Here is a 144,179-nt window from a genome sequence, read left to right on the forward strand (position 1 = left end):
GTCCCCAGCTCCCTCGGCCGCCTAGTAGCGTTTCGCGTGGAAAAGGCACTTTCTCCGTCCGCCGAGATGGGCCCGAATGGGGGCTGCAGCGGACCCGTCCGCGGGCGGCAGCAGCAGCAGCAACAGCCGCAGCGCCGCGGTCTCTGCGATTGAGCTGGTATTTGGGCGGCTGGTGGCGGCGGGGCGGTTGGGGGGTGGGAGGAGGCGGAGGAGGAGGCGAAGGAGGAGGAGGAGGAGGAGGAGGGAGAACCCCGTGCAACGTTGGGACTTGGCAGCTCGCCTCCCCCTGCCCAAGGATATTTAATTTGCCTCGGGAATCGCTACTTCCAGAGGGGAACTCAGGAGGGAAGGCGCGCGCGCCTGGAGGGGCAACGCGGGGACCCCTGGCCGCCGCCGCCGCCCGCCTGCGCCAGACTCCAGCCCGGGCGGCGAGAGATGCATCTTCGCTCCTTCCCGGCCGCGGCGGCTGCGAGGAGACTTGGCTCTCGGAGGATCCGGGCTGCACTAGCGCCGGACGCACTGCCTCCCCCCCAGGGCATGAAACGCCCGTAAACTCCGGCCGGGGCCACCTCCTTGGCGCAGCCGCTGCGTCCCCCTTCGGCTGCCCCTCCCCGGCGCGGGCGGCGGCGTGGTGTTTGGAGTCGGGGGTTCTGCCGCCTCCAGCCCTGTTTGCATGTGCGGGGCCGCGGCGAGGAGCCTCCGCCCCCCACCCGGTTGTTTTTCGGCGCCTCCCTCTCCTCGGCGGCGGCGGCGGCGGCGGCGGTGGCGGCGGCAGCATGGCGAGCCCTCCGGAGACCGAAGGCTTCTCGGACGTGCGCAAGGTGGGCTACCTGCGCAAACCCAAGAGCATGCACAAGCGCTTCTTCGTGCTGCGGGCGGCCAGCGAGGCGGGGGGCCCGGCGCGCCTCGAGTACTACGAGAACGAGAAGAAGTGGCGGCACAAGTCGAGCGCCCCCAAACGCTCGATCCCCCTGGAGAGCTGCTTCAACATCAACAAGCGGGCGGACTCCAAGAACAAGCACCTGGTGGCCCTCTACACCCGGGACGAGCACTTTGCCATCGCGGCGGACAGCGAGGCGGAGCAGGACAGCTGGTACCAGGCCCTCCTGCAGCTGCACAACCGGGCCAAGAGCCACCACGACGGGGCCGCGGCCCCCGGGGCAGGAGGCGGCGGGGGCAGCTGCAGTGGCAGCTCGGGCCTCGGCGAGGCTGGGGAGGACTTGAGCTACGGGGATGTGCCCCCAGGACCTGCGTTCAAGGAGGTCTGGCAGGTGATCCTGAAACCCAAGGGCCTGGGTCAGACAAAGAACCTGATTGGCATCTACCGTCTCTGCCTGACCAGCAAGACCATCAGCTTCGTGAAGCTGAACTCGGAGGCGGCGGCCGTGGTGCTGCAGCTGATGAACATCAGACGCTGCGGCCACTCCGAGAACTTCTTCTTCATCGAAGTGGGCCGTTCCGCGGTGACGGGACCTGGGGAGTTCTGGATGCAGGTGGATGACTCTGTGGTGGCCCAGAACATGCACGAGACAATCCTGGAGGCCATGCGGGCCATGAGCGACGAGTTCCGTCCTCGAAGTAAGAGCCAGTCCTCCTCCAACTGCTCCAACCCCATCAGCGTCCCCCTGCGCAGGCACCACCTCAACAACCCGCCACCCAGCCAGGTGGGGCTGACCCGCCGCTCTCGCACCGAGAGCATCACCGCCACCTCTCCGGCCAGCATGGTGGGCGGGAAGCAGGGCTCCTTCCGCGTGCGCGCGTCCAGCGACGGCGAGGGCACCATGTCCCGCCCGGCCTCGGTGGACGGCAGCCCCGTGAGTCCTAGCACCAACAGGACGCACGCGCACCGGCATCGCGGCAGCTCCCGGCTGCACCCGCCTCTCAACCACAGCCGCTCCATCCCCATGCCTTCGTCCCGCTGCTCGCCTTCTGCCACCAGCCCGGTCAGTCTGTCGTCCAGCAGCACCAGTGGCCACGGCTCCACCTCGGACTGCCTCTTCCCCCGGCGCTCTAGTGCTTCTGTGTCCGGTTCCCCCAGCGATGGCGGTTTCATCTCCTCGGATGAGTACGGCTCCAGTCCTTGCGATTTCCGAAGTTCCTTCCGCAGTGTCACCCCGGATTCCCTGGGCCACACCCCACCGGCCCGCGGGGAGGAGGAGCTGAGCAACTACATCTGCATGGGAGGCAAAGGATCCTCCACCCTCACCGCCCCCAATGGTCACTACATTTTGCCTCGGGGTGGCAATGGTCACCGCTACGTCGCCGGGGCCGGCCTGGGCACCAGCCCAGCCCTGGCCGGGGATGAAGGAGCTAGTGCAGCCGATCTGGATAATCGGTTCCGAAAGCGGACTCACTCGGCCGGCACGTCCCCTACCATTTCCCACCAGAAGACCCCATCGCAGTCCTCGGTGGCTTCCATTGAGGAGTACACGGAGATGATGCCTGCCTACCCGCCAGGAGGTGGCAGCGGAGGCCGCCTGCCCGGCTACCGGCACTCCGCCTTCGTGCCCACCCACTCCTACCCCGAGGAGGGTCTGGAGGTGCACCGGGGCCACCACCGCCCAGACACCTCCTCTCTCCACACTGATGATGGCTACATGCCCATGTCCCCAGGAGTGGCCCCAGTGCCCAGCAGCCGCAAGGGCAGCGGGGACTACATGCCCATGAGCCCCAAGAGCGTGTCTGCGCCACAGCAGATCATCAACCCCATCAGGCGCCATCCCCAGAGGGTGGACCCCAATGGCTACATGATGATGTCCCCTAGCGGCAGCTGCTCTCCTGACATCGGAGGTGGGCCCAGCGGCAGCGGCAGCGGCGCCGCCCCCTCTGGGAGCAGCTACGGGAAGCTGTGGACCAACGGGGTCGGGGGCCACCACCCTCACGCTCTGCCACATCCCAAACTCCCCGTAGAGAGTGGTGGCGGCAAGCTCTTGTCTTGTACTGGTGACTACATAAACATGTCGCCGGTGGGGGACTCCAATACCAGCAGCCCCTCCGACTGCTACTACGGCCCGGAGGACCCCCAGCACAAGCCAGTCCTCTCCTACTACTCGTTGCCAAGGTCCTTTAAGCACACCCAGCGCCCCGGGGAGCTGGAGGAGAGTGCCCGGCACCAGCACCTCCGCCTTTCCTCCAGCTCTGGTCGCCTTCTCTATGCCGCCACCGCGGAAGATTCCTCCTCCTCTACCAGCAGCGACAGCCTGGGCGGCGGGTACTGTGGGGTCAGGCCCGATTCTGGCCTCCCGCACATCCACCATCAGGTCCTGCAGCCCCATCTGCCTCGAAAGGTGGACACAGCTGCCCAGACCAACAGCCGCCTGGCTCGGCCCACGAGGCTGTCCCTGGGGGATCCCAAGGCCAGCACCTTACCTCGGGTCCGAGAGCAGCAGCCACAGCCCCCGCTGCTGCACCCTCCGGAGCCCAAGAGCCCAGGGGAATATGTGAATATTGAGTTTGGGGGGGATCAGCCGGGCTACTTATCTGGTCCCGTGGCTTCCCGCGGCTCGCCTTCTGTCAGGTGCCCATCCCAGCTCCAGCCAGCCCCCAGAGAGGAAGAGACTGGCACTGAAGAGTACATGAACATGGACCTGGGGCCAGGCAGGAGGGCCACCTGGCAGGAGGGTGCCGGGGGCCAGCCAGGCAGAGTGGGCCCCACACCTCCTGGGGCGGCCAGCGTGTGCAGGCCCACCCGGGCCGTGCCCAGCAGCCGCGGTCACTACATGACCATGCAGATGGGCTGTCCCGGTCAGAGCTATGTGGACACCTCACCAGTTGCCCCCATCAGCTATGCTGACATGCGGACAGGCCTCGTTGTGGAGGAGGCGAGCCTTCCGGGGGCCACGGCCGCGGCTCCCTCCTCATCCTCGGCGGCCTCGGCTTCCCCCACTGCGCCTCAAAAAGCAGGGGAGCTGGTGGCCCGCTCTTCCCTGCTGGGGGGCCCGCAGGGACCCGGAGGCACGAGCGCCTTCACCAGGGTGAACCTCAGCCCCAACCGGAACCAGAGTGCCAAAGTGATCCGTGCGGACCCGCAAGGGTGCCGGAGGCGGCACAGCTCTGAGACCTTCTCCTCGACACCCAGTGCCACCCGGGCGGGCAACACGGTGCCCTTCGGAGGGGGCGCTGCAGGAGGGGGCAGCGGTGGTGGCAACGGCAGCGCCGAGGAGGTGAAACGCCACAGTTCTGCTTCCTTCGAGAACGTGTGGCTGAGGCCTGGGGAGCTCGGGGGAGCCCCCAAGGAGCCGGCCCAAGTGTGCGGGGCCGCCGGGGGTTTGGAGAACGGGCTTAACTACATAGACCTGGATTTGGTCAAGGACTTCAAACAGCGCCCTCAGGAGCGCCCCCCTCAACCACAGCCGCCCCCGCCCCCGCCCCCTCATCAGCCTCTGGGCAGCAGCGAGGGCAGCTCCACCCGCCGCTCCAGCGAGGATTTAAGCGCCTATGCCAGCATCAGTTTCCAGAAGCAGCCAGAGGACCTCCAGTAGCTCGACTGGACATCACAGCAGGTGCGTTTCATGGTGACAAAGTCAGAAGACAAAACCGCTTTGAACCCTGTGCTGGAATTCTCTTCCTCTTTGCCTAGGCCCCCTTTCCTCTCCTTCCCACTGCTTCCTTAGGGGGTGCATTCCCAGGATGGGAGAGGTTAGGGCACACAAGGTGTACTCTCCCCCCCTCCCCCGCCCCCCCCCCCCATAACACTTGGCTGGTGGTCAAATAAACCTGTTGGAACAGCGGCCCAGGAGGCCTTTTTCATTTGAGGTTCCCAAGTGAAATACTTAACCGTATGATTTTCAAAAATATATACCCTACACCAGTGCTGAGGCTTGTGAAGTCCCTATATAAGAACCTTGTTCTCTTTATTGAAGTTTTCTTTTGACTGTATATTTAGGTCAGTCCCTAGAAGGAACAGACGACAAAAATACTGGTTAATACAGGGTCTAAACCAAACCCTCCACTTGAGATAGTTTCTTGGAGCTCTTCAGGGTGATCTTATCAAGTTGCTCCGTGTCCTTTAGTTCTGTGATTTCACAATACCAAGGCAACATAAATAGCAATGGAAACATCAATTTTTATTCCTGCTGCCCTAAAACGATTCAGGAGGAAGAGCTTATTCAGGCTTACATATTTAGAGAGACATACTTGCCTGTTTGTGACTCTCTGTAGAAAGTCATTATGGGTGACATTCTCTTTTTGTTCCCGAACCAGGATTTGTGAAATATTATTCACACACCGACCCACCACCTCACAGGCGTGGCTGTTTTCATACAGGGTATGCAGTGAAGTCTGCTGGTGTCTGAGACCCATTATTAGTTAAGAGTTATGGAAATTCACCCCAGCGTGTCTGCCTTACCGTTGTCTGTTCTTGCAAAGGCCTCAGGGAGACATCACCCAGATCGTTTGAGGACTACCGCACATCTTCTGTAAAATTACTTAACATTTTTTTGTGTGTGGAAGAGAAAGAGTATTGAGCTAGGGGAGCGCAGGGGTCTGGTTTGATTTTGCATTGAATGTTAAAGCCCCTTCGTTTGGGGGGCATTTCTGGTTGGTCTTTAAAGGCAAGAGTAGACACCTCAGTAAATGTGGAAACTTAGCCTGTTACGTCTTCTGTGGCTAAGGCTCTACTGAAAATGAAAAACATTTGTAATAGGAAATCAGCCTGTCCTTCATTCCGTTGAGCCTGTTTTCTGGTGGTCATAATTGTGGGAAGAAGAGAGGAGTGCAGTTTGCAAATAATGTGATGAGTTGGCAATGTAGAAGTTTCCAGCATTTGGAAACACTTTATTCTGACGAACTGATTATCTTGTGATAGTCTTTTTGATATATGCTTCACAGAATGAGCTTTTAAAAGCATTAGTCTTCGTAATGTGTGTCCATTCATAAGAAATTGTGCATTGGGTTTCTATTCATAGGTATTTGCTTATCATGTGGCCTCAGTCTCCTTGATTCTAACAGCCTCTAATATTTGACCCCTATCCTTCTCTGTTTTCTAGAACAAGACATAGATATAAAAACAGTCCGACTAAGATTTTAGAGGATATATTACACAAAGCATTATTTGATCAGTATTTAACCTTTATTTTCATGAGTCACTAGACGAGAGAGATTTAATTGTATATATCAACATCAGTTAAAAACTTTGGTTATTTTTAAATGATAAAAAAAAATGCTTAGGGGAAAACCCCTCTAATCCTTTAACCATTTGTGCTGCAAAGTGTTTCATTTATAAAGTAATGAGAGTTTGAAGGAAAAAAGAAAAAAACCCAGCAGAACCAACATTGTGGCCAGAGGGGAGATGAAAGAGGACAGGAAAGAAGAAATTCTCCTCACCTGCTTTCTTCGGTCGAACCGGTCTCTTTTTATGTAGAGTAGAAGAAATAATATTTGCTCTAAAAGAAACTGATGACCAAATAGAGTTTTCATCTTTTCAAGGGGCTTTAAAATGCAATCCCCTTTACGTGGAGGGTACCTTAAAAACCAACCAACCAAAGCCAAACGATCTTCTGAGCTTTCTTAGGGAGAGTATAATATTTTGGAACATGCATATAGTCATATCCCTAATAATCTGGGAGTAGCAGCACACCATGCTTTCACAGCACCATGGCAGAAAAATTCGACAGTGCGTATTGTACGATGTAAATGGCGAGATGAGAGGTGTGTGCGGGTGTGTTTTCTGTGAGGCACCGAATGCTGCTTGGCCCGCTTCCCATCGTGAATTCTGCTCACCTGCCTCTGCCCTGTTGAGTTTAAAGACAGTCCATTCTCCTCTGAAACACAAAAGCGGACCCGCCCCTGGCAAACAACTTTTCCCAGGAATGAGTATGCTGCTTTGTGAAAACATCCTTTTCCTAACTCCCTCGGCAATTTCTGTCTTTGCCTGCCTTGCTGTTGCTCAGGTAAAACCCGAAACTGGGAAGGAATGAGGCGCGCTTCCTCCTCACCCCCCCCTCCCCGTTTTATTAAACATTGCGGCTTCTCCAGTATTTTTCTCTATTAAAGGAGAACATTTGTGAGGCAGCTCAGGAGCTCAGAACTGGTGGTTTTCCTTCTGATTGACCTCATGGCAGCTACCGGGTTTTGTCAACCTGTGTCTCCTCGGAGTTCTGTTTTTAGTTGTTTTCCGGCATCCCCTTCTCCCCTGTTCTTTGTTTCCCATCTCTTGTTTCCTATTTCTGGTGTTGTCTTGTTGTGTGTGTGTGTGTGTGTGCCTCATTTCAGAATCTCGCAGTCCTTGTGGCCTACTCTGCAGAGAGTGGGTTGAGAGCCCAAGAAAGAAGGCAGAAAGGACACAGCAGCCCAGTTTTTCAATTTGTTTTTTAGTTTTGAAACTGCAGCTCGGGCACATAGATCAGGCTTTGGCAAAGGCACAGACCCAAGCCACCCCTTTTAGGTCCCCCCCCCCCTTTTTTTTCTTTTTTGGTCATTTTGTTATGATCCCTTCAAAAAAAAAAAGGGAGGGGGGAGCATTTCTTTTCTTTCACTGCATTTCCTTGGGATTTCAAGGATTCCTACCTCCACGACTACCTCCCTCCTCCTCCCTCCTTCCCTTCCCCTCCCTGTGTGGCCTTTTTGTCTGGCGCATACCGTCTCAGCTCTGGCACTTTCCCGTTTCCCGGGTCACCTCCGCTTCCTGCATTCCTCCCTATTTATTTGGCACTTGGCTCCCCTCCCTCCTCCGAGCCCCTTGAGCCGGGGGTTGGGGAATCTGCAGCGGGGCTGAGGCCGCCCTCACAAACCTCCCACCCCGCCCACCTCCGGTCGCCTGGGGGCGCCGGGCTGCCTGGCCCCGTCCCCGCCCCGCCGGCCGCGTGGTGGTCGGGAGAGCCTGCTGAGCCCCGGCCCCTCGGTGCAGGACTGGCTCTGGGTGGGCGGGGCGGACGGGCGCGGATTGGCTCCCGCCAGAGCCAATCAGCGCGAGCATTGGCAGTACTGCGGAGGGCGCGGGGTGGGGCCTCGAGCGGGGGTCGGGCGGGGGCGGTGGGCTCGGGCCTCGGTCCGGGGTCTCCGCGGTAGCCGGCGGGCTGGGGCATCGGGGGCGCCAGTCGTCTACCTCTGTCCCTCCACCTCTTCCCTCTGGAGCCCGCGGAGCTGAGCCAAGTGCGCGTCTCTCCCCCCCGCCACCCCCCCCCCCCACGCCCGGAGGATGTTATGCTCTCAGCCTTATTCGTGCCTCCAGCCCAGAATCCCAAGAATGAGAAAGTCCAACCAGCCCACTGACAGAGGCCGGAAACACACACTTCCTCTTTTTTTTAATTGAGAAAAATCCAGGCCATGACCATGTGACATGCCCCATTTTGTTTCCCTCCTCTCTTTACTACGGTTTACTACGACGCCACGTTCCTTCATCTTCCTGTCTGGAAATCCAGGAGCACGTGGTTGTAGGATTGATTGGGTTGGCTCAAGATTCTTACATTTACGTCCCTTACTAATGGGAGGGGGGAGGGGGGAAAAAACGGAGGAGGAAGTACAAGTGCTGTGGCTGGCACTGTTTGGGGAATCGTTCAGGAAAAACTCATTTGGCTGGAAATTGCATTAGGGTCAACACTATATATCGAGCGGCTGCAGTTCGAAAAGCATGGAGCCAGATAAGATCAACAAAAACTGACCCTTCTAGGCCCAGGGGAGCTCCCAGTGAAATGAAAACGCCGGATATAGCTTGCAAATCATGAGAATCTAGAGATTCATTGCAAGGGCCTGGGTAGGGTTTGGTACTGAGGTTGGGGGAAACGCTGCTTAAGCTCTCAAAACCAGATTTGTTTTTTTGACCAGTGACAGCTCCAGGGAAAGATCATCAGGGGACACTGGCTACCTTTCCTACAGCTTGCTGGGTTTGTGTTGTGGCCCTCACATAACCAACAGCATATGAGATGTATTACTTGAGGGGATGGAAAATGTGTTCAGATCTGTCCTTTCTAAAATAAAGGAAAATGAAAGAAACCCTCCCCTTCCCCTCTCACCAGCCAGCATCCCTCATGCATCACTGCAGCATAAGCCCCAAAGGCAGCCGTTTTTTCCGTAGGTGTAAATGTAAGGAAGAAGCACCGCCCTGATGTAAATGCCATGCCTCATGCTGTTCTGAGCTGTGGGAGAGTTTCTCTGTTCCAGAAAACTTTGAACATCTAACAATCTTATTAATCTCTGCTCTCCTTGAAGTAGCATTTTAGGTTAAAAAAAATAAATCCATAAAAAATTCTATATATTGTAGTCGCTTCTCTGATTGCCCCCCCCCCCCAATGAAGACTATCTCCAATATTGCCTACAATAAAGGACTTGCAATTCAAAAGTTCATGTCTCCCCTGATCCTTGCTTCCTCCCTCCCACCCCCGGAGTGGTGGGGAGGTTATCAAAATTTCTGGAAAATAGCTTTATGCTATCTTCAATGATGGAATGGAAAAACCAGTTCCTGGAAGCCAGAGATCTTGGGTTGTAACACAGCTTGTGCCCTTCACTAGCTAAGCGACCTTGGGCAAGTCACTTAATTTCTCGGAACCTATTTCCTCATCGGTAACTCGAGAGTTTTGTTCTAAATTATTCTGACCTCCTTTGCAGCACTAAACATAGGAGTATTTTGGAGACAATAACTGATATTCTTTAATGGGTCAGTTGTAATGAGGATTCTTTCTGAAGAAGCTGTTGATGGGGTCATAATGAAGTGCATGAGAATATTCTGTTTCGTCCTGTTCTGGCTTTTGGATCACTCTTAATAGTTTTGATTCAGGACCTATTTTAACCTTTCTGGTTTGGAGGGGAGCAGATTTTAACAGACCTTAAGACAAGACCTCCAGACTGCACCAGTCTCAATTTTTCGAAACTTTCCTAGACTGAACTGGGCTCCTCCTCCTCTCTCCTTGTTGAAAACTCAAATGTGTGTGGGAATGCAAGTCGACTGCTAGTTTCTTGCCTCCTAAGGTCAACTGTTGGAAGCATCCCACCCCACAGTACAGGTCAAGCTTTAACCAATTGATGCCTATGACATTATTCTGTTTCTTCTCTTGGAAATCACCCCTTCTTATGTGGGTGGTCTGCTTATGGATAGTGTTTCTCATTTGTACCGTCAGAATCCTTCAGTGAGGTATCAGAGAGGAAACCTGAGAGGGCAAGGGAGGACTATAGGAAATCTTTTACAATTTTTTGTTTCAGCCTTGTTAGGTGTGTGAAAAGGCCCCGTATTTCTCTTGCTGGCAGGCTGAGTGTCATCTAGCTTTTTTGTGTGTTCTCTTTTCCAATCCTTCTGCTACCTATCATGTATATTTCTTAGCTGTATAGTATATTAATGGGTTTTTTTTTTATTTTGGTGGGTTGGTAACTTTAGGATAATGGGACACCTCACAATTACAAGGTTTTGTTTTAAAGAAAGCTATTCTCTCAATTATTTCCTCATGTTACAAAGTTACTGGAAATTGTATTCAAGGAAAATAGTGTCTTGTGAATTCAGTTTGAAGTCAGTTTCACACTAAAGATTCTGCAACCCTCTTTGCCACATCTACAATTATATACTTGATTTATTATTTCCTTATGAGTCCGTAGCTACGCGTCAGACTCTAAAAGCTCTTCTTAAAATGTTCTTGAAACATGTTTAGAAGTTGTAATCACGTTCAATTTTAATTTAACAGAATTACATTCTAGTATTGGTATGGGATATAATATTAGTATGCTAATTGCCAACTAATGAAATAGTTGCCCCCCAAAAAGTTATCATAAAGCTTTTTTGAATGATAGCTAGGAAATATCATCTACTTACTTCCATTCTTGTCTTGCAAGGTGGAGATGGGAGTATCTTGCCCGTTCTTGATTCACAGAAAAAAGGAAAAGATAGATTAGATGGGTATAAGGTACTGTCATCTATGGGGAAAGGAACATTTCCCATTTTAATAATATTCTTGCTTCAGGCTCTGCTATAATCTGTTTGTTAAAATAGAGTTGGTTGGATAAATGGTATTTGTGCTTCCTCAATGAGCCAGTGATCTTTGAATAATAGAGCTTTTAAAAATGATGTGTTGATGTTGAAAAGGCTGCTTTTCTTTTTCAACCCTCTTTCTGTATTTTCATTAATGATGGCAGTGGAATTGAATATGTGGGTCAGGCTATAATTTTAATTGGATCATTGCATCTGTCTTCAAGCGGAGAGGAAATTTTGTGGTTTTATTACCCCCACCCTGAATGTTTCATTGAGTAATGTTTTACTGAGTGAGCATTCATTGTTTTCCTTTTGCCATTCCTTGTTTGCTCGTTTGTTTGTTCCCCACTCTGTGTCTTACCTTCTGCCATTTACTCCTGGTCCTGTTTGAGCCAAACCCACATACATTGGATGCTAATTGGTTGGGCTATAAAGAAGATGCCAGTAAACCCAAGTTCATAAACTTTTCCCCCTTGTTTTCTATTGACCAAAAAATACTTGGATGCGAGTTCTCTGATCTGCCCTGACATATTTAGGTCATGCTGCTGAATGAACAGTATCACTTAATCTTGAGAAATTGATAGTTGTGTTATGTTTGTTGAAATGATTAAAGAGACATCCCCCCCCCCTTTTTTTCCTGTGAACGTGGATAGTGTGGCAAACAAATTATGTTTTGCACAAAAAGTCATGATGCTTCTTTTTAGGAAAGTTACAATCCATGCGAGGTGGGCAAAAATTTGAGAAAAGACATTTATAAAAATATGACAGTTAAAGGTCTGCAAAATATTCATTAGTTACTCTGTCTTCAACTATTATTTGTCTTTTATTCTCTCATGATCATTTCCCTGTTCCCTTTTCAAATTATTTGAAGGGCTCCTTAGGATACCAGAAAATAATCATACTTACCCTTGAATTTTAGGGATTGTGGAGATAATCAGAAGAACTTTAGCTTCTCTGGTACAAGACCAGAGGCCGCCTACCTCCCAAACTCAACATACATGATCTGCCCTCAGCCTCACAGGCCCCAGACCATGTTTTCTTGCTGGCCCCTCTCCCTCTTTTCCTCAACATACACCACTGAGCACCGACGGTGTTCCAATAGCACATATTTTCTTGTAAGCCGATGGGGGTGGACCCATGAAAGGGGAGGAGGGGGAAAGGTGGTGGAGGCAGTTCAAGTAATTACCAAACTTCTTATGGCACAGCTTATCTGGGGGAAAAGAAACAAACCAAAAAACAAGATTCAGGACATGAAATCCATGAAAGTCAGCATTTTTCATAGCCTTATGGGGTGAATGTGCCCATCTACCTCAAAGGATGACGCTTTTCTCAGCCCTTCTAACCCTGCCTTCCTGGCTGGCAATAACACCAGCATAATTAAATAGCTTATAAGGCTGTTGAAACTATTTGGAAGAGTGGCCCATTTTTGGATATTCAGCCGGCAAACGTAACATTAGCAAGAAGCAAGAGAAAGATCTCTTTGGCTCTTTTGTGCAGGCGAAGCGGCCAGGAGAGGGGGTCCAGGTGTTACAGGGACCAGAGTTCATGAGGACTTGCTGGAGGTTGGGCTGCATTACGAAGCCTGGGGTGAAGGTGGAGGCTGCAAAAGAAATTGTAAAAGTCTTTTCTTTCCGTCTTCGAAGTTCTATCATTCAAGGACTTTTTTTTCCCCCCCTTCGGGTGGGTGGTTTTTATTTTTAGTAGTGACAGGCTTTAACCCTCTGACCTCTCGTTCCTGTGCCTGCTTCTGGCTGGAAGTATAATCTCCTTTGAGGTTTTGTCATTGCTGTTTCTTCCGTGTGTTCCCTTGCACTCTCTCTGCTTTGATGATGGGCAGTCGTATTTGTTTTTAAGGTTAGAGTCGTTTCTTACGGGAACAAAAAAGCATTTCTTTTTTAAGACCACCAAGTCTTAGGATAGCTTGCTGGATCTAGTCACGTTATTTAAAAAAAAAAAAAAAAAAAGTGTCGGTGTGGGTAATTCGTGCGCGTGCTCTAAGTTTCAAGCAGTCGAAAACATTTTTTTTTTGTTGTTTTTTTTAAGGTATGAAGTGAAAACTAAGCTTCCCTCCCGCTCTTGCTCCCCAGGTCGCCTTCCCCTAGGCCACCATCAATGCTGGATTTTGTTTATGTTTCCAGAGATGAACTGCTCATAAATTTTGAAGCTTAGTAATAGGGGGTTGGTTAAATGCCCAACTGCTCCAAGTCTTCCATGGAAGAACATGCTCAGATCCCCTGTTTTTGCACCGAAGGAACACAGCAGAGAGCATGCCTCTTACAAGAGACTCACTGCCTTTTTTGTTAAGAGGAAAAAAGAAAAGTACTCTTTACTTTCCTTGCCTCTTGTGACTCTTCGGGACGCAATATAAAAAGCATAATCTAGTGTAACCCAGCGATGGAGGGAAAGCATTAGTTAGGAAATGATCTGCTTTTCTAATTTTGAAGCGTTTGTGCAAATTGATTATGAAGGGAAAAGGGTCTCAGTCTTCAAAGTGCAAGTCTTTATTATTCTGTTTTCTCCTCGGGGCACTTCCATGGTAGCTGGCCAGCATTTCCCCACCCCCTCCAATGGAATGAACAACTAGTTCTTAATATAGTGTGGTAGGATTAACTATAAAGGTTAACGATCCTTTTGAAGGCTTTCTGGTCACCCAGGTCTCCTATTGGTGAGAGTTCAAAAGAATTAATACTTTCTATTGGAATGGTCTGAAAGATTGGGGAAACCATTTCAAATTCTGGGAGCAGGTTACTTTAGACATCATAATCGCATGTAAATAATACAATAAATTGCTTTCGTGTTTTCCTCTCCTAGTAACTTTGGAGAAAGTGAGTGGAATCTGTTCCGTCTCCTGAGGAAATGTGTATCACTGTGTGTATGACAGAGATAATCTCTACTTTGTACCAGAGAGGCAGCCTAATGGTTAGACACATTTATGGCTGATGTCCTTCCTGACTGTGGTCCAGGTACAGGATGAATAGGAAGGGGCAGTTCTCGTTACAAAATAGAAACTTTCGAGAACACGAGAACAGATAACATTTAAGTCGTAATTACCAATATTTTTTATCATTTTTGGTGACTTGTTAATAAGAATATGCCAAAGGCAATAATACCGGGTTTTCTTCCAGATCCTCTGCAGTGAGGGATGAAATACAACATGCGGGAACTTTTAAAACAGCTGTTAAAGAATTTAATATAGGAAGCAAGCTAATTTCTTAGGTGTATGCATCATTTGCCTTCATTAGGTGTACGCATCATTTGGGCTGTAAGAAACCACCCCAAGGCCTGTTGCCTTAAGATATCTGTCATTTGTTAGATCCCAGTCCTGAGGGCTGGGGAGCTGGGCTGCGTTCAGCCGGGCAGTCCCTGTCTCACCTGGGTAAACTCCTGTGGTTGCAGTTGGTGGACGGTTGGCTGAGGGCTGGTTGGTTTACAGTGGTTTCCCTTACTTGTCTGGTCAATGATGCTGACCGTTGGTGCCTGCTGTTGGTTGAACCAGAGCAAGCTAACCCAAAGTTCGCGCAGTCCTTGGGTGAGCAACCAGCCGCAGCCAGAGGGGGCAGGAGTGCACAAGTACTTTTCAGTGCTCTGCTTACACCACTTTTGCTACTCTCCCATTGGCCGGAGCAAGTCACAAAGCCCTGCCCAGTTTCAAGGGATAGGAGAATAGACACTACTTCTTGATGGGAGAAGCCATTGTTTCTGACTTCTCCAATGTGTGAGCGTATGTATACATGCAGTTGTTCATACCATCATTGACCATTTATCAGTTGCATGTTGAACATTTAGAATAAGGTTATTCTTAAATGTGTATAATGAACATGCCTAGCTTTGGGTGAAACATCCCTGATTCCCTTTGTATGAAGTGTTATCGCTTTTTTCCTTCTAATTTTTCTTTGAAAAACACAAAAGCTTAGAAGGTCTCCACAAACTTTTATTGAGTTCATACTGTGAGCCGGGCACTGGGGACGGAAATAGGTGTGCCCCTGCCTTCCTGGTACTTGTAGGAGGCAGAGAACAAAGACGTAAACAAGGAATTTCATTGCTGCAGAATGTGGTACGATGAGGAAGAAGGACACGGTGTTACGAAGTAGAATAATGGGAAACCACTTTAAATGTGGGGACAGGAAATGATTTGAGAAAATAGTACATAATATGGTTCTATCATTCAGGTTTGTGAAAGGAGAGCAAATATTTTTATATCACGTGTTCATGGGGCCAGGTGCAGATTCAGATCTTTTTTTTTAAGAGTTTGATTTCCCCCTTGAGATAGGCCTCTTATGGAATGAGTGAAAGCTGGAAGTTCACCTCTAAGAAAAACATGAAAAATGACTCCTGAGGTTTCTAGTATCCGAGGCTGTTGTGGACTACACTTTCTAACAGTCCTCAGGCAGTTCACACAGTCTTGGCGATGAAATGGGGCAGTAGAAAGGGGCCAAAGCCACAGGGCATCAGGCATCTTCCCTCTGCCCCTTCACCAACACCACTCTCTCCCCACGCATGTGGCAAGCTGGACCAGAGCAGAGCTTGTGCAGAGAACTAGACTTTTAGTGGGGAGTGGTGGAGAGTAATGGGTGAAATGGAGTCCCGGACTTTTCGACGGTTTGAAAGAGATTTTCCCACCTGAGCACAAACGTAGACTTTGGTAACGCAGAGTTGCTGGTTCTTGGGGAGCAAATGCTTGATGGTTGGCAGTATCTGAAGGCCAACCCTGTCCCAGATCTCTTACCAGGCAGTATTTCCATTTTTCTTACACCAGAGCCTCGAATGCCTTAAACGTTCCTGAGGTCAGAGAACAAAACAAAACTGGGACACTGGGTAACATATGTCACATCGGGAGGAGGGAAGGGAGATCCCTAAAGTGTTTTGAGGGGCTAGTTGAGTGGCGTATTTATATCCTGATCTTGACAGCTTGCACCCACCCCCCAGCTCCTCCTTGGCTTGCCCTCTGCCCCCTTCCCAATTCCAGCACACTCTTTGAACCGCAGTTAACAATACCTTCCTTTCAAAGCTGATCTCCTTCCCTCTGGTTAGATTAAGGTATATAAATATTACATTTTTTTCCCTAAAGAATGGGTAATGACTTTACTTCTGAAAATATTTTACTTTCGCTGGGAGTGTACCCTGGAAGTCATTGGGATTATAATGAAAACTTTCTCTTTTGCTAAGCTTTTCGTGTGTGTGTGTGTGTGTGTGTGTGTGTGTGTGTGTGTGTGTGTGTGTGTTTGGAGGCGAGGAGGGCTGGGGAGTGGAAACTACATTCCAATAAAAAGGGTTACATTCCTAAAACTAGGTCTTTAAAAATATTTTGCAGCCTGAGCCTTTGGTCCCTCACAAGTTCCTACAAGGGACAACCTTCAGACAGTGTATGGGCTTGTTGATTCTCGGGCCTTTGAACTGTGTGAGGAATGTGTCTCAAGACGGAAAAAGGAATGACTCCTGCTTTTAGGCTCTAGCCTGAAAGCTGGAAGAATGTTATTGTGTCTTCAAAGCCTGCTTCCCACCACGCTGTATTAGATGGGTTCTTGGAAAGCGTCTTTGCATGATCAAGTGTACAACAAAAGCCCGTGCCACCCAATTTGATCTAATTCAATGGCTACTTTTCGGTGGGTTTTAAATTAATGTGTCTCTTCTGTAAGAATACAGCCCCATTCCTCTGCTCCCTCTTTACCCCAGTTGAGATGATTTATAGTGACTCACTAGATTAGGAAACTTGAGGCCTTCCTTTTTGGGGGGGGTGGGGGAGTGGGGATTGGGGAGTGGGGAATGTTACTTTAAAAAAAAATAGTGGCAGTGGTATTTCGGAAGGTAAAGAGTTCTTAGCTCTGTAGAATTGAGAATAGATTTTCACTGTAGGTAAGTCAGATTGAATTTGCATTGTAAGATCAGTACATTTAAATGATCACAGAAAGCATTTAGAGTATTTTATTTGCCTGGTTCAAGTGTACCTGGCACCCTCCCTCTCTCCTTTCTTTCAGAAATTTTCCCTCTTCCTGTGATGGTGGGAAAACCCTGGTGTCCAGGGCACTCGGGCACTCTTACCTACTAACAATTGTGAGCTCTTTGAGCGTAGACTCCAGTATCTGAAGAGGGAAGGAAGGGCCCACAAGACACTTGGCCAGATTAAAAACTTGTTCATCAACAGTTCAGGGAGCAGTTATTGAATCAAGGCAGGGGATAACTTTAGAAAAAGTCTCAAACAAAAACAATGCTGTGGGTATATTTTGAGTGCCTCCAACCATTTCATTCCCCAGATATCTTAAAAATCAAATTCAGATTTACCATTGTGTTAAAAATAATCAAACCAAATTACAGGAGCTCTTGCAAGCTGATATGACCGGATATGAAAAGCTTGGGTGCAATTAATTGCAGCCTCATCATTCATATGTCTGAAATGCTGGGGTGCTTCCTCTGTTTCCCCCAAACCCTTTTTTTAAAGATTGATGGAAACTTTGCTTTGTTTTGACAAGATTTATTTCTCCGCTTCCAACAGGAGTTTAACCAACTTTTAGTCTGCTGAGAGAGTTCTTCTGATGTTAATTGTAGTTTACTAATCTAGGTCAGAGCTTACTTAGCATTCTCACTGATGAGGTTTAAAAGTATCAAAAGCAACGAGAAAATTATTTGAAAAATAATTATTGTATCACCATTACCTCTGCCTTTACAAAGAGGCTAGTTTGTTCTCTGTGCTTATTCCTTTTCTTCTTCCTGAGTATATCTTTGCTAATTAGCCCTTCTACTAAAATACTGGGACGATCTGGGGAAAGGAATTAAATTTAAATGAATCCGTTCTGCCAGTGTGGCACGTGTTAGCTACTCTGCTACAATGTTATCCTGGGTCTGGGAAGTTGAACCTAATTGCCAAGGTAGGAGACTGCTCCCCCCGCCCCCCGGGTTCTGTTTCCACACTCCATTGAGGCTGGGCTGGTTTGATGGCCGCAGTTCTAGAACGTGTATTGTAAACTAGTGTATCAGCTATTAGAGCAATTCTTCTTCAACATTGCTTTTGCTATTTCAAGTATGAAGCTAAAACTTAGAATCTAAGCAATTTTACACCTAGCAAAACCAGTTGTCACCCTTTGTTCTGAAACCCCAAATCTGTAATATAAATGCCTTCTGTTTTATTTTGAAGAGTATTTCCATTTTCTTGGCCAGTCATTTGACATTTATGCTACTTTCTAAATAAAACCTTGCAGTGTTTCCCAGCAGGTATATGCATCTGGTATTGGGCTAGGCTATTTCTGGCTCGACCAGCGTGGTTGACTGGGTTCGAATGCTTCATGCAGTGAGTTTGGCATTTGGTAGATACTGTTTGTTGTCGATACCGAATAAATGAATGTGGGGCCATATGTTTTTAAACCACAGTATGGGAAGTATGCCAGCACTTTATTTATCTGTAGACCAGAATCATATTCTGTTCAGGAGGACAGAGAGTGTTTCTCAACTCCATTGCCACGGCCTCACACTTACTTGGCGGGTACTTGTCTTAAATGTTTCCATTCGTTCCATAATCAAGCTGTTGTAATTAGCAAACCTGGATATTTGAAGAAAGCATAACTGGTCATGAAGACAGTGGTGAGGAATTGCCAAAGGCTCAAATGTTTGTAGACCAGACGTGAGAGAATGTTCTAGTTAATACAACAAGGAGTTAGTGGGTTTCTGCTGAGTGCCAGGCATAGTCCTAAGTTCTGGACTCACAGCTGTGAAGAACAGACAGCAATTCGGGCCCTTGTAGAGCTTCTTTTCTCAAGGACAGGTTGAGGGAGTAAGCTGTCAAGGATCAGCTTTCCCAGAGGACAAAGGAGACCCACTGAGAGACGTGACAAGGGCTTCTGGCCCCCCCTTTATGGACTTGAGAGGTTGACAACATTGATTTGTACACACACTTTTACCTTAAAACTCATCTCAGTCCTTTTGCCTGGATGTAAATACGTCATTTGGACTCTTTGTGGCTTATCAGTCATGACTAAGTTTACCTTGTGACTCACAAATGCAGCAAAGTCCGATTTTTCTGCTGTAATAGGGCTGTGTATGAGAGAGAAGGAAGTAAGAGTTGAAGTTGATGTGTCTCCGCTTGGAAGAGATGGTCTTACACGTAAAGTCAAGATCTGGAGCAGATGACAATGAGGGAAAAAGGGTGACGGGTACTGATATCTCTGGGGGGTCATGGCAAAGATGGGAACTGGCCATAGGTATGGCCACCATTGTGTGTTGGGCCACAGATGTGTGTTGGTGTCATGAACGAACCATAGCTCATGTTGCAATGTTGACGTCAGTAATTTTCCCTGGGTGTCAAAACTTTTCTTTTGAACACCAGTGTGCAACACTGGTGATGTGTAATACCAATCCTTTTCTGAAAGTTTGTCTGGAAATTCTGTTGGAAAAGTATTTAGTATACTTTCTCTATGCTTATTACTTGTACAGAATGTTTGGGAGGAAAGACCAAAATCTTGAAACTACTCCTATATAGAAAGATTTTATTTTTATATTATTGTGTGTTTTGCTAGTAAGGATCTTCAAGCATATTCCTGTTAGAACCACAGATCACGAGAGGAAATCCCACAGTTGCAGGGAACATTTTCTAGTGGTTTAAAGCTTTTATGGTGAGATTTCTTTATAGCTGACTTAAGTCCCTTATTCTCAAGGGAGAGCATTTCCCTCATTCTGATTTTAGTAGTGGTGAGAAGTGATAACCCCTGTCTTTTTTTTTTAATTGGGTATGTAAATTTTATTTTTATCAGAGGGTTTAAATATATATATATATATATATATATATATAATCTACTGTAAAGGACAGTGAGGTTGTAAAAACAAATTAAAAAATAAAACATAATGACTACGTTTATTTATTTTAATGTTTATTTATTTTTGAGAGAGAGCATGCATGCAGGGGAGGGGAAGAGATAGCGAGCAGAGCTCAGATGTGGGGCTGGAACTCATGAACCTCCAGATCGTGACCTGAGCCAAAGTCAGTCACTTAAACCCCTGAGCTACTCAGGTGCCCCTTTAATGGCTAAGTTTAAATGTGCAGAAAATGATACAGGAAATCACAATAACCTTGGTGCTGGTACTAGTCAGTTTGCTAAAAGAGGAAATAAGGCTGGAAATGATTTTAAACCAACTCTTCAAAGAAACTAGCCGTAAGCATAAAATGTTTCATAAGTGATTAGACAATGCTCATTAAACTGGATATGACTTTCTGGGTTTCAAATATGATATATATTCATTAGCTGAAATTTATTTATAGAGTCACATTCTTCTGAAAGAAACTTTTTATATTTTGTTTTTTATTATATTTTATGTTATGTATTTTCTAAGAAATATTTTATATTTTATAATTTACTTTTCTACCAGTAACAACAGCGCACCCAGTACAATTACAATTTGGGGCTCTTTAAAGAGTTTACTTTTAAGTAATCTCTACACCCAACGTGAGGCCTGAACTCACAACCCCGAGATCAAGAGTCGTGCCCTCCACCCACTACGCCAGCCAGGCACCCCCAATTTAGGGTTCTTTTATGTGGCCAGGAGATTTAAAGGTGTTTGAAGGGGCGCCTGGGTGGCGCAGTCGGTTAAGCGTCCGACTTCAGCCAGGTCACGATCTCGCGGTCCGTGAGCTCGAGCCCCGCGTCAGGCTCTGGGCTGATGGCTCGGAGCCTGGAGCCTGTTTCCGATTCTGTGTCTCCCTCTCTCTCTGCCCCTCCCCCGTTCATGCTCTGTCTCTCTCTGTCCCAAAAATAAATAAAAACGTTGAAAAAAAAAAATTAAAGGTGTTTGAAAACCAGTTGGGAGAGCTGCTGAATATTTATACAATTTGGTTTTTCAAGTAAACTTGTTTCATCGTTCATTTTTAACTCAGTATTTTTTTTTTAAGTGTTCCCTTACTTTGTGACACTACAAGATGCCCCAGGATCATCTGATTTATTTTCTGCCCTAACCCTAGAATCTTCCATTTCTCCAAGAAGCCCTGGATCCTTTCCTTGGTGAATTGTATTAGGGACCAACATATTGGCGCTAGCTGTGTTTGTTGCTACGGGTGTCATTTATTTTCTGCCCTCCCAGTTGCCACAGCGAGGAAACACGTGTGTGTATATTACACCCTATAGATACAGACGTACCTACAAATATGTCTATATGTAACCATCTGGATCTATACCAAACTACACATGAGTTCATACTGATGTCTCTTAACTCTAATGGATGTCCATATGGATTCTTCTAGCTTTCCCCCTTGTTTATCTGTCACCTCCCACCCCCAACTGTGGGAAACTTTGCTCTCACCATCCTCCTTCCATTCACTTCCTTGTTGGAATCTACATCGTGCATATGCATGCCAGTTTCAGAATTGTTAACTTGTGCCCTATAGGAAACAACTTGATCAACCAGAGCGTGGTGCGTATGTATAGTTTCTTTTGCCTTAAGTCTTACAGATTCCCCTCCTTTCCAAAGTTACTTTAGTCAGTATTTTCTTCCTTGGCCTTCTTCAGTGAGGTAGTTTCATGTGTTTGTAATACATTTTGACTCTTCTGTCCCATTCTGTGTTCTACCTGTGATCACTGACTTTTTTTTTTTTTGTAGGATCCCTTAGAATTTTTTTTTAAATGTTTTTTTAATGTTTATTTATTTTTGAGAGAGAGAAGAGAGAGAAGAGAGCATGAGCAGGAGGGGGAGAGAGAGAGAGGGAGACACAGAATCCGAAGCAGGCTCCAGACTCTGAGCTGTCAGCACAGAGCCCAACGTGGGACCCGGGGCTCGAACTCACGAAGCGTGAGATCCTGACCTGAGCTGAAGTCGGACGCTCAACGACTGAGCCACCCAGGCGCCTCTGTGATCACTGACTTCTTAATGATTTTTAAAAATTTGCAGACATTAAGGTTTATTCTTTTTTTTATGTTTATTTATTTATTTATTTATTTTTTGAGAGAAAGAGTGCAAGTCAGACACACACACACACACACACAGAGAGAGAGAGAGAGAGAGAGAGAGAGAGAGAGAATCCAAAGCAGGCTCCAGGTTCTGAACTGTCAGCACAGAGCCCCACGCGGGGCTTGAACCCATGACCTGTGAGATCATGACCCTGAGCTGAAGTCTGCGCTTAACCAACTGAGCCACCCAGGGGCCCCCACGTTCTTCCCATTTTAATCTGCTCTATGTCAGTATTTATTTGTGCAGCCACAGAGCATTATAGATTTTTGTACCACCTTGGAGCTACTGTGATTGTCACAGCCTGTTTCAGCTTTCTTCCTTGAAGGGTCTAGATATTTGGGCGTTTGAAACTGTGTTGTTTGAATCCTCCTGCTGGTCATCTTTTAAAAACCCTGTTTTGTAATCTTGCCTCACTGTAGATATTTATAAAATCTTCACTTTTACTTTGCCGTAGTTGATTGACAGGCTCAAGGAAACGAGTTAATACAGTTAATTTGAGCCTGGTCATCATCAGTTCCTAGACACCCGGTGGGAATCTGGAACTGGCCACACACTGCTGCCTGGGCTGGGCACAACAGCATGGGTCACAGGAGGCAGCCACAGGGCTCAGCCCCATCTGAATTTGTCCTCTGGGGACAGGGCTTTCTTTGCTGGACTGCAGGAAACTGTTTCTGGGCTTAAAAAGGCCACTTTGTGGTAAATTGGTGCTTATCACCTTTGCAGGAAAAAAGCAGCTACTTAGCAACTGGCCGAAAGGGGCTCGCAGATCGTATTTACAGAGTCTTTTAACACTCAACCAGGTTTTTTTTTGTTTGGGGGTTTGTATGTTTGTTTGTTCTGTTTTGTTTTTTGATCATTTACTACAAGCAAAGTGTAATCAGCTTTAAGGCTACTCTCTCCTGGGGTGGCTACCCTTGACCCAGACAACTGTGCTTCCTACCCACCAGGAGAGCAGGTGTGCTGTGGGGCAGGTACTCAGAGGGGGGAGTGACAGGGGAGCCACAAAGGCACAGATGTTTGGGTCAAATGCTAGGACACAAAAGACAAATAAAATCCAGGTCATTTATGTTTCATAGTCTTATTCCCTACAGTCTTTTTTTTTTTTTCTTTAAAAACACAGACATTGATTTTTTTCTCACCCTCTGAAATTGTCTCAACTTGTGTTTCTGGCAATAGAATTCCTGACATACTAGATCATAAAGATTACTGCTAGGCGTATTTTATATCTGTGTGTGTGTGTGTGTGTGTGTGTGTGTGTGTGTGTGTGTGTTTTCTTCATATATTTAACCTTGGGTTACATGTGTAATTTTTCAAACATTCCCTTATAATCAGTTTTGTTGCCTGTACTTGTTGACTGTGAAAGCCTCTGGAAAAGTTGTTTGAAGTACAGGAGACTCACGGGTTTCTTTATGCGTGTCCTTTTCACCAAAATGAACCTGGATGAAAGTTGTTTTTAAAACCGTTTAAAAACCCACTGACCTAAAATACATCTTATGCCCTTTTTTAACCTTATATTGAAAACAGGCATGTATACCTGCTAATGCCCGTGATTTCAAAATGCCCAGAAATATCCAAATAGCGTCCCACAGGTCATTGACTAGAGACATTCATGGCATCCTCCATAGAGTTTCTGGCGCTGCTCGATTTTGCACATTCCAGATTGTCACCAGAGTCTAAAAAGAATTAGTATGCCTGGACTATATTTGCATTTAGAGTGTTAGCAACCCTCCAGAGTACACACACTGGGCTATTTATGAAGCAACTTCAGCTGACAGCTGAAGATCAGAAGATTCTATTTTGGGAAGTGTCCTAAATGTGAGGTTCTGTGGTGAAAAAATTTAGTGCCCTACAGATAAGAATACTTAAAACAGGAAGCAGTGGTAATTTATTGCTTCCTGTGTAAGTATCCTTATCACTATGATAAGCTTTAGGTTTCAGTTCTGCTTTTCTGATCCCAAGATTTCTTTTCTTGTAATCAGCTCCTGTAAGAGGATTACAGATAATAATAATAATAATAATGATAATAATAAATATAGGGAAATGTACAAATGTGGTGGTTGCAGGTGGGGCGGGGTACGGGGAGAGAATTTACCAGCATGATTTTTCCTGTCTTGAGAAGAGTCTTTCATTTCCAGCCACTCAGTAGTGTTTGGTAGGCTAAGACAAAAACTATACCACCATTGGCTCATTCCCTTGGCTCTGTCTGTTGCATGCGTGTGCATATGACATCGATTCCAGGTTAGTGTAATGCAAGGCTGGGTTGACTGTGGCTCATGAAAGGTTGGATAATGGGATAGACCAGCATGGATAAGAAAAGAGGAGATGGGAATTTTATTCCTGATCCTGCCACTTCCTGGGATCTACCATTTTTGACCTAATTTTCTGGTTCATAAAATTAGAGGTAGTAATAATCGTTCCCCAATCAATCTGATAGCGTTGTTCCAAGGAGCAAGTGAAGAAATATATGGAAACTCATTTATAAGCTGAATTGCCTTGGGAGCCTGTGGTTTATAGTGGTTTCCCTTAAATCCACCGCTCCCCTTTAGCTCGTAGGACACGAGGGTACTTTTGACTCATGTTCCTTCCTTAGTAATAGTATGTTTCAAATTCAGTCAGCTTCCTAGATTTCTTGGCTGGACGACTATATTGTGATTGTACCTGAGAAGATGCATCAATGTTGACTCTCTAGTGGAGATATTTGTTTCATGAAGTAGGAGTCTGTTGTGCTGTTAAATTCTAGGGAGCTGCGTTGCATTTATTAGCTTGGCATAGAAAAATCAAAGTTCTACATATGGGCTAAATTATTTTATAAGCTGTAAGTATAAATCAGGATTAAAGAGTGAAACGTATTTATTACATTTTAAAAGGAAGTAAGTACATGCATTTTATAGTTCCTATGGATTTAATTATATACTAAATATGGAAAATAAAAGTATTACTGGGTAGCACTGAATGTTTACTTCCACAGCACTCGAGTTGATAAATGTCTTTGCTCTTGAACCTGTGCCTTCTTTGCCAGAGAGATCTGGTGCGATGCGCTGTGCCAAGCAGGAGGGACAGCCATCCTAAAGAGATGGGTGAAGGAAAGCCAATAGCACTCAACATACTTACGTAAAGGTTGGTCATAGGTTCTCGATGGCATAACTTACTCTTCCTAAAGAAAGGGAGCTTTGGAGAGCAAAAACCAGCTAAATCATCTCCTATTCACTCCTGCTCTTGCAAAGTGACTTTTTGTAGTGTTGGCTGTGTTGTGATTTTAAAGGGTGCCATGTTTTTATGGAGGAGAGTGAATATTCAGTTGTGAGCTCATTCTTGGTCCTGACTTGCCTTTGTCAAGGTCACAGGTTTGTGGGAAGGATGACGATGATAGGGTACACATGGCTATAGAGGAGTCTACGTTGGGTCCCCTTTCCTGTCCTCAAGTGTATGACATTGGCCAGCTCTCCAGAGTAATCATGTCAGTGGCTCACTGGGCTCATATGTGTTCCAAAATTATTTCAGAGCATTGGCTCCATTGGTCAAGGACAAACAGAGATAAAATGAGAAGAACAAAGGGTAGGTTGGAGGAGGAGTAAAATTCATGTGGCGGTTTTGTAGACAGCCACTGACCAGAGTTAATTACTAATTTATAATTACCCAGGGGTCAGGAGTTTGAATTTTAGTTATTTTGCTGTTTTGTTTTCCACGTAGAGTGGGTTATGTGAACTATTATATGAATCTTTGAATTTAGTAAGAAAAATACTAGGCCTGAAAGTGTCCTTAAAGATGATAACACTTCAAACATTCATTCTATGGTTAAATAAATTCAGGTCCAGAGAAGTGAAGTCAGTTGCTTAAGATGATATGGCTGTTTCATGGTAGAATCAGCAGAGAACCCTAATATATTATCTCCAGCTTGATGCTTTCTCGGCACCCCCCCCCACCCCCTGCCATGCTATACTGCATAAAGACATTCATGCATATATGCCTTGTTGATTTTATGTATATATAATGTTACACATGTTGCATTACATATATGTGTGCCCAGAGGGTATACGCTGTAGATTTAATTGTTCATTTATTTGTTCCTCAAATAGTTAATAACGCTAGGCACTGTTTTGGGTGCTAGGGATATAGCTGGGAATAAGAAGTTTATATTCTAGTGGGACAGACAATAAACAGATACAGTTATTTCAGATACATTTATTTCTGATAGTGGTAAGTACTCGTCGGGAAAAATCCAGCAGGGTGGAGATAATGGGCAAAATGCACCATCATCAGTTTATCAAAGCAGCTAAGTGGACCACACTCAAATTTAGTTTTAATTTATTGTTATTGAAGTCGTTCTGAAAAATTCGATTGGGCAAGAAGCATTTGGGTTTTCAAAGACATGTTTGGGGAAAAATTATAATTTATGAGAATAATTAAAGGATTTAAAAGATTGCTTGTTAAATGAAGTTTCCTCTTTTATATGCAGAGTATTTGATTATTAACCCTCCATGAAAATAATTCATGAGCATTGGTAATTAACTGCCTGTATCCATGACTTAGCCAGCCCTATCCATAAAGTTTTAAAAATGCATTTATGACTGGCAGGACTTTATTAGTGCTCTTTTTTCAGCATCCTCTTTCCTTTCTGGGGCAGGAGAGGACTAGATTTCCCAGTGTTTGCACTGCTCTGCTCATCTAGGAGAGCCCTGAAAATGGTGATGCTGTATTTTATATAACTTGGAAGGACTTATTTTAAATAATAGTAAGGCAATCAATGGATGATATGTCTAAACTAAGATAAATGTATGCTGGTTATCAATGAATAGCCCTGGTTCCTTGGTAAAAGTTGGAAGACTCTTATTTCATTGGCTTATGACTTATTTTTATAGGTACCTGTTCTCCCCACAGTTGTAGATAAAGAGTTTTCTGGAGATAATGACTAGAGTAGTCCTTGCCTGTTTTCCCCACTACACAGATCCCTTTGTCAAGTGACTTTGATGTTATGGTAATGGTTGATAAGTTGTTGCTTCTGAAATGGAGGTTAAGTCTCCAGCCTCCTGTGAAACTCTTAGGGAGCCTAAAATGACATGTCCTGCAGGTCTAGGTCTTGTATTCATAAACTGGTTGGCTGGAAGGACAGGCCCAGAAATGGCTCTCTGGTCCCATGGGGCGCTGGGGACCTGCATTGTTTTGGTCTAACATTTGGACTTTCTGAAAACCCTCTGTGTAGCCTGACTTGAGCTCCTTTTTCCTTTTGGTCGCTGATCATTGAACCTGGATTCTCCTGATTTTAGTGTCCATATCCTTCATGGCCCATGTCCTTTCTTGGCTGGTCAAGGGCCTGTGTCCTAATTGTCTTCAGTTCATTGTTCATGACTCTTTTCTGAGCGTGCTCCATTGACTGCAATCTTTGGCATATCTTCTGTGCTTTAAGAGCATACTTGTGGCCACAGAGCAATTTGATGATGGTGATAGTGTTGAATTAGGAGAACTCTAATATCAGTTTCTAGGTTCTGATGGTTTTTCCAGTGGCATAAACAATTTTGAAGTATACTGAATATAGTCACATAAAATATATAGAATGTGAGTAGTCCCATTATGGCCAAACAACACGTCAGTCAGCTCTGATGACTTTAAAGAAGAATCAAGATCTTTGTAAATTTCTGAGGGCCTCCAGATTGGTTTGGAAACAGCGAGAGCTTAGTTCCAAGTAGATTTGAAGGTCAGCAAATATCGAGGAATACTGAAGGCAATTTTATCAATCACCTCTAGACATTCTCTGTAGTACACAAACACCTAAGTCTTTGATTAGCCCTTTGGCTTTGGTTTGGTTTATTTTCATCTTATCAATGGTTATTTGCTTATTATATTCATTACTGTCTCATTATTTCATAAAATATATTTGTATGAAGGCAACTAATATATGTCCAGTTATTCATTGCATAGGTATTTACTTGTTGACTAACCTACCATGTACCCAGCTACTTTGGAAGATGGAGACTCCAGTAAATTAGGCAGAATTAGGTTTTTATCATCATGACATATATATTACCGTAGCGGAAGAGACAAATGATAAAGAAGTAAACAAAAGCATATAATTTCACGGAGTAAGACCTACCAGGAAAATTAAGTCGTGTACAGTGATGGAGAAGAAGGGGTAGGGCGGGCTATTTTTGATAAGAGTAGTCAGAAAGGAAGCATTTGAGCAAACACCTGAGTGAAGTGAAAGAGAAGCTCCTGTACCTATGTGCTCGTGAAGAGTGTTCTGAGGAGCAGCAGATGGGAGTCCTACAAAGGGAACAATCCCAGTACGTTCCAGTGCATCTGGAACAGCCGAGAGAGGGGTAGCAGACGCAACAGGAGTAGTAGGTTAGAGCCAGATCTTGGAGGGCTTGATAGGTCGTGGTGAGTGGTTTGGATTTCATTCTTGTGAGATGGAAAGCCCAGTCGGAAGGTTAACATACGTGCCAGGAGCACCCTACATGCCTACCGAGGATTCTACTGGAGAGACATGGAGTTCGTCTGTATAATCTCTTACTCGTCGCCTCTTTACTTTCAATTGAGCCAGTCAGCTGGGGCCTCTTCCATGAACTAAAGCCACCTTCGACCTAGGTTTTCATGGATCCGTTCCTAGAATTGCTTGGGCGCATTTTAGGGGTACCCCCAGGAGATTTCATCTTCGGTCTTGCCACAGCAGCGTGTCGCCCAAGCCGCTGAGATGCCCGTGGGCCGAACCAGCCCCTTTGGATATTGTCACTACAGTTTAGTCGTCATTCCAAGACTTTCTGGATGCTCGGCCACCCACCTAATGATCCTTGACACATTCCTGGCAAGGCACGCCTACTCTGGTTTCTTTACAGCCAGGTCACAATTCTTTGGAGAATGGCAAAGCCCCTTTCATCTAGGGTAGGGTCCTTGATTGAAGCCTCCGTCAAGCATTCTAGCTGCAAATAATTTAAGCCAGTTTTTATCTACCTTGATTTGGTCATTTTTGTTTTGGAATCCATGTCACCCGACATGACCCGTTCACATATTGGCCTTATTAGTGCTTACATTTATTTCAGCCCTCTTTTTATCTTAAGTGGTTTTTAGGTTATGGGATCCAAATTTAGACTTGCCGATAACAGTTGGATGCTAGTGGACTGGCATTGAGTGGAAGTCTGTGTGTTTTAGGAAGTACAGTATTAGTTCGTTTTAATCCTTTGATCTTCCTGTATGCTGGATACTCGTCTGCTCTAACACCTACATTCAGAGCACTTTTTTTCCCTGTGACATTTAAAAGCTGTAATGGAAACATATGGCACCAATCAGGTAGAGTGAGTTAGCTTTGACTTTTATTGCTTTTTTTTTTTTTCGAAACTGGATTTTACCTACTTCCTGGAAAATGTTGGCCGAGTTCACTTTTAATGATGGTTTGGATATGCCATTTGCTTTGAGGTGTTAACTCTGTGATCTTTCTTGTTTTGAGCTGCTCTGGACAGCTGGCTGTAGTGGCTTCATGGAGACATGCTCACGGGTTGATGAGACCCTAAATATGCGCATGGCAGGGGGAGGTGGCAGGGGGAGAGTGACCTTCATTATCTGAGGTCCCGCCATTATTAAGGATTTAGTAGGGAAGTAGAAGCTATAAAAATATTCACTAATAAGCTAACCACTTCTATAGTCTCTCCATGCTTATTATCTCTCTATACTTACTACCAGGGATGGCTCCTCTATCTGCTTTATTCAACATTGAAAGTGTGCATTTTGCAAAAGATGCAGAATTTCATGAAGTCAATGGAAAAGACGTTGAAAGGGTGCCTGGGTGGCTCAGTCGGTTAAGCGTCTGACTTGATTTTGGCTCGGGTCATGATCTCACGGCTCGTAAGCTCGAGCCCCATGTTGGGCTCTGCACTGACACCATTGGAGCCTGCTTGGGATTCTTTCTCTCTCTCTCTCTCTCCCCCCCCCCCCCCCGCTCACACTCTCAAAATAAATAAACTTTAATAAATAAAATAAAATGAAATTCTCAAAAAAAAGAAGAAAATGAACTACTGAGATTCCGAAGTAGTCAGTGACAAGTCTAGATCTAGCAGAATTAGATGAGAGAGCTACTGAAGAAACAAATCAAAGATAATGACTCCTTTAGGGAATGGTAAAAATATAGGATTAAGAGAGGCCCATGGGGAAATTGATAAAGCCTCTGAATATTTCTATAGAATAATTTTTTTTATGATTGTTCTATAAAAACCGAAGAACTCAAAGAGATGAAATATGCAGGAAAAGTATTTTAAAAAATGAACACTTTGATCACACTCTGTTCATTCTAAGACTTTGCCAGGAGAGGCAGCTGACTTACATTTTGTTAAGTACAGGCAAAATAGCTTTTTCCATCTATTTTAGTTTCAATATTTACAGTACTCTAATTTTCCAATATAAAATTCCATTGAAACTGCTTTTTACTAGAAAAATGGGCTCCATCTTTTAAGTAGATTTCACTTTCTTTATAACCTTTTTTTGTTTGTTCTGAGAGAGAGGACAAGTTGGGAGAGGGGTGGAGGGAGAGAGAGAGAGAGAGAGAGAGAGAGAGAGAGAGAATCCCAAGCAGACTCCACGCTCAGCAAAGAGTCCAACGTGAGGCTCCAACTTATGAACCATGAGATCATGACCTGAGCCAAAATCAAGAGTCTGATGCTCAGCTGACTGAGCCACCCAGGCACCCAGATTTTACTTTTTTAAATGGCTTTTTGCTAGTACCAGTTACGTTCAGCTGATAATGACGTTCTGTGTATTTCTTTTATGCACGTGGCATATGATAGTCGTGGGGAGGAGCCCTTCCCTTTTCCTGCCCAAATTTTACAGAGTAGAATGGAGTTTCTCATTGTGTCAGTCCAGTTGTTGAGTAGGCAGGTAGCAAAACTCCAGGGATAATTCACTCTGGTGAGCCCAAGAAAGACCATTAGTGCTCACGGATGGTTTTGAAAACTCATTGGAACGGAGCGATGCTCGCCAGCGTTGTAGCAAACACAAATAAGTTGTCAATTCCACGGAGTCCCAATAAAAAATTCTTCCCGGCCCTTCCAGCTAGATATGGATCAGTCCTCAAGAAGGCTACGCAGAGAGGAGCCTCTTAAGAAGTTTGTCTGACAACAGATAGCCATTCATGAAAAGCTTGCTGATGCTAGTCAATAAAATTTAAAATTTTAAGGGTTTCTTCTCATGTCTAATTCCCATTTCAGCTCAACTGCATATTTCCTGAAGGAGGCGGAGTTAGAGCGAATTTTTTTTTCTAAGAAAGGAATATGAATCAATGAAGCCATCCGTAGTGGGAGGTTGGGCTAGGTAGCGATAAAATCCAAGAGGAGGGAAATGGAAATATGCACAGATTTTTCTTGGCTGGGAAGAGAATTATCAAGAAACGAAGTTTGTTTGATACAGTTCTAAGCACGATATTGATGCTGTTCCTATAACCACCACCTCAGTGTGATTATGCACTGCTAGGTCTTCCAGGGAGCACTTAATTAGTGTCTTGTAGAAAAAAATCAAATCTTGTAGGAAAAAAGTCAGTTGGGCAGCTGTCCAGTTTCTGATCTGCTCACGTGTAAATGAAGATGAAGACCTTAAGAACTACAACCCAGAGCATAAATTGTAGTATCATTTGTGAACAGAGATGATGACGCGGGATGACCACCACGATCTACTTGAACTCCTTTTTCTGGATTCATAACATCATCCTCGTTAGTCATTCTCTTTTTCCTGGTCTTTGTGTTTCAGGCTCATAGAGTGCTTTCCATAGCCGTTTAAAAGTCCATACTTCAAAATTCAATTCTTTGTCACATTCTTTGGGTGATTCTGTTATTGCCAAACCAACACATGCTTTTATTAGTGCAGTAAAAGCAGAAGCAAAATATTGTTTAGAAAATCTGGCATAGGGAGAAATCATAAAATTTATTTTCAAATGGAATAGAAATGGTACTGGATTGTGTGCTGTTCAAGTTCATCCATGTTCCATCTTTCATCATTTGGCATGAACTACAGAGTTATGTATAGAGGGTTTTCATTTTATTAGTGTTTGAAGTTCATTTGCTGTAAAACATTGATACAGATGAGTTTTGAAGCCCTGATTAACCCAAGTGGTTGGCCCAAAGATTATTGTATGAAGTAGGACATATTATTGCCCTGAGACCTATTGTTGGTATTGACTAGAGTAGCTTGGGTATTGCTCAAGAGAAATTTGATTTAAATTGTGAATGGAGGATTTACCCAGGGTCTTTTGTGATGGCATTTAAAGTGGACCTGGGATGTTTGTGAGGATAATGAATAATTCCAGATGGAGTAAAACTTGACTTCTATCCTAGAAACCAAGACAGAAAGACCACAAAAATGTTGATACCTTCGCCATTAGAAATCAAACGCACTATGATCAAATATTTTGAATTACTGGCGCTAGGGAAGAAGAAAACTCTTTCTGCTGCCGTTTTGCTTTTGAAAAGCAGATGGCATCTTTTTAAAAATACCCTTGAAATCCAAGCTCTCTGGATTGCTCATTTCATTTTCACGTGGGCATTCAAGGGGGTAACCACTGGGATCTGGGATGTGGCATCTATGGTACTTCTTGTGGCTTTCGTTTGTAATATTTTTGTCAGAAATGTGGCGAGCAGCCATCCAGAGAACCTTAATACAGGACTCTTAGAATCGTGCATAATTTTAGGACCAAAGAAACCACGGCATAAAAAGAAAAACCCCAAAAATGTAGCAATTTGAATAAAAAGGACCCCAAAATAGGATGGTAAGGGAAGTGTTTAGGGAACGAGGAGTTAAAACTAACAAGACCCTCCAGTGGAAGACTATCTGCCATGCATTCTTTCCACTTTCTGGATCTCTCACACAAACCATCTTCCCTCCTTGCCTTCAAGGGCTTTGTCTCTTTCCTCCTTCTGTCTTTCCATTCAGAAAACTGCCGTACGTTCTTTACTAGAAAAGCGTTTAAAAGAAGATGATGACACAGAATGCTCTAAGGTGGTCTTATTCTCTTCTGGATGGTCAAAATAGTATCGCAATATTTTTGTAAGAATCGCAAATACATATTTATCCACGACAGACCACTTGTTAGCTACTTTCTTGCCCGATTCCTTGCATCAGAAAGGTGTTTTATACTTGCAGGGTTGTTCCTCTGAGTTGATTTGGGTTTTATGTGTAGTCCTCTTTGTATTATTCCCGCTTTACAGTAAAACACGTAATTCTACTTAACGCTAGATAAGGAGTTGACAGAGTAGAGCTTGTGGGCTAAAATCTGGCCGTCACCTGTTTTCGTGTGTGTGTGTGTTAGTTATAATGGGGATTTGGCCACCCCATTTCTTTATGTATTGTCTGGCAGCTTTCGACCTAGAACAGCAGAAGTGAGTTGTTTGAATAGACATTGCGGGTACAGATGGTAGGTAAAACTTGACATTGTGATTGCTCTCTATCTATTTTGTGCGTGTCTGTGGTCTCGTGGTGCGTTAGGTGATTGTATCACAGGAGGCCTGAGTTAGGTGTCTTTGTCAGTACAAGGTGACATCTATTATGACTTCTCAAAGAATCCTGGACCGTGACTCCAAGTCAGGATGCCACATTCACATGGTGATAGTGCATATTTATAGTCACTAAGAGCAAGGTTTTAAAAAGCGTAAGTAAATGAATAAATCATGCCAAATTTGAATGGATCGTTTCTGGAAAATAACGATCGCCAGTTGTTCAAAGAAAGCGAACCTCCGGGAGCCTCGTAATTCGTACGGGGAGTGCTTCTGTAGTGAGCCAGGAGTGGATAGGTGTAGGGCTACAGATCAGCCCTTTGTATTGATTAGTCATTTTAGTCCTGTTTTATATGCTTTTTGAGTCATCTGAATGAAGTGACTGACCAGGGGTCTTTGCTAAAATTAATGGGAAACTAATTTTTGTATAGTTTATGATCATGGGAAAGTACTGTTATTTGACAGCTTCTATTCGTGACCATGCTTATGGCCCTGTCATAGCTTCTAAATTACACTCATGAAACAGTTATTCAAGATTCACAATTTGTATTTTAGTCTATTTAGACAGCTCTTCCTTGGGCTGATTCCATGCATTTGGAGAATTTCAGGTGTATTGATGTACCTATAAAATCTTAGTTCTGTTCAAATGTTAGAATGTGTATCATCTGTAATTGGGGATCTTTGTGGGGAGGAGAAAGCCTTTTGAAACCCCAAAAAGCCTTTATTCAGTGGGAGGTGTGATAAGAAGCAAAACTTTGACGCTGTGAATGACAGTTGACCACTGTGGCGGAGGCGACTGGAAAGAAGTACATAGGAAAGTACCAGGGACAAGATGGCTACTTTCCAGCTTTTTCTGAGGCATGGTGCTTGGCAACCAGTTTCGAATGGCTTAATGGAACTCCCAACCACCGGGCTGTGTACGGTGCAATTCGCAGGGCTGTTCTCACGCAGACAGTGGTATAAACAGCGCCCCCTGTAGTTGTACTGCCCTAACCTCGGTTACAGCAAAAAGCCAAACTAACACCAAAACACATTCCCAAGCCATTATGTTGTTGTTTTAGTTAGATTATCTGGAGAGTTGGGTTTTATTGCCCTGCCTCGCTCATTAAAACTGAGAGTGAAGAACTGGAATTGTCTCTAGGTTCCCACTCCTGCTAATTAGGTGTGTTGTAGCTTGATACAGAACCCAGCTTGATTCTCAGTTTAACTTCCCGTCATGAGCCAGCCCTGAAACCTAGAAGTATTGTTTTTCATGGAAGCAGTGTGGAAGACCTCAGCAACTCCTGAATCCATGCCGAAGTACTCATGCATGAGTCCGCTGCTCTGGGGAGGAAAGAGCTGCAGGGTGAAGATTCACAACGCTGCCGTCACAAGATTGGCCTTCGTATTATGCATATTTGCTTCCAAGGCTTCTAGTGCCGGTAAAAGGCAGCGCCTTGGATTTCAGACAGCTTCCATGGCACGTTTTCAAGCTTTGTTCTTGCAACATCTTTTCAACAAGGAATTATTTGGTGTGTGATGAACGTACAGAATTGAATTAAAAAAATACACCTTATTTTCCCGCTAATAACTTTATCGGAAAGGGGGAAGAAGAGGGTGCTGGAGGGATTAACCTTTTAGCCAGTGTCCGCATGCACATAAGTGGGTTCCTTCCTACGTGCCCAGATCTCTATCAGCTGTGTACTTCTTCTTCATCTTTCACAGGGGTGAGGGTTTTCCTCTGACGTAGAGACATTCCAGATGGACAAGAGTGTAAATGCCAGGTGACATTTTTAGGGGCTTACTAATGGAGCCACAGCAGATTAAGAGCGGGGGAAAACAGTATGACTGCACAGATTTGTAGGCAAGTGTGGACCGGACACTGTTAGATTAGCTATTTGTGAGAGCCTCTCTTTTTGATATTTCATAAACTTCTTGAGTATTTTTCAACTCTCTCCAAGGAATAGAAAGTAGAATCTCAATGTCACCTTTTGTGGAAATAATATTACGGGCAACCTCTTTTTTTAATTATTATTTATTTATTTTTATAAAGAAAAGTTTTAATGCTTATTTTTGAAGGAGAGAGACACAGAGTGTGAGCGGGGGAGGGGCAGAGAGCGAGGGAGCCACCGAATCCGAAGCAGGCTCCAGGCTCTGAGCTGTCAGCACAGAGCCCGATGCGGGGCTCGAACCCACAGACTGTGAGATCATGACCTGAGTCGAAGTCAGACGTCCAACCGACTGAGCCACCCAGGCACCCCTCAGGCAACCTTTTAGTAAAACCACTTATTGAATCTTGGTTTTAAAATTAATTATTAAGCTTGTCTTAGGGCAAAAGACAATAATGCAGGGAATAAAACAAATTTAATTTGTGCAGATACACTAAAAAACTTGTTTGAAGGGTGGGCTTATTCTGCGAGTGACTTCTTTCTCATCCAAGCCTACGTACATGTTCTAACAGACTGAGGTCAAAGCATTTCAGCGTATTTTCATGGTTTCATTCTTCATGGTACTGGTGCCATATTTGCATTTCAGTGTGAGTTTCGGTTCTCTTGCGTCTTCTCTAGTGTATAGAAAGTGCCATGGTTTTAAATTACAGTCAAAAAATGGATTTGGGTTGTCTTTGCACGATTTTTGAAAGAAGAAGTTTCTATGTTGCTTTTCCTTGTTTTTAAACACGTTCGAAAATGTATTATCTGCTTGGATCATAATCGCCCTTTTCTGCTCACGCAGTCTCATTCAGCCTTTGTGAAGAAATAAATTTCGTTGCATATCAACATTTTACGATACTATAGGAAGTGCTCCCGAGTTTTGGAATGTGACTTGCTTCAGCTGCTGTTGGTGGTTAATGGTTCAGGAAATTTGCCAACTGCCGTGGTTTGCTGGCCATGTCAAAACCTTTGTAACTTCAGACTCAAGAGCCCAGCACTTTTTACTTGCCCCTTTATTAAACGCAGGTGCCAGGTTTAGAAGTTCCTTTGCTCCAGATCTCCATAAAAGTTTTCTCTGGACAAACTGTTTTGCTTTTTAGAAAGAACTGGTCTGTTTACCAACATGGCATCATAAAAATACAGCAGCTTTATATAGCTTTCAAGACCACATGGTTGCCTAATGAATATTACTTGCTAGTTGTGACTTTTACTTGTGATTTGAGCCCTTGTGTGATATTGTTCCCCCTGAAACAGGCATTTTGGGGCATTAGGGCTTATTTTTTCGGTATTCCCCCATTGGGCCTCTCTGAGTCATCTTCTGGGCACTAACAGAAGTGAATGTATAATTGTAGAGCCTCTCTTATTCCACAGTTACTGGATCAAATAATTTGTAAAGTGCACCGAGGATCTTTGTTAGAGGAATTTACAAGAACATCTTCAAAACAATCCTCATATCCATTTGTCCTTCAAAACCTGAGGAGCCAACATTTCTTTTGGTATATCAATTGTATTCCAAACTATTAATTATTGGTGCATTAACATCTCACTGACTATAAATCATAGTAGGAATTTAAGAATAGAAAAACAAATATGGTGTTGTCAAAGTATGTTTTTGCGTTCAATTAATTTTTATCAACGTTTCCATCCTAAAATTTCTCTTGTTTCTACTGGTGTATATTTTGCCCAGGATTTTATCAGAATGCTCTTTGAATAGTGAAGTTCAAGGAGAAATGATTTTCGGGGGGGGTGGGGGGAGAAATTTTACGCAGCCTTTCTCGAAGTGTGCTTCACAGGGTGTTCGAGTTGTTAGTATGGAATAAGATCTACATACTTTCTGATCATAAGTCTGGGAAACACGGGGTTAAACAAAATGTGAAGGCTCTAATGTCAAGAGGGAGATATTTCCTAAATGTCATGGGCCACAGAACCTTCTTTGTCATGGAGCTCATGTTTCATAGAACATATTTGGTACTGTTGGCTTACTGTATGGCCAGAACTGGGTCTGTTGGAGTGCACAAATTTGGGGGCACCAACCATCCTCCCTAATGGAAGCTTCTTACCTTGTATATTGTAGGTTCCCCCAAATATTGCTATGACTTGGAGTCTTTGTCCTGATCCATTAATTGTAATACTGTATAAGTAGAGAAATATATTTGCTATTCTTACACATGCCCTTCATCACTGAAAGCAAGCGCACAGCACTTAGACCTTTCTTTGGCTGTATCTATATGGCTGCCTTCTCAGAAGCCTGTTAAGGAAAGGAGGAGCCACCATATTGAAGGAGACAATTTGCAGGCTTCCCTATAATTCTATCCTAGTTGGTATGAATTCACACTGTTACTGTAATGCATCAAGGATATAATTGATCAATAAGTCATCTGATCTCTAAAATGATCTTCTCTACTTATATTCTAAAGGAAAAATATATTCCTTTGGAATGTCAAGACATTGGAATATAGTTGGATATTTGGATGTCAAGACATTGACTTCTAGTTGCATGGTTAATGTTTACAAACCGCGCCTATAACTCTTGGGCGACGAGTCACTGACACAGGAAGCATATCCAGGGCTGTTTCACCGCCTTTCGTGGTGCATATGTTTTGATTCAGTGAGATCAGCGATGCCAGATTTTAACATCGGGATTTTCTCAGTAAGATGAAGTTGGTGATTCACCTTGGCTCATACCTCAGACATGTGGGTATAGGATAAATGCGTTCTTAATGATAGTTCAGAGCCACCAAATCTTTTATCTGCCTGAACTTATTGACTCTGTTACCATTGATCTTAATTGGCTGCTCCTGATGGAAGTGTGCTTGTATTAAAGTTTAAAAGGGACTTAGAATGAAGTCTCTCCCTTTATACGGACGATTGAAAGTAAATGCGCGAGGCCTGTATATGACATGGAGTTTTAAAGACTTTTTGCCAACTGTTGATCTCCTGAAAATGTAACAGAGTTTGAGAGGTTTGGCTCCTCCCTTCCCACTTTCCACTTACCAGGTAGCTGGGATGCAGAGATTCATGCTTTTCGGGTTCGCTTGTTGTGGCATTCGTGCGTTAATGTTCAAAGACAAGAGTTTAAAAACTGGTTGTCGTGATGGGGACACCCGGTTTTCTAAGCTGGAGTATCAATGATCAGGCCGATAAGGATTTATGGGTGGCACTAATTGGTAGGGAGAAGCTATTAAGGGTAAGTTAAAAAAAAAAAGTTGGGAGGAGGAGGGAGATAAACAAGGGATGAAGGCACAGAGTGTCCCCCAATAATGGCATCCACCGTCACCCAGGCCCGGTGCCACCCAAGTTCAGCGCAAAGAGTTTTGACTCACAGGAAAACCTTGGGTTGCGAGTGACTTGTTCTGTGAGTGTTCCACTAGACGAGCAAACATGTCTTATAAAATTTAACTTGAGAAACGACTGAACTGTCTTGCCATCCGAGTAGTATGTGACGCCGAACATCCCATGATCGCAACTGAGCCAATAGTTCTCGAAATTCATTTCAATATACGAATGCTTTGGATTACGAGCATGTTTCCAGAACAAATTCTGCTCGCGAACCAAGGTTTTAGCATATTTTGATTTGTTAAGCCACTTGTACCCCCTACCATGCAACAGGGAACATACACTGGAGCTGGATCCCATTTTCAAGATTACAGATATATTTTAGAGCTTTCTGTAGACAGACATCATTAACACAATAACAGCTCTCCACTTGAGCCCATTTTATATCAATTGCTGCCAACTGAAATAATGACACAGAAGCTCTGTTTCTATGTAAACTGTATAATATCTTAAAGCTAACGTCATTGTTTTCTCCTTCCCAAGTACAGCATGTTTTGATCTACATCGGGAATATTTTTAAAAAGTGGACGTCTAAGAATGTAAACAGTTGGGAGGAGAGATGCAGCTGTTTATGATTTACTTTTTCATCTTCTGTTCTTTGGTGGCTTCTAATGTCAAAGGACTTTTCTTTACATATGATAGTGTATGGCTTAGGACCATAAGTATGCTTTTTCTGGTTTTTATTTCGGCTTTCTAAATAAAGGACGGAAGGACGGAAGGAAAAGTTGTTGGATAAAAATATCCCCCCACAGACTGGGTCTTGCGCTGGAAGCACTGGGCCAGAAGAGCCTACGGTCCTAGAATGGAGAGGGTTTCTATTTTATGGGGCCAATAAATGTCAGGCTATGAGCTTTATCTTTCGGCGCTGTGTGTGTGTGTGTGTGTGTGTGTGTGTGTGTGTGTGATTGTCAGAGTCTATTAGTCACACCCAGTTGCTTGTGTTGACCACTGTCTAGACTCTTCAAGAAATGAGAGATTTCATATTTAGTGTTTTCACAGGAGGGCACATAATAAGGGATAAAAGCATGCATTTATGATGGCAATGTCTTTTACAGATGATTTTCCAGAAGTGGAGGGATTTCTGATATCTGGGTGCCTATTGCGTGAAATGGTGTTCTAGCTGATTTCGTTTAGATTTATCAGAATGGCATTTCACTCTGTAATTTCTCATTGCTCTTTGTAAACACGAAGCTTACCCCAATCTCCTGGTATAAAAATAACTTTGTATATTCCGGTGGACTTTGTTTAGATGAGCGGTTTGACAATCCTTCCACCCATGCTTTTTCTAGCATTGTCTGTAAATGTGTGGTCGCCAGCCTGGATTTTGAATCCCAGTGGCCCCAGGTACCAGCTTTGAGATCTTGAGGAATTTACTATTCTTTCCAAACCTCAGTTTCTCATTTTTTAAAACAGAAATAGTAATATAGTCTCAGGATGGTCATGAGGATTACATGAAATAATGTGCGTTAAAACTCATAACATAGTGCTACCAAGGAACAAATGTGGGCCCTATTGCTGGTGGGGACTGTGTGTGTGTGTGTGTGTGTGTGTGTGTGTGTGTGTAACATGCTTACGTATCACCACCTCACCCCAGAAGGGCTTTACTCAACTATTTGGGGAAGGGAGGAAGATACAAGTGAAATTTGAAAACAGTTATAATCAGTGTAAAATTTGCTTTATTTGTTTAGTCCTGCTTAATTTGTAGTATTAAAAATAGATGGAGCTTTTTAAAAAAAAATTTTATCAAAAGGGGATAACGCTTTTAAAACGTTAACAAAACCCCTACTTACTATTAAATGTAAGGGAAACCACAAAAACTTAAGAGCCTCTTTTTCTTTGCTTAAAATTACCCTTAATCAGGTCATATGGACCTTAGACTATGTGTGTATGGCATCTTATTTTCACATATATACCTTTATATCTATAAACATTTATTGAGTGCCAGTTATGTATGAAACACAATGATAAATCAGAGCTCGAGAGTGACAAACCTTGAGAACAATTTGGTAAATGATGCCAATCAAATGAAAGTTTTATTGACAGGCTCAGAAACTGAGATTTCATGGCACATGTGGAATATAGTATGATTCTACTATGCCAAGATATACTTTTACCTTTGAGCTAATGAAGTATAAAAATTCAGGTTATAAAAGTTTAGGGTGCTTTAGAATTGCTAAGAACAATCCATTTTAAATAATGGATCAACTATTAAAATTATAAGTTCAGAGCAAAATAGGAAACACCTCCACACCCAGTGATAAAACAATGGAACAGTATTCCTTTAAAAAAATTTCTTTTTCATGTTTATTTTTGAGAGTGAGGGAGAGAGACAGAATGCAAGCAGGGGAGGGGCAGAGAGAGATCCAGGACCAAAGCAGACACACAGGATCCGAAGCAGGCTCCAGGCTCTGAGCCGTCAGCACAGAGCCCAACACGGGGCTCGAACTCCCGAACCACGAGATCATGACCTGAGCCGAAGTTGGACCCTTAACTGACTGAGCCGGTCAGGCGCCCCTGGAACAGTATTCCTTATTGACGATGAGTGTCATTGTTGGGGTTTCGCTGACGCCGTTTTTTGAGGTGCTCCTCCCTGCAAACACACGAACAGTGTTGCAGAGAGCAGAGAGCAGTCAGTGTCAAATACCTTTCCATTTCCTTTGTGTTCCCCTTTCTGCCCTTCCCTCCCATGGCTTCTTGCTACTGGATGGGATGCATGGATTGTTTTGTAATTGCTTAATTGTCAGGGTCTGGGCCCTGTGCCTTACGGTCACCATCTCATTTAATCCTTACCAACAACCCAGTGAGCTAGGTGGGCACTTTCATCTGGCACCTCACTGAGGTCGATCCAGTGCCTGAGTGCCGGTAAGTGCCACAGAGGAGCTAGGGTCTTACCATCATCGGAAAGCCACAAGCCTAAGTGCCTTGCAGGCAGTTTCCACTCCTGTTGTAGCCCATAACCCTTGGTGAAATGTATTTTCATCCTGTCCCAGCTGGTTAGGAAAACAACTCCCGTGAATCGCACAGCATGCGAGTTGCGCTACCCGGCAGTGGTTTCAGAATTAGTTCTTGGGGAAGATCTCCGGCCACCTCATCGTTTTCCTAAAGCCATTAGAAACCTATGCTTGCCTCACTGGGGCTTCTCTCCCAGACCAGTAAAGCTGCACCTCCTAGTCAGAGCACAGGGTCAGGCCCAGTGAAGGAAACCGCGGTCAAATAACGAAGACCTTTGTACTGCTGTAAAAGTTCATTAACGTGAAAACGGAACCTCCTAGTCACTAACTTGCCGATCAGTTGGACTGAAGGGCATGCTCTTGACTCAGGCTGTGTGCCTTCTAGAAAGCAGACGACTTTGCTACGGTCGGTCGATGTGAATGGAAGTTTCTAGTACACACGCACCATGCTTCTGTGCTTAAATTTGTAGTCTTTTCCAAATTTTGGTACCTTTGAGTCACTATGGCTTTGCTACTTCCCCAGAGGCAAAGTGTGCCTGCCTCTGGGTCTTCCTCTGCATGCATCTATGGTTCTGGGGATTTGATACTTGCACAGAGAGTCCGCTTGATGCTGCAGAAACAGTATGGGGATAAATTAATGTTCCGTGGGAAAATGGGAGCATATTTTTATATCAGTACTTTTGATACCTCGAAGCTGAAGGTGTCGTCATCATGTAATTGTTACGTCGATTCTACTCTTGTATGCAGATGGGATCTGAGTTGGCAGTTTGGTGGCTTTCGCTGCTGCTGGTCCACTCAAAGAATGAAGCCAGGGAGTTAGGAACTAACCTCCCATTTGTGCCTTGTGGTTTATTTGGTAAAAGACAGCTGGAGGGGCGCCTGGTTGGCTCCGTCGGCTGGCGGAGTGTCCGACTCTTGATTTCGGCTCAGGTCGTGCTGTCACCACCCACGAGTTTGAGCCCCGCGTCGCACTCTGAGCACTGACCACCCGGAGTCGGCTTGGGATTCTCCCTCTCTCTGTCTCTCTCTGCCCCTCCCCCGCTCTCCCTGTCTCAAAATAAATAAACTAAAAAAAACCCCAAACCAAAGACCTGCTGGAGGGCAGGGTGTACGTATGTGTTTCGTTGAGGTTTGGTGAATGCTTGTTTATTTGGGTTCTATCATCTGTGAGCTAACACACATGGCCCGTCTCACTTCCTCTTGACCAGGACCTCCAGACTTCAAAGTAATGTGCATTGGTGTTTTACAGAGATAGAAATGTATCGGGTCACAGTTTCCATCCCCCTTTTCCCACGCCAACTGTCTGTAGTCTCCCTTAGCCTGAACACGAAGCAGGTAAAAGCCCCTCCGTGTGGAGTCTGCCGTTGTCTTCCCCAGGGTCTTCTTTGCAGCCATCTAGATCTTGTTTGTTCAAGGGCCCTGAGGCAGAGGCTTCTCATTCTCCTGCAGTTCGCTCTTTTAGAACCTTTCCGCCTGGAAGTCTTTCTTTGTGTTTCACTGTAAAACTGTTTCTGTAACCTAACCTCACTTACCTTGCTGAGATGGAGCCCAGATGGCTTATGGCCTGGCCTTCCTTCGAAGTCCCCAGTGAAGTAGTCTTTCCTTCAAGGTTCTTTACTCCTTGGCTACTCAGAATATGGTCCTCAGACCAGCAACCTGAGTGGCACCTGGCCACAGGTTAGACGTGCAGAATCTTGGGCCTGTCCACAGACCTACTGAATCCCAGTCTGCATTTTAACAAAATCTCCAAGAGATCCGAAGCACCTTAAAGTTGGAGAAGCACTACTTTATTTTATCCCTTCGTAGTTATTATTTTCTCTGTACTTTTCTCTGGTATGCCCGAAGAGTGGAGACCCCTACTGGACACGCTGACGTAATAGTGGAAATCGCCAGTGTTGCTGTATCTCAAGTCCCTATTAATTTAATACCTGTGATACAACAAGTGTGAACTAAATTAATGTGTATTCTTCATTTACAATACATTTGTAGCCTTCAGAGACTTTTTCGGGTTTCCCTCTGCTGTATATTTGCCCTCTTGTCCTAATGGAAGGCCCCATTGTGACTTGGCTGCTAATATCTTGCTCTGTGCTTATGTTGGGTACCACCTTGTTTTTCCTCTTCCTTTGGGAACTTCTCATTTTTGCCGGGGGAGTGGGGCTCTTTTCTTTTCTGAAGACTTGGGCTGTTAAGATGTTAATGACTCCTGGTTAGAAAGAGTACTCTTTCGGGTGAGGACACCCCATGTCTCAGTGGGATCTTACCTCAGTGGTACTCTTGACCAGCTTCGTGAGCTCGGGCAGCGTGATTCTAACGCTTAACAATAATCACATGATCAAGGAAGTCTCCGTAATACCAGGCGTGGGACTGCTTTGATCGTTCTGTTTATGTTCAATCTGTGAACCCTTTCTCTGATGACTTGGGCACGCCGTGGAAGTCACCTGTTGAAATGGGAAGGGAGCATCTAAAACAAAAGTTGGAATAATTGCCATCCAGATGCATATTTTGGTGAGTCCTTGGACTGTCCTTACCGCTAGCTTATTTACTTGTATCAAATGGTTCACTAGTCACCTTCCTGTTGATTTCCTCCAGCTGTGTGTTAGAAAGGACGTTAGCAAGGATCTGGCCACTCTTAATCCTTGCACCTCTATATGGAAGACGGTGGGAAGGCCTTTGTTTCTACTGGAAATTCTCTGGGGAGCATGCAGAAGCAATGATATATGTGAAGTCAGTGGCTATGTTTAGGGGCTCTTTGGGTGCCGCTGATGGCTGGGAGTGAGGAGAGCTCAGGGTGGAAGGACAGGAGGGAAGAGAAGCATCTCCTAAGATTCACATCTGACGTGGACATTTACGTGGTCTTGCTCTCCCTTATACTGTTAAGGAAGGAAAGTGGGGGTAAGCAAATGAAGAGGTAGACGGCTGCCCATTCGTGACATGGTTTTATGGGAAAAACTTCAGGCAGTTTTTAAGCAGAATTAAGCAAAGCTCATCATAGGGAAGTTAATTAAATGTTAATTATAGCCTGTCGCCGTTGGGTAGTAATGGTGAAATTGTGTGGTTCAGTTTTATTCTGAAGGTATTTTGTCAGCTTCGCAGGCTACAGTGTAGAAGAATAGAAGCTATTGTTTTCTTTGTGTACTTGAGGACCACAGTAGCTTCTGGGGCTTTATTTAAGGAGGATGAGCTCTTATTACCATTACCTTTGGGCTCAATCTGCAAAGCTTCATACTTAGCCACCCGGAAATCAACTTGTTCTTTCTGTTCAATGTCTAATTTTTAGAACTTTGAATCCTGTGTACTCTCGTTGATGGTGGTATATATGCCCTGCCCAGCCCCCCACCCTCCCACGTCTCCCACCCCCCACCCGCCAGCATTTTTCAAGTTTAAGTTTCAGGGAAAACAGACCCTGAATGTATCTTCCTGGGAAGACATCTTATATTTAGAAACAGCAATTAGGGCCCCTGGGTGGCTCAGCCGGTTGAGCATCTGAGTCTTGATTTTGGCTCAGGTCGTGATCTCACAGTTCGTGGGATTGAGCCCTGCCCTGGGCTCTGCACTGACCAGCAAGGGGTCTGCCTGGGATTCTCTGTCTCCCTTTCTCTCTGCCCCTTCCCTGCTTGCACTCTCTCAAAATAAATAAATAAACATTCAAAAAAATACTTTTGGGGGCGCCTGGGTGGCTCAGTCAGTTAAGTGTCTGACTTCGGCTCAGGTCATGATCTCAACAGTTCATGAGCTCAAGCCCCACATCCTGCTCTCTGCTGTCAGCACAGAGCCTGTTTCAGATTCTCTGTCTCCTTCTCTCTTTTCTCTTCCCCCACCCCTCCTCTCTCCTTCTCTCTCAAAAATAAACATAAAACAAATTTAAAGATTAAAAAAAATACTTTCAGAAACAGCAACTGGAATTTCTATCTTGTACTTTGATATATATATATATATATATATATATATATATATATATATAGTAATAAATGCTCTTCCAAGGTGAGTATTTCATAAGGTGAAAAAAATCTCTAGGAACTAGTATTCTGAATTAGGAATAGCCTCTTAGAGAACAAAGTTAGTGGATTTATTTTAAAAGGTTGACTAGGGGCACCTGGGTGGCTCAGTTGGTTGAGTGTCCGACTTCAGCTCAGGTCATGATCTCATAGTTTGTGGGTTTGAGCCCCACGTCGGGCTCTGTGCTGATAGCTCAGAGCCTGGAACCTGCTTTGGATTCTGTGTCTCCTTCTCTCTCTGCACCTCCCCTGCTTGCTCTTTCTCTCTCTCTCTCTCAAAAATAAGCATTAAAAAAATTAAAAAAAAAAAGGTTGACTAATTCTGGAACAAAGGGGGCCTAATTCTTAACTTCATTTTACTCCCAGATATTGGAGCCCAACGGGCACGACTAATAGTCACAAATAACATAAGGAAAGTCTCTTCTTTCTCAGTGAGTTTTACAAATGATCGTAAGGACTAGATATTTTCTCCATTTTATGAAATTGTGGAGGCAAAGCGAGGTCAGATGACTTGTCCCAGACCATCCTGAAAGTATTGGCTCAGTTGGATGAGATACAAACCTGGAAGTAATAAAGCATAACTCTTCGTGGGGTTGATCTCTTTTTCATGGTCCATGTAGGGGGAGCACAGGGCACCTGCTAGTCTCCCCCACACTCTGTTACTTTGGCCTCCATGATGCCTGGTGTTCTCCCCCCGGTTTAGTCCTTGCTTTTGTGTCACATCCGGACATCCTTGTTCTCCTTTGGAGGAGGAACATGTGAAAATATGGGCCTGGACTGGTTAATCAGATTGGCCATCTTCTAGTAAAAAAGGAGGGAAGGGGACACAGCAGAGGTAAGGCTGTGAGCATGGAGTGCACACCCACTCAGACTCTGAAGCCACGGTGTGGCAGTCATAAATAAAAGAGGGTCTTGGAAATGGGAATGCCTACGTCTTCCCGCGTGCACTTCCATAGAATTGGCATGGACCCCAGAAACAGTTAACGGGCACGTTTGGCGGCACGTTTCTCAGCCTCAGCACTGTTGACGTTTGGGGCCAGATAGTTCTGTGTTGCAGGTGGCCATCCTGTGCATTGTGGGAGGTTTAATAGGATTCGGGGCCTCCGCCCACCACATGCCAACGGCCTCTCTCCCCCTTCATTCCAACCCCAGTTGTGACAACCAAAACTGTTTCCAGGCATTGCCAAATACCTTTTGCAGGGAGACATTACTCCTGGCCACCCAAATTGAGAACGAGAGATTTAGTGATGTGCTTGGAAGCTAGAAGGTCTGTGCAGAGAAAAGGGGTTTAGTCCCCTGAGCATGTTCCAGTGGAGTCCAGATGGCTCTTGCCTGGCTCACCAGTGGCTTACCTTCACAGACCCCCTTATCTCCCCTGGGACTGTAATTCCCTCAGGGTCACTGAGCAGCATTGTCTTTTTTTTTTATGTTTATTTTGATAACGTACACGCTTATGAGCGGGAGAGGGGAAGGGGCAGGGAGGGGGGGGGGGGAGAGAGAGAATCCCAAGCAGGCTCCCTGCCATCAGCACAGAACCTGATGTGGGGCTGAACTCGTGAACTGTGAGATCAGAATCTGAACTGAAATCCAAGAGCCGGTCACTTAACCAACTGAGCCAGCCGGGTACTCCATTATTCCTTTTTTTCTTTTTTTTAATGTTTATTTTTGAGAGAGAGAGAGAACGAGAGCGAGAGCGAGCAGGGGAGGGGCAGAAAGAGAGAGGGAGACATAGAATCTGAAGCAAGCTCCAGGCTCTGAGCTGTCAGCCCAGAGCCCGACGCGGGGCTCGAACCCACTAACTGTGAGATCATGACCTGAGCCGAAGTCAGACACTCAACCGACTGAGCCACCCAGGCGCCCCCCCACCACCTCTTAATTAAGAATTTGGCACAGCTGTCCTCAGGAGGCTTCTAGTTCAGCCAGGCAGGCAGCTCAGTAGCCGAGTGACATGATGGGGTTCAATTCAGCGGGCTGGTAAGGGAACTTCTCCGCAAACGCCGTTCTCCAAATTGAAAAGCCAAAGGCTGAGATGTCAGATAATGGGGAAAAGAAAGGGGAACAAGAGCAAAGTGGAAGTCAGACTTGAGACATGAAAGCAGAGACCGTGAACCCGGGGTCAGCGGGTGAAAGGTCAGCTGCTCCTTGTCGGCTGGAAGAATTTTGCTTCCTGATCCTGGACAATAGAGAAGTGTTTGCAGTCGCTTAGAAATCTGCACCATTGTCTGCTTCAAAGGCCTTAGAGATGCAAGCAATGTACACGTTGTCAATAATTTCAGATGATCTTTCCAGTGTTTTCCCCCCTCCTCTTCCAGCTGCCCACCCTTCGACGTGTGCATCTGGCTGTAATTTCAGGTTTTCGTCAAGTAAGTCAGGCAGCGTTGACTGGCTGTGTCACATTCCCGTTCGGTTCCTTCAGATGCGAGACTGGGGACAAGAATTCAGAAACAAAAGCCGCCCGTCCCCTCCCCCTCCAATTAGAAACATGCTTTGGAACCTGGAAATAGTGCATAAGAATCTCACTAAACATCCATTTAAGTCTATTCAGGAGAATTCTTTGTGAATCGTTTCGTGCAGCATGGTGAGTCTTTCATTGGCTGACTTAGAAGGGCTGGGGGCTTCAGGCTTCTGATTCCTCTGAGAAAGCAAGAGAAGTGGGCTTTCAACGGTGTTTCTGTAGATAGCATTAATTTAAGATCCGCCAAAGACACGCGGACGCTTTCCGTCCTAATATTTACCTTGTGCTGTTCCCTGTGTAGGTAGACAGGTCTTTGTCTAAAATCCTATCCCAGGGTCTTATTTTTAGCTTCACCACTACTTTTTACCTTTTCTTTTTGTTCTGGCACTTCCTCCATACCACCCCCCCTCGCAAATAATTTTGTCTCCCTTCCCAAGACTCATTCTAATCTTGGCTTCAGCCTCAGGTCTATGGATTTATTCTTGCTTGCAGATTCCACCAGAGCATCTTTGGTTGGTGTGTATTTTCAGGTATCAGGAAAAGATGGGAGATCCAAGGATATCTAGGACGTTTTTTTTTTAATGTTTATTTATTTGTTTTGAGAGAGACAGAGACAGAGGGTGCACCAGTGGGGGAAGAACAGAGAGGGAGGGAGGGAGAGAATTCTAAGCAGACTCCACGCTGTCAGCACAGAGCCCGACTTGGCTTAAACTCAGTAGCTGTGAGATCATGACCTGAGCCCAAGTCAGACGCTTAGCCGACTGAGCCACCCAGGCGCCCCCAAGGATATCTAGTTCTTGATAAGAGTTCTTACAATAAGAGCTGATGTTTGAAGGCTCACATGTGTCAGGCATAATGATGAAAATTTTCGTGTATTATCTCATTTAAGCTTAAGGTTAACCCTATGAAATGGGTACTGTTATCCCCGTGTTACAGATGACAGTATTGTGATTTACAGGGGTTACTAACTTGTCCAAAATCACAGAGAAAAGAACGAGAGAAGAGGAGATCGTGTAAATTCTTAGTCTCCTTTTCAATTTTTTTTTTTTCTTTTTAGAAAGAGCACACAAGTGGGAAAAAGGGGTAGAGGGAGGGAGAAAGAGAGAGAGAGCGAGGGAGAGAATCTCAGGCGGGTTCCATGCCCAGCAACGGAGCCTGATGTGGGGCTCAATCCCATGACCCTGGGATCACGACCTGAGGCGAAATCAAGAGTGGGACGCTTAACCAACTGAGCCACCCAGGCGCCCCTCCTTTTACATTTTAACTTGGAAATAAGTTTTGAGTTAAAATTGACCAGTGTTTAAAAAGTGTTAACAGCCATGTGGTAGGACCATCTTCGTTCTCAAAATAACCTTTTTTTTTTGGATTTAATTTCCTAAATTATATTTTAGAATTCAGAAGTCCATACAGGACACACCTCAGTCAGAGGGTGACAGCCCTACTTATCGCATGACTTTATTGCAAGCAGGGTTACAGCTTATCTTGAACACAGCCCGCCCCTGGCCTTCGGTAGCCTGAGATGGATGGGACCCTTTTCCATCCTCCTTAACTGACTTTTGTTTCAGACTTGCTTTCACAGAAGCACCTGGGTGGCTCAGTTGAGCGTCCGACGTCAGCTCAGGTCATGATCTCGTGGTTCATGAGTTCAAGCCCTGCATTGAGCTCTCTGCTCAAAGCACAGAGCCCACGTAGGATTCTCTGTCCCCCTCTCTCTCTGCCCTCCCCCACTCACATGCGTTCACGCACACACACACACACACACACACTCTCTCTCTCTCTCTCTCAAAAAAATAAAAAAAACACATAAGAAAAAAACAAACAAAAAAAGACTTGGTTTCCTAGCCCAGAAGTCTTATCACTTGCATTTCTTTAAAAAGAATTCTTGGGGTGCCTGGGTGGCTCGGTTGGTAAAGCGTCCGACTTGGGCTCAGGTCATGATCTCACAGATCGTGGTTCAAGTCCCACGTCGGGCTCCGTGCTGACGGCTCAGAGCCTAGAGCCTGCTTCAGATTCTGTGTCTCCCTCTCTCTCTGCCCCTCCCCTGCTCATGCTCTGTCTCTCTCTGTCTCAAAACTAAATAAAAACATTAAAAAAAATTTTAAAAGAATGCTTCCAGTAAAATGAGTCACAATTGTGCTCTGAATACATTTGAAATACGCCGCCGTCTACCAGTTTCGATTGGTTTCAGAGAGTTTTCTTTCATCATTTGGGCCACATAAACAACAACAGCTCACGTAACTTCCAAGAATCTGGATTCAATTCTCCCCCACATTTTCCCCCTTAGTATTCTCAAAGCAAGAGGGAAGACAAAGGGTAACACCTTTTTGTTTGTGATTTATGATGATGGTTTCCAGGACATGTCACTTAGATTGTGTGCAGTCCGGAGAGTCTTCTACTGAGCTTGACCTTACTAGGAACAGTCGGGCATGGCCCTGTCCTCCGGTAGGCCCGTTTCATGATCAGAATACCACGGAAGATCAGGGCCACGCAGCTGAGGTACCTCGCGGTTCCCGTTAAAGATGCTTGTTCAGTTCAGTACTTGCATTTTTCTTGCATTACCAAATTCTTCCATACAGTCAGCCACAAACCCATATTATCGGGGACTCCGGCTAAAAACTTGTGGTGAGTAGGAAGTAGATTAAAAACACAGGTTTTCCCTTTTCCCCGGCTGCCAAAAGTGATGTCAGTGGTGTTAATGATCCTTACCTCAGCCCGCTGCAGACTCGGGGCCCTCCGTGTGAATGCTTGTTCTGTGCTCTGGTTCCTATGCTATTACGGAAAAGCTGCTGATAGTTGATAAGAAACAATTGGGTAGTCAGACAATTACTCAAATGTAAAATCAGGCACTTGCTTTCTTGAAGCAATTTATGATCTGACTCCAGGGAGAGAGGAAAGAATGCGAAATCTATTTAGTGCTTAGCAGAAATATTAAAGGCAGCAGCACTAGGCTAAGTCTGCTTCATTCCCATTTGCCTAATTCCAGAAATGGCATTGCAAACACTTTTTTACTATCTCTACACCACATTGTAAACTAAGTTGTGATTTGAATTTATGTCTACTGGTTTGGATCAAAGCCAGACCAATAAAACCTACTTCCTGTGTTTCTGAACATTAAAACAAAACAAAACCAAAAAACTGATGCGAAGTGACAGTATAAACTATAAACCTCGGAGCTGGAATTTAATTCCTAGGAGAGAAAATAAACTGCAGAAATAGCTCCCATGAAAGCAGAAGAAAGACTGAATTTTATGACTTGCTTTCTCAGGTAGGGAAGAAGGTATCATCTTACTTTCGTGTCTTCAGGCAACAGGTTTATTTTGGTTGAGCTCCGTTAAAATTAAAGCTTCCTGTCCCACATTATGTGGTCTGACTTGTAATGTAGAGGGGTTGTTTTTCTGAGTTTCCCCTACCTTGACTGTCACGTATGTGGGGATGCATTCTGATTTCTGTAGAAGAGAGATCTGAGGCATTTTGACTTACCTTGCGGGGATGGGGGAGGGCTCTTAACGGTGTTGACGACCCCCGTTTGCTTTCTCAGCATGCTCCGTATTAATAAAAAGAAATACCCCGTGAAATAACTGAAGTGAATATTCTTGGGCTTAAAAGATTTTTTAAAAATGTTTATTTATTTATTTTGAGACAGAGACAGGGGGGAGGAGGGGCAGAGAGAGAGGGAGAGAGAGAATCCCAAGCAGGCCCCACAGTGTCAGTGCAGAGCCCCACGCAGGGTTGGATCCCAGAAACCATGAGATCATGAGCCAAAATTAAGAGTCAACTGCTTAACTGACTGAGCCACCCAGGCGCCCCTGGCTTAAAAGATTTCTGAATGCTTCTTCAGATTTCCTTAGTACATCATTGGCAGAATACTTTTTTTTTTCTTAAGATTTTATTTTTAAGTAATCTCGAACCCGTGACCCTGAGATCAAGAGTCACCCGCTGTACCCACTGAGCCAGCTGGCCACCCCTGGCAGAATACTTTTAATTGTTGCAAACCATATGTTGTTGTAGTCGTTTTAATCTGTCTTCTCCATGAATTTCCGCCCCTCTCGAAAAGTCCCTGCCCTTTGTCTTTGGGGACAGGAGAGGTCCACAGTGCTGGCAGGATTCACCCCGTGGACCACAGCGGAGGCTCGAAGGCTGGATGGCCGGCTCCTGGGTCAGCCCCTCTCCTTTTCTTTTCATAATACACGTTGCCTTTCTTCACTGGTGGTCTCCTGAAGTCACCGGCCCTGCCACAAGGTCTTTCGCTGGGACAAAAGGGGAACTGGAGCGAGGTGGCCTCTCACATGTTGGCAGCTTTCCCTGAATGGTCCTCCCTGGCAGCCCCGTGTGCTGGAAGGGCTGGCCAGCAACCTTGTTATCTTCCCCGGCTCTCGCCCATGTGACTTGCACCAGGAAAAAGTGCTATTTAAGCAGCTCCTTTAAAGCACTGGCCTGGCTGCTCAGTTACCCTTTGCCTTTTAAGACCGTGAAACCAAGTCTTTCCAGCTCCCTTCTGGCCTATTTTCAAAGATGTTTCCTTTCTTTAGCTTCTTGTCAACAGAAACTAGCAAACGTCTTGGTCTTTCCTCTAACTTGAGTTCTTTAGTTTAATCCTACCTTGATGTTTCCCTCTTTCTTTTTCTTTCTTTCTTTCTTTCTTTCTTTCTTTCTTTCTTTCTTTCTTTCTTTCTTATCTCTCTTTCTTTTCTTTCCTTCTTTCCTTCCTTCTTTCCTTCCTTCTTTCCTTCCTTCCTTCCTTCCTTCCTTCCTTCCTTCCTTCTTTCCTTCCTTCCGCCACTTAGGTCTGTCCTTCGCTAGAGTCCCAACTTGCCCCCACACTTCCCAGCTGTACCTTGTAAAAAGCAGAGTGATTCTCCCTGTGTCCCAAACTTGAAACTCTCTGGAGGTAGCTTTTCTTTTATTTTACTTGGGTGATTCTTACGGCTAACAGGACTGAGCTGATAATTCTGTTTCCTCCCTAAATGCTGACATCCAACCCTCGGTGGTAGAACCAAACTCTAAGCCAGGAAATGTCTTTAACAAGGGTTTCACAGTCCATCAAATGGATCAGCAGTCTCCTTTCTCCATCTGAGATTGAGTAGTGTGAAGGTTAAAATCCAGAGTACACATATACTCCCAGAACTATGAATCTATTTAATACTGATGTGTGTGTGTGTGTGTGCGCTAATTTACTGTGTGTGCTAATTTACTGCCCTGTTTGCCAGAATCAGGTCTGCTTAAAGACAGAATACTTTGGCAGTGTTTTATAATGTACCTTACCAATAATATGTTAGCATTCTAGAAGACTCGATCTTCTCTAAATTAGTGGTACCGTGAATTATTGTGTTGGCATCAGTGAGGTGGCTGAAGAAATGGACTGCCATCACAGTAGTGGTATGCAGTTGACTATAATTGTGTCAAATAAGAAGTCAACAGGCCAGGAAAGACAAGATTTAGAGAGATGTCACAGGCTCCATTTTCGGCATTCTGCCAAGTACAAAGCTACCCACCATGCCCACCATTTCTCTCTCTATTCCCAGGTGAAGGGAACGGTCTTCTCCTCTGAGAGGAATCCTCCCCTCCTGTTCTTCTATATGCTTTGTCCCATTCCCGTAAGGACTTGGGCTTTTGGACCCCAAAGCCAGGAAGCCAGAGGCTTTTCCTACTTTCAAACTCCCATCCCCATCCCCATACACGATAAATTGGAAGGAAGGGAAAGGGATAGAATACCGAAAAGGTTTAAAAGTTGGTTAACATTTCAAATAATCGTCTCATCACAGATTTTTTTTTTAAGAATGGGGAAGATCAAAATATGATGAAAACATTATTTTCCAGTCCTATTTAAACAATTTTGACATTAAATGTAGAATTTTAAAAGTTCAAGTCCTTTAAGCAAAAGTGAACTTAGAACCACAGCTGAATCATGTTTTTTACCTGGTTGACAAGATCTCAGGAAATTTTATTCCTTCTTTACGTTTTTTGTGTTGTATAAATTTTCTATATTGTGATTGAGAATTTTTTTTAAATCATAGCTGTTTATGTTAAGTGAAAGAAAAATGTGCTGTTTTGACACATGCCTTTAAGTGGAGGAATTTATTTATAAAAATTTTTTTTCTAGTTGATCTACGATATGAGATTTCAAACAATGATCTCCACCGAAGAAAAGCCATTTACTGTAGTTACAGTCATTTTTTTCTAAGCATAGTTGGGTGAGGAAGAGTTACGTTCTGGCTACATTTTGGTATAAGACAATAGCCCAGCAACTTATAACATTTTACTCCTGTGTTCTTACTAAAAGTAGAATTGCAAGGACTGCTTTAACCAGGTATTTAGAACAGTGTTACAGTTGACTCAACAAACTGGAAGGAGGTTTCAAGGCCTTTGAATACAAGAGAAAACTTTTAGTCAATGGGTTGGACTAAAAATTCGTCGTTGGAAGGGTATGGATCCTTCATTGTACACATATCATATAGCCTGATGCTGTTTTCAGCTGCTTTACGGTGAAGGTTAATCAGGCTGAGTGTGAAAAGCAGCAGAAGCTTTATTTGTTTTTCAGCTTTGGTAGGCATAGTTTAAGTGGGTCGAGTCCAAAAGATGTAAATTCCTACTGGATGCAATAATGCAGTAATCCATAAGTCTCAAGTAGCATTGCTCAAGTGTTGACTTACTTGATAATGCTTTAAAAATTGCATTTTTCATTACTGGCAACAGGATTAGGTAGGTTTGATCTTACGACAAGACACACGGAAAGGTACAAGAGATGCTGATGTGGTGATGAAATTTTATCAAAATGTAATTTCCTGCTACTAAATCTCATGACAGGTGCATGGTATTTCTGAGTTCAGAAGTTATTCCCCAGTGATGTAACTAGACAGAAAATATCATAGGAACATCACCATTTGGTATTTGCCCAGCTCTTCTCCAAGGAAATGTTTTTGCTTCTTTGTTTCCAGTTTATGGATGTTACAAATGACTTTTTGTATTTGTAAAACGTTGTTGCAATATTTGCCTCATACGGTTGGTGGGAGTCCGTTGGGGTTGTATATATAAAGTGCATCAAACACACCTACACCCCTGTCTTCCCTTTTGGTGCTGATTATAGTCTTCATCACTGACTTTTCATTTGTCACTAACAGATGTTTCTTGAATTGAATGAGTGCTGGAACCTACTGTGGGTATTGACTTTGTAAAAATATATTCCAAAAATGTATACTATATGTGTTTGCCTTCCTTCAAGAGACTTCGTTTATTGAGAATCAGCTCTTCCTGACTGCAGTTGCATAGAGGCGGGGATATAGGCAAGTGAACTTAAGCCCCAGGAACATAGGCTGAGGTCTGTCTGTAATGTCCTCAGAGTTCATGTCCAATAAAACTCCTCAGAGCATTTGTGAACAGCTATGCTTTTGGAACTTCAGTTTTGGGGTTCTTTGGCTTTAGCTAATGCCTCACTGGGAACCATTACTCAGCTTAATCAGCCCCTGTGTTCACCCTATTTGGCTCCCAAAACTTCTTGGCTGTTTCGAAAGATCAAATGTGCCCTCAAAGGGCCAAGACTGGCTGCTATAGAGATCCTTCAAAAGAATATGCCCGAGGCTGAGAAGGCGGGTGCAAAAAAAAGAAATGGGAACTTGAGAAGGCATTCCAAAAATGCTTCTTTCCAACAATGGCTGCCTGATTGGAATAAGTATGCAGACCCCAAGGTGGCTGGAACGAAGGACAGTTCTCACCCAGGCGTGCCTGTTAGAAATCTGTATCATTTACTCAGGAGCGAAGTTTTCTGTGTGTCCATACAGACACACGTACACACACACACACACCCTTGAACAGAGATAAACAGATGTGAACTTCAGACTTTCCCTTTAAGTTCTTCTGGGCCTCTGTTGCCTGTTTATAGCCTCTGTCCCCATACTCGCGGTCAGCAGACCCTCCCACTTTCCCCACTTGTTTTCACTTTCTCAGAGATCCCCAAGGTGATGGCACCAGAAGGGAGCATTAGTGGCTGAGACGTGTGCTGATCAGGATTTACGACAAAGGGCTTTGAAAAGTAGTACGCTGAGACTTTAGAGGGAGAGTTTATGGTGCAGTTGACAGATCCTTTATTTCCTGCTCTTTGAACACACACGCATGCGGGAAGCTACAGGGAGGGTTCCGGAGTGGCCCCAAAGCAACAGATTTCAGCATCTGGCGAAGCCACAGTGTTTTCCCTTTTCAGAGGGCCCCCGATCTCTGCCCCGCCGCATTCATGCAGGTTGGCACATGTGACTACAAAACTGGATACAGTTTGTTCCTGTGCTGAGCTGTTCATTCAACCCTTCTGGCCGAGAGCCAGGTATAAAATGAAAAGCATACCGTGTGCCCTCCGTTCCCACCGCACACACACTCCCCTCCCCTTTTCTGTAAATGAGCAGTTTGTTTGTTTGTCTCAAGCCCTTTAATACAGTGGGGCCTTCCCACTTCATCTTAGGCCCAGAGCTGTGAAGCTGTGTCTGGATACTTTGGTCAGAACGTTCGGATAGATTGCGGTGTGAGTGCAGGAGAACCTTGCAAGCCTATGGGAGATCTGGAGATGGTTCTCCGGGGTTTCTGAAGGGATGGGTTTTCCTGACACTTTGGGAACCACACAGAGTTAAGTCCTGTTTCTCTGACAACGAAAGGGATAGGCCTGGAGCGCTCTCTTGTTTTCACATTGGTGTCTCCATGTCACGTCTTTATTTGTATAGAGAAAAATAGGCTGTTTACCTGTCATTTAGGGGTGGGGTTGATATTTTGAAATAAACAGAAATCTCCTCATCAAGCTAGAGTCTCCGTTTAGTACATTTCGACTTACCTGAAAGCCATTATGTAAATAGGGAAGGCTCACAGGTCCCGGCCATACTCTCCTTCGAGAGAAGAGAGCGAGAAACAGTTCTATCGGTCAACATATACACTGGACGAATTGTAGAACCTGTTCCTTTCCTTGCCACGGATATGGATTATTATAACTACCGCATCTTGACTTACCATGAAGCATGTCTTTGTTGTCCCTATACTTAAAGGTGTCTTGGGGTTTCCTTCAGAGCTCTTCATCTACCCAACCTACATTTGCAGGTTTACTTCCTTGACCCCTTTCCACATACCTGGTGAGGCAACACGACTATATTCTTCCCTTGGCCTTTCTGCGGCCGCACTCTCTTCCCCAGACCTTGTTTTATCGTGTGCTCGCGGTGGGAACTGTGCTTTTGCCCTTGGATTCATTCCACTCATATTTAGTGAGTACTTACTGTGTGCCAGCCCTTGTGTTGAGCTCTGGAGAGGCAACCCCAAAGCAGCATAGATAGGATCCCATTTCCTCATCCCCAAACTATCCCTTTCCTTCCAGACCAAGCCATATATGTCAGTGAATTACTTCCTTTCTGTTCCCAGTTAGAAGTATTCTTTCCGTGCAGCGAGAGCTTTTTTCCTGTGCGTTTACCACGGGATTTACCTCCTTCCTGTGCATTTACCAGGGGATTTACCTCCTTCCTCTTTTGTGTGGTGCCATATACTACTGAAGACATTCTGTAAATATTGGTATTTATAAATAACCGTGGAATGCATAAAGAATGTGGCCCTCAGAAGGACTGTCGAATGCTAACACTTGAGAGCGAAGGAGGGTTCATAACGTTGAAAAAGGTGTCTCCTCTCTGGAAGAGAATGGATAATGCCCCATGAGGTCTGCCTTCTTGAATTGCATGGAAGAAATGTGCTTCTTGCAGAGTAACATTTCTATTAGGGCTAAATCAGAATCCCTTCCCTTTTTAATTTAATGATTAACTGGGTCTGTTTCACCTGGGTCTCCTTTCGCATCTGAAATTTTCATCTCATGTCAAACAACGGCACATTAAAAACTTGACTTCAGATTTTGTAACGTTAGGCCCTCCGGCTTCAAATTCTAAAATCTACACTTGACTTTTAACCAAAAGAAGATGAAGTGTGGCCTGGCTGGACTCTGCCTACCATATTTTATAGTAGTTTTACACAATAACTGTAATTCACATTTTTGTTCTGATCCTAAGAACATCCAAGTATTTTGTGTTTTTGTGTTGTTAAACTCTGAAACCTCCAAATCAGATCGATTTGTTTACTGACTTAATATTGACTGTTTTGAGTTTGTATTTGCTTTAGACTCTTGCATTTTGAAAGGGAAAAAAAAAGTTAAATACAGTCTGTTGATTTTATTTAAGTACACAGTACTGTTTGTGCCCGTAACTTCGGCTTATCTGGTACTGCCTCCTTTTTAAAGAAAAACCCTTAGAAAATGATGGAATATGAGGTTTGAGATGCCTTTGCTGACAACTCTTTTTCTTTTTCTTTTCAGAATGAAGACCTGAATGACCTCAGCAAATCTTCCCTTAACTCATGGGTACCCAGACTCTGAATATTTCATGATTCACAACCAGGACCTCACATCTTCCTCCTCAGTAGATGGTACGATGCATCCATTTCAGTTTGTTTACTTTCTACAATCCTCAGGAGTTCCTTGACTGAACTGCACGTACTATATTGTGCCAAGCAAAAAAGCACTGTGACACCAGAATAATGAGTCTGCATTAAGTTCATCTTCAACCTTAAGGACTCAGCTGGCCACGTGAGCTGATGTGATCACCTCCATGCCACGAGAGAAGGGGTTTACTCTCACTGCATTTACAAGATACATTTCATCTGCTGCTGAAACTGCGTATGACAAAGCATCATTGTAAATTATTTCATACAGAACTGTTCGCTTTGGGTGGAGAGAGTATTAAATATTTAACATAGGTTTTGATTTATATGTGTAATTTTTTTAATTAAAATGTAACTTTTCTTACAGCACATCTTTTTTTTGGATGTGGAACTGAGGTATACAATGTTCTGTTGTAAAGAGTGGAGCAAATACTTAAAACGAGGCTAACAAGAGTAGAATAGGGTACGATCCTTGTTTTAAGATTGTAATTCAGAAAAATAATATAATAAGAATCATAGTACCATTAGATGGTTCTCAATTGTATAGTTATATTTGCTGATACTATCTCTTGTAATATAGCCCTGATGTTGAGCTGAGATCCTTACAAGAATTGACCTTAATTTTGTATTTTTCCTGTAAGGCAATAGGCCATGTTAATTAAACTGAAGAAGGGTATATTCTACTGGGTATTTTCAAGTGTCAGCTTAAAATTGGCAATTGGATGGAAGTAAAATCACAACTAAAAGAAATCAAAGACTTCCATTGTATATACTGTAAAGAGGAGGAGACTTGGGTGATTCCTTTAAATCAAAAGCTCTCTTTGGAATGAACAATGTGGGTGTTTGTAAATTCTGGAAATTTCTTTCTATTCATAATAAACTAGAGACTGTTGATCTTTTCTTCTCCCCCTCCCCCCACTTCTGTAAGCTTCCTGCTCCATTGCTACCATTTTTTTTTTTTCTGTGCACACATTAGGATCTTTTATTTCCTGCATTGTCTCGGGAAAGATGGTAAGACAAGTGAGTACTTGTCTTTCATTTCTAACCAGAAATTAAAACTCCAGAAAAATGGTTTTTATCATGACCAGGGCTACATGTCACTTTCCATAAGACCCTTATCTCCTGTTTTCCGAGAACATCCCGTGCCACATTATTTAACTGAATGTAATTTGGCCCATTTGCCCTGGTGGGTACTGGCCTTTTAGTGATTAGTTAATAAAACCCAGTGTACAGAGAGCATGTCAATGCCTAATGACCAGCTACTGAAACATCTAGCCAGCAGTGAAGAGGTTAATCCTCCTCTTATTTGGAAAGTACACACATCTTGGAATTTTTCCTTATGAAAAAGAAAAGGCAGTGGACATAACTTCGAGCTATTGCCTACAGTGTTTTTAATCTTTTTTTGCCAGGGAACTTCCTAAAGGTTAAGTGAATTAATGCCGATGTCAGGCTCTTCGGAGGCCGTGTAAACTCTCTATCAGAAATTCCCAGCCCTGCTGTTGAGAAAGAGCAACATTTTATTTCTCCCATGGGTTGAGCTCCCTGGGTGGGGGAAGGGCGACCCGGAAGGGGCCAGGGTTGGGGGCACTGCAGTGGCCGCTGCCCCTCGTCAACTGGTCGGGGGACCACTCAAAAGGGAGTGGACATAAATGGAATTCCTCACGCTGGCAAGGCCTGCGTTCTGTTAACTCAGCCGGATAGCATGTACCTCACAGATTGTTGTACAGTGTTCATTGTGGCAGATTCCAATCATTTGCATGCTCATCAATTTCTAAGATGAATAGGTCTGTGGTCGTAAGAATCCATTGTTTTCAAGGAACTTGCTGAATTACATCATTTCCTATGAGGAGAGGACACTACCGATTTTAAAAATCTGATATGAAATTTTTTTTTTACACTTTTATAAAAAAGACTTTCTTCGTCAAACTAACTTAAATGTTGCAAGTATTCTGACTCATACTCTTGCTAGTGTAGGAAGAAAGCAAGCTGTCCTGCTGTCTTCTACTGGGGACATAGGTAGTTAAAGAGAAATCAATGAACAAAGTCAGCCCCAACCACTTTTCCTGTGAAGCTGGTTATTATTTCTCAAGGAAGCTAAGTTTTGACTATGTATTGCCAAGATACCTCTGTGTGTGGAGTATCGACATCTTTTGGGTGAGAACAGAAATGAACAGACTGGAAAAGCCATCTCTTGGTTAATTTCTCTGATGCTTTGTTGAGTCACATAGCATAAAGTTAGAAAATCTTACAGAAGCTGCTTCTAGGGGTCCCTGAGCTGGGTCTGGTGGTGGTATCCAACCTCATCAATTTAAAACTGGAAGTTGCTGGTATTTAAGGCAAAAACTCATGCTCTGACTACAGAGGGGTTGACCTTGAGCAACATCAGCTGCTAAATCCTTGTGTTCAGTTCCTATTGAGAGCTGGCTTTTATCCATTTCCAAGTATTTGTAGGCCAGCCAAGGAATTACATTAATGGGGCTTCTAGTGGCCTCTGGTTAACCTATAAGTTAGTGGCTTTTCCTCATGAGATCAACCTTTTATAGTGTTCTTTCTTAGAGACCTAGGCAGAGTTTTTAAATTCTCCTTTGTAGAAAGAACAAATATATTTCATGACTTTGAGAATATCTTCATTCTGGGGAAAAAAAAAATCCTAGAACCAGCTAGAAGTGAAGAGAATCCATTAATGATCAACCACCTGAGTCAATAATGACAATTCAGTACCGATGTTACATTTGTGGCTATTTCTCGCTAACTTTCAAAGGTCAGGGACTTTCTTAACTAATCTAGGTTGACTGCAAAAGTGGGTTTACTGAACACCATCTAGCCAAAAGTAGAGATTTTTAACCTTTTTTCCTCTGTTGTCTCCTAACTTAATTTTGGGACATTTAACATATTAAGAAACAATTTTACTGTCCTGTAAGAAACAGCATTTTACAACACTGAAGCCCGTTTTGTTCGATCTCGCATCCTGAATGCAATACACCATGTAGTTGAAAACTTTAATTTTGTTTACTGCAGGTGGTTTAAAAATGGGAGGGGAGCTCATCGTCCACTGACAGTAGAGCCATGAAAAATGGGAGAGATGTGAAATGCTCTGCTTTGGCAGAACTCTGTGGGTCAGTCCATCACACAAAGAGGTGCTGAAACCAGAGACACTGTGGGAAGTAAGACCTTGATTGGGGAGATCAGGAGGACCCCTTGGGAGGAATATGGAGATGGATGGAAGCCACATATGAAATTGCTGCTTTGCAATGACTTGACAGGGAAGTTAGTGTTCCTAGGACATCGTGTGTGTTAGGTGGAGGTAACGCTGCATTCATAAAGGCTGCTGAAAAAGTTGAGAGGAAGAAGGATGCATTTCTTGGGATGTGAGGAAATCTGGCCTCACCAATACTGAGAGAAAGACATCCACTCTGGAAAGCAAAACAGCCTTCCTGTAGTCAGAACATCGAGGGTTAGACACCGGTGCCTTTGATCATTTCCAAAACCAAGCCATAGAAGATCTTGGAGGTCCTACCTAGTGTAGCTCTGTATGTCCATGTCTCCTACACCTGGGTAGAGAAAGCATGGGTCGGATGGCATGTTGGGTTTCCCACTTCTTGTAACCAGAGCATCTAGTTCGATGTGGTGAAGAGGTAGAAAGATAGTGAAGGTGTTTGACCCCATTCTTAAGGAATGTATCAGTAATGGAGAGCTTATAATTAGTTAATAAGATTAGAAAATGACCCAGCTGGAGAGTTGCCTTCCTTTCATTGTTGATGACTTGGCATTTGTGATGTATACACCAAGAGCTCTGGTGTTTTCAACCCTTGCCATTCACCTGGCATTTAAATCTCTCCTTGCTTCTGTTGTTAATTTCCCTGGTGTGAACCAGTCTGCCACATAATAGGACAAATTCAGTAAACAGGAAAACTTGTCTGTATTTGTATAGACCTCTTGAGTGCTGTTTTTTGTGTTTGTTTTTGTTTGTTTTTGTTTGTTTGTCTTAGAACTTTGCTATTTGGCTTAAGAATGTAGTTCCCAGGACAATTTTCCTTACAAAGTTCTTTCATTACACCTCTTGGCTGCAGGGTGGGCCAAATTAAATACATATATATATTTTTTTCATTTAATGTATGTGCAGTTTGGTTTATCATCTTAAGATGGTGGTGCTGTCCATGGTGCTACTTCATCCGTGTACAAAAGGACCAATGCATGGTCTGTATTGCTACCAAAACATTTACTGTATATATGTGTATAACATATGTATTATGTATATATGTAATGGGTACCAGGCCAGGTATATATTTTTATTTAGAAGTGTTTCACTTTTCCTAGTTTTCTTTATAGTGTTATGCTTATTTTCGGTCCCCCCTTCCCCCCGATTTTGTCTGGTACTTAGAACTGTAGTGTCTTCATTGTTAATTAAAGAAAATTGTCTAAATGAATTCACGGATGTGAATGCTAGTGATCCTTAATGTTTTTGGTTATGGGATGTGAAACAAAACTGCCAATTAAAAGAGTTGCTGGGGCATTTGGGTAAGAGCAGCATACACCATTTAACATACTTTAATAAATGATTTTGGAACAGATAGGTTTGCTTCACACTGTCCCTCGTCAGTTGGCTTTCAGTGGCCAAGAGCATAAAGAAAAAGACCCTGGAAATATTTTAAGCTGCTTTTGTTGGTGGTGGTAAAATGGGAAGAGGGAAGCAAAAATCCATTCTCCTTGGGATGGAAAGATAGATGTTCTGTGGATAGGCACTGGAACAGCCTTGTCAAAACTTTCAGTGTGCACATGGATCCCCCAAGAGGTTGTTCAAATGCAGATTGTCATTGATGGGTTATGGGGACGGGGCCAGAGATGAACTGGTGACACATTGCCGTCATCTGGATAGCTTTTAAAAAACATCAATGGCCAGACCCACTCCAAAGATGGCTGATTCTTTGGAATGGGGTCTGGGCATCAGCCGTGGTTACTGCCACCACTTTTTACACTGTATAGGACACTAGTACAGGGAAAGTATCTGATTGCTAAAGTCACTTAGAAATGGTGATTCCCTGGAGCTGTGTAGGAACATGTGTTTAAACAGGTGACTCATGGTGGGCAAGTGAGAAATCCCGATTTCTGTGCAAGTGGAATTGTTTCACCACCAGAAAAGATAGGACACCAATGACTTTTGCAAATAAGAAAGCATGTTGCCAATATAGAAACAGCCAACTCCTCTACCTTCTCCCAAATTGAGCTTTCTTGCTTAAGCAATTTATTTTTTTAATGTTTATTTTTTGAGAGAGAGACAGAGACAGAGACAAAGACAGAGTGTGAGCAGGAGACAGGCAGAGAGAGAGACACACACAAAATCTGAAGCAGGCTGTGGGCTCTGAGCTGTCAGTACACAGCCTGACATGCTCAAACCCATGAACCCATGAGATAGTGACCTGAACTGAAGTTGGATGCTTAACTGACTGAGCTACCCAGGTACCCCTAACTTAAGCAATTTAAATAGGTGATTGTTGTGTCTTACATTGTTAGAGCAGACTCAAGATTAACTTAAAGGGGCGCCTGCGTGGCGCAGCCGGTTAAGCGTCCGACTTCAGCCAGGTCACGATCTCGCGGTCCGTGAGTTCGAGCCCCGCGTCAGGCTCTGGGCTGATGGCTCAGAGCCTGGAGCCTGTTTCCGATTCTGTGTCTCCCTCTCTCTCTGCCCCTCCCCCGTTCATGCTCTGTCTCTCTCTGTCCGAAAAATAAATAAACGTTGAAAAAAAAATTAAAAAAAAAAAGATTAACTTAAAAAATGTTTTCTTTTTAATGAGGCTGATACTCCACTAAGAGTAAAAAGCCTGAGTTTTCTTATTTGGTGCAACAGGCTAGCACGCTCTTCCCTCTGCCTACATTGTAAATGGTATCCTCATTGCTAAGAAGCAGCACAGAACATGATTGAATAAAGGCTTGAAGTCATTAGTTCATCTTTGCTTTACATTAACTTTGTCCATTTATTTTCAAAAGAAAAACAATGACAGCAACTGACTTTACCCTCCCTGTAGTATTACACACCAAACATCACTCTAGCCCCTATTGAAATTATATGTGAACATCACTAATTAGGAGTAATTTGAGGGAAGTCTAGTTGGAATGAATTGATGGTGCCATTTATAGCCTAACTGTCTTATTGCCTTTTACACATATACAGAAATAAACCAGAGTACGTAAAAGGTGGATGAAAGGACTTGGAGCATTAATAATCGAGTATCTGGTATTATCTCTCTGAAGCGACATTACTCTGCATTCATTCTAGGTTAGGTACCAGGAAGTTACATCAATTGTCTCACCTCATCTTTCCAGCAACCCAGAGGTAGGTATTATCCGTATTCCTGTTTCCCAGATGTGGAAGCAGAGGCGAGAAGGGGCACATGTGTGTCACTGGCTAGGATGCTTCAGAGCAGCCCCTGCAGTGAGGGTGACTTGATGGCCAAGGGTGTATTCTCATCGACGCCACTGCAAGTCTTTGGTTTCTAAATACTTAAACAAAACTTAAGTTCTGCATGTGAAAAACATTTATCACTCCAGCTGCCTTGTGTTACAAATTTGCTGAGCAAGTATGATCTCATAGGAGCTTGAAAGTGAAGCTCTGTTCATCTTAATAACTTTCACCCTAGAAAGTAACAGGGCCTTATTGGGTTTGTTTCCATTCTTTACCTTTGTGTCTAGCTTCACTTATTTGTGTCAAAAATCTTTTTTTCTGGTTCCCTCTTGTTTTTCTCAATAGGTATGCCCCTTTTCAAAAGCAGCAGAATAGAAATATTTGGCTTTATTTTAGGAATGAACATGGGCAGCAGGTGAAATGTGAAAGCCGCATAAAATCCAAACCACTGTGTTTTGGGGCATTAGGTTTTACATATTACCTCTGTAAATAGAGGTAAGTCAGAACTTCTTAGGTTCTCTCTTACGGATTATCAATGATCGATAAATGACAGAGATTAGCCAGAGGAAAAACGTGAGCAGGTGGATGCCTGAGTCTCAACCAGTTGAAGAACAAGGCCTCACGTGAAGTGAAAGAATGGTGGAAACTCCTCCAATACAGGAATTCCCTCTCTGCTATACCCTGCAGGGGAGGAAAGAGTTTTCATTGACTCTTAAGGTTCCTGGCTTGGTCTGAAAATTAAACGGACAAAGATTGACAGGAGGAGAGCACACAAATTTATTCAATATAAATTTTGCATAACACGGGAGCTTTCCTAAGGAAACAAAGACCCAAAGAAACAGCTAGATGAGGATGTTTAGGCTTGGTTTGATGAAAGGCGGGCAATTGTGGAGGAAGGTGAAAGGTTAAGGAGTATGAGGTTATGGTAGTAAACAGGGAAACAGCAAGGCCTGCTTGTTCAGATTCTTTCCAGACACCCCTTTGTCTTTGGAGAGAAGTATGCTCTTTTCCTGTGGGTATAGGGCAGGCACCACTCACGTGAGCATGTTATGACCTGTTCCAGGGGAGAAGGTCAGAGTGATCTTCCTGCTTCTGCTGTTTTCTTAAACTCCTTCAGTTTAAAATATTTAATATGCTAAGGTGTTGTATTTTGAATTTTTTTTAAAGTTTATTTATTTTTGAGACAGAGAGAGACAGAGCATGAACGGGGGAGGGGCAGAGAGAGAGGGAGACACAGAATCGGAAGCAGGCTCCAGGCTCTGAGCCATCAGCCCAGAGCCCGACGCAGGGCTCGAACTCACGGACTGCGAGATCGTTCGTGACCTGAGCTGAAGTCGGACGCCCAACCAACTGAGCCACCCAGGCGCCCCAAGTTGCTGTACTTTGAACCCCACCAGTCCACAGTGCTTCTCAAAGCTTGGACTACACACAAACTACACAGAGTTTCCTGAAGAGCTTTTACCAAATAGATTTTAACAAAGACCTCATGACACTGTATTAGTAATCAGTTGTTTCCCCAAAACACACATCTCTCCAGGGTTATTTTACACCCTGACCTTAAAGGAATGTGTTGTTGGTGCTTGATAAGCATTATCCTTTCTGCTCTGTCCTACATGTATATCGCCCCAAATCTCAAGCATCATGTTCTTAGTTGTAAATGGGAGAGAAGGAATGATATTGTTGGAGATCCTCACTGCTTCTGGAAAAAAAAAGAAAAAATAAAAAACAGTCTCTAAAGTAGAAATTAGTTTCAACTTACATAGGGATTAGCATAAAAATAAAGGAATTAGGTAAATTTTTACTTACAGTGTTATACAGCATCCTTCTGATTCTATAAAACAAAATCACAAACAAAAACCAAAATATCCCCAAATATTAAGAAGTGGTATGTCTGATGGCATCATAGATGATTTTAATTCTAGCTTTTCTATTTTTCTGTGTTTACAATGATCCTGTCTTATTTCCATAATGTTAAAGCAAAATATTATTTTAAAAAAGCACAAAGGGGGTTGGGTGGGAATCTCAGTGAATCCCACATGTCAATATTACCATACATCACACCATGTCATGATCAATCAGTCAGAGGTCAGACAGCTATGGCCTGTGAGCCAAATCCAGCCAGCTGCCTGTTTTTGTAAATAAAGTATTATTGGAATGTAGCCATGCTCATTCATTTATTTATTGCCTCTAACACCGTAACAGCAGAGTTGAGTAGTTGGGACAAAGACCAAATGGCCCCCAAATAAAATATTATCTGGCCTATATAGAAAATGTTTGCTGATCCCTGTAACTGATGTTTTTCAAGAGTCATATTTGGGATGAAGCAACGTTTTGTGCCCTGGGCTTCTGAGATTCTCCCCAGTGTGCTGAAAAAGTGTCAAGAAGCTCTGAGGCCACCACTATATTGCTGTTGGACAGAGTTTATGATCATATTATCAGAGCTTCTCAGTCCTTGTACAGTTGATCACTGAAGTGCTAAAAGGACTTCTTTAAATGTCACTTACACTGAAATACTTATTTATAGTTAGGCATGGACAGCTGAATTAGGGTAAATCTGGGATGATACCTTTTTCTTGGTGCCTCAGTATTTCTAGATTAACAGCCAACCTCCCCCACAAAAGGTAGAAACAAATTAAAAGTTTGTCCTTTTCAAAGGGGGCTGGGTTTCCTCAAGAATTCCAAGGGGAGTTCAAAGTAGTTTGTGGTATCCAGAACAGCAGGACCTCAACCAAACAGAGAGACAATAAACAGGCATCCTTTTCCAATCTCCTTTTCTAACTTGTCATCAACTGTCATGCTGAGAATGGAAACCAGGGCCAAGAGCATGAATTCCAGTCAGGAAGATAATACCTGGAAACCTACGAGACAAAGAGAAAATATTTGAGAATTGCTGGATTAAAAAAGAAGAACCATTGTCATCAATTGAGTCATTAGCTAGGAAGGCAATTGCTTGGTACTTTTTAAAATTGTTATAGAGTCCCAATATTTATTCACCCACAATATTATCAAGGAACTATTATGTCTTATGTGTAAGAGATACCCTCATAATAACCCAGCTCTTGTCCCCTTGGAGCTGTCATTGGAGGTACTCTCAAATCTGGACCACTTGTTTTATGTACAAAGAAACTGTATTTCAGTCCCACCCTCACTGAATGTGACTTTATTTTAGAAGTTGAATTAATGGGGTGCCTGGGTGGCTCAGTCAGTTGAGCATCCCACTCTTGATTTCAGCTCAGGTCATGATCCCAGGGTCTTGATATGGAGCCCCATGATGGGCTTGGAGCCTGCTTGAGATTCTTTCTCTCTCTCTCTTTCTCTCTCTCTCTCCTTCTGCCCCTCTCCCCTTCTCATGTTCTCTCTCTCTCTAAAATAAAATAAAATAAAATAAAATAAAATAAAATAAAATAAAATAAATTGAATTTATATCAGTTGGTTAAATGGATTCCTTAACACCCCCCTCCCAGCGAGTGTTTGGGGTTCTTTCAAGGGCCCGGTATGCAGTGAAGCTGGTGCACAGATTTGAGAAGTCATGTCCTAGATGGTTGCTGATGTTGACCTGGATAGCCGGTTAGGTGGAGAGTGGGAGATAGGTACAGCACTGAAATGGAGAGGTGGTGAGGACCAGAAAGCTGGCATGAGGAGAGTGAGAGCAAGGAGGTGGGGAAAGCCTCCCACAGCCATCTTTCAAAAAAACCAGAATGCATCATAGAATCACAAATTGTTGCTGTGGAGCAGAGTTCTTTATCTGTCATCAGGAGCAACTCCTTATACTCAAGTAATGTGAAGAAACTAAGGTCCTCAGACACCAGCCCATCAATTCGCAACTTTCTCCTGGATCAAATATGGTGAAAATCCAAGTAACACCCCCAGTTCACCTTTAGTGGCATTTTTGCTACATGTCTGAGGCTGGTCATAGATCAGCTCATGTGCCCATGTAACCCTTCATCCCAAAGGTTTTGTAGATATTATATAAAACACCATTTTACAGAGGAAAAAAAAATCAAGGTCTAGAAAAAGAACTTGCCTAGGGTCACTCGGTGGGTAAAGGTAGAGCTAGAATCCCAGCTGAGTCCAGTTAACTCCAGAGCTTTGTTTTAGAGTTTCAATAATTGAAAGCCATGGAAACAACAAAAATCCACGTTCTTTGAAATCCTCGTATACATTTATGACCCTAGGTTGTCAGAAAATGCCATATGGAAAGTTCTCGATTTACAGTTTCAATTCTCCAGACACAACCTATACCCTCTCCTCCACACCCCCCCCCATCAAGTCCAACTTTCTCTAGTGCTTTTGAGGGTTTCCAGTTAAGTCAAGATGAAAGTGTTCCTCAGCTTCTTGAAACTCAATTCTTAATTAAGCGATTTTCCTCACCAGGTTAATGCAGCTTCTAATTTGCTTGTCACAGAAGATGGCAGACAAATGCACACACACATGCATACCACACCACTCATGCACGTGCGTGCACACAGACACACACACACAGGCCCCACACACAAACACAATTCAAGGAGGAAATGTTAATGAGGCATCTCAAACAGCCAACTTATTTTTTATATCAGCAGCATGTTTCTGGGTTAAATTCAAGTTGTCCATTTAATTTTACATCCCTCTGTCATCTCTACCACACAGCAACTATTCCAGTTAGCAGGGTCCCATGCCCCATATGTGAAAAAAAAAAATGTAGACCTCTGAATCTGGTTTACTTCATCTGTTGAAAAATAAAATGAGTTGGTCTGAGCTAAACAAACTTCTTCCTGAACAGAGTAACTCTACCATTTGTGTTTGCTGAAATGTTTGACAGATGGGAATCTGATGGAGGTGGGGGTGGAATTTCTTTTAATGGCTGTGTGAATACTTCAAATCTTGTCTTTGCCTCGCCACTACCTGTGTGACTTTGGGCAAAGCACTTCTCTCTGGCTCTCCACTTCTTTGTTTATAAAATATGAGGGCTACCTAATTGTAACCTGGGTTTCAGGAACCCGTCAACACTAAAATCTGGTGCAATGTTTTTCATGTGGATGGCTGTGTGCATTCTTTTCCCCCTAGGGAGAAGGGACTGTGATTTCTGCTGGATTCACCAAAGATTCAAAGCAAAGAGATGGTTTCTTGAAATCACAGAATTTCGCAATTGGTAGGATGCTCTAGCAATTTGTATAGAATTAGGGACTGGCAAAAATATTAGACCAGCACAAATTTCCCCTAGTGCTTTCTCCCCTCAACTCTACACATTGGTTGAAGTTGGATACCTACCACCCCCTTTGCCAAATGTTTTCTTGGGGGCCCATGTTCCTGGAGTGGAGAAAACACATCTGATAAACTATTTTTCCCACAGGTATATGAAATTAATGTATTAGCCCTCAGAGCATTTGGCTCAAAAAAGAAAACATATCCAGAAGGAAAAGAACACTTTGGCAAAAAGGAATTAATTGCTAATGGTGGTATTTTAGGTAACCATGTGGGGAGATGTTTAATAAGGGGTGTTTAGTTTAGTTGAATCAGATTTCATACTTTATAGGCACTGAGCCTCGGAAAGGAGTATGATGAGGTAATCCCCTTCTCTTACATGTAATTAAAATAAAACTTTACTTTGGCAATGACATAATCCATTCATATTTGCTAATGATAACCTTAATTTCTAGATTTTTTTTTCAACGTTTTATTCTTATTTTTGGGACAGAGAGAGACAGAGCATGAACAGGGGAGGGGCAGAGACAGAGGGAGACACAGAATCGGAAACAGGCTCCAGGCTCTGAGCCATCAGCCCAGAGCCCGACGCGGGGCTCGAACTCACGGACCGCGAGATCGTGACCTGGCTGAAGTCGGACGTTTAACCGACTGCGCCACCCAGGCGCCCCTCTAGATTTTTTGAATAAGTTTAATTTGGGGTAAGTTCACCAAAGTTAAACTTTTTCCCTTCTTTGTTTTTGGGGTGAAAGGAGGGTCTTTGCCTGGCTGGTGCTCTCAAGACTTTCCTGGGTTCAACCCCCTTGACTTCACGTCTCTGAGGTCATTCTGGTAGGTGACCACCTACACCAGCCATTTGTGAAGTTGGCTCTGACTCACTTAACGATGAACTTTGTTTACTTGTTGGCAGGGAAAGAACTGAAGCAGGAAAAGAATGAAAGAATTTCCTTCTGGCAGACAAACAATTCCTACTTGTTGCTACTAACAGGAAATCTATTTTTATTCTTCCGTGCCCCAGCAATGGAGTTGATCTTCATGACACAAAGAAACCCTCAGCCAAAAAATTTAGAAAGAGCATTTCTCTTTGGAACTTACCAACTCCCAACATCTTCTCTAGGAAACCACACTATAGTACTTCAAGTATGAAGATGATGCTCTCTGTGCATGTTCCATAAAAATGTTGAGCCCCAGTGAAAACAACCTACAATCAAAGATTTTCAACAGAGATGACCACAGTGTTGAAATATGCCATTTAACTTTTCCTTTGGTGGTTACGGAGAGGTAAGTTTTTCTTCTAGAAAAACTATGCTGTAGCGTTGGAATTAGACAGTCCTAGGCCAACCGGGAAATGCTGTTTACTAGCTCAGAGACCATGGGAAAATCACTTAACTTCCCAGAGCTATTGTTTTACCATTTGTAACGTGCGGATGATGCTATTTACCCTGAAGAGGTTTCTTAAGCATTGAAGATACTCCTGTCATTCCCAGTGCATTTCAAGTAGCGCTTCACCTGTAGCTGGTACCCAATACATGTAGACCCCGTAGAGTAATTTTGAGTCTCAACATTTTTACAACTTTTGGACAATAGCGCTTCTTTCGTGCCAAAAGAGTTCAATCTATCTGTTTATATCTGTAAAGTTTAAAAGGCCGTAGACACAGGAAGTCTTCCTTGCCTGGTCTTCATTCTGTATTTCTGGCAAAAAAGACCCAGGCTCCAAGGAAAGTTTATGACAGGGCCACTGGTGGAATTGGGTGATCATGGCGCTGCTTCTCAGAAATGCACTCAGGCAGTCTCTGAGCACAAAACTGGCACCGATGAGGAAACTGGGCATTAAGAACAACGAACAACGTTAGCTAACTCTACCTTCCATTCCAACTACTGCGTTTCTCTCCTCAAGACGTGAGTGGGGACTGGACACTCTCCTCCCAGCCAAGCATGGTAACCTTTCCCTTGGATTCAAATATGGTTCCCGAGTGTCACCCTCTCACGCTTTCCGCTCGTGCAAACACTGCTGTTTCATTCTAACTGTAGCCCTCTTTTGGAGGTGCCTGTCTATTAGCAAACAGCTGCTGCACCCTTTGGCCTTTGGGGTTGGCCAGGCTTAAGTTCGGCTCTTTTTATATTTTTTTTAAAAATTTTTTTCAACGTTTTTTATTTATTTTTGGGACAGAGAGAGACAGAGCATGAACAGGGGAGGGGCAGAGAGAGAGGGAGACACAGAATCGGAAACAGGCTCCAGGCTCCGAGCCATCAGCCCAGAGCCTGACGCGGGGCTCGAACTCACGGACCGCGAGATCGTGACCTGGCTGAAGTCGGACGCTTAACCGACTGCGCCACCCAGGCGCCCCATCTTTTTATATTTAAGATCAAAATTAATGAAGAAAATGGGGGTGGGGGAGAGGGGAAAATGGGTGATGGGCATTGAGGAGGGCACCTGTTGGGATGAGCACTGGGTGTTTTATGGAAACCAATTCGACAATAAATTATATTAAAAAAACAAAACTAATGAAGAAAAATATGTAAGAAGAGGCTGTTTCTGCCTCGTTTATAATGCGGGTTGTCTCTGTCACAGGGCTCTTCGAGAGGAGGGTGTCCAGGGGACCCTGCTATGGCATGGTTCAGCCACCCCACGCTGTGGAGAGAGCATACTGCCCAAGACAAAGGAGCCAGGCAGCGCGGAGCAGACCCTGCTTCTGGCCAACTTCTTCTTACCATGTTTCATCCCTTCTCCTGCCTTTCGTTTCTTTCCCTCCATTTTAGGGCTGAGCCAACCTCGCACGGCATTATTTTTAGTTCTCGCACGGGAACACGGACTCGTCTCTCTGCTAGTTTCTTTTTCCCCTTTACCAAGGATGTGCGATTGTTTTTCCACCGTGCATTCAGGGGCTCGGGAACATCGTGTGCTTACTTACGGTTAACCCCTTGCATTTCCCCGAGGTGCTTTGTTCAGTCGCTCATGAACTTTTAATTTTTTCCAGGCTTGTGTGTTTTGTCCAGACTGCGGCTCTTCTGGAGCTGGGCCGGCCTCTTTGTTTTGGGGAAGCTTATTGCTTCACAGTGAGACCATCTGACAGTTGTTATCTGTGACCTGAAAGCCAGAGGCAGCCAGGAGCCTGTTCTTCTCGAAGACCTCCCAGCTCCCCAGCCCCCACCGCCATCTGGGACCACCCGAGGAAAGAGACCAGTGTGGCAACAAATGTTCACAGGAGGATGGAAGTTTTCTCCACCCGCCAAGGTCGGCCTCGGTCTGTCCTTGAGCCCCCAACAAGGGAGAGAGCCATCAGATTCATCTGTGTGGGTGTCTACCAGGATCTTCTCTCCCTCCTCTCTCTTTCTCCCTTCCCGTCTTTCTCCCTTCCCTTCCTCTACCTTTCATAAAAATCTGTGGGCTGACTGCTGGGTAACAGCTCTCCAAGCACAATGGCAGATATAACACTGAGTACAAGCCAGTGAGCCACGTCTTCCAGAATGTTCCCAGTGCACTGAGAATAAAATCCGCGCTCTTCATCGTGGCCAGCCTGGCCCTGAGGGACTGGCCCCTGCCTGCCTCTTCCCACCTGACCTCTGCATGCTTCCCTTCACTCCCTGTGCTGTCAGCTCCTTCCCCGCCCAGAGCCATCACATTCACACCCCCTCTTCCAAAATGCCTGGCTTCGGAACTTCTCATAGGTGCTTTCTTCTCATCCCCCGGGACACCACTCAGTCCAAACGCTCCCTTCCCAGAGTGGCCTTGGCTCATCGCCCCTGCCTCTCCAGCCGTCCACTGCACATGGTTAGTTTCTTCACAGTGCAGTCTTCATCTGCAATTATCTCTGTATTTAATTGTTTACTTGTTTATTTTCTGCCTTTATCCTGCAGACCCTCTGTCTTTTTCTCCATGTGGCCCCCAGTGCCTGACACAGACTTCGTCTTCAATAAATATCTGTTGAATAAGTGGATAAATAAATACTTCAGTAGGGGATGTAAGAAATAGCATCACAAATACTGATAATGATAACAATGATTGACTTCTCTGGGGATTTTCCCAAGCACTGTGTCTTATGGATGCTATCCCCAATCTGCAAAACAATTCTGAGAGAGAATATCGTTCTTATATTTTGCCCTACCACCCCTAAATGAGGCTTCCAAGCATTGGTATTTTCCCAAGACCACCTACCTAGTGAGGGACAGACCTGGGATCTATCCTCAGACAGGTCTGACCTTACGGCCAGTGGTTGTTCTTTCCTCTTGACCGTGATGTCTAAAACACGTAAACAACGATCATACAAGCCAGGAAGAGATAAGCTCCATGAGAGGCACAGATAAAATGTCATGGGAATTCAAAGAAGGAAGAAGTGGCCTCTGGATGAGGGCAACAGGGAAGGCTTGTGACAAGGTGATTTTGTTTTGCTGGCCTTGTGCCCCTGATGACTCAAGGGAGGGAGGCGGGGGGATTTGGACAGTTGGAGTGGGTTGAAGTCAAACACCAGAGGGCTGCGTGTGCGTGTGTGTGTGCGTGTGTGTGCGTACACGCAAGCACGCACGTGATCGTTGAGGGCAGAAAGGCAAGAGCGACAAGATGATTTTAAATTCAGTACAGACGAAGCTGGTGCTTGTAATAGGGAGTATTTTCTTCTGGTCTCCAGCTCTAACTCTGATTATTATTTAAAGACAAAAGCACACATCTGTATCTATTAGAGTAAGAGCTTCAAATAAACATTTATTATCTCACATTTCTGTTTAAGCAAACCTCACTATTTATCTACAAAACAAAATATATTTTCTTCCTGAGTCACGTCTTCAGTTCAGAGGTAGTCTAAACGTTCCCAGGCCTATCTAGCCTGAGGGAGGGGTCACATATGACCACGTTACCACTTAAACCCAAGTTTTCACGATTCGGTGTCCCCATCTACTTAGTAGGTTTTATGTTCCTTGAAATACCTCTGACCAGATTTTCCTCGCGTTTTCAGGGACACATTGGCTGCGTTCACAGACAAGTCCTTCCTGTTTTCTCTGCTTTGCCCTCTCTCTGCTGCTGGACTCCGTGCTTTGGACCAAGTCCCCTGCCTATGGCTCCAGATTCCCAGTCTCCAAATGGACTGCATTCCCCTTAGTCTTCCCGGCACTGGACCTATATACGCTGTGGTCCTCACAGGACGGGGACAAAGGCCTCCTCTCTTCTGAGTCTCAGACCTGTTGGGGGCGGGATGGCAACTAGAATCGAAAGCACAGCAAAAGCCCTGCCAGCCACAGTAGATTCCATTTAGATTGATACCAGTGTGTTTTCAGGGAACTGAAAGAGATGATGTCAATGTGATTTTTACAGTGTGATGCGAAGGAGGTCGTGTAGATGTGCTGATTTCCTGATCTTTCAGGTGAAGAGACAAAACATAATTTATAGGTGATAAACCAAATGGTAGAAGTAAACGTATATTCAAAGTGTAAAACTCAATATTACAAAGCAAAATTGATAGCAGAGGAAAGAGCCATGGGAGACAGAAATAGAACTATAACAATTCCGATCTATTGGTTGCCTTTATAACTATAATATATCACAGTTTAGTATGATAAAGAGTGCAATTCAGAGCAAGGATCTAATGGTTTTGAATATACAGAAGCCTAAGAACACAGTATCAATATTCATAAAGAAAAAAATTCAATACAAGATACAGGCAGAATTACTTTATAAGGGCACCTAGGTAGCTCAGTTGGTTAAGCATCTGACTCTTGATTTTGGCTCAGGTCATGATCCCAGGGTCATGGGATTGAGCCCCACGTTGGGAACCACACTGTGTGGAGACTGCTTAAGATTCTCTCTCTCTCTCTCTCTCTCTGCCCTCTCCCCCACTCACACTCTCTCTCTTTCCCTAAAAACCAAAACAAGGGGCACCTGGGTGGCTCAGTCGGTTAAGCATCTGACTTTAGCTCAGGTCATGATCTCATGGTTCGCGGGTTCCAGCCCCACATCTGGCTCTGTGCTGACAGCTCAGAGCCTGGAGCCTGCTTCGGATTCTGTCTCCCTCTCTCTCTGCCCCTCCTTCTCCTCCTCTCTCTCTCTCTCTCTTTATCAAAAATAAATAAACATTAAAACATTTTTTAAATAATAAATTAGGGGCGCCTGGGTGGTTCAATCAGTTAAGTGTCTGACTTCGGCTCAGGTCATGATCTCGCAGTTCACGGGTTCAAGCCCCACATCGGGCTCTGTGCTGACAGCTCAGAGCCTGGAGCCTGCTTTGGATTCTCTGTCTCCTTCTCTCTCTTCCTCTCCCCCACTCATGCTCTGTCTCTCTCAAAAACAAATAAAACATTAACAAATTAAAAACAAAACAAAACAAAAATACTTTCTAGCAAAAGACTTGCATGCATTCTATTAGTCCAGGGTGGATCGAGTGAATAAAAAGTAATAAAAACAGAAAAATATTTATACAACAAAATTAACAACCAAAATCTAGTTGGTATATCTCATACTTTGTTTCACAAACACAGACCATACCTTTTTCCCTATGTGTCCATGGAACATTCACAAAAAAAGACCACATATCAGTACACAGAGAAAACTAAGCAAAGTCCAACCTGTACAAAAATCATCTCCTGCTCATAAATGGAAAAAAAATAGAAGAAAACAATCAACAACAAAAGTTCTACTGACTGGAATTTTCTTAGGTAACTCTTGGATCAAACAGGAATTCAAAACCGAGACTGCAGAACCGAAGTTATTTAGGAAATAATGAAAACAAAAACACTACCTATCAGAACCATGTTATAAAGGTATGAATTCTACTCTACTCCATTTACATGTAATAAAAAATGAAAATAAACTAACAAAGAGGGGAGAATAAATCAAAGGAAAGTGAGAGAAAGTATGAAAGAAGAGAACATAAATTAATTGAGAAAATAAAGAGTACAGTAGAAAATGAAAAACCCAAATCTGTTTTTTTTAAAAGAAGCAACACAAAACAAAACCGTCAGCTAATTTAAATAAGTGAAAAAGGAAGACACAAAGTGAAGACTATATAAACTAAAGATGAGAAAAGAAACACAGGAAAGGGGATTAAAAGTCTCTCAGAGAATACATGCATCACTCCATAAAAATAAATGTGTGAACTTGGTTGTAATGGATACGTTTTCTAGGACGAGTTATAAAAACTGATCCCTGGGTGCCTGGGTGGCGCAGTCAGTTAAGCGTCCGACTTCAGCCAGGTCACGATCTCGCGGTCCGTGAGTTCGAGCCCCGCGTCGGGCTCTGGGCTGATGGCTCAGAGCCTGGAGCCTGTTTCCGATTCTGTGTCTCCCTCTCTCTCTGCCCCTCCCCCGTTCATGCTCTGTCTCTCTCTGTCCCCCCAAAAAACAAATAAACGTTGAAAAAAAATTAAAAAAAAACTGATCCCAGAATAGATAGGAACTGGAAATATTAGAAAATAGCAAGAAAGAAGCCTAAAATTCATATTTTTGGAAACTAGGTAACATATAATTATATAACTCTCAAGTTAAAGTGAAAATTGTAAAGAAAAAAGTATTTAGTAATGAATGATATGAAAATACTATAGTTCAGAGTTTGTGAGACAACACACGTGTTTGTACAAAACGTTCACAGAAGACTTCTTCATATTAGCCCCAAATTGGAAACAAGTCAAATGTTCACTAATGGGTGAACAGCTCAACAGATTGTGGTATATCTATACAGTGGGATAACACTCAGGAATAACAAGGAATGAACTACTGATACACTCAACAACAGGGATGGACCTCAAAGACATTATGCTGAGTAAATAACACCAGGCATAAAATAGTAGCTTATGTTTCCATTTATATAAAGTTCTGGAAAAGGCAAAACTGATCTATAGTACTAGAAAGCAAATCCACGGTTCCTTTGGTGAAGGATCAGGAAAGATTGACAAGGGGGATGAAGGAACGTTTTGGAAGGTTGTGGAAATGTGACTATGGTTACTCAGTGGGATACATAAGTTAAGATGTCAACCTGTCCACTTAAATGACTATACTGAATTCAATTTAAATTTGATCTCAATAAAGTTGGTTTTTAATTGACTTACAAATTGTTAAGTCAATCAAAAAAAGGAGACAAAGAGAGAGATTTGTCTTACCAGGTGTTATGACAGAAGTCACAGGTTTAGTTTTATGAAAGGAGTGTTAATAGCAAATCATTCCAATGATCAGGATAAAGAGCTTAAGGACAGAACCCTGAATGTATGGTTCTTAATAAATTATGTGTAAAGCTAAAACTAAGTATTAGGTAGGGTTCTCTAGAGAGACAGACCAATAGGAGATCTATGTATGTATGTATGTATTTATGTATCTATCAATCATCTATTATCTATCTATATGCATATATACACACACATATATAGTGTATGTATATGCATATATATGTGTGTGTATATATGCATACATATACACTATATATGTGTGTGTATATATATACACCATACTCCATGGTATGGGGTCCCTGTGTGGCTCAGTTGGTTAAGGGTCTGACTTCAGCTCAGGTCATGGTCTCACAGTTTGTGAGTTCAAGCCCCACGTGGGGCTCAATGCTATCAGTGCGGATCCTGCTTCAGATCCTTTGTCTCCCTCTCTCTACCGCTCCCTTGCTCTCTCTCTCTCTCTCAAAAATAAACAAACATTAAAAATAGATAGATAGATAGATAGATAGATAAACTACTCCAGGGTACTGCTGCCTTGGCATCCATTTAATTTGGCCAAACAGCCACTGGGGGCCTTAAACTGACTCTTGCCCCTCATGCAAGCCCATGTTCTAGATAACACCCTCCAGGTCACAAGTAAATGTAGGTTATTGATGTGACTTCCACCAAGGCCTTGTAATAAACAGTCTCTCAGACTCCCAAATGTCCCTTTGTGCATTGCTTAGATAGAATCCTCATGCAGCTTACAAACACCCTGCTTTTTAAATTGGAATTTCAATCTTTCCTTAGTCTGGGGAACCCCCAAAGCACCTCACCCACAGATGCTGATAAAGGCATGCGCCTCAGATCCCATCACTTTCTCTCCTGCTCCCTCCCTTGACCTTCCTATGGTGGAATTTTGAGGAATGCTGTGTACTTCTTCTGGCACCTGTGAGTAATAAAACTCTTGATTTCGATGTCTCTTGTGGTCTTCGTTGAACCAAGACTCACCATCCAGCTCTCTGGGCCTCTGCTTAACAAACGTTAATTTAACAAAGTAATAACACGTGATTATGAAGGCTGGCAAATCCAAAGTCTCCAGGGTGAGCCGGCAAGCTGGATACCCACAGAAGCTGGATACCCGCAGAAGAGCTGGGTTTCCTCTTCCCAGAGGTCCATCTTTTGTTCTTTTTGGGCTTTCAACTGATTGCATGAGACCCACTCACATTATGGAGAGCAGCCTGCTTTACTCAAGTCATTTAAGTGTTAATTTCAACCAAAAGTACCCTCACAGAAACATGCAGAATAATGTATGACCACTTATCTGAACACCATGCCCAGGCAAGTTGACACATAAAGTTAACCATCATAACTACATACCCAATTAAGGTGGTATTAGAAAAACTTGGAGGAAAATCCAACTAGATTCTTCCCGAATATCTCACCTAAAGGTAAACTTGAAATGGATTTAATTAGATAATTAAATATCAAAGAAAAAAAGAACAAACAAGTTGATAGAAGAAAATTCAGAAGAATATCTTTGTTACCTCGAGCAAGTATGATGTTGTGATTTATGATAATAAATAAATATTTGCTCTTTGTCCCATTTCTGGCACAGAGCTCCTAAAACTATTGGAATTTCCTAAGTGACGAGAGCAATAAAGGTGTCTTTTCTTATGTTAATGAAGTGACTTTTGCAAAGTGCCTAGGTAAGCTAAGGGGATGGAGGGCTGGTTATAGGAGAGCTGACCTTGAGGTTGGAGGGCTAGAACGTTCAGCCCCATCTTCCCAACCGCCAGGGAGGGGAGACAGGCTGTAGACTGGTTTCAATAACCCATGGCCAGTGGTTTAATTAATCATGCCTATGGAACAAAGTTTCCACAAAAAGCCCAAAGGATGGGGCTCAGAGAGCTTCTGGGTTGATAAACACACGGAGATTTGGGGTGAATGGAGTACTCAGAGGGTGCATGAAAGCTCTACACCCTTCTCCCATACCTTGTCCTTTCCACTTCTTCCATTGGGCTATCCTGATTATACCCTTTTATAATAAACCAGTGACCTAGTAAGTAAAATATTTCTCTGAGTCCTGTGAGCTGCTCTAGCAAATTAATCAGGCTTAAGGAGGGGGTCACTGGAACCTCCAATCTAGAGCCAGGCAGTCGGAAGCACAGGTGACAACCTGGTCTTGAGACTGGCACCTCAAGTGGGGAGCAGTCTTGTGGCACTGAGCCCTTAAGCTGTGGGATCTGATGTCATCTCCAGTTGAATGGGGTCACAATGGAGATGAACTGTAGGATATTCAGCTGGTGCCAGAGAATTGCTTGGATGTGTAGGACAACACCCATCCCCCCCCACCCCGCCCCGAATTGGAACTGGTGGTCAGAAAGTTAGCAGGAGAAAACTTTCTGATGAACCCTCAGAAGCAAGACCATAAACGAAAATTCTGAGAAAACTGATTACATTAAAGACTGCTAGTCCACAAAGGTCATCATGACCAAAGTGGATAGATCAAGGACAGAATAAGAGAGGCATTTGCACTGTCTAAAGCCAAGGACTAATATCCAGTTTAATCAAGAAACCCTTGAAAACCAGAAAGAAAATTAGAGCAAGTCCGTTAGAAAAAATGGGCAAAGGATATGAAAAGGCAGGACACTGAAGAGGACAGTATTTGGAAAGCTTGTATTTGAAGAGAAATCAAAAGCAAATTTACAGTAACAATGGTATATTGGTGTGTACCTATCGGACAACAATTAGAAAACTAGACAATGAGTAGGGTTCAAAGAGGAGAAATCCTTACACACTGTTAGCAGGACTGTAGGCTGCTCAGCTATTTTACTCAATGAAACAGGACATCCCCGGTGGCCTGGCCTTTCTACCAGTGAATTCTCACGTTGGTTTCCAAGGAGGCCAGGTACAAGGACACTGCAGAGCCACTTGATGGTGGAAGGTGGGTCACAGAGGACCAGCTGGGTGCCCATTGCTGGAAGAGGGCAGTATTTTAAAATCAGGAGGAGGCACACTTTGGAATCTATTGCACCAGTTAGAAGCAGGGGATTTCATGTTTGCAAAGTGACATGAATGGGTCTTAAAACATAGTGCTTGAGAGAAAAGGTAACGAAAGGAATAAGACACATAGCACAACACCATTTATGGAGATAAAAGAATGCCTGCACACACACACACACACACACACACACACATACACAAATGCACTTTGCAAGGATATCTATCTGTCTACATATATATATACACACACATATATATAGAAAGACGTTCATTAAACATATTATTTTTTTATTAAATATAATTTATTGTCAAATTGGTTTCCATACAACACCGAGTGCTCATCCCAACAGGTGCCCTCCTCAATGCCCATCATCCTCATTAAACATATTAGAATAGTTGCCTGTATTAGGGGGACGAGGATGGGAGAAGACGTGAGGGGTAAAAGAAACAGATGCTTTAAAAATTTTTTTTTAATTTAAATTTTTAATGTTTATTTATTTTTGAGAGAGGGAGAGTGAGCACAGATGGGGCAGGGGCAGAGAAAGAAGGAGAGAGGATCCAAAGTGGTCTCTGCACTGACAGCAGAGAGCCCGATATGGGGCTCAAACTCAAGAACTGTGAGATCATGACCTAAGCCAAAGACAGACGCTCAACTGACTGAGCCACCCTGACACCCCAGGAACAGATGCTTTTAAAAATTGGAAAGGGGGGGTCCTTGTGAAACACATGATAATGATGTACCATGAATTGAGGAGTCTGATAAACCCAACCTTTTGTTCCTGAACCTTAAAAAAACTAAACTAAACTAAACTAAAATGTACACTGGAAAAATAATATAAATAAAACAGAGCAGTTTGTGAAAGCAAATCCTTGGAAAGCCCCAGGCCCAGACAGTTTCACAAAGAAGTTCTACCAAATCTTTACAACAGGTAACTCCTGTGTTACTCAGGGTGTTGTAGAACAGAACAAGGAAAGCTTCTAAGTGATTCTTACAGGGCAAGGATAGTACTGATCTCACAACCCAACAGAGATAGCACAAAAAGAAAGCCATAAACAATATTACATGGCTATCAATGCAAAAATCCTAGATGACATACTAGCAGACAGGACTCTAGCAAGAAGAATACCTTCTTCTTTATTAAAAAAATAAATCATAGTCACATGGGGATTATTTAAGGAACACAGGATGATTCGAAAACAAAAAGTTTGGGGCACCTGGATGGCTCAGTTGGTTAAACATCCAACTTCGGCTCAGGTCATAATCTCACTGTTCCTGAGTTTGAGTCCCGCCTTGGGCTCTGCACTGACGGTGTGGAGCCTGCCTAGGATTCTCTCTCCCTCCCTTTCTCTCTGCCCCTCTCCCACTCACATGCATGCTCTCTCTCTCTCTCTCAAAATAAATAAACTTAAAAAATACAAATAAAAATAAAAAGATGTTTAACATAATTTAGCAAGTCACCAGCTAAAGCTATGAGAGTCATTTGTCTCAATGTATGTGGAAAAGGCATTTGATAATATTCAATGTCCATTTTTTAAAATGTTTATGTATTTATTTACTTGTAAATTTTTATTTTTGAGACAGAGAAAGCACGTGTGCGTCAGTGGCGGAGGGGCAGAGAGAGGGGGGTGTGACAGGATCTGAAGCAGGTTCCACACTGACAGCAGAGAAAACGAATGCAGGGCCTGAATTCAGGAACTGTGAAATCATGAGCTAAAATCAAGAATCAGATGCTTAACCAACTGAGCCACCTAGGTGCTCCTATTTATTTCTTTTGAAAAAGAGAAAGAGAGAGAGAGAGAGAGTGAGCACAAGTGAGGGAGGGGCAGAGAGCAAGGAAGAGAGAGAATCCCAAGCAGGATCCACACTGTCAATGCAAAGCTCCAAGTGGGGCTCAATCCCACGAACCCATGAAATCATGACCTGAGCTGAAATCAAGAGTGGACACTTAACTGACTGAGCCACCCAGGCACCCCACAATGTCCATTTTTTTTAATTAAAAAGGTTTTGTATTAAAATAGAAAGTGGAAACCTGTGTAGTCATCAATGAGGACTAGTATATAAATTATGATACATACACACAATGGACTGTTCTGTCCCTGTAAGAGAGAGAGAGAGAATGAGGAACATCTCCATTGCTGGTATGGAAATATCTCCAAGATACATTGTTAAGTGAAAAAAAAAAAAAAAGCAAGGTGCAGAGGAAAGAGCATCACATATTATCAACACGTAGAAAGGAAGAGAAAAGATATGTTTGTGTTATCTGGAATGTATAAATTTATAAATATCATCTGAAAAGATAACAAGAAGGCGAAATCATAGTAAGTTGTGCTGCACACATGTGCGTGTGTGTCGTGAGGGAGTAACTGAAACCAAATAGGTGAAGAAAGCCTTTTTATAGTATATCTTTTCATACTTTTAGTTCTGGGATCACATGAATCTATTACCTATTCGAAATATTAAGTAGGTAATTTGAAAAAGAAGTTACAAGTTTGTGCTACTATGATTATCTGTGCTCTCACAACAAATGATAATACTTTCAGTGTTGTTGGGAGCGTAATCGTAGCACTTTTAAATCTGGAATGATCATGTGAGGAAATCCAAAATCTCTTTGGCCAAGGGTGGGACATACGTCCAGAGACATGACGTGGTCTGTTTTACCTACTGTCAGAGCGAGCTAGAACTAAGACAGCTTGCATTTTCCTATTGATTCCCTGGCAAATTTAGTGATCATTTATACAATTCCTTTCAGGCTATTTTAACTCCCCTGTTCTACTTAGTTGGTTCTTGCTTAGTATTAATTGTGTAATAACTACTTCATGGTTCTTCCAAGTTTGTTATTCCCCAATAGGGAATTAGATCCCTGAAATTCATGGCCAAAGACTGGAGTGACAACTAAATTCCTCTGTATACAGGAACATTTTCTTTGTGGTCTTATTCTGAAGTTAGGTATCGCATTATAGCTCCAAAGAATAGAGATTTGATTCTGTAAGTCAAGAACGTTCAGTAATTTGCCGATGCTGTGCAAGCTTTCTGTTTTCCTAGAATAATAACAATAATAGATAGTATAGCTAACATTTATTGGGTTCTATCTATAAGCAAGGAAGCAAGAGCTACCTGTATTAACTCATTTAGTCTTCTTAACAATATTAGGAGGCAGATACTGTCATGGAACCCATTTCACGAGGAAGGAACTGAGGCTTGCGGACGTGAAGTCTCTCAGGTTGTCAGAACTGGTCAGAAATGGAATTGAGTTGCAGGCAAATGAAGGTTAACTCTTGAATGAATCAACATCCTTCATGGTTTCTCAGATGCCTCTGTCATAAGGAATTCTTTTTTTTTTTTTTTTTTTTTTTTTTTTGGATCTCTGACTCTGGTTTCCTTCCACTTCTCTCAGACCCACTGATTTGGAAACGTCTTTACATTTTCATGAATTTCTGAATGCAATGAGCTCTGATGGCAGTCTACCAACAGTTCTGCTCTTGGACACTTCGTTTTATCTAAGACTTCATTGAAGGGGCATCTGGGTGGCTCAGTTGGTTAAGCATCTGACTTTGGCTCTGGTCACGGTCTTGTGGTTTGTAAGTTCGAGCCCCATATCAGGCTCTGTGCTGACAGCTCAGAGCCTTGAAGCCTGCTTTGGATTCTGTCTCTGTCTCTCTCTCTGTCTCAAAAACAGACATTTAAAAAAAAAAACAAAAAACTTCATTGAAGACATCAGAATGGGGGTGTCTGGGTGACTCAGCCAGTTGAGCCTCCAACTTCGGCTCAGGTCGTGATCTCACAGTTTGTGGGTTCATGATCTCATGGTGTGTGGGTTTGAGCCCTGCATCAGGCTGTCTGCTGACAGTACAGAGCCTGCTTCAGATCCTCTGTCCTCTCTCTCTCTGCCCCTCCCCCGCTCCTGCTCTCTTTCAAAAAAATAAACATTTTTTAAAAAAGAAGATATCAGAGGGGCGCCTGGGTGGCGCAGTCGGTTAAGCGTCCGACTTCAGCCAGGTCACGATCTCGCGGTCCGTGGGTTCGAGCCCCGCGTCGGGCTCTGGGCTGATGGCTCAGAGCCTGGAGCCTGTTTCCGATTCTGTGTCTCCCTCTCTCTGCCCCTCCCCCGTTCATGCTCTGTCTCTCTCTGTCCCAAAAATAAATAAACTTTGAAAAAAAAAAAATTAAAAAAAAAAAAGTTTATAAAAAAGAAGATATCAGAATGCTACAAGGTTATTTCTCTTCGTCAGGTACCTACACTTTAGCAAGAGTGATTTTGAGTCCTAATATGTTGTTAACATGGAGCTAATGTAGGAGATAACCACAAGAGTAATAGAGAGAAATTCTTAGAGAAATTAGTTATCGAGTATTTGAGTAACTCAAATTCAGTTATGCAGTATGGCTTTTATTTTTTTTTTAATTTTTTTTCAACGTTTATTTATTTTTGGGACAGAGAGAGACAGAGCATGAACGGGGGATGGGCAGAGAGAGAGGGAGACACAGAATCGGAAACAGGCTCCAGGCTCTGAGCCATCAGCCCAGAGCCTGACGCGGGGCTCGAACTCACGGACCGCGAGATCCTGACCTGGCTGAAGTCGGACGCTTAACCGACTGCGCCACCCAGGCGCCCCTCAGTATGGCTTTTAAAGAAATGCCACTTGCATTGTTTTTAAGTAAGAATAGTAAGTAAAATAAAGTCAATAATTTATCGCCTAATAAATACCTTAGGAAATCTCTTTTAATACATACGCATGATTTATAATATACATACATACCAACACATATTTTAATTTTTATAACAAATAAATATTTTAAAGTACATAAAATATTTGTCTTTCATGACATAGATTTTTTTTCTGGCCAACTTTTATTTACAAAAATATAATTGATTTACTTATGTAACAGGATGCTGAGTTGGGGGTTTTCATGTGTTATCAAGATAAAATAAATGCTCACACCATATATGAAAATTAACTCAAAATGGGTCAAAGCCTTTAATGTAACAGCTCAAATGATAAAACTCTTAAGAGGAAACGTGGTTGTAAATCTGTAGGATCTTGGATTAGGCAATGATTTCTCAGCTATGGCACCTAAAGCACAAGCAAACAAAGGAAAAATATATAAATTGGGTGTCATCAAAATTAAAAACCTTTGGCCTCAAAGAACACTATCAACAAAGTGAAAAGACAACCCATAGAATTGAAAATGTTTGCAAGTCATGTATCTGATAAGTCTGGTATTGAGAATATAGAAGGAACTCTTACAAGCCAACAATAAAAAAGACAAGTTACTCAAGAAGTGGAAAAATATTCGAATAGACATTTGCCCAGAGAAGATATACAAATGGCCAATGAGCCCATGAAAAGATGGCTAACATCAATGTCATTAGAGAAATACCAATCAAAGTCACGATGAGATACCATTTCTCATCCACTGGGATGGTGGCAATCAGAAAGACAGGCCGTAACAAGTGTTGATTAGAATGTAGAGAAAACAGGACCTTCATACATTTGGGGTTGTATAATGGTGTAGCCATTTGAAAAACAGTTTTGTGGGGTGCCTGGTGGCTCAGTCAGTTAAGCGTCCAGCTCTTGCTTTTGGCTCAGGTCATGGTTCGTGGGTTGGAGCCCCACATCAGGCTTTGTGCTAACAGTGTTGAACCTGCTTGGGATTCTCTGTATCCCTCTCCCTTTGCCCCTCCCTTGCTCGTGTGTGCTTTCTCTCTCAAAATAAATAAATAAACTTAAAAAAAATAAAAGAAAAATACCTTGCAGTTCTTAAAAGTTTCAACATAGAGTTACCATGCAAGGCAGCAATGTCAACCTTAGGTCTATACCCAAGAGAACTGAAAACAGATGTCCACACAAAGACTTGTATGTATTACTCCTAAGAGCCAAAACAATGAAGACAGCCCAAATGTCCATCAACTGATGAAGAGATAAAAAAAATGTGTTACACCTACACGATGGTATTATTCAATCAAAATGGGGGTTGGTGGGGGGATGAGTGGAATAAGTGATGGGATTAAGGAGTGCACTTGTCTTGATCACTGGGAGTTGTACAGAAGTGTTGGATCACAGTATTGCACACCTGAAGCTGATATTACACTGTATGTTAAGTGGAATTTAAAATAGAATGAAATAGAGATACATGCTACAACATGAATGACTCTTGAAAACACTATGCTAAGTAAAAGAAGCCACATATTGGATGATTCCATGTGTATGAGATGTCCAGGATAGGCCGATCCATAGAGACAGACAGTAGATTAGTAATTGCCATGGGGTTGCAGAGAGGGGACAATGGGGAGTGACTGCTAACGAATATGGGGTTTCTTTTGGGGATGATAATAATGTTCTGGAGTTAGAGAGGATAATTGTGCAACCTCATGAATATCCTAAAATCTACCGAATTGAACACTTTAGTGAATTTTGTGGTTTCTAAATTATATCTCAGTTTACAAAAGGATGTGATAAATGTCAGATACCAAATTTACCTAGGAAAAGATTAACCATATGCACATTTCAAAAGATATATTCCAGAATCTCTTGGATTCCTAACCCAACTGACTCTCACCTAGATGAAGGATATAAAGTGTGGCCTTGGGCAGACCTACAGAATCACTCTCACCTCCCAAGTTTTCTGGGAAATGTTCATTTGTGTGGAGGGTCTTGTCAACCTCCCAGCTCTGCCTTCCAGCAAATTAAATGCTTCCCTCTGAAAGGTGAAGAAAAAGAGGAAGCCCTTGCAAAGTAAATAACACAGAGCTAACAGCCTGATGAGCTGCAAATGCATTTTCTTAGCAGGTTTACGATTGAAGAAAATATTCACCGATAAACACTTTCTCACCTATGGTACTGCATAAATTAATTTCTTTAATGAGTAATGATCAGCACTTTCTACAGAGTGTCTCGATTTTAGAGACTTCATAATTTTATTGCAGGAGGTGCTTAAAGACAAAGTGTATGTTGTGATAAATGCTACACATTTATACCATTCATTAAAGTTCAGGAATGGATCTTACAGTGCAGACACATGTTTGTACCTAGGGTCAAACAACGGGCTTTAAATACAGTATTCGGTTAAATGGCATAAAACTTGACGATCACAAATACGATAGTTATGCCAGCTGGCATGGTTTTGATTGCTCTCTTGAAATACTCCCTTCAAAAAATAATCATCTCTATTTAGGCTTTAAACAGGATGCTGCTTATTCTATACATTTTTATCTATGAAGGGAAAAATAATTTTCATTGCATTTATATTCTTAAAAAAACAGCACTATTTGTAAGCTATACATTGAGTGATGATTTTAAACTATTTGACAGTGCAGACCAGTGAAGTCAATAAATAAGGGAAGCTGGGGTGCAATGATCTGATCTCATTCTCCCATTTTATAGATGAGGACATTGAGGCCCAGCCGTGATGTGTCAAAGGTGAGTTTGTCTAATTCTAAGACCAGCCTACTTTCTACCACCCAATGCTGATGGAAGATCAGAAGTGCCTGAATGTGGCCAAACACCACTTATCAAAAGTCTTGAATAGTTTCCTCAAGGCTCTTATTCGAAGTCAACTTGACCTAAACAACAGGAATGGAGTTGGAGTAGCTAAGTCCACTCTGTCCTGTAGGTTTGTTGCCCTCCTGTTGAGGATGAGAGAGAGGAACCTTCTCGACTTGCTGTTGATCTGTGAGCATCATTGCAACTCTGTGATTTCTGCTTTGGTACACGTAGGGGAGATGGAGTTTCAGGGGCCAGTGGTTTGGGACCACAGCATCATGATGATTGCTGTGAATTTGCGGTGTTTTACCTTGTCTACTATTGTCGAGGAAAAGCAGATGATCTTAACAGAGTTTGGGATATGTGCATCCTGTTGCAGGCTGCCCCATAATCATACCTTCCTCCAAGCTAATGCACCAAAAGCCAGAAGAAACGAGAAGTGAGTCTTCTAGCGGTCATCAGCGGCATGTGATTGACCAGCTGCTGCCCGTTCTTTGTTCACAAAGCATCTGATGATTGTTTGCTACTTATTCAATAAAAAGAAAGTTGGGCACACTCAATGAATGCAGAACAAACTGGTTATTCATTAATAAGCATGAGTCTGTGTATTAGCTTCCTGTCGCTTCTATAACAAATAAATACCAACTTGATGGCTTGAAACAACACGTGTTTATTCTCCCATGGGTCTGGAGGTCAGAAGCCTAGACTCAGTTTCACTGAGCCAAAATCAAGATGTCAGCAGGACTGTGCTCCCTCTGAGTATCTAGGGAGTGATTACATTTAGCACCTACCCGAATAACCCAGGGTAGTCTCTCCATCTCAAGATTCTTAATTTAATCACACCTGCAGTCTCTTTTGCCATATAAGGTAGCATTCACAGGTTTCAAGGACTGCACCCTCAATATATTGGTGGAGGGCATTGCATTATTTAGCTGACCAGAGTTTGCAAGGCCAATAAGCTTTCTCAAGGGTACACATGAGCCCTGCTTTTGAGCGTAATTTTAAGCATAATTAATTCTTCAGGGCCATTGGGTGCACTCACTGTGCCAAAGTGGATCTTAGAAGCCCATAGAAATTCATCTACTTTCTTAAAGGCCCAATTTACACTCAGGAAGGGGCTTTGGAACTGGATTAAATTTTTATCCATAACAGCTACTACTCTTTATATAGGCTGAGTTTGCTTACATTTGTGCAGATCTGGCTGGCGGTAAAGAGAGGGATTATTCCTCCCTCCTCTCGTGTTCTTCTCTCTTCCAAATACAAGTCTTATCACTACACAGGACTGGAAGCCTTATTGTCTGGGACCCTACTGGACCTCAGCTGGATTTGGAAGGGTCCCGTGTCAGGCTCTGGTTTTGGCTTCTTTCCGCTGCGCAATAGGGAGCCCCACCTATGACACTGGCCAGTGATTTTTCTCTCAGTCTACTTGCCATAAGCCTTAAGATTTAAGGTATGGGTGCCTGTAACCTCTGGAGGTAGGGGAGCTATGGATGGTGGAAGAGATGAGTGAATCTTATTGCTGGATACCATGAATAATCCAGATGATGTCAGAAGAAGCATCTGGCTTAAGATTTAAGGGTCCAGGCTCTGGAGTTAGACTTCCTGGGTCTGAATCTGGTCTGTGTGATCCTGGGCAAGGTGGGAAACCTTTGGGAGCCTCTGTTTTCTGAGCTGTAAAATGGGGGACAATTGCAATTCTTAGCTTCTGTGTTTGCTGGGAAGATTGAATAATATAATCTGAGTCAAACTTTTTTTTTTTATGTTTCTATTTATTTTTGAGACAGAGAGAGACAGAGCATGAGCAAGGGAGGGGCAGAGAGAGAGGGAGACATAGAATCTGAAGCAGGCTCCAGGCTCTGAGCTGTCAGCACAGAGCCTAACACGGGGCTCGAACTCACAAACGTCCAGATAGTGACCTGAGCTGAAGTCAGATGCTTAACCAACTGAGCCACCCAGGCGCCCCCTGAGTCAAGCTTTTAGCACAATGGCTGGCATCCAGAAGCACTCAATCTGTGGAAGCACTTGTAAATAATGTGTCCAGCCACGGAGACTTTCAGAGCATGGATTTGCTTGTTGATTCCCCAAGGTTATGCTGAGTGTGTGTGTGTGTGTGTGTGTGTGTGTGTGTGTGTGTGTGTTTGGGCGGCGGGGTGGGGGGGATGTACTGCACTCTGAATCCTCTGTTTGGTCATATTTATGGAGATTCTTGACAGAAGTCAGTGCTGTGGGAAAGACTGAAGTGTATAAGATACAGAACTCAGCATCTGCAAGAGAGAGTGAAGTAGATATAAAAGTTCTCATAAATGCCACAGGACTAAGGCAGCTAGATCAGACTCTAGGAATCCAGAGCAAGATAGAGGGACAGGGATAGAGAATTTGGTCGTCTGATCACTTGTAAACCTCTGCACACCATTGTCTTAATTCTCTAAATTTGTTTTCCATTTATGATTATTTGGTGTCCAATTATAGTTAAGAGTGTTGCATGGAAATGTGATTGGAGGCTGTGTCTGCATGGGCAGAGACTGTTGACTCATGGGTCTCACAGGAGAGGGTTCATTAGGGGCACTAGCCAGGGCAGTTGGCTGCCCCAGGAAAACCTCTGCCAATCTCCTGCCTGGAAATTGAGTTCTGGAGCTAAGTAGGAAAAGCAGGCTGATGAAGGTTATCAGAACTTTCAGCATGTACATTCCACTTTACCCTCCTCTCTCCAGGAGATCCTTACTCCTTCAACCCCCGGGATGGTCTTTCTAGATCAAGGTGACTGTATTAGCTTCCCAGGACTGCCATATGTAACAAAGTACCACAAACTGGATGGCTTACAACAACAGAAATTTATTTTCTCACAGTTCTCTGGGCGCTAAGTCCCAAATGAAGATGTTGGGAGGGCTGGTCTGTTCTGGAAGCTGTGAGGGAGAATCCATGTCATGCCTCTCTCATGGCTTCTGGTGGCTGTTGGCAATCTTTGATGCTCCTTGGCTTGTGGCTACATCACCTCATTTTTGTCTCTAGTTGTCACACAGCCCTCCCCGTGTCTCTTTCTTCTCCTTTCTGTCTCTGATAAGGGATCTCCTCATTAGATTCAGGATCCATCTTTATTCAAAACAGGTCTTCTTCGAGACATCTTTACCTTCATTACATCTGCAAAGATTATTCCAAATAAGGTCACATTCTGAGGTTGGGGGTGGATGTCTTTTGGGGAACACAAGTCAACCCAATACAGTGACTATATATTTTGTTTGTCCAAGCCAAGATATGTTGGGATTGACAAATGCTAAACAGGATGGAACGCCAGTCAAGTGTCCTTGCTCGGTCACAGTGGGCAGGCTGTATAACCACCTTCTAGATACCCACCCACCATCTTCCCCTGGGAGAGCGTCTGTCAGGCCACGTGGGTTAGAAGAGGAAATGAGAGGACTGAACTATTAACACCGACTTCTGAACGTTTCCAATGTCCTTTGGCAAAAATTCACTTGCTTGCTGAGTCTTCTCCTTTAGGGACACTGAGGTTGAAAGCTAAGTCCATCGTTTTCAAACTTTGTGATGTCCTCTTCCACCATTGTCCCCTCTCTTCTTTTTATTAACCACTGTACTGTCACTTTAGTGGGGAAAAAAGTGAGGAAAACAGTACCTCAGGAATTGGGAAGGAAGAGACATAAGTATGGGGGCTCCATCGGCTTTTGTGTATAGGGATGTGCAGTAGGAACGAGCGCATTTTGGTTTTACTTTAACGTTACAATGCGAGAAGTAGGTGTTCCCGGGCGGCTGAGTCAGTTAACCAACTCACTCTTGGTTAAGGCTCAGGTTATGATCTCACGTTTTGTGAGTTCGAGCCCCACATCGGGCTCTGTGCTGGCAGAGCAGAGCCTGCTTGAGATTCTCTCTCTCTGCCCCTCCCGCTTCTTTCTCTCTCTCTCAAAATACATAAATAAACTTAAAAACGAAAAAGATGCAAGAAGTGAAAAAGGATAGGGAGACCCTCACCCATAATTTAAGAAATTGTAATTAAAACTATAATGCATACTTATATTTAAATGTCAACCCAGCAGATTCTTTTTACGGTGATGTTGTGATATTTAATACTAGGGATGTGGGGAGAATAGGCAGTCTAACACACTGCTGGTACAATATAGGTCAGCAGACTTTTCTGGGGGAGAATTATATATCAATTTTCAAAGGCCTGAAAAATATGCCCATGTGTTCACCCAGCTTCACCTCTAGGAAATTATCTAGAAGAAAAACAAAAAAGATTTGTTACAGACCTATGTGTGAGGGATATGCATTCACAAACTATGTGTAGGTCGCAATCAGTGAAACGTTAATAGGGTAATAGTTAAATTAGAGGGCATCCGTATGATAGCATTTCATGCAGCCATTAAAAATCACGTTTTAAATGAATATTTAATAACACTGCCAAATGATCAGGACATTGTTTAAAATTTAAGAGGTAGGTTACAAAGCAGTAGGTTCGTAATGATCTCTGATGTAAAAAACCCAAACATCTTCATGCATTGTAAAAAAAAAAAAAAAAAGCTGAATAGCTACGTCAGCATGTTAAATATCTTCAGTATCTCTGGAGGATGTGATTAGAGGGGGCATTTATTTCTATTTTTGTGTTATTTTGCATCTCTGTGTTTTCTACAATGCATGTGTTACTGTGTATTGCTGTTATGTTAAGAAATTAGCCCAAGAGAACAAAGACAAATGGAAAAAAATGAACACAACAGAAAAACACAATCTGAGTCGCTGTCTCTTCCCCCTGTTCCTTACATAAGGCAGTGTGGAGCTATGTAGGGAATGGAATCTATATATATATACACTCCCCAGGGACTGCTGGCCTCTTCCTACCACCTGTGTCTTTGGAATCCAGCCCTTCAGAGCCCTGTTTCATTGAGATCTGACACCTCGATGTTTTTCGAAGCCTGCCTTGTTCATATATCATAGTTGGGAAACTCTTTCGACCTTGGGGATAAAAGAGATTGCTTTTCTTTTAGCTACCAATTTAGAGCAAAATTCAGTCTTTTGTAGTGCTATTTCTCCATGGTGACCCCTTTCTGCCGGTCACTGCATTAGAGCACTCAGATGTCACTACTTCTTGTACGAGTCGTGAAGAATTTAAGGTGAACGTACCATTCTTCCCCTTCATGTAGTCATTAGCTTTACCTGAAAGCTAATCTTCTGGTCAAACAGATAATCTTAAACTTCTTATGCTCTGGGTATTAGTGAAGCATTTGAGGCTTTTTTTGTTCCTTTAGAGATGTTGATTGATTAGTTTCACAAAGTTGAGAAAAATCTCCCTTGACCCCATATGCTACCTTCCCCAAATCCACTAATCAGAGCTGAGATGCTATAATTTCTGATCTTTATATCGTTGTCCTATTAGTCACTTTCACCTAACTTATGCCTTCACAACACCCTCCTCCTGCTGGGCATCGTTTCCTTCTCAACATCACGCGTGCTCACGCACCCGCATATGGATAAGACTTGCAGATATATAGCAAAATGACAGTTGAACGATAGGATGTTTGCACACATTTGGTAATCTGTTTGGGATTAAAATGTAAGACTCCCCATTAGGTTGCTCCACGAACATTTATATACTGCTCTTTGTTTAGGTGACCTTAGATTCTGAAGCAAAAATTAGGACACATAATGTGGTATATTTTTTTTCTTGTGTTTAAATATCTATTTGGTCCAGTTTACAAGGGGATAAAAATTTAAAAATGCTTAGTTTAAAAGTTAGCTGTATTGAGGAAAGAAATTTCTATGACATTAGGACTGTTTTAGACAATCTTCAGTACTTGACCACTATTGTATCGTTACCCTTGGTTGGATGTGTGTGTGTGTGTGTGTGTGTGTGTGTGTGTGTATGAGATTCTTACAGATGCTCAGTCTACTTTGTGTACAAGTAGTATTATATAAATAATTCCAAGGTGTTAGAATATATAATATTTCAAAATGTAATTTACATTGACCCATCAGGTTGTTAACTTATCACACCTAAACACACAACACTGAGCAGCCATTGTTCACGGCAGGTTATTTCTTCCTCTTCTTGGCTGCCAGATGAAGGAATGCTAAAAATGGCTTTGTAGGTTGGTAAACTTACACTTAAAAAAATGATATTACTTATTAGAAACACAGAGTGGGAATTTTTGGAGCAAGGATTTCAGATTCCTGTGGCTGTGTCACTCATGGTCCGGCCTACTCCATTGTTTACCTGATTATAAAAGTTGCTTATTGAAAATAATTTTTTAAATATGGAAATCAATAAAAGCATAAATAAAATGACAATAACTCAATTTCAACACTCGGAGACAACTTCTATTCAGAACCTGACTTTTAAAATAGTTTTCTGTGGATATATAAATATATAAAGATCTTGTTGAACATGTAATTTAGTATTCTGCTTTTTTTACTTAACAACAAATGTTAAGCATATTCTATATAACTAAAAACTCTTAAGAACATAATTTTTAAATTATGGAAACTCCACTGTGGCAGAGATGTTTGTCTGGACAGTGTCTGGACGTAGTAGGCTCTTGATAGCTATTGAATGGTTCTGTCTATTATGAATGTACTCTAATTTACTTGTTTACTTTTATGGGCAGTTTCTTTCTTTTATAAATTATATTACTAGGGATGCTTTTGAACACATCATAAATCACTTGCCTTGGGAGTTATTTTCTAAAATTTGATTTCCTAAAAGTATAAATATGAAGTTAAACAGCATAAGCATATTTATGGACCTTGATACAAATGAGTTTTCATTTATGGTGCCCACCTTCAAGAGGACTAGTAGAGATTATAGATTTAAATTATCTCTTTGGACAGAACATAGGTAACCAGTTAAAAGGATAAACAAGCCGTGACTTTCCTGAAATCGTTTAACCAAGCATCAACCAAGGTAGCTTACTAGTCACATACTGACAGTGAAGTCAATATGCCTACATGTTGACTGCCCTACAGTTAACACTAGAAGGATTTATTACTTATTCGAAAACTGCATATGGAACACTCATAATGAATCGTGTACAAACCCTGGGAAAAGCAAGATGAAGACAGTCTCTGCCTTTATGGGGCTTACAGTTGATTGGTCTCAGACTGAGACCTATGAAGGTCTAGCACCACCTGAGAAGGTTGAGTTGAAAGACTTCAGAGTTCATTTTGAAATAAACTTGGGGAAACTACATGTAATTTACTCATTTCTTAACACATGGTGTTTCTTCTCTCAGAGAAGGCATATTCAACATCATCAGATCGAGTATGGAGGAAGATGAGACTAAAAGAGAGGCATGTACAAGGCATGTGTGAACCATGTATGAACCATGTGTGAACTCCAGCAGAGGTCTTGGGTTCACCACTCAACTTCACAAGGTCTTGGTTTTTCACTAAAATAAAGAAGGATAATTTCAAACCCAGCTCCAGTCTTCTTTGATATACTTTTTATTTTTTAAGTTTATTTTTGAGAGAGAGAGAGAACGAGCATAAGTGGAGGAGGGGCACAGGGAGAGAGAGAGACACAGAATCTAAAGCAGGTTCCAAGCTCCGAGCTGTCAGCACAGAGCCTGATGCAGGGCTCGAACCCATGAACCATGAGATTATGACCTGAGCCGAGGTCATATGCTCAGCCCACTGAGCCACCCAGGCGCCCCTCCAGTCTTCTTTGAAATCAAAGCTTCAAGGGTCTCTGCTTAGCAGTTGAGAGGTGATCTCTAGGCTACCAGGTAGTATTCACTGATCTCTAAAGGCAGAATTTTGTGTTCACAGGCAAATATAAGATTTTGGAAGATCCCTCAGATGATAGCCTATGACTAGTTTTCAAAAAAAAAATTCTTTACAGGTGTGCCTGGGTGGCTTGGTCGGTTAAGCGTCCGGCTTCAGCTCAGGTCATGATCTGACAGTTCTTGAACTCAAGCGCCAGGTCGGGCTCTGTGCTGTCAGCTCGGAGCCTGGAGTCGGCTTAGGATTCTGTGTCTCCCTCTCTCTCTGCCCCTCCCCCACTTGCGCTCTGTCTTTCTCTCTCTCAAAAATAAACATTAATAAAAAACTTAAAAAGAAATACATAAAATAAAGAAAAGAAAATTATTAAAAAATTGGCTCCTGTCTGCCTTCTGCCCATTTAACTTGACACCACATCTTTTCATTTCTTTTTTGCTGATGTTTTGGACATATCCCAAGCTGAGAGCCTCTAGGAGTCAATATTGATTCCTTTTACACTATTCCTTGGTTAAAAGTGTGCCTTAGGATGATAGAATGACAGATTTATATTACGGCACAGATATCAAGTACATTCCTTTTCTTTCATATGTTTTATATTTATTTTTTGGTGTGGGGTAATGGACGATACTCCATCTATGTCCTCTCCTAGATGAGCAGGAGCTGAGACACTTATTGGATGGTACTGAGGGGGCCAGGGATGGCTATCTCATGCCCTTGGGTGTTAATTCTCACTCACTGAAGGAACAGCCCGAAGATGCAGCATCCATTCAGATGCAGCATCTGGAAACAAAATCAGATCGAATTATCCAGCTGGTTTGTCCATCTGAAGGACCCATCAGAAGAAAGTCCTGTCAATGGGAGGGAAACCAGTTGAGTCAAGGGTTTAGAAGTGGAAGGGAAATGGAGCCTGAGTTGTGAGAGTGGCTCTAGCAACTTTTTGTAGGCACGTTGTCACTTCTGGGGATAGCAGAGAGGTACCATCAAAAGCAACATCTGGACCTTGCCAACTATGAAATGACTAGAACTGTACTGGTAAAGAGGATCATGGCTGGCCAGCAGCCAGCAGTAGATTTCTCTGGAACTGCCACACCAGCTCAGGGCCAAGGAGTATGACAGGACCCCTGAGTCATCTCTTCTCTCTCTACGTCCTTCAACAGGAGACACTGTGGAAGGTTCACAGTGGAGCATTGAGTGATACCAAACATTTTGTTTGCCTTGTTATATCAACTATAGTTACAATAGATCTTATTTGATTGGAACAAACTTCCTCATGATGCCTGGTTGCCAGGGAGCTCATCAACGGGCGAGTTGGTGTTACCCTTCAGGACTGCTCAATAGATGGCCTTTTTCAGGTGAAGAGCCATTCTGAAGAGATGACTTGATGACAGAGTGCTAGATTTCTCTGCTTCCGGGGCTCACACAGTCAATAAGGGGAGGACTGGAGATGGGTTAAGAAAGAAAGGAAACTTCTCTTCCATGGGCTGTAGATCACCGGTAAGAAGAAATTGGCACTCCTCACCTTTCCTCTCCCACCTTAAAAGCCAGAGAGCAAGTTCTGTCTTCACACTACCATGATTATGCCAAAGAGACTGAGTAGTCGTCTTATTTGCCCTTGAGTGTTTGGATGGCTTCAACTTTACTTTTTCCTCATGTTAATAACTCTAGGGCTAAATTAGTACTGTGTGTGCTAGTTTAAAGTTTTCCGTTGGGAACCTACACCATTGTTTCTGGTACTAGCTGTTCCTCCTTTATTGAACAGTAGCAAGTGTGTTACCCAGTTTTAAATCCATTTTTGGCAAGTCCTCCATAGTTCGGTGTCAAAAGAGGTGATGGGGCCAGCTTTTCTTGATTTTTATAAGAAATTGAATTCTGTATTTTAAAAGACATTTGCCAAGTGTTTACATTAAAAAGAAATATATCTACGCAAACACTGTTTGACTCAAATTAGGATAAGCTATGCTTGGAATTTAGACGAGATGCGTTGTTTGCCAGAATGAAGATTTATTCGGTATTCAACAAACATTTATTGATTTCTCAATGTTGGCCAGGAATTGTGTTAAATACTATGAGGTTTGTATTGATAAATGAGATAATGCCTGCCTTCAAATCACTCACCGTCTCTTGAGAGAGACGTATAATAAAAGATTAATGGCACTTGTAATTAATGTCTAGGTGTAAGTAAGCAGAGGAAGCTTTAAAGCCATTTTGAGGGGCTCCAGACATAAAATATCAGGTTCAGAATATCAACCATTGCAATGCCAAAGACTTCTACAACTACCTATATGGATTCTTATTTTCTTCGGTTTCCCAAATGCTCTCTGCATATTACAAGGGTTGACAACCCGTGTTCTTTAAGTCTTTCCTCGAATACCACCTTCCTACTGAGGTCGTCTGGGGTTATCAGATTTAAAAATCTATCTTTAGCTCACATCCACCCAGATCACTCTTCCCCCACCCTGTATTCTCTAATCTTCTTCTGTACTTTATTTCTTTTTTGTTTAGTTTTTATTTATTTTGAGAAGGAGAGAGAGAGAGAGAGAGAATTAATCCCAAGCAGGCTCCATGCTGTCAGCACAGATGCAGGGCTTGAACTCACGAGCCATGAGATCATGACATGAGCTGAAATTGAGAGTCTGATGCTTAACTGACGGAGTCACCCAGGCGCCCCTCTGTGCTTTATTGCTTTTTCTCCAGCAACTCTCGCCTTTAGATAGAATATATATTTTACTTTTTATTAGTTATTATTATTATTAATCAACTATTTTTCTCTCCCCTCACTGGAAATATAAGCACTGTTCTTATATAGTCGTATTCTAAGCACCTAGAATGGTGGCTTTCACATAGAAGGTGCTCAGTAAATATCTGTTGACCTAAATTAAGGATGAGGACTTTTATCATTTGCACAAAATTAAGGGCACGTTTAATGGCCTATGCATTTTATTTTTATTCTTTGCATAGCCAAAATCTTCTGAGGGAGAAACTAGTAGATAAAAGTTAGGCAGGAAAGTTATCTTGCAATTAATCAGTCGATAGTTACTGAGTGCTGGTTACACATTAGGCGTTGTGTTGGATAATACCTGAAGCTCAAGAGAGATCTTTGCCTTCGAATATCTTAAAATGTAATTGGTGAAGGAGATATCGATGCATGGAAAATTAAGAACCCAGGAAAATAGTGTGAAGTCTTGAGGCAGAATAAGAGAAAGAGCTCAGGGAGTGTGTAAGCAACCTTGGCTGAATGGACTGAAGGTAGCTGGTTGGTGGGGAAAGTTTCCTGGAAAACATAGGGCTTGATCCTATGAGAGCCTAATGCTCAAGGTGGGCTTTTGGGGTGATTAGGTCATGATGGCTCTCATGGGATTAATAATGGGATTAGTGGTCTTATAAAAGGGACCTCAAAGAGCTCCCTTACTCCTTCCACCATGTGAGGACACAGACAAAATGGCTATTAATTAGGGAGTAGGCTTTCACGAGCCCCCCGATCTGCTGGTGCCTTGATCTTAGACTTCCAGGCATCCAGAACTGTCAGAAATAAATATTTGTTGTTTATAAACCACCCAATCTATGGTATTTCGTTACAGCAGCCTGGATGAACTGAGACACCGGCACCAATCAAGCTGGACAATGCTGTTCGAACCTCAACTGAAGTGTGATTTTATTTTTTATTTTTTTATTTTTTATTAAAAAAAATTTTTTTTTCAACGTTTATTTATTTTTGGGACAGAGAGAGACAGAGCATGAACGGGGGAGGGGCAGAGACAGAGGGAGACACAGAATCGGAAACAGGCTCCAGGCTCCGAGCCACCAGCCCAGAGCCCGACGCGGGGCTCGAACTCACGGACCGCGAGATCGTGACCTGGCTGAAGTCGGGCGCTTAACCGACTGCGCCACCCAGGCGCCCCTGAAGTGTGATTTTAAAGTAACGTGCTATATTTTCAGATGTGTCTCCCACACTGGAGCTGAGGCAACTCAGGGTTGCCTTTAAAGTTGGGGGTTAAAAATGTGTTGAGGAGAACTGTGTCTGTCGTAAATCACCTTCTAAGGTGACTGTTTTGAAAGCCATTGCTCATTTGGATAAATAATTGCTAAAAAAAAGCAACGTTACCCCTTCATTCATCACTTTCCACAATTGTAGAAAGGGATTCTTTTCTCATTTCTCTGAATTCCTTCTACTGGCTCTTTGCACATGGAAATGTCTTCTTTGCTTCTGTAATCAAACCAATTAGCTGTGATGTCAAGAAATGACCTCTCTGACTCAAGAAAATCATAGGGAAAAGAGAACAAACTCAGCTCATATTTAATTATTATATGAGCATCATTGGTGTGGTCAAAGGAGATAATTAACTTTGACTTTGTCCTTAATAAAAGAGAAAAATTAGGCAGTAGGCACATCATGCGAACAAGACACAGTGCCCGTTTGGGGACACATGTAACCCCTTCCACTTCTCCTGTCCCTTGATGCTCTGCCACACCAAGCTATATGCCTCAAACTTTGGCTTGAGGCCTGAGTCCTGAAACACTCAGATGACTGGCTAGCTGTATGCACGATAATCTCTAAACTTTGCCTCCACTTTCCTGAGTAGATGCTATCTCCATGTTCTTCAGCATTGGATTTTTTGGTGGTAGAGGGATTATGATCACCAAACGATTTTTATTTTATATATAAATGGGAAGACCAATAATCCCATTTGATATTTGGCTTCCACAGAAATTATTCATTGATGGGAGCTTGCAGAAGACTTTGACAGGACCATGTGCTAATGCGATCACATTCGAGAGGCTGACCGAATCACTGTGACTTTGAAAGTAATTCACCTCCGCGCGTCTATCCCAGGGCGGACCGTCAGAGAGAAGAGGTAAGTGTCGCTATCAGCTGGAGTTTCACTAGCTGCTGACAAATAGATCCTAAGTGCAAGGGATCACTTGGTAAGGGCTAGCCTTGTTAAAAGAGACAAGGTCAAGCTTCAGGAATGGCAGTTCAATTGTCACCTTGAGTCTTAATGTCCACAAGACTGACAGCCTGAAAGGCATCATGGAGCCCCCTATGTATGCTGTCCTCGAATACATAGAGCTTTAAGGTAGAAAGGGACTGGGGAAAAGAATTCATTTCCCACAATTCACATGTAATTAAATGATAATTTGTCATTGCTGCTTAGGGTGGGTTAGATTTCTGTCCAAGACTAAATCGTGTGTTGCTTGGATATAGCCTAGAAAAGATGCACTTGTACTGTCTCCACTTAGGTTAGCAAGTGTTGGACTATTTGGAAACAGGCAGTTGAATATGTTGAGTTACTGTTAGGACTAACCATTTGTAAGCATGTTTGGGTCTCACAATATCTGTAGAAATACATACGGCGCAGAAACAAAGCAAGTGGGGGAATACAGTGCATTTTGCTGCAGGCAAAGTGACGAGAGACGGATTATTTCACCGCAGACTTTCCTACCCGTCCATAGTTCTCATGGCTGAAGAAGTCACCTAGCTATGTGGTCTTAGCTATTTTACTGGGGCTCACCGCCCAGATCCGTAATTTTAAAGGCAACATGCTAACTGGCGTTTGAGCAGGAAAAGAAACTGTGCTATTTGCAACCAAAGGCAGGAAGAGCAGGGGAACGAGAGCAAGCTGGCACTTTGTAGGTCATTATTGCCCCTGCTTAATAAAGTAATAGATGCTTCAAAATCACTTTGAAGCAGTTGCCAACTTCCTCCAAGCGCTGTGAAACCTGATACTTTTGCCTTTAAACCATGCGTGAACGAGCAAATGGTAGTACTTGTGAATTCATTCAGTGACTTCCAAACTGTAGTCTAAGCAGGGAATGGGAACCCAAGACTGAAGAGGGAGGGAGAAGTGGCCTCTACGAGATTCAGTGGTTGGATGTCAGATTTGGCTGACTTTTAGTTATGCAGGCTTGAACTTTACAGAGATAAACATTGGTTTCCCCAAAGGATCTAAAGGAATTAGAAGAGGGAACTTTGATCTTCTTAACAGTTTTTTTTTTTTAATTTAATAAGCTCATGGCAGAGTTAAGTGAAAGCCGGCTCAACCCACATTTAATAAAACACTTATTGGACTACCGAATTTAATAGATGTGTTTTAGAAGGTGGAAATTAGCGTCTGAATAATACAAGGGTTTAGGTCAGAAGAATATTTTTCTGTGCTTGTACTGAGCTGACTAGTGGGAAAGACTGGCTTAATCCTAAGGCTGAAGTCATTTTCTGTTATCTGCCTTCCCTCTCTGAGCAGGCGGTCTGCGTGTTGAGGTTCTTGAAAATGTCAAGAGTCATTTTCAGAAGTGTCGTAAAGGCCACACAGGAAACTAAGGAGGCCTTATGTCTAGAACTGCATGATGGCCTTGGTTAGGGACTCACAATCTCTGTTGTAATGGGGGGAGAACATGACAGCCAGGTTGTCCTTGCCCAATTTGCTTGCTAACAGAATGGTTGAGAACAAAGGTTGACTCCTTCACTGCTCACCGCCTGCTGAGTTGTGTAACAGGTCGGCAGTCTCAATCTGTGTGTGGCTTTAGCTATTCCTAAAGCAACTAGTCCCAAAGTCAGACAAGCAGAGTGACGACTTTCTTGTGCAATACGGTGGCCAGTACCAAAGAGTCATGTGGTGCAATAGAGAAATCTTCATGTGAACACTGTTGCGGAACAGCAAAGTTTCTCTCCAAAGATTCATCACCCGGTGATAGTACAGGTCTCCATGAAAAAAATAGTCCATGTTCTGCAACAGCTTTGTTCAATAAAAGACCTTGCATGGGGAAGGAAATGTTCTCTGTCTGCGCTGTCCAATATGGTAGCCACAAGCCGCATGTGGCTACTGGGACTAAGAAACTGAAGTTTAGTGTTACTTACTTTTATTTTTAGATGTTTATTTATTGAGAGAGAGAGAGAGAGAGGATGGATGAGTGGGAGAGGGTCAGAGAGAGAGGGAGAGAGAGAATCCCAAGCAGGCTCCATGCTGTTAGTGCAGAGCCTGACATGGGGGTTGATCTCATGAACAGTAGATAGATCATGACCTGAGCCAAACTCAAGAGCTAGATGCTTAACTGACTGAGCCACCCAGGTGCCCCAGGTTCACTTATTTTTAATTCATTTTAATTTAAATAGTCCCATGCGTCTAATGGATCCTATGTTGGGTAGCACGGTTCTAGAGGGACCACAGCACAGATGTGTTGTGAGCACCTGCTTCAAGGGCAACACAAAATTCAAGGATGCAATGTCTGGTGTATGTTTTTAAAGCTTGGGAGCTTCCACTTATTTTTCTCACGAAGCTGAAGTGCTGATCATAGAAGCAAGACACATTCCTGCAATATGATAACACCCTCATTAAAAACCAGAAGAAAAGAAATGAAAAGAAAAAAAAAAAGCTCAAGTTACAGGTGTTTCTTGGGAAGGACCGATGATTATTTCTTGGCCAGACATTTGCCGTGATGAAAAGCAGTAATGTCTCAGCAAGCAGACCACTCTCCTACTGTCATTCATTTCTGGATGCTGGGTTCCTGCACTTTTATCTGTGTCGGAGAGCTGTCGAACTCCTTTCCAAGCCCCATCTTAGAAAAACAAAACAAAACAGTAAAACAGAGAGGGGAAGCTGTGCTAGGTGTGGGAAAATGCTTTATGATTCAGGTTTCAACTTGCTACCAAGTCATTCCATGTGTGACTGTAACTCACTGACTTGGAATCTGGAAAGTGTTCTCTATGGAAGCACTTTTATAACTGGCTAGCTTCCAAGGCTAACCTCTGGTAGTCTATTTGACCCATCATGGAGTTGACATATGGCATATTTGCAAAAAAAATAGGAGAAAATGCTTCTGCGGAGTGCAGGCTGTTAACGGAAAGCCACACCCAAACACAGCAAGGTTAATTATTCGATACTGCTCTCCAAAAATACTTGCGAGGTTTGACACATTGCAGAAGAGTTGATTTTTTGTTTTGTTTTGAAGTGTTGGCTACTCAAAGAAAAGCAGATTAAATTTAGAAGAAGAGGGAGATTTGGGGGGACATTCTGAAGAAGGTGTCTGGGGTACTCTGGGCTTGTTTTTTTTAAAGTAGGCTTCGTGCCCAGCGCGGAACCCCATGCGGGGCTTGAACTCCCAATGCTGAGATCAAGACATGAGCTAAGATCAAGAGTTGGGCACTTAATGGACGGAGCCATCCAGGCTTCCCATTCGGGGCTTATCTTAAGAGTGTTCGCACTTATTAGCCCTAGCCCTATATTTCACTTCAAGTATTTTATTTCAAAGTTGATAGCTTCCCTTTTCTTGTCTGTGGGCATAGCAGCGGGGCCGCTCTTAGAATCATTAAGTAGCCTTGTGTGGATTTGTGACTGGAAAAAACTATGAGAGAGAAAGAAAAGTTGAGAGGCAAACGAGACTGATATGCAGTGGACAGAAGTTGAAAGAAAGTGAAAGGACAAAGCCAAAGTTTAGGATGATTGCCAGAGGAGAAATTCACGGATTTGGGAATGATAATCCTCTCCGCTTACAGACACTTCCTTCCAACACCAGGATCTGAGCTAGATTATTTACATTGATTATTTCTTGTAATTTTCCTGACAACCCTATGAAGTAGATCTTCTCCCCCTATGCCTCAGTGGGGAAACCCAAATCGAGAGATGAAACAACTCACTCAAGGTAGCTTTTTGACCTCCAGGTAAAAAGGTACATGTGTCTGGATTTACATGCAAGCCTGTTGAGTGCCAAAGCCTCTGCCCTTCCATTATGACAATGTCTTCTCAACTCCACTGACCCCAGGTGAAAAATGGAAGATGTGGGTGGTCATTATGTGTGTGAGCCGTTTGGGAGGGATGGAAAGGGCCGCTGACGAGCGTGTTGGTGGTTCCTGTTACTTGTCAGGAAGTGAGTGATGAGGTGGTGAGGAGCAAACCGGGATCAATCATGGAGGAAGGGGCTGGTAGCAGTCTCAGAATTTTGACAAGCCTGGAGATCCAAACTCAGGAACACCTCTTGTTGCATCCGTGTTAGTGAAAGCTCACTACCACGGAGAAACAATGGAGACAACTTGCGCTCTCCGACTGTTGGACCCACTGTTGGGAATATGTTGGACGTTTGTGGGTTCGCAATGGCTATTTTCTGAGGGAATCCGCTTCAGGGAATGTTTTCTCTCATCTCCGAGGGATCTATGTAAACCATGCAAAATGATTCATTCAAGCAAAATCCACCTTTTTTGGGTACCTCCTCCCCATCCTTCCACGTTCCACAAACATTGGATGAAAGCTTGTTATGTGTCGGGTGTTCTTCAAAGCCACCTAAGGTGAACGCTAACTCCATGTATTGGACGATGTATTTTAAAATTCATATTTCAGGGGCGTCTGGGTGGCTCAGGGGGTTAAGTAAGCGTCTGCCTTCCGCTCAGGTCATGATCTCACGGTTCAAGCGTTCGAGCCCCGCATCCGGCTCTGTGCTGCCCGCGTGGAGCATGCACCTCTGTCCACCCCTCTCTCTGCCCCTCCCTATTTTCTCTCTCTCTCTCACAAAAAGTCAAGCTTTGATTTACTTAATCTCCTATTTTAATACCCCTCTAATACCACAACACGGCGTGGCACTAAAATGGTACGTAAAGGAAGTGAGAGCATTTTCCTTGCAGTATATTTATAACTTTCTCGTCCATTTAGGGCTTGACAGGGCAGAGTAGAAAACTAAATATAACCAGCATTTGTATTTTTCCCGCATAAGCCTGTTGGGCATTGAAAAGGAAGGATGGGAACCCAAGTTTTGTGAGAAAGGCTTCCAGTGTTAATGAGCAGCTGTATGTATCTCAGGGAAACAGTTTGTAACTAAAAATAGAGCCTATCTAACTATAGCAACTCAGAGCATTTAATACCCAGATTCTACACGGGCAGAACTGAATTCCGAACTGAATTCCAAACGCGTGTGATTAAGCAGGGTGGGATGGGTAGCCTTGAAGGGATCAGAAGAACTAGGGCCCCAAATCCAGGGTCCATCAATCCCCTCATGAATTTCAATCAAATATGCTTAGTCCTTTCAGGTGAGATTTTCTGAGTCTGCAAGACAATTAGAAATCAGTTCCTAACAGTGAAGCTAAAAGAAGAGACAGAGCACCCAGGCTATTTTTAGCACACTTCACCAAATTGTTTTTCTTCTTCTTCCTTTTTTTTTATTTTTTTTTAAAGCCAAGAGTAAGTAGAAAGAAGGGAGTATAAATACTTAGAGGAAAAGGTAACAGAAGTTTCTTGGCGCGTAGCCATAATTTCCAAGGATTCCAGGTATGTCCAGAGCATTGAGGATATTCGTTTTAAAATGGCCATGTCTGTTATTTTATTAATATTTGTAAAATTCAGATATCCAGAAAGTACTACCTGAACTGAATTAGAAAATTTCTTTTTTTTTTTTTTTTTAATTTTTTTTTTCAACGTCTATTTATTTTTGGGACAGAGAGAGACAGAGCATGAACGGGGGAGGGACAGAGAGAGAGGGAGACACAGAATCGGAAACAGGCCCCAGGTTCCGAGCCATCAGCCCAGAGCCCGACGCGGGGCTCGAACTCACGGACCGCGAGATCGTGACCTGGCTGAAGTCGGACGCTTAACCGACTGCGCCACCCAGGCGCCCCTGAATTAGAAAATTTCAAGAGGTACTTTTTGTTATTAACCAGGGCTGTGGGCTGAATCGTCCACCCCACCCCCACCCCATTCATACGTTGAAGCCCTAACGCCCAAGGGGACCACATTTGGAGGTGGAGACTTTGGGAAGCAAGGCCATCTAGATAAGCTCTTGGTGGTAGGGTCCCTTGATGGGAATGGTGCCCTCATCAGAAGACACACCAGAGTGCTTGCTCTTTCTCTCTCTCCCTCCACTATGTGAGGACACAGTGGAAAGGGGCCGTCTGCAAGCCAAGAAGAGATTCCTCATCATGAACCAAATCTGCTGGCATCTTGATCTTGGACTTCCCAGCCTCCAGGACTGTGGGAAGTCAATGTCTGTTGTTTAAGCCACGCAGCCTATGGTATTCTGCTATAGCAGCCAGGACAGCGAATACAACTAGCGTTGCCATTGTTGTGTTGAAAAGATAAGTTGTATGGTTATTGTTCAGTAATCCAGGAATGACCCACCAAACATTTTTGTTCCTCTCCATATTCTTTTCTCCTTCCTCCATGATGCATGAAATCTTTTGGAAATGCCAGCAGGTAAAGATTGCTCCCAATACTTGTTCTGATCTGCACTGGTCCTCACTTGATAAAACATTTCTACCATGTGTAGACTTAAAATGTTTAATTAAAAGGCAAAACCCTCAAAGTTAAGCATTTCCGTGTCTTCCCGTAGGGAAGGATTTTGACTACGGTAATGTCTACTTACAATACAGTTGGTGAGTTCCTTCCTTGCAACGACAACAGATTAACTTGAGAAATGAAAATGTAACAAAATTTTAAAAAGAATACAATCATTCTTGAATCTTTCACACACATGATCTCATTTGTATTTGTATTGGGGGTCAAATTATAGTGGCAGATATCATTGTGTCCTGTTACTGATGGAGAAACCCAGTCAGAAAAGTTCAAGTAAAAGGATACTTTAGTCCTCTCTGTTGGATGCTTTCTCAGAAACTTTAAAATACTAGCTTTCCATTTCCAGAGGACTTAGATCGACCATTCTCACAAACTCTGTTGACGCACTTTTCTTGCAGTGATGAAGGGTCCAGAGCCGAGGAAGAAATTCCATTGCTATTCTCAGATGTATATTCCCAAACATGGGTAAAAACAAGGAAGCATTTATAGCGCTGTGTATTGTTGAAGTCCTCTTGGGTAAAAATGGAATAAAACAAAACAAAATAAAACAGAATAAAAACATTGCGGGCAACCTCCTTCCAGCAACTGCAGACACGTACGTCGGGTAGGACTGGATGACTTTTCTCAGTCTGTTCCCAGGTTGTTTTAAGTGCAATGTGAATAACAGATCAAACCATATGAAATTGTTAGTTTTGCGGGTCAGAAATGGCCAAATTTTGGCCATTTCTTAGAGTCATACTTAGAATGGATATGTCTCGGTTTATATCGCACAGGTTGATTATAAAATTGATCAGTAGTGGTTCTTTCTTCTCTCCCTCCTCCTTACTCCACTACAATGATTAGTTGACATTTCCATGTGCTACACTCACTGGATGTATTCAGACTTTATGGAAACACCGAATTAGGAGTGGGGGGAAGATGATTTTTATCATCGTAAGAATTAAGAGCCCCTGGCGTAGATAAAATGGGCCATAGGCAACATTTTATTCCCTGGCCAGAGGAGTGCAGCTCTCTCTTAAAGAAAGGGTGAATGAAGTTACCTCTCTTATAAGAATGACCTAGAAAAGGCTCTGACTTATTAAAGCACTCCATCATTTACCAACATCAGTAATGAATTATTTCCAGTGTGCTTCATGCCTAGTATACATGGTGTCCTGACTCCATGGACAAGAACCCTTAGCATTGCCTAAGAGTCTGTGGGAACAAAAGGGTTAAACTCTGAAGCTTTGAGCCTGTGCCCCGTGGAGCATGTATAATGGGGTGCCCAGGGACTATCAGGATGACCAGGAACTCCACTTGTCTGGGAAACCTCTTTCCGTTTGGATCCGGCTTGGAAGTTATAGCCAGTTGCTTTAAAAACCTTCCCAGATGCTGCAGTCCTTTGGGGGAGGCTGGACGGAGGAGCCTCAGTGGCCAAGATCACTCAAGGTGCAGGGTACAGGCAGAGCTGGGGGGCCTCACAAGCGAACCAGCAAGCACATGTCAGATCGGAGATGGCCTTTCGGAGGGCGTTGAATGAAAGCAACTGGCGTGGCACTAGGGTTGATAGACTGCTCACCCCAAATCACCACTTAAAGCATTGCAGACTGAGAATCATTTGTAGCTGATATGAAATATCTTGCCACGAAGAAACAGCTCACCAGCGAGGATACGTTAAGAGCCCCCTTGAAATGAGTCTTCAGGGGACAGAATTGGGACTCCAACAGCGGGTGAGGGTGGGGACAGACTCGGCCGGGGACAGGCTAAATCTTACCTGGTAAGAATTTCCACCGATCCTTCAGTAAGAAAGGAAGTCACTTAGAAAAGAATACCAGAACTTCACGAAACAGTGTTTGCTGTTTGTTTTCTGGGTATAGTGTGGCAGCTGTGGTCTAGCTCGTGTGTGTGAGCACGTGCTTATACTGATGAGTAAGTCAATCTCTCTAGTTTTTTATTTCATAGCGTGAGTTTGATCGCGTTCAACGGACTCTTTATAAAGTATCGAGTGAAAGAGCCTGTTCCGATATTTTTAGACATGTATGTACTGGGCAGAACCAATTGATAAGTTCACAGATTTAGATTCTTGGAGGAGGCAGACAAGACAGAGTTCTCCTTACAGAGTGCCCAGAAAAGGCTTGTTGCAGTCTGGGCTTATCCCCAGATACACCCGGATACACCACACGTTCTCATGCTCACCAGCTCATTGTTTATATTTGGCAGAGATAGGGAAGGAAACCCATTTACATACGTGTTTCTGAGTTTTGGGATAAAGGTAATTAAATTCTAAAGGCTTTCAAAATAGGTATATAAATGAGGAGAACTGGATATTATGATGATTGTAAAAAGGGACAAAGGCTTGAATCTTAGGAGCAAATATCTGTGCTGTTAATGAAATAATAATAAGAAGAAGAAATTCCCAAAGAGAGGCTAGTATATGACATTAAATGCACATGAAGACTTTAAGACCAGGTTGGCATTAGATCATTAGGGTTTTGTTTTTGTTTTTTTTTCTCTCTTAATGTCAATTTCTCCTGGTTGGACAATGAGAGTTTTGTGAGGGGAAGAAAAGTGTGAACTCTACTTGGTCATGGACACTCAGGGTGACGCAGAGTCTTTTGCAAACACCCACAAACTCTGAGCTTGATGGGAAAGAAACTCCCCTACGTAAATATGCAGTTCAAATACAAAGTGGTATGTCTGAAATGAGAATTTCTAAATCTGTTTATTATCACTTAGATGTGAAGCACCCCTCATAGTTGGTGCCTGCAGTTTCCTTCCTGTTACCCTGGGAAGAACTAGCACGTTTCTCTGTGCAGAAAGCAGAATTTGATGCGGGGCACAGTATTCGGGCATCAGCAAGTCACAGAACTGCCAGTGGCCATAATTAGGAATATTATTGTGTGACGGTCCTCAAAGGCATGCATTTCAAGAATCCCTAAAAATACTTTTGGATCAAGGCAGGGCATAAATACATAAAGCGAAAGTAAAAAGACACATTTAACACTTTTGCCTAGTTTAAGCAAATCGTGATCAGAAAAGACAGGAGAGGAAGGAAACAAAATCCCCCACCCAGCAGTCTAGTGTAAGAAGATGTCAGTGTCACAGCCTTGAGTTTTGAGAGGTCTGATGGAAGGATTCATGGAAAGGAGGGAGGAGACGTCAAACCCAGAGAGACAAGATTATGCAGTTATTTATTATTTATTAACACCTCTTGGGGTGCAGAGGTGGGGGGGGCTTCGTTTCTACTGCCCCTCATTTCTACATGGAGGCACTTCATTTTAAGCAGAAATTCTTTGATTTTGGGGGGTCTTTTTGGAAGTCTGGCAAAATTTACCGACACCTTCTAAGAATAATGTTTTTTTTTTTTAATTTTTCATTTTTATTCTTTAGAGAGCGCACGAGTAGGGGAGAGGGGCAGAGGGAGACAAAGAGAGAATTTTAAGCAGGCCAATGCGGGGAGCCCAACGCGGGGCTCAATCCCATGACCTTGGGGTCATGACTTGACCTGACATCAAGAGCCCGACCATCCACCAACTGAGCTACCCAGGAGCCCCAGAATAATATTTTTAAATTAGATAATACATATACAGTGTGCACATATATTGGATTAGTAGAGGAAGTTATATCGTACCGTAGACAACATTAATTCTCTCAAAATGCCATTATGAAAATACTAACACGAATCTAAATCTGGGAGGTAATACATATGTGTTTTAAGATACAGAATGAGATCTAGCAGCACGTCCGCACTTCCATAACTTTGAAGTGTGTGGTCACGCGGCATGAAAGCATCTGAGCTGTGCGTTGCCCACAGAGTCACATGCAACTAACTGCTCATGTAAGTCTGGCTCATTGCCTCCTTTCATAACTGCAGGAAATGCTAAATTTCAGCTAGAGGTGAGTAGGTCAGCCAGAGGTCAATGACAAGAAAGAAGTAATTTTTCCCCTCTCAATCTCAGAGCCCTCCCTGAATTTTGTCCAGGGACATCTTGTTTAGAACCCCTGGCTATATGCCTCCCTCACCCGTTTTCTGCCGGAGGAGGGATGGGGTATCGGCCTGGTGACTTTGGGAAAAGAAACGTAGCCTGCTCTTTTCCTCTCGGCTTCCTGCAGTCTTGTCTCTCTTTTCCAGAGAGCCTCGTCTGCACACTGCCTTCCTTCCCACTTCTCTCGGTCCCGCAGAGAAGCCTGCCCTAGAAGGGAGACCTGCCTGCAGTCGTCGAGCCGTTCGCCAGACACAAAGCGGGCAAATCTGTCTCTTTCAGGGGTCCCGCACATCATCCTTTGTGATGATGCTAAGCCTTGTGTTCAGATCCAGTTTTTATCGGCAAGCAGGCAACCGTTTTGGAGCTCCTGATGTCTTGCTGTGGTCGGCCTCCTTGGTCAACCTCCCTCTGCAATCCCCAGGCCAGCCCGACTGTGAGGCTCAAGCCCACAGATTCTGGAGGCAGACAGCTTGGGTGCAAAGCCCACCCCTGCTACTACCTGCTGGGGCCTTGGGAAAGTGATGTATTTCTCCGACTCAGTTTTCTCGTTTGTAAAATGGAGCTAACGGAACCCGCCCCATAGGCTTGTATGAAAATGCAATGAGTTCATTCACATAAAGGTCTTAGAATGATAATGAGAAAGGGGTGCTTGCTCAGTAAATGCAGCTGTTATGATTCTGAATGGGGTGCGGGGGGGGGTGCTGGTATGCTACTGACTGAGCCCCCTAACCCCAGCAACTTCTACTTGAGGTCCAAAAACATCTAGTTGCCTGTGTGGATTAAGTTAACTAGATACTTGCCAGGTCATACCTACTTGTGCTGGGTTACCAGAGTATCAGACTCTCCTTTTTTGAAAGAGACGTAACCTCTGCATACGCACTCCTGTGGCTGTACTGGTTATAAAAATAGTGAAGCTTTATGAAATCGACTTTTTGTGGGCTGAAAATGGTTAAATATCGGTCCGTTCATGTGATTTAATCCCATACTTCCGTACTGGTTGTTAAATACCCACTGCTTCCCAAGCCCCAAGCGGACGTCCTTCTGCCCCCAGATTCCCTGGGACTCTCCCACCAAAGGGGTCCCCAGGATCTTGCTGTCGTGCCGAGGCTGACATCCCTTCTGGCTGTTTGGTGCCCTTTCTGTATTAAGGGAAAGGTTTTTAAAAGTCTACTATTTACGGAGCATCTGAGGACTTGTATTGGAGGCTGAGACATTGTAAGGCCCTCAGCTAATGGTTTCAACTTCAGTGCTCTGAAGCAATCACTCGAAACAAAAAAACTACACCCCTCAAATTCCCCCCAAACAAACCACCACCACCACCAGCAACAAAACCCCTAAACGACAAAGATTCAAGGCTTCTGATTGTCTGCTTGGAAACGTCAAGGCATCTGCGACACTTCTTGAACCTCTATGCTGTGTCCCCCTAAGCCTAATTATCTCAGCTCTCAGACACGTAAGACTTAATGTCTAGTTCTCTTAGGAGAAGCAAGGCGTGAGGACTGATTAAGCAGAAGCTCCTAAAAGGATTATGAGCAGGCACACAGCTCCCAATGGCCACCAGCTGAGCACCGCCTCCTGGGGTGTGAAGAGGGATCGTGTTGTGGTGTTACTTCCTGCCACTGTGTGAGTCACCTCCTGCACACAACAATTCCGACATCTGAGCTAACTTGGGGGAGCAGACCACGCAAGAATAATTACTTTGGCTTTTTAGAACAGCTAGGCTTTGGCTCTGTTTCCTAATCTCTTCTCCAATGGGTCGTCCCATGGGGATTTTCACCTCTGTGTTTTTAGCTCTGTGTCCCCTCCAGAGGGATCTTTTTCTTCCACCGTTCGCTGCTGAAATGGACTACCCATCCCAATGCATCATTCTTCTCAGAGCCTCACAGGGCAGACTATACAACATGATGGTTTCTGGATCACATCAAGGCTACACACGGCTTCTTTCGTTGTGGGGTAGATATGCAGGTCAGAATTTCCTTTTTCCATGGCTGGAACAGTAGGAGGAAGAAGGTTGACGGAGACAAACACTCGTTCAACTCTTGTCATGAATTAAATAGTTCTGAGAACCATTGTTTGATCACTCACTGGGCAAATATTTATGTGCCAGCCATGTTCTAGCCACTGGAGATAGAATGATAGGCAGGACACGGTCCCTAAGCTACCTTTAAAATCTAGATCTTTCTATTGATGAAGCATGGCTTTGAGATTGTTTGCCATTCTCTCTCGCCGTGAGATCATGTACGCAAACACAAACACACACGGGATGGAAACTAGATTTATTTTTTCCACCGTAAAATTTCCTCCTCCAAATTAAGAATTTGCAATCACTATTTTTCTACCATACCCCCTGTGGACACTAGTATAAAATAGAAGGGCCATAGAAACAACTGAAAAAAACAAAAAAACAAAAAAGCCAGGGTATATGTGCTATTTTCCCTTGTGACTTAAGACCAACTGATTTCTGCCATGTCTCTGGGGACTTTGGTGGTATGAGCACCCCTATAGCACCAAGCATTTGTCACTGAGCTACAAGGACAGTGCCTACGAAAGCCAGGCCACCTGCACGCAGAGGCCTGCTTAATTTACCAAGCCAGCGTGTGCAGATATGGAGAGGTCCAGACTGAACTCCGTGGCAAGCTCATGCTCAGATAAGCAAGGTCAGGCGTCCCTGGGGGCCCAGGCAGTTACACAAACGGCAGCTCATTGCAGACCCACAAATAGGTTGCCATTTGCTTCTTGCTTTGTTTTGGGCTTGGCACCAATTTTATACAGGGAGAATTATAGTGTAGCGTTCACTTGCCAAAAAGAAAAAAAAGACTGTGCTTGGTTTTTTTTTTTTTTTTGTAAGTGTAGCAAACAATCTTGTTAATGTAACCCAGTTGGAATTTTATAGTTCTAGGAGTCTGGATTTTCATTTTTAAGGTAAGTGTGTTTTTTTTTTTTTTTTTTGTCTGCTTTTTGCTTATTTTTGAAACCATTTTGAGAAGCGTAAAAATAAATTTATATATGTGATCCACTGTTGTACATAAGTAAGAGTTTTTTTTTTTTTTTTAAATGAGAGCAATGTGACAGCTATATATTACCAGGTGAAGATATTACATATAAAGTATTCTGTAGATATTTGTGTCCAAAGATACTTTTGATTGGGGAAGTTTCTTGGAGATGTTAGCATGAAGTTAGTGTTTGGATGAGGATACTTATAAAGAGTTATGCATATTAATGTGGTAATTTCTAATTAGCAAAACGACTTTCAAATAAACAATCTAGCTATGTGTCTAAGGAGCAATGTCTTTAATTGCCCTGTGATAAACTACTAACGAAACCCACAGCTGGGTAACAGATAGCAGTAAAATCTGTCAATGAAACCAATATTGTTATGCTTCACCAGCTCTGTTCACTTGTTAGAGTGCGTTAAGCGGAATTCTAATGGAGAATTATTTGAAAGACATTTAGGCACGCTGGAACATATTTCTGTTCATACGATGTGATTTAGTGGAATGCATTATCCTTCAAAGCTAATCATAAAAAAAGCAACACACATACAAAAGCATTTCGGTAAAAGTTTCCTCCTTTTTTTTTTTTTTTTTTAAGTTTTCTCCTTTAAAGACTTATGTGTCGAAAGGGTAAACCTGGCCGGGATTATCGATATTGGGACAGAATATATATTGCCCTTGTATCTTATGTGTGGACACTGGGTACTTCTAGGCCATTGTGGTTGCCTTTTAATTAGACTAAACTTCACTCGAGATTAGTAGACACTTTCGTTACAGTAGTATTCTTAGTCTGCTTGGTGATGTTTATTATTAAACATTTTGTTAAATTTTCTGAACTCTTCATCTACTATGTGATTTTTGTAATATTACTCTCATTCACATGGATGGGAATGACCATGGCTTATATTATTCAAAACAATTTTTTTTAAAAATTTTTTTTTCAACGTTTATTTTTGGGACAGAGAGAGACAGAGCATGAACGGGGGAGGGGCAGAGAGAGAGGGAGACACAGAATCGGAAACAGGCTCCAGGCTCTGAGCCATCAGCCCAGAGCCTGACACGGGGCTCGAACTCACGGACCGCGAGATCGTGACCTGGCTGAAGTCGGACGCTTAACCGACTGCGCCACCCAGGCGCCCCAAAACAATTTTTTTTAAAGTTTATTTCTTTTTGAGAGAAAGAGAGACCGAGCATGAACGGGGGAGGGGCAGAGAGCGAGGGAGACCCAGAAAGTGAAGCAGGCTCCAGGCTCTGAGCTGTCAGCACAGAGCCTAATGCGGAGCTAGAACCCATGAATAGAGACATCATGACCTGAGCCGAAGTCTGATGCTTAACTGACTGAGCGACCCAGGCGTCCCATTACCATGGTTTATATTCAAGGTAGGGGATTGAACACATTCAGATTACCTTTCAGGAAGTCACAGAGTAAAGATTTAGACCCAGAGAGCAGGTCAGCCTGTGGTAACCGTGGCCTCTCACTGCCCTGCATGCTTTTCCAGTGTCCTTCTGATAACAGATCTTTGTTTTCCTTTTGGTACCAACCCTGCCCATTCCACGTGAACTTGGCGGGCCTGGCAGTCACATCGGCCTGCCCTCTCGTGACCCCAGAAGCCAGGCACATAATTCAGAGTATCCTTTTGGCACGGCTACAGCGATTGATTCCGAGATTGGCACGTGGACCAATTTGAGTCCATCACTAACCGCCTCCTCTAAAATCTCAGAGTTCGCTATTTTCTGCCGGAGTTGCTACACTGAGAGAATGCGGTGGGCAGCGCTGGGGGTCATCTCGGGGAGACACAGGTTGAAGTATGAAGCCAAGTGAGGTAAAAAAAAAAAGGAGGAGGGATAGAGAAATGGAGGCCTGGAGACATTATTTACTTCCTCACACTAGCTGTGCCTGAAATCCGTGATAATTCTACACCTCCCAGAAATACGGGATTGCCTTTTTTTTTTTTTTTTCAAGAGCTCATTTGAGTTGGGTTTCCATCATTTGAAACTCAGAGTCATGATTCCTACGGAGGGTTACCTGTTTGTTTGGGCAACACTCAAAGCAGGCTATATTAATTAGAAAGCCTGAGTCTAATTACTTACAGGTCACATCAAAATAGAGGTCTTCTCTACTAAAGGTGGAAGGTACAGTTTGGGAGACAGTTCTGTTAATTCAACAAAATATATCGATAAGTGTTCTTAGAGACTTCCAAAGACCATTTTATGCATCATTTTTGCTTCAGTTCAACACTGTATATCTATAAAGGAGATCCACTTCATGAGATAATTCATTTAGTTTGGTGGGTTATACGTACAAAGTGATCTAGGAAAAAAAAAAAGCACATTACACAATAAAACCAAAAGAGAACACACCCCTTTCTTACTCGGTCGTTAGAAATACTGCCTCAGAATTGGCTGAGTCCTCTTCCTGTAGCTCCTCTGGGAATGGAGTAGCCCTCCCCGTACTTGTGGTTTCAGTTACCCATGGTCAACTACCGTCCAGAAGCAGATGATCCTTCTGATGTATTGTCAGAAGGTCAGTAGTTGCCTAATGCTATGTCCCAATATCTACATCATTAACGTCACTTCATCTCATTCCATGAACATTTGGTCATCTCATATCGTCACAAGGAGAAGGGTGAATACAGTACAATAAGGTACTTTAAGAGAGACCATAGCCATGGAACTTTTATAACAGCATATTACTATAATCATTCTATTTTACTACCAGCTATTGGTGTTGATCTCTGACTGTGCCTAATTTATAAATTAAACTTTATCATAGGTATGTATGTGTAGGAAAAAACAGTATATATATAGACTTTGGTACTGTCCAGTATCAGACATCCACTGGGCATCTTGGCATGTATCCCCTGTGGATAAAAAAGGGCTATTGTATTACTGTGAGGCTTGCCCCCAAGACCTCATGTCCCCATGTCTTTCTGATTTAAGTCCCAAATTTTCCAACCCCCATTGGGTCACCCCCAGCCCCTAGGGCCTCATACCTTTATCTTGTCTTTATTTTTCTATTTTGCAGCCTTGATCCAATTTCTGAGACCCCCCCCCAACCCCCAAATGTCATTTCTTCTGGGTTCGGTGTGTTTAATAATAGTTCTTTAGGCAAAACTCTTCCTGGACTAACTTATGTTCCAGGACTCTGTCTTCACTCACAATGACTTTGAGAAGTCTCCTTCCCTCCCAGATCTGGTCTGTCATTTCCAGAATATGACATGAGAATCATTAAGTAAGTGAGCCTTTCCCAATCGGGTTTCTCTCTGACTTCTAAAATTTCAGAGATTCATTCTCTTGTCTTGTTTCCTTCCTTGATAAAATGTCATCGATCATTTTTTGGGGGGAGGGGAGCTGTGTTAGACCTCGTGGTTGACTCCATAATATCCATCGTACGCACCTCCCCCCCAGCCTGGGTTGGGAGATTTTGTGCCAGCTTCAGGGTGGGTGGGGCCCTGATTAGTCTCAGTCAATAATGGCCCTTCTTCTCCTTATCAGTAGTTGGTTCAGGAACTCAGACAGAACACAGCATTCCATGTATGACAGCTTAGGGGTAAATGACATATGTTGGTCTAAACAGACAAAAAAGAAGGCTTTGATTCAGTGGCTGGGGAAATCATCCATCTCTCTCTCTCCTTCTCTATTCCTCCTCACTTGCCCCTCCAGTAGACATGAAAGGCCTAAGTGATACATGTAGCTGTCCTATAACCACAGGGAAAACAACCTTAGGATGAAGCTGAATTGTGTTAAGCAGAGAGATAGAAAGAACCTGAGTGTTTCATGACATTGTCCAGTCCCTGGATAGGCCTAATCCTTATCAAGGCTTCCAGATAAGTGAGTCATACATTCTGCGTTCAAACCCTTAACTTTCACAAAGCTAATGTAACTAATACAATGGCTTTATTAGTGTTCTTTTCTGTGGTCAGGTTTTGAATCCAGGGGAGTAAGTACAGCCCAGAGGGAAGTCAAAGGAAAATATTTCCCAGAGGAGGAAAGAATAGGGAGTGAGAAACACCAGAAATAAGCTTTTCATACTTCGCAGTGTGCCAGAGGGTCAGCTTTCTATCCAAGTAGCCTGGAGATATGATTATATCATTTTTTTCCCCCTCTTAACCAGGGATAAAGACTCCTTTTCAGACACTTGCCTTGAAACCCTCCAAATCGTGGTACAATGATGGAGAGACTTGTCCAGTGCTCCAGGCAAAGATCATAAGGTTGGGCCCTAAGTCCAGCAAATAATAACAGCTAACATTAACATTTATAAACCATTTTCCAGTTTGCCACTACCTGATTTCATCTGAGCCTGAGAACAATTCTTCAGAGTAACTTTTCATCATCTTCATTGACAAATGAGGCAGCTAAGCCTTGGGGAGACAAACTGAATGAATGGCACAGAGCCACCCAGCTGGAGACAAAGAATCCAGGACCAAAGGCTGGAATTCTGACTCGAAGCTTCACTGTTGCGACCATCCCACACCACCCCTTTGCCCTCCCATGTGGCTTCTCTGTTCCCTGGCACACAGCGTCTTCCTCTACATTCAGAATCAGTTTTCCTCGTTGGCTTGTCTTTGGGAAGGCAGCCCCAGGCCTTCCTTATCTGTTTGTGGTTGCTGGACTTCTCTTACCATGAAAAGGGCTTTATTTCTTGGCATTGAGTCCCGTTCCTTATCCACTCCTTTTCTCCATTACTTCACTGGGCTTCCTGTTGGTTTGGAGTCATGAACACTCCGGGTTGACAACTGAGGTCAATTTCTGCATTCGATTCAAAGGAAACTGGGTTGGATGAATTCGACACAATGGTGAACTTAGTGGATCATTACGTCTTAAGTAAGTCCCAGGAAATGTGATGAAACTATAGAAAAGGTATCCTTAATCCGAAATGATGTGAGCTAAGCGCGAATAAACTCTTTGGGTCTTAATGACACCCATGAGACTTTTGATGTCTGACCATAGATGTGGAAGAAAGATAAAGGAAGAAAAATTGAAAAGCAGCGAAAAAGTAGGAGAGGGAGAAAAAAAAAATAAACGTATGCACAAACATTGGGAGTCAAAGAGCATGTTTATGCAATAATTTTCTAACCTCTAAAGTTTTTCTCCCATTTTTGAGTTAAAGTAGGCATTGCTGAGCAAGGACGATTAGCCATTCCACAGAAGCTCTTGAGGACCACAGAACATATTAAATCAGTAATTTGTGTGATGGGCCTGATAGAGTTAGCAGCTGACAAAATGGCAGATGTAATCAATAACCTGCTGACTCACAAAACAGTTGATTTGGCCCCCAAATACCTATTGTGTTTATTAGTGAATCCCACGTACAGAATGTGAATTACAAGACAGTGTTGATCATTTTCCGCAGCTGTTTATTTTTCTTTCCCTCCATAAGCCCTTACGAATTAAAATGCAAAGTAGAGGTTAGGAACTCCGAGAAATCTTGTTTTGCTCATTTTTTTTTTTTTTTTTTCCCCAGCGCACATTTGCATTTTCGATGGCTGCAATCTCTGCCTCCCTGCTTTGGCGAGGCATACGGTTGTTGTACTCTGCCTTATGAATATTATGATTTAGCTAAGGTGAAACTTGGATAGGGATCAGAACATGTCAACCGGGGACTATTAGGTTAAGAGAACTAGACCTCTGGCCTCTCTTTGGGGCTTGTGATGTCTTTGAATCCCCTGATGTAGGAAATTTGGATGCTGGGGATTTCTTCCACACTCAAGAAAAGGAGAGGATGGGTTTTATATGTACTTAAACTTTGTCTTTTATAACCAGGTGGCAGCCAATTTATTTAAAGCACTGATGAATAAGAGGAACCCTGGAAGGGAACATTTGACTCATCCTTATCTTTACTCTCAGGAGGACGATAATCCCTGGAATCAGGGAACATTCAAATAAACCATGTAACACTGGACCCAACTGATTATCCTCATTAGCAGAACCCTGAGATTTACTGAGAATAATTGAAAGTTGCATTTGGCATGTGTCTTAATTGTTACTCTGCAGAAGGCAATATAAGGGAAGATTTTGAATATATCAGATGACAGAGTTAGAGTGTAGATAAGTCTGGGAAAACGTTTGCAAAGTTTATCCATGTAACATGCCTTGAGTTGTCAGGCAGTATATTTGCGTCGTAAGAAAAATGTTCAAGAAGACAGGCAGCATGGGATGTCCATCCTGCGTGGTGTTTCTCCGTCTTGATACGGGAGAACTTGGTAACTAGAGCAAAGCCATAAGCTGTGCAATCGTTCTGAATTTGCATTCACTTAAGGAAAGATTGTGAATGTCCTGACTTGTTTTCACTTTTTCTGGCCCTCACGAGCCCTATCCCACTGCCTTGGTGTGCATTTCATAGCATCGCTCAGCTGTGCAAGTTTTTGTTTTTTTTTTTTTTTTTCTCCTTGTTAATTTTCTATCCAATCCCCAAAGTGAAGCTTGCAGGAGGGATGAAGGCCGGAAAATAGCAAGTTATGAATAGGTCAAGGGATATGAACAAGCCATCGTGTAGCCTCCAAGCTTTTCAAGCTTTTCTCTCTTAAGGTTTCGGATGTGCGTGTGTTTGGCTATGCCGAGAGACAAAAGGAGGTCGTCTTCCCAGTTCCTATTTCAGAGACAATAACAGGCACAAAAGTGCAGCAAATAGCCACCATCGTTTAGTACACAATAGAAATGTGTTTAATTTTTTTTTTAATGTTTCTTTTTTTTTGAGAGAGAGAGATAGAGTGTGAGTGGGGAAGGGGCAGAGAGGGAGGGAGGCACAGGAGCTGAAGCAGGCGCCGGGCTCTGACCTGTCAGCCCAGAGCCGGACACGGGGCTCCAACTCACAGACCACGAGATCATGACCTGAGCCGAAGTTGGACGCTCAAACGACCGAGCCACCCAGGCGCCCCTAGAAATGTGTTTGTATTAATCATCTCAGTGCCCAGGAGGACGGTCATATTATTGCATTTGACAGGTGAGGAACAGGAGATACAGACAAGTTAGGTAAATGGGCTCAAACTTGCACACCTGGAGGCTAAAAGTGTTAAGAGTGTAAACCCAGACCTGGAGCCTCCTGAAGCCTGTGCATTTCTTACCGTGCTCTGCGCTTTTTTTAAAGAAGGGTCTTGAGAACGTAGAGGAACAGATGGGGCCGCTGGTTACATGAGCCCTTCTACGATTGCCTTATTCTCTCCTGACTGCATTTCCCCCTCGCTTTTCTACCCACCACGCTCAAGGAAGAAAACAATGGGGCAGAACCAAAAAAGAGACTTTAGTTGTCACTGACTTAGAAGTAAAAGGAGCTAGTCTTGGAAAGTAGACTTTCCAAACAGGCGATTTGGCCACGTTCCCAAATTCTAAACTTGGAGGCTCAGCTCTTTCCATTGAGCAAATTATCAAGAAAATCATTTAGATGGGATTTCCTCTGAAATGTAGATACATCTTATTTCAGAATTTTGGCTACCAAAGACCCATTATCACTTATTTGCATTGCAGCCTTACGCTGCCGGTCTGCAACCTTCCTATGAATAAGATTCATCTAGGAGGGAGTCAATTAGTGCTCTTCAGTTTTAAGTAACAGGAATCTTCCCTGGTTACTATAAGCAGCAAGGATTTGGGCAGCTCTCAGAAATAAAGGGAAGGCTGGAGAACAGGGCCAGAAAAAGGAGAGAGACAGGGGTGTAGGTAGGAGGAACTAATTTTGTTTCCTATCTACATTCAACTTTGTGATGTCATTGAATCCGAAGATGTTTAAGTAACTATCTATAGTGGACAGAATTCTAAGATGGGCCTCAAGATTCCCACCCACTGTGTCTTAGTGTTCTTAGAGAAAAAGAACCAATAGAATATACACGTATATTCTGAATATATTTATATATTCTGGATATGTGTATATATTCTGGATATAAAAAATATAAAATGTATTTAAATCTACAAACGATGTTTAGATGTTTATATGTATTCTGGATTAAAACATAAAATTTATTTATATCTACCTACAATATTGATAGATTTACTCTGTATACAAAACACATAAAACATATTTATATCTATATATAATATTTATATATATTATGGATATACATAATATGGATATAAAAATAAAAATAAAAACATATAAAATATATATTTAGAATAAAAAATAAATAAAACAAATATAAATATGTGTCATACACATATAACATTCATATATGTATTTTTTTAATGCTTATTTTTGAAGGAGAGAGAGACAGCATGGGTGGGGGAGGGGCAGAGAGAGAGGGAGACACAGAATCTGAAGCAGGCTCCAGGCTCCCAGCTGTCAACACAGAACCCGACGTGGGGCTCGAACTCATGAACCGTGAGATCATGACCTGAGCCAAAGTTGGATGCTTAACTGACTGAGCCACCCAGGTGCCCCACAACATTCATATATATATATATACATATATATATGTATATATATATATATATACATATATATGTTCATATATATATATATATACATATATATATTTGTTCAGTCTACAATATATATATACATATACGTATATATATATAAAGAGGTTTATGATGAGGGTTTGGTTGACAGGATTATGGAGCGTAAGTCTGACAGTCTGCCATTTACAAGGTGGAGGCCAAGGAAAGCCGGTGGTGTAGTTCCCATCCCAACCCAAAGGCTGGAGAAGCAGGAGCTTCTATGTGTGAGGGCAGGAGAAGATGATGTCCCACCTCAACAGAGAGCAAACTCGCCCATTGCTCAGTCTTTTTGTTCTACTCCACAAATTGGCTGATGAAAACTTGCATTGATGAAGGCCATCTTTTTTATTTTAATTAATTAACTAGTTAATTAATTAAAACATCTACTTATTTATTTTGAGAGAGAGAGAGAGAGTGAGCCAGCAGAGAAGAGGGATGGAGGGAGGGAGAGAAAGAATCCCAAGCAGGCTCCACATCCAATGCAAAGCCTGATGCGGGGCCGGATCCCAAGACCACGAGATCATGACCTGAGCTGAAATCAAGTCGGATGCTTTATGGAATAAGTGCCCTGAGGACCATCTTTTTGTTCAGTCTACAATTCAAGAGCTAATGTCTTTTGGAAATACCCTCACAGATAGTCCTAGAGATAATGTTCTATCAGCTGTCTGGGCACCCTTTAGCTCAGTCAAGTTGACATGTAAAAATAAATCATCACACTCTGTTACACCCATCCTGTGTAATCCCTTGAGTGTGGGTGAGATTATGAGTGATGGGCTATCACTTCTGTCAACAGGTTACTCTACTAATCAGCTGGCTCTGAGTTCATCGAAAGAAGGATTATCCTAGGTTCACCTGACCTAATCAGATGAGCTCTTAAACCAGGACTGGGCCCTCTCTGGGGTAAGAGATTTTATGAGAAAGAGATTCTCTTACTGACCTTGAAGCTGAATACTGCCATGGACAAGGCCATACGGCAGGGAGCTGTGGGCACCTCCAGGAGCTGGGAGTGGCCCTGAACAACAGCTAGTCGGAAAGTGGGACCTCGGTCCTCTGGTTGCCAGGAGCTGAATTCGGCCATCAGGCAGCTGGGTTGGAAGAGGACAGAACCCTCTCTGCAGCTCCAGCCAACACCTGATTTCAGCCTGTGAGACCCCAAGCAGAGAACCCCCCCGCCCTGTGTCTGGACTTCTGACCCACACGACTGTTGAGATAACAAATGGGTATTGTTTCCAGGTGCTCAGTTTGTGACGATGGAATCTATACCACCTCCATGCCGATGACTCTAAAATCTAGACCCTCTTTCCTAACTTCAGTCTGATACCCAACCACCGACTTGCTGTCTCTGCCTGGACGTCTAAGAGACATGGCAAACATAATGTGTCCCGAACCGAGCTTCCCTCTCTCCTGTCAACCCACTCTTCCTATCCTGTTTTTATGCCCAAAGTGACAACTCTCTCCTTACAGTTGCTTACCTCAAGAACTCTGAGTTTTGTTTCACTTTCAATCCGTGAGTTTTAAACTTTGACTCTACTTCTCACTAATGGCTCTGCTGTCACCCTGGTCTTTACCACCCAACGCGTTTCACATGGGCTAGTGCAGCCGTCTAACTGACTTCCCAGATTTCCCCCCGGGTCTCCTACAGTCTGCCTTCGATACAACAACCGGAGTGAGGTCGTTACATGAAAACTCTAGTCAGTCATCTGCGTAGAGCCTTCAGTGGCTCTCCGGTAGACTGAGTTATTAGTCCCTATTCTCATTTCTCCCTTTGCCATATGACTTTGCAGTCCCTCTCACTGGGGGTGAACGAGGTGGCTCCACTCCTTGACTCGGGTCACTTAACTTGCTTCGAGCAAGTAGAGAGAAGTGGGGAGAGGTGTACAGAAATGACAATATCTCAGTGCTGAGTTTAGGCCTTACGAGTTTCACCGTCTGTACCTCACTGTTGCTGAGAGAACCTTCCCTGGCTGGCTCAGTTGTTCAAGTGGATGAGAGACCCTTGGAGCAGACAAGAACACAGCCTGCCATTTAACGCTGCCCAGATGAGCCCAGCCTAGATTTGTCTGGCTCTAAGCCAACCTGTAGGTATGTAAGCCAAATAAATGCTTGTAGTACATCACTGAGAGTCCACGATTGTTTCTTTCCAAGCAGTAGCTAAGACAGGCTCAGAAGAGAAGTGAAAGTGCTTCCAGTGGCGTGCAAGGGTCTGCCCATTCCATCCCCACAAGAGACCTCAGTCTCCCTCTCACTTGCCGTAATCCAGCCACACTGGTCTCTTTGCTTGTCCTGGAACTGTCTAGGCCCCCTCTTCTGTAGATCTTTGTATTTTTTTCCTCCATTTGGAATCTGTCAGCCCCTGACAACTTCCCCTACTGCCTTCAGGGTTTTGCTCAAATATCATCTTCTCAGTTGAGAGCTGTTTGCAATCCATTTTCCATTTTCCTTTGCTGTCTCCCATCCTCGGTCTGTTTTCTCTACAACCGTATGACGCTTTACTTTTTACCGTTTGACAGTCTCCCGCCTGCCCGTTCACCCCCACCCCCACACTAGAAGGCCAACTTCGCAAGGGTGGGGGTTTTTATCTGATTTGTTCACTCCGGAATCCCCAGTTTTTGGAATGGAGCTCAATAATATTTACTGAGCATAAATTAATTCATTTCTGAGGGAGCCATTTTTTTTCTCCTCTCATTCTGTATCGTTCTGCCTAAGAACTAATGTCTCAGGAGGAGATTAGGCCTGGTCTGGATCTCTGCCCTTGGCCAGGGCAGAGCAGGACATCTTTGTTCATCGTCCCTCCAGTGGGGAGGCAGGATTCCCCCAAAGGAACCAGGCATCCTGTAACCTGAGCCAGGGGACACAGAAGGCCCAAAGCCGAGTAACAGAGAGCAGTCTGATATTCCCAGCCTGAGTTAACTAGGCCCATCCTCATACCATTCTAGAAGTCCATCTCACCGTGTCTGTGGCTCTCATTTTGAGATGCAGTAAAACACCTTAGGAAAGTCCTTGGAGAATTCCAAAGAAACATGGAGAAATTTGAATCTCTTTTCCATGTGCAAATGAAAGACAAATCTCCGTTTGAAGCCCTTGAGGGAGGTAAGCCCTAGGCCCCTGGGATGGGGCACAGAATAGGAAGTATCCTCAGGGAGTTCCAAGAGTTTCCAGCCTGTTGGTATCTGGAATCCCTCACTGAGCCCTTCTTCACCCCCTGGACTTTGCTCCACCAGAGCCACTGTCTCAGACCTCAGAGGCCCATTGGACCTCCGCTCCTACTTTCTGGTGAGCAAGTAAGAAGCGAAACGTGGCTTCCACCTGTGGCCAGGGTTGCAGCACGGGAGACGTACCCTTGACCTACTGGGTTGGAATCCCAGCAGTACTTTCCCCGGTTGCCGGTAGCGTGAGGTCCCTGGGACTACAGTGCACTTGACCCATGTTAAGCACGTGACTGGCTTCTGTGGGGGCAGCCCCGGGACCTGACCGCACCGGCAAATGTGTAAAAAGGCATCCTGCGTGCCAGACGCAAAGTGGCGGACCTGTTTGCAGAGTGCAGGTTGTTTGTAAGTTGGAACTTGTCCCTACTTCTAAGGGAAGGAAAATCACACAGCCTTTCTGGGTCAAGAACTTGGCATTTAATAGCGTGCTGAGATTGACTTCCTTCCTTACCAATCTCCCTGTTATTTGGATGGGAACCTCCAGTTGGGATGCCCCTTGTGAAGTTGGAATAAGGTCTTTGATTTAAACAATAACAAACACTTGGCCCTGGTGTTCCAGAAGTGTGTTGCCAGTGTGCCTTCACCATAGCTCAGTCACTCTGTGGTCTGCTTGCAAGATTTCTGTCTAACGGGAATAAAGAGACTTTGCATCTCAGCAGCTCATGGAAAAATTGGCTAAGGAAATGAAATTATGTGAACAACTGTGGGCCTTTTGGAGATAGTCATTATTTAAATCCATTCATTTATTCTGCATTTTGATAATGTCTATAGACTTGCTGCCATCTCATCTCCTGTTATCCGTTTAAGGCATTTAAAGTTTGACTTATTATTTTAGCACCGTAGGTATTTCTACATCCTGGGAATCAGGCTTGAAGGACTAGAGTCTTTGAATAATGATAACAAGAGCAGTTGTGGTGGTAGAGAAGGCAGGAGCAATGGAAACCATCATGATAATCCTAGAAGCGATCATTTTGAGGATTTATTGTTGACTGTGCTGGCACATGCATTATGTCACTTAAGCTTCCAAATCTCTGATTCTTCTCACGTTAGAAAAAGGAAAGTTCACTTAGGGAGTTTTTTGTTTTTTTTTAATTTTTTAATGTTTGTTTATTTTTGAGAGAGAGACAGAGCATGAGCAGGGGAGGGGCAGAGAGAGAGAGAGAGATAGAGAGAGAGAGAGAGGGAGGGAGACACAGAATCAGAAGCAGGCTTCAGGCTCTAAGCTGTCAGCACAGAGCCCACCATGAACCCACAAACTGTGAGATCATGACCTGAGCCAAAGTCGGAGGCTTAAATGACTGAGCTGAACCACCCAGGTGCCCCTAGGGAGTGGAGGTTTTAAGGTCAGATAAATCCCTTCTGCCACTGACTTAACTGGCTGTGTGACCTTGGGCCAGTTACTCAACCTCTCTGTAACCGGGGTGTGGCAATCCCTATCTCAAAAGATCTTTGTGAAACTGAAGCTAACTACGACTATGTACACGGAAGGTTAAGTATGGAGTCAAACGGTCATTTCTTTGTCGACGGCGGCAATGATAATAAATCTACCCCACGTTCCACGTGGCAAAGCTCCTCCTTGTGAATAATCAACGAGGAGTGAACAATGGGCAACTCGATTTTGACTGATTGTCACTATTTGCTAAGCATTAATAAATGCCAACATTAGAGCCCCTTCCAAGGACTCTGCCCGTAGCTACACCCCCAAATCCAAGACCGGCCGGCCATCAACCATTGCTCCTAAATCCTTCATTCCTTTCTCATTAAGGTTTCAGTCTCTGAGCTGTGCCAGCACCGTCAATACAAAGTGCAGTTCACTCGCCTCCCTTTCAAGAATACTTTGCCCAAGATAATTATAACCCCTGGAAAAGGATGCAAGCAAATTAGCATCATAATCTATGGGAGCAGAAGGCATGGTGGTGATTTTCCCATAAGAAATACTTCTATTTTGGAATTCTCAGTAGTCTACCACTTTCTCTCTCATGAGAGTCAACACAGTTTTGATTTACTGACTCACTGTCCCTGGAGTGTTTTTCTCTGAATTTTAAACAAAAAAAAAAAAAAAAAAAAAAAAAAAATTAAAAAAGGAGATAAAGAATTGTAGAAGAAATGCAAGGCAAGAAGGAAAAACGACGAGAAAAAAAAAGGAAATGAGAGAAAGAAGAGGGAAGGAGAGGAAGTAAAACAGTGTGCTGTCAAAGAGGTTTAGAGCTAAAATAATGAAAGTTAACAGTAGAAAATTTCTTTGTCTTTATGTATTTATGAGTTTATTTATTTATTTATTTTGAGAGAGAGAGAGAGGGAGAGAGAGAACCCCAAGCAGGCTCTGTACGGTCAGCACTGAGCCTGAGGTGGAGCTCGAACTTACAAACCGCGAGATCATGACCTCAGCCGAAATCAAGAGTTGGACGCTTAACAAACAGAGCCACCCAGGCGCCCCATCAGTTGAAAATATTCTGACTATTTGAGCATTATTGAAATATCAATAAGTTGGAAGTTTGAGTATTTATTTAGTCTGGAAGTGTTCCATTAACCCTACTTTTCAAGTGTTTACTAAGTATTTATTGTGGGTCTAATTTTGCCAGATGCAGGGGGCGTGGGCAGTCTGGGCCTATCGATGGCTCAGTGTCTTCTCCCTCAATACTTGTGATCTGATTGGGGATATAGAGCAATTAGAAAATTAGATATCTTATAATCAAGAAGCAAAACTGACAGAAAGGTAGTTTGTTTTAGTTCCACAGGCTTCTAGAAAGAAAAAGCAAGTGGCCCTGTCAAGTACCTTTCTCTAGGAGAAACTCTGTGCCTATCAGTGTATTAATGGTTCCCTCTTTGGGGCGCCTGGGGGGCTCAGTCGGCTGAGCATCCGACTTCGGCTCAGGTCATGATCTCACGGCTCGTGAGTTCAAGCCCCACGTCGGGCTCTGTGCTGACACCTCAGCGCCTGGAGCCTGCTTCGGATTCTGTGTCTCCCTCTCTCTCTCTACCCCTACCCCACTCGTGCCATGTCTCTGTCTCTCAAAAATAAATAAACATTAAAAAAAAATTAAAAAAAAAATTTCTCTCTTCAGTAAAGTAACATCTTAGCCCGGGTTCTCTTGGGAACACAGGCTGCCAAAGCTGTGTACAAGGAGTTTATTAGGGACTGTGAACTCAGACAGCGGGGCAAGGGGCAAAGGGGAGTGAGAAGGGGAGTGGGAAGGGAAGGGCATGAAGGAGAGGAAGCCAACATATGCACGTTACTGACCTTGAGTCAGCCAACGTGAAGGGCACCTGGCACTTGACCTTGTGGGGCTTTCTGCTGGAAAATGAAACCAAACCATGGGAAAGTAGGGCAAAAAGTTGAAAATGAGTGAGTTGAATCTTGGGATCATTTCAGCCTCTGAAGAGAACCTTATCCAATATGTCTCAGAACTGTCCACCAAGAAGACCAGAGGGGGTTCTTCATCAACTCGCTCTTGAACACCTTGGTCAAGGGCAACCCCCATGCGCATTGACTCCCTGCCCTTCTGGGTTGCATATAAATGGTCTCTTAGCAGTTCCCATGGGAGAATCAGGCTCTGCATGCAGCGACTGGAGGAAATGGTAGACCCAGGGGTGTTAAGAGCGGTATGGGGGCACCTGGATGGCTCAGTCGGTTAAGCATCTGACTTTGGCTCAGGTCATGATCTCACAGTTCGTGAGTTTGAGCCCCACGTCGGGCTCTGTGCTGACAGCTCAGGGCCTGGAACCTGCTTCGGATTCTGGGTCTCCCACTCTTTCTCTACCCCTCCCCCACTCATGCTCTGTCTCTCTGTCTCTCAAAAATAAATAAACATTAAAAAAGAATTTAAAGAGTGGTATGCAAGCAGAGTCTAGATGCTTATTGGAGCTTTAAACATTCTTGTTATCTGTCATCCTGTGTAATTATTATCCTGCTAAATGCATTTCAGTACACTCAGGAATGTTTTCTTCGACGATAGGTCCAGGAGCTGGCCCAACTTCAGGCATAGCTCTATCCAGGTGCTCAAATAATGTTTCTCAGACCTTGTTTTGTTCTTGTTTTTGTTTTTTTCTCAGCTTTTGCCCTGTTTGCTATGTTTTGGTTTCATTTTCTAGCAGGTTCCTTTTCCACGTGGTTGGAAAGGTATTCCCTGGTAGCTCATTCGTTCACTCGCCCGTTCTTCCTGTTGCTCTGGGGAACATGATTAAATGATTTTCCCAGCTTTGCTTTGCAATTCAGTGTGAACCCATGATGGGTTCTGGTGAGTGGAACATGGACAGAGTGATGCGTGGCACCCTTTCTCACGAGCCTTTGCTCTCTCTCTCTCTCTTACACTCTTTTTTTTCTAGCTGCCTGTAGGTTCAAGGGACGCAGGCAGCAAGGACTCCATGGCCCAGTGATGGAGGGAGCCTGGCTTCCTGCTTCTCTGTATAGAGGGTAACCTACCAAACACCCATAGTGGATTGTTAAGTGAAAAGAAAAAAAAGTCTATCGTGTGAAGCCACTGCAATTCTGGTGTTTGTGACTGCAATTAGCCTATCAGAATCCAGCTCTCATGATGCCTCTGTCCATATCGGCTCTTGGAAAGAATTCTCATTATGTCAACTTAAGGTATTTGACCACACACTAGAATAATCAGGGTTTCCCAGGGGACTGAAGAGAGGTAGAAACACTTGATTCCCAGCAGAAACAGAGGGGATACGAGCAAGATAGTTTATAAAATGAAGAGAGGCAAGACAGGAAAAGACAAAGACGCTATGGCAGTTGTTACAAGATCATACATAAGTTGGCACTGGGTTCCAGACTTGGCTTGACTGTAACTTACATGCAAGGCTGGGGGCGTGCTGCTCAACCTCACCGTGCAGTGTGGCAATTGTGCTAGATGGTTTCTTAAGTCTTTTTCAACTTTGAGATTATTTGGTAACAAAATGTATCTTTCTTCCTACCATTGGGTATGACGAGGGAAATAATTGCCCTACCCACTTGATGGATGGTTAATTAAGAAAAAGATTGTGTAGGGATGCCTGGGTGGCTCAGTCGGTTAAGCATCTGACTTCAGCTCAGGTCATGATCTCACAGTTCATGAGTTCAAGTTGCATGTGGGGCTCTGTGCTGACAGCTCAGAGCCTGGAGCCTGCTTTGGATTCTGCCTTTCCCAGTCTCTCTGCCCCTTTGCCGCTCACACTCTGTCTCTCTCTGTCTCTCAGAAATAAATAAACTTGAAAAAAAAAATGTTCTTGTTTAAACAAAAAAGAAAACGTAGAAGGAAACAGAATGTTTCCAGGAGCATGAACAGGGCCTGAAAGGTGCAAGGCAGTAAGAAGCGACATTTATAAAGATTTACAGGCATAATAGCCAAGGACCAAAATAAACAGCAAGAGCCACCTGTGGAGTCACTTGGGAACTGTAAGGTCTTAGCCATAAGAACATGGCGGAATGTAACAGAAGGGGAAAGGGTGGAAAGAATCAGGATTGACAAGCTGAGATGCAGACCTAGTCAGTCCTGAACAGATGAACTTTACCTTATTTTTTAATGTTTATTTATTTTGAGAGAGAGAGGGCACGAGTGAAGAAGGAGGTGAGAGAGAGGGAGAGAGAGAATCCCAAGCAGGCTCTGTGCTGTCAGCACAGAGCCTGACATGGGGCTCCATCTCACGAGCCAAAATCAAGAGTTGGGGACTTAACCAACTGAGCCACCCAGGTGCCCCCACCTAATTATATTTTTGAAATGAATTGGATGATGTCTCTTAATTTTTCTCATACTACTTTCTAATCAGGGGTCCTATTTTGAATCTAAGTTGATGTCTATGCAAGTGGGGGAAGCCCAGACATGAGGGACCAAGTTGTGTCTTGGGAGAGGGATGCTTTTGAGAAAAGATCTGGGGTCACATTCTATTTTTTTTAAGTCTGTTTGTTTGTTTGTTTATTTATTTATTTATTTATTTATTTTTATATGAAATTTATTGTCAAATTGGTTTCCATACAACACCCAGTGCTCATCCCAACAGGTGCCCTCCTGAATGCCCATCACCCACTTTCCCTTCCTCCCACCCCCCCATCAACCCTTCAGTTTATTCTCAGTTTTTAAGAGTCTCTTATGGTTTGCCTCCTTCCCTCTCTGTAACTTTTTTTCCCCCTTCCCTCCCCCATGGTCTTCTGTTAAGTTTCTCAGGATCCGCATAAGAGTGAAAACATATGGTATCTGTCTTTCTCTGTATGACTTATTTCACTTAGCATCACACTCTCCAGTTCCATCCACGTTGCTACAAAAGGCCAGATTTCATTCTTTCTCATTGCCAAGTAGTATTCCATTGTGTATATAAACCACAATTTCTTTATCCATTCATCAGTTGATGGACATTTAGGCTCTTTCCATAATTGGGCTATTGTTGAGAGTGCTGCTATGAACATTGGGGTACAAGTGCCCCTATGCATCAGCACTCCTGTATTGGGGTCACATTCTAGATTCAACAGAACATGATTCAGTGTTTTGGGACAATCTGTAGAGACACTCGTCATGGTGACAGATCTTATAAACGCACATCTGAGTTGTGGGAGCTGTGAAACCAAAAACACAGGGAGAACTGTATTCACTAAAGCTCTTTAACACACTCCTTTCTTCCTGATCCATCAAATATTTGTTGAACACTTACTATGTGCCAGCGCAGACACTGGGAAATAGTGACAGGTGCCTGCCTTAGCTGATTTCCAGGCGGGTAAGACCCCGGGTGAACAAAGTCACCCAAGAAAATGTCACCTGGAGATGAGGAAACAATCAGATTAATGAAATGGACCAGGATTAGCTGCTTGCGGGGGCCAGATTTCTTGGTGAACCAGCCATGCAGGGAACAGAGTGTTTCAGGCAGTGGGGATAACAGTTGCAAAAGCCCTGAGGAAGGAAGGAGCTGGCATGTTCTATAACCTGAAAGGAGGCCAGAGTGACCACAGCACAGTGAACAGGGTTAGAGAGACAGGAAGTGCCCTGGTCATGTAGCAGGATTTCTTAACCGCGGGTCTATTATTGTCATTTGGGACCGGAAAATTCTCTATTGTTGGAGGTTGTCCTGTGCATTGCAGGATGTTTTGCAGCGTCTCTGGCCTCTACCCACTAGATGCCAGTAGTACCCCCCAGTTGTGACAGATAACAATGTCTTCAGACATTGCCGCATGTGTTTTGGGGGTTAGAACCAAAGGGAAGGTAGAACACCAAGGAGGGCTACTAGAATGTGAAATGGAAGAGGAGAAGGGCATTGTGATGGTTAATTTTACATGTCCACTGGCTGGGTCAATGGTGCTCAGCCATTTGGTCAGAATGTATCCCAGATATTTCTGTGAAGGCAATTTTAAGATGAGATTGACATTTAAATCAGTAAACTTTGAGTAAAGCATTTTACCCTCCATAATGTGGTGGGCCTTGTCCAATCAGTTGAAGTTCTTAAGAGAAAAAAGACTGACCTTTTCCTCCAAAAGGGAATTCTGCCAATATACTGCCTTTGGACTTGAGCTTCAACATCAATTCTTCCTTGGGTCCCCAAGCCTTAGATGAGTCTTTGGACTTACCAGTCCACATAATTTCATGAACCAATTCCTTAAAATAAATTCTCTCTCTCTCTCTCTGTCTAGATATCTATATCTATATCTATATCTATATCTATATCTATATCTATATAGATATTCTACAAATTCTAGCACCTGACAAGTGCCACTGCCTTGGAGGTTGGGACTAGAGGGTAGGGGCAATAGTGGGGGTGGCTGGAGCCCAACCAAGAGCTTCGAGAACACCACAGAGAACAGATGCTTTGTCAGGGAGGGCAGTTGTTTTTGCAGGGGGGCCAGAGTGGGGCCAGCAGTTAGACAGTCTCAAAGATCTTTATGGTTGAGGGAGGCCTCAGTGAGAGCTTGTAGGGCAGAGAAAGCTTGTCCCAAAGTAGGGCAGAGAAGCTTGTCCATGGTGCACATGAGGTGCTCTGGGGACCCTCCTACTTTTGGTGGGGCCGAAGACAATGTCAGGAGAGGCGATAGTCAAGGAAATACAGCCACTGCCATTTGGTGATGACATTTTAACTTCCAGGCTTGTGCACAGAAACTGGGGATGTAGATATATGAGAAGGACCTCAGTGTAGGTGTAATTTATTCCCTGGTGGTCTCACAACAGTGCCCAGGTGCAGACAGACTCCCTGCTTTCACCCTGATTCAGAGGTAACAAAACCAGAGTCTAGGAAGCAGGGACAAACATACCAGCACTTTCCACCTCTGGGAGCACACTTAAAGAGGTACTTCTGTCGCCAAATGAATATACCTGGCTTGTAATACACAAAAACAAAGGACACATCATCTCACTGGACACCTGGAAGAGGGATTCTTTCCCAAGAGAGGCCAGAGGGGTGAGAAAAAGTGGTTTTTCCTCTCCTTCCTGCTAGGAAAACACTAGAGCTGGCTGATTCAAAGGGGAGATTGAAGAGAAGCTTCTTTTTATAGATGTTGGTTTTGGAGTGCGTTCCAGCAAAATCGTCACAGGTGTCCATCCCGTCTACTCAGTAAACTTGCTGTGACCTGACCGTAAGGGGAAGCTTTGGCGGCCTCCACTCCTGGGCTATGTTGCTGACCCAACCTGAAACCCTTCTTTAGGGTGAGTCAGCAACATATCCCATGACTTTTGGGCGATAGGTTCTTTTATATAAGACCATAAAGCAAAAGGCCCTTTCTGCATCGTGTTGAATTTCCCAGAGGCTATGACCAGGGATTAGACCGAGGTAAAGAAATTCAAGAGATACTGCTAAAAAGCATTGAGGAATTCATAACTTGGCTCCGTCATGCCCTTCAAGCATTTGTGGAGAGCAAATAAGACCGTGGGTAATTGAGAATAAAATGTGTTGCTTTTCACACATTGGAAGAACTCAAGTGAAAATAAATCCCTTTAAACATTTTAATTTCAATTAACTTCATATTATAAGACACACACATACACAGTCACACATTTTTTTGGCTTGCCTTCCTTTTGCTATGGATGTAGTTCTCCAAACCCACTGTTACAGCAGCACATGAAAGTTTTTCTTAAAAATTATCCAATTTATAACCTAAATATAAAAATCTCAAAAAAAAAAAAAACCCTATGTCAACACATAACTAATGAAATAGTTTTGATCTTTACTGGTCTGGCCTTTGTTTGTTTGTTTGTTTTGGCCTTCTGATGCTCATTCTAGGTCACTGGTGATCTAGTTTTCACCCTACTGATGCTGCTCATGGCTAACCCTTCTGTTGGTAATGGTGGCTCTCTCTAGGTGCTGCATACACTCTAATGCTCTCCTCTCTTAGGTATTGATCTCAGACACTTCAACACCATGACGACCCAACATCATGGTTGACAACTGCCTGTCTAGTGTATAAGACAGATGATCAAGGTGATAGGACCACGTGATCTCAGATTCTAACTGGTAGGTTAGTATCATCTAGATCTGTTCATTTCAGCATTTTACTTAAACAGAAGGCACAGTTTGGTCAACCCTGAACAAAAATGGATATTCCTTGATGAGGAATTGTTGGTAGCAAAAAAAAAAAAAAAAAAAAAAATCAAACAAAAACAAAAACAGAAACAAATCTTGTTCTTTGCACTCAAGAAATCCGGTCAGGGCCGGGGAGCCTGGGTGGCTCAGTCGGTTAAGCGTCTGACTTCGACTCAGGTCATGATCTCATGGTTCATGAGTTGAAGCCCTGTGTTGGGCTCCGTGCTGACAGCTCAGAGCCTGGAGCCCGCTTCAGATTCTGGGTCTCCCTCTCTCTGTGCCCCTCCCCTGCTCGCACTCTGTCTCTCTCTGTCTCAAAAATAAATAAAACATTAAAAAAAAAATCTGGTCATGGTCAAATCCAACAGGTGACGTGACTAGTTCTGTGACTGAGCAGATGACTCAACTTATTCTGCATTTCAGTTTCCCTGTCTATAAAGCAGGGCTAATAATAATCAGCCCTAACTCACACACAGGGTTGCAGTAATCACAAGCAGTGAGATAGGAGAAAGTGGTTGTAAGTTTGAAAGCATGCCAGGCTCATGTAAGATGGCATTCAGTCACTAATAATTATTGAACAGTCACTAATGTACTGTCACCCTTTGTGTGTTAAGCTCCAAGTTCAATATCCAATGTTGTATAAATAGGTAAGACGTGGTCCCTGCCTCTAGTGAGTGCGCGAGGAGAAGCCCATGAAATAAGGAGAAACTAACATCCTCTCACATTACATAAATTTCACATTACTGAGAAGTAGTGAGGATTGAAACTCTGTGATTAATCCTTTTCACAGACATTTAAATAGCATTGATTGAATGTTTGTGCTTCGGGTTCAATTTTGTTTTTGAGTCAAGGTGGTAAGGTTGACACCTTTACTTAATTTATTAAAATAGAACTTTTCTTTAAATTACAAAAAAACCCCTATATTCATTTAAACTAAAGACTACAGAAAGTAGAAATTATAGGTCCTTTGGTTCTATGTTTGAATCCCCAGCTACAGCTCTGATGCCTTAGACTGACAATTGCTTATCGTTAAAGTGAGGCTCATAAATACGGATGCAAAAATCTTATGGGAATTATGAGGAAAGTGATTTAAAATGCCAAGGATAATATTTGGTGGGTGTTTAATAAATGTGGGTTCTTTTCTCCTTCCTTTATTTTGAAAGTTAATTTGAGTGGAATTAACTTTATATGTAATATAGTCATCTGAAGAAAGCCCGATCTGTAATGAATATATATTTGGCTCACTTTTCAGGTTCCATTTGTGCATAATGAATGCTTCCAAATCTCAAGTGCCCAGCGGAAAGGCCTTCTACTCCATTTTACAAATGAACGTGCTCAAGGACTTTTCAGACAGTTGATCATTAACTCTCAGGAAATGCCTGACCCTCACATTCTCCTGGCTGCTTCACATTTTTTGAGGAAAAGGTACATTTGAAAAATTGTCTCTTTGTTTGTTGAATAACTTTAACCTCCAACCAGTCATTTCTTTTTCCCGTGGGCACAAACACACTAAAGTGTCCTCTCTGAGTATTTAAAGACCGAAGCAGTCAAAATAAGTCAAGAGTGAAGCTCCACTTGTATTATTCTGTAGGAGTGGTTTTAGTGTAAATGATGGAAAGACATCTTGCCGGTTGGCTAGGAAAGCGAAGAGGTTTTCTCTTGTACCTCACGTGGTATGACTCAGGGCATCTCAGATGTAGTAACTACACTAATGAAAATAGGTGCCGTTTGCTCCTCAGTTAAAGTAGGAGGTCCCCAAGAAGAGTGGCTATGCTGAAGGCCATTTCTAGAAAGTCCGCCATGGGGTAGAATGGTTCTCATGGTGACACATGAAAATCTCAGCTTTTCTTTAAAGAGTGTCCCACACAAAGCCTGCACTTCGGTGTCACAGAGTCAGTTTCCCACCGGACTCCACATCCTTTGCCGTGATCTAGGCAAGTTGGTGGCCTTTTCTGAGCCTCAGTGTCATTTGTGATGGGGGCAGCGCTCACGAGAAAGTTGAGAGGAGAGCAGGAGAAAATATATTCATATTTCTGGCATACAGTAGGCATGTAATCTCTGCTCTTTTACTCTCTGGCTCCCCTCACTAAACATGTTAGGCTAGATAGTTTTCAAACTGAATGTCTGGCCTTTTACGTATGGCAAGCTACAAAGTGCTCTCATATACATGATCTCCGTTGGTTTTCCAAAACAACCCTGTGAGGTCGGTGGGCTTGGGCTTAATATCAACACTATTTTGTACATAAAGAAACAGTGCTCAAAGAGGTTATGAGAATTAGCTACCCTAACTCACTTGGCCGGTGACAGAAGATGCAGGCAGAGGGTCCAGGCCTTTTGGCACCCATGTCTGCGCTTGGCCGTCCCCCCGCTTTGTAACCCCAGGTTTGTCGACGATCCAAACGGCAAACTCGAGTGGATTCTTCTTGTTCTCTCATGATAACTGGAGCAGTCAGGGTTCACCCAGAGAAGCAGAACCGGTATCAGATTTATTGCCAGGAATTGGCTTGCCCGGTTGTGCGGACTGGCTAGGCAGGTCTGGAGTCTAGTGGGGGGAGGGGTCAAGAAAGGAAGGTCGCTGAGATGCCGGAATCCCAAGAAGCGTGGAGTCTCTGAATTCAGGGAGGGACCCGCCTTCTTTTAAAGGGCTTCCTACCCATTAAGTCGGGTCCACCCGGATGACCTCCCTATGGAGCAACTGGAAGACAGCTAATTAGAAAGACCTTGATCATATCTGCAAAATCCCTTCACAGCAGCACCCACGTTAGTGTTTGAATCTCCGGGAGAAGGCATGTGTCTGCCATCACATGGCCTCTGTCCACCTTCCTTTCCCCAAATTCCCAGGAGAGGACATCCCTTGGAGTCCACTCTCACCAGAACATACTAGAAACGGAATCCTTGGGATCCTACTCCGTTGAGCCAAGTTGAAAAAAAATCACACAGCCATTGTGATAACACCCAGAAGCCCACCTCTGAAAGGTGGTTTTCTAGTAACGTATTTCTGTGGCCGTTGTGCACACATTCTGGTCACCGTGAGGGAAGACTGGGGAAGTGATTGCTCATGAGTTTACCCTTCGCGTTTTCTGCTATCAGGTTCCAGGGACAGAGCTGTTACGCTCGCAAGCTCTTGTGGATTGGATTTCTGGGACATTCCCAGAGAAGTTGCTCAGACACGGGGAGCGTCTGGTGGTAGTTACTGTGGGCGCAGGACTCACAGCTGAACTTGAGGTATGTCACTGTGTCAGGCAAAGCCAAACGAAGCAAAGCCAGCTGAACCAAATAAAAATGACAACTATAGCCATAGGTCAACAAGCAAGATCGGTGGCAGTGATAACGAACCGCATTAGGGCTTTTTCATGTGTAAGGTTTTTGTTCTTGAGGACTAGAATTATTTGGTGATGCTGAAAACAATCAAGGATGGCATACCTGGGGACAGACCAGCCGTGTGCCTTTATCAAGCACTGAATACTCTTTTGTCTTTGTGCCTGGCGGAATATTCCACTACAAAGTTGTATTAGTTGATTCTTCAGAGAAACAGAACCAATAGATGTGTGTAAACACACACACATGCACGCACACACACACACACAGAAATTTATTGTAAGGAACTGGCTTATGTGATTTTGCAGACTGACAGGTCCCAAGATCAGCAGTCAGCCAGCTGGAGACCCAGGAGAGCCAATGTCTCAGTTTGAATCCCAAGGCAGAAAAAAAAAAAAAAAAAAAAATCCATCCATGTTCCAGCCCAAAGGCAGTCAGACAGGAGGAATTTAGGGGAGGCTCAGCCTTCTGTTCTATTTAGGCCTTCCTTCAACTGCTTGGATGAGGCCCACCCGAATTAGAGAAGGAAATCTGCTTCATTCAGTCGATCAATTTCAATGTTAAATTCATACAAAAGCACCCTCACAGAAACACCCGGATAATGTTTGACCACATATCTGGGTCGCCTGTGGCCTAGTCAAGTTGACTCAGAAAATTAATCCTCATACTAGTTTTAGTTTATAGCAAACACAAAAGAAATTCCCCGAAAGAGCTCTACTCCTTTTTTCTCAGGATCCCTGGACTTTTCCTCTGGTTTTCTCAGCTCAGAGCATTCCAAATGTGTTTTTCTTCAAGCCCCCCACGACTTTTGTGCGTGTGTGTGTCTGTGTGCACGTGTGTTTTGCCCAGAAACATAAAGTAGAGCTCTACTGCCGGTGTTGTTACCTGGGACAGCCGTCTATCAGCTACCCATGCAGCAGGGATTGTCCCCGTGTCAGCACCAGCTGGTGGGAAGGTATTACCCTCAGGCATCCTTGTTGCCGAGCTCTGGTTGCTGTACTCAGTCGGTGCTGAGAGGACCCCTACCCTGGAAGTAAAAGTTTAGTGAGTGTGGCATTCAGGAACACATATATGAGAGGTTTGGGGGAGATTGCAAAAATGGCCCGAGGTTTTCATGCCTACAGTGTGACTTTGCAGCTCCTCTTATCAATAAGTGGGTTTTTATTTCCCCACTTCTTGAAATAGGTTGGCCTTGTGACTGGCTTTGGCTACAGACGCATGGAAGTGATAATGCGCTAGTTTTGAGCTCAGGCTCCGAGAGGCCTTGCATACTTCCATATTTTCCTCCTGGAGCCCTGTCCAGATAATCTATGAATAAGCTCCCGCCAGCCTGTTGGAGGATGAGGGAATGTGGAACAGAGATGAGCCGTTGCAGCTGAAACATTTCTAGACCAGCCTCCCTCAACTGGCCTAGTAGCCAACCACAAACGCATTAATGACCCCCGCCGGGACCAGAAGAGCTCCCCAGTTGAGCACTGATCACAGCCCCAATTACCAGGCTGAAGAGCTATGAGCTACAGAAGTGGCTATTGTTTTAGGTCATTAAGTTTTGGGGTGGATTGTTAGTGTCTTCGAATTTCAGCATATGAGACCGGATGACGTAAGACACTGGGCTTGCGTATCTGGGATCTGGTTTAAGAAGGCGTGGCTCTGGCTTCCCTCTCACTCTTGTTCAAGTAAATGCAGGTTCTAACTGGCCAAGTGGCCTGAGCAGGTGATAACTACACTCATTTCCTGCTGCATTTATAATCTCCTGCCGAATTTCCGTGACCTCAGTGGGGTCACAGATTTGAAGAATTATAGAGCGATTTGGTGGAGGTGAAAGAACAATTTCAGAGGAGATTCATAGGTTCTGATGACTATGAATCATACCTTAAGAATTTGTGGCTACCTTTGAAGTGCAAACCACAGGATGTATCTGATTTATTCAGCATCTGTGCTATTCCTGTGGTTCAGTTTCCAAAAGACCTGACTAAGCTGAAAATGAACTGTGCCCCCAACAAGACCATTGGTAAAAAACGTTGGGTGTGTTAACCAGAGTTTTTCTGAATTTTCTGGCCACATGGCCAAAATCTCGCTCAAGTGTGGGCTTTATGGAAATGACTTTGGGGAAACGTTTTCTTTTATGAGGCTTTTAAGATCAAAGCTGAATCTCTCCTAGAGATACAGATTGTGATTCAGAAACGCCATGTGCCCTAACTGAATGTACTCCCGAGATTCTTCAGAACAGTTCAGTTTAATAGAAGTTTCTTTACTTACTAAGATGTCCAAGTGACGGCCACCTGACTGACAAGGATGGAGTTTTGAATGTGTTTGGCTGAAAAACGTTTTTTGTTGTTTTTTTTTTTTTTTAGTTCGCTTTCTATTGAGTAAAAAGAAAGCATATACCAGAGTGTTCTCTAATTCTAAACCTAATCCAGTTAGTATACAATCTGGTAGACAGTTGAGTGAAACCCAATGAATGGTTTTCATTTACTTTACTTGCTTTGTTGAGTTGAAGGGCCTGGTGTAATACTATGTAACTTTCTAGGAATTATGTATCGGTTGAAACGATTAGGCAATTTGTTGGAGAAATCTCGTGGCTTTACCCCCCCAGCAACCTGCTCATTTTTGAAATATTTTCTATTATGATTGGAAAAAGATCCTGTTTTTCAGCTGACAAATGACCCCGTCCTTCCTCAGAAACGTATTCCCTTTAGAGGCCTATTTCATTTCGGCAAAAGACGCTCTACCTTCCTAAGGGAGGACGTTATGCTTTTGGCTGAGGGAAGCCCAGACTTGAAATGAAAAAAGCTATTGATTAGCTTATTACCATTATTATTAATAGTGGTAGTAGTCACTATATTTATTGGGTCTGGGGCAAGACACTAAGTAAAATTACCCATATCGTCATCTCCTTTAATACCCACAAGAACCCTCTGAGACAGGCATTGCTATTATCCCCATTTTCAGATGAGGAAACGGAGGCAGAGAGAAGTCAAATGGCTTCCCCACAAGGCCTAGTGGAAAATGGAAGAGGTGGGGCCCGAACACAATTTTGTTAGGCTCAAACCTCCTAGCTTTTTCCAAATACTCTATGATATTAAATCAAGTACTAAAGAATCTCTTTTTTTTCTTATCAAAATATGATGGTTAGTGGCAGCTCCTTTGCACAGGCAAAGTGGGTGATTAAAACCGTACAGGAGAAAAAATGAATTTCCCTCTACCCTCCTGAGCTCTTGGCTGAGACCCCCGCAATAAAAGACCAAAAGATCAACAAGAGAAAAGTTTATCAGTAACATGTAGCCCTCATACATAAATGTGAGGCACCCAGGGAAAATGAGTAATTCAGAGAGGCGGCTTACAATTTGGGCTTAAATACCACCTTAACAGGGAAAAGGGGAGGGAGGAGGCAGGCCTCTTCGGGGAGGGTAAATGATTTCTGGAAAAGATGGTTTGGGATGGAGATTGCCTGGGTGTGCGGTCCGCCTACAGTGTCCTCCCCTGGAACAAGACTCCACCTTCCTTGGGGGATGACCTTCCTGGGGAGAAATTTGTACCAACTGACTTGCTCCTGGAGGATGCGTCTTTAGGCAGATGAGAGTTCAGAGAAGGCCTTTCCTTGCCTTTGCTGTTGTTCAAGCGCCGGCGGCTCAAAACAACGGCTATCCTCCCGGGGCATATTTTGGAGCGGCAGGTCCCGTGACCCTTCAAAACTGAATGTCCGTTGGTTTAGCTTTTGGTCAAGGGACCTTGTGTGCTCACTCCTAGAATAGAGAAGGCGGGATGATGTCAAGTTCAACACCTCTGTTGGGTCCTATTCTGCGGGATCTTTTAGAGTCTGGATGCCATTCCCGGCTGAAAATGATGCCCCTGTCCCAGAGATGGGATGGGAGGGGGCGGGGGGTGGAGGAAGAGAGGAAGAACGGGCAGTGGAAGAGAGAGGGAGAGATGGAGACTGAGAGAGAGAGCTACAACCAACCACCGACCGTCTGACATCTTTCTACGTTCCATCGCTTGCAGCCAGGACGCGACCGTGCACCCCTTAGGATTTCGGCTGCATCGCCTGAAAAAGGAAAGGTCATACATAACACATGGTAAGGTGAGGCCTCTTTCTGGTCTCGTTGTAATAAATTCCATACACAGCTCGTTTCATTTCCGCTCAGCCATTCGCCCGTCAGAGGCAACTGCAACCCGCCGTGTCTCCACCAGCCAAGCACGTGTTAGTCGCCACGTGGGCCAAGGCCGTGTGGCCCCTGTCCCGCAAAGCCCACGAGGTGCAGGCATTTTGAAATGTCTTAGAGCAAAAGCCCCAGTGGGGCCTTCTCTTGCAGGACTGAATTCCTGGCTGGAGGGAAACTCACGGCCGATGCCTTTCCCAAGCGAGAAACACGTTGGTGACATTTCCCGGCAGAAACGCGGACTTTGCGAGTGGGGCGAATCCCACGGTGCGGGGGAGGTGGCAGATGGGTTCTGAAAACGGGGGCTCGATGGGTCCACGGCGTGGCAGCGTGCCCGGGGCCGCCGTGGAGAAAGCCTCCGACAGAGGAGAGGGAAGCTCCCCTTTCTCAGGGATGATTCACTCGCTCCACGTTTGCAGGGTGCTTCGCACGCCCGCCTGGGCCTGGCGGAACAGGAAGGCCCGTATTGTGCTCAATTGTTTTCCTGAATGCCTTTCTCAACAACAGCAGAAGGAAACATTACCGTTTGGCCTCAAGCCATCCAGGCCACTCGGTACTCACAGCGCTTAGAATGTCAAAGTCGGGCTCAGCCGAGGCAGGCAGGGACCCACGGCCGCAGTTTATTTCTGTCTGTGTTTCAGATTAAACGGCTGCCTCTCGAAGCAAACAATCCCGGGTGATTTAAGACAACGGGAACTCCCTTTTACTAGAAACAGCCCCGACCCAAAGTCTGACCGTTTGTTTTATGAGCCTGTTTCTCGGCCAGTAACCCCGAGGGTGGGGGTGGGGGTGGGGGTGGGGGTGGGGGGGCGGCTGACACCACCACCCATTGAGTCACCTGAATAACGTATGAAAGGCTCTGCAAGCCAGCTACCTCCTTCTCGGATCCAATAGTTCCGGGAGACTGGACGGGTGGGGAAAGTGTGGCCTGGGGAAAAGCGGAAGGAGGAAACCAGAAGGTTCGTGAACACAGGAAGGGAAGAGAAAGAGCTTGCCCCCGCCTGGGGCTCTCTAGCCTCTGGGTGGAATTATGGGGACAGTAAGGTCCTGGTAATGGCTGTGAAGCTCCTCGGTGACCTTACCTCCCAC

General features: G+C 43.5%; 1 protein-coding gene across 1 annotated transcript; it reads left to right on the forward strand.

Moving 5' to 3' along the window:
- The first annotated feature begins 776 nt into the window (after window positions 1-776).
- Window positions 777-59,330, forward strand: IRS1 (insulin receptor substrate 1). The gene is made up of 2 exons (XM_047086008.1): window positions 777-4,502; window positions 58,242-59,330. The coding sequence occupies exon 1, from the start codon at window positions 777-779 to the stop codon at window positions 4,479-4,481; it is 3,705 nt and encodes a 1,234-aa protein (XP_046941964.1). The 3' UTR covers window positions 4,482-4,502; window positions 58,242-59,330.
- The last annotated feature ends 84,849 nt before the right edge of the window (window positions 59,331-144,179 follow it).

This window comes from Lynx rufus, unplaced genomic scaffold (genome assembly GCF_022079265.1).
Source record: "Lynx rufus isolate CCGP_SWC_20201006 ecotype Redwood Valley unplaced genomic scaffold, mLynRuf1.p SCAF_2, whole genome shotgun sequence".
Taxonomy (NCBI): Eukaryota; Metazoa; Chordata; class Mammalia; order Carnivora; family Felidae; genus Lynx; species Lynx rufus.

What these genes read in the sequence shown, in the direction of transcription:
- IRS1 (XM_047086008.1), top strand. Translation starts at nt 777, where the DNA reads ATGGCGAGCCCTCCGGAGACCGAAGGCTTCTCGGACGTGCGCAAGGTG.